General features: G+C 36.8%; 2 protein-coding genes, 1 long non-coding RNA gene and 4 other non-coding genes across 50 annotated transcripts; 4 read left to right on the top strand and 3 right to left on the bottom strand.

Moving 5' to 3' along the window:
* Nucleotides 1–55,797: 55,797 nt before the first annotated feature.
* Nucleotides 55,798–59,927, bottom strand: LOC112783230 (ABC transporter B family member 25). 15 transcript variants are annotated; one of them, XM_025826064.3, is made up of 8 exons: nucleotides 59,670–59,822; nucleotides 59,311–59,339; nucleotides 58,550–58,783; nucleotides 58,330–58,448; nucleotides 57,857–58,048; nucleotides 56,495–56,552; nucleotides 56,300–56,375; nucleotides 55,798–56,014 (listed from the first exon to the last, which is right to left on the bottom strand). In XM_025826064.3, exons 3-8 carry the CDS (start codon nucleotides 58,758–58,760, stop codon nucleotides 56,008–56,010), a joined length of 663 nt encoding a protein of 220 aa, XP_025681849.1. In that variant the 5' UTR covers nucleotides 58,761–58,783; nucleotides 59,311–59,339; nucleotides 59,670–59,822; the 3' UTR covers nucleotides 55,798–56,007. The 15 variants fall into 15 exon arrangements, 14 of the variants coding, with proteins under 14 accessions (XP_025681849.1, XP_025681855.1, XP_029152161.1 ...); XM_025826070.3 differs by having other exon boundaries at nucleotides 58,550–58,721; XM_029296328.2 differs by having other exon boundaries at nucleotides 58,550–58,721; nucleotides 59,576–59,686.
* A 23,799-nt stretch (nucleotides 59,928–83,726) lies between these two features.
* LOC112787704 (small nucleolar RNA R71) lies at nucleotides 83,727–83,834 on the top strand. The gene has a single exon (XR_003195102.1). It is a non-coding gene; the product is annotated as a small nucleolar RNA R71 (small nucleolar RNA).
* A 4,311-nt stretch (nucleotides 83,835–88,145) lies between these two features.
* LOC112788698 (small nucleolar RNA R71) lies at nucleotides 88,146–88,253 on the top strand. The gene has a single exon (XR_003196052.1). It is a non-coding gene; the product is annotated as a small nucleolar RNA R71 (small nucleolar RNA).
* A 4,640-nt stretch (nucleotides 88,254–92,893) lies between these two features.
* On the top strand, nucleotides 92,894–97,900 carry LOC112782725 (protein HAPLESS 2). Of its 30 annotated transcripts, none has more exons than XR_011879155.1 (8): nucleotides 93,005–93,531; nucleotides 93,707–93,869; nucleotides 95,379–95,434; nucleotides 95,540–95,616; nucleotides 95,814–95,894; nucleotides 96,001–96,086; nucleotides 97,158–97,294; nucleotides 97,501–97,900. XR_011879155.1 is itself a non-coding variant. In XM_072230637.1 (7 exons), the coding sequence occupies exons 3-6, from the start codon at nucleotides 95,647–95,649 to the stop codon at nucleotides 97,162–97,164; spliced, it is 255 nt and encodes an 84-aa protein (XP_072086738.1). In that variant the 5' UTR covers nucleotides 92,894–93,531; nucleotides 93,707–93,869; nucleotides 95,540–95,646; the 3' UTR covers nucleotides 97,165–97,294; nucleotides 97,504–97,900. The 30 variants fall into 30 exon arrangements, 16 of the variants coding, with proteins under 16 accessions (XP_072086738.1, XP_072086736.1, XP_072086728.1 ...); XR_011879163.1 differs by having other exon boundaries at nucleotides 94,669–95,434; nucleotides 95,540–95,626; nucleotides 96,008–96,086; XR_011879158.1 differs by having other exon boundaries at nucleotides 94,669–95,434; nucleotides 95,540–95,626; nucleotides 96,001–96,028.
* Nucleotides 97,901–99,193: 1,293 nt separating this feature from the next.
* LOC140182553 (uncharacterized) lies at nucleotides 99,194–99,959 on the top strand. Its single transcript, XR_011878359.1, has 2 exons — nucleotides 99,194–99,644; nucleotides 99,720–99,959. It is a non-coding gene; the product is annotated as an uncharacterized lncRNA (long non-coding RNA).
* Nucleotides 99,960–115,581: 15,622 nt separating this feature from the next.
* Nucleotides 115,582–115,689, bottom strand: LOC112787896 (small nucleolar RNA R71). Its single transcript, XR_003195282.1, has one exon. It is a non-coding gene; the product is annotated as a small nucleolar RNA R71 (small nucleolar RNA).
* A 23,459-nt stretch (nucleotides 115,690–139,148) lies between these two features.
* On the bottom strand, nucleotides 139,149–139,256 carry LOC112788155 (small nucleolar RNA R71). The gene has a single exon (XR_003195532.1). It is a non-coding gene; the product is annotated as a small nucleolar RNA R71 (small nucleolar RNA).
* Nucleotides 139,257–144,179: the final 4,923 nt, after the last annotated feature.

Below are 144,179 nucleotides of genomic sequence, written 5' to 3'. Positions count from 1 at the left end.
ATTATAACGAAGGTGGGAACTACAATCAAGGTTGGCAAGACAACTCCAACCAAGGATGGAGAGATAATTCCAACTAAGGGTGGAGAGATAATTCCAACCAAGGATGGAGGGACAACTACAACTAAAGAGGCAGAGACAACGGTGGAAATCAGAGGTAGAACAATAACAACAACTATCAGCAGAATCGGTATCAACAGAACCTTCCATACCAGCAGCAGAGCCAAGGCTAAAGTTATCGGACACCTCACCAAAGGCAAGCCCAAGCACCTCAAAACAACCAACCACAAGCCCCTCAAATTACTTACCCACCTTACTCCCCCAATGATGAGATGCTTCACTCTATTGTACAAGGACAAAAATACCTTCAGAATACACTCACCTCGAGCATCACCGGTCTTACGTCCACTTTACAAGCTCTCATATCCCGGATGGAATCACCCTCTACCCCCACCAGTCAACCTTCAAGCTCTAGTGCACTCCCCTCTCAACCTTTACCCAACCCCAAAGATGGAACCAATGCCATTACTTTGAGGTCCAGAACTACATTGAAAGAGAGGAGTCCCGAAGAGTCAAGCTCAAAAAAAGACATTCAAGTTGAAGACATTGTTGAGGTAGAAGAAGTTGAAGAAGAAGAGGAGGTACAAGATGCGGTTGAAAAAGAGGCGGTTCAACCAAGGAATGGAGTACCTAAGGAAGATGAAGTTACAAGAGAAGCCATTCCCATTCTTTTTCCACACCTTGCTAGGAGGACAAAGAAGCAAGTAAGGCTAGACCCTAAGATGGTGGAAATCTTCAAAAAGGTTGAGGTAACTATTCCCCTTTTTGATGCTATTCGCCAGGTACCTAAGTATGCTAAGTTTCTAAAAGATTTATGCATGAATAAGGATAAAATACATGATTTAGAAACTATTCCCTTAGGTAGCTCTATTTCTGCTTTAATGGGTGCTATACCTGAGAAATGTGGTGATCCCGGTCCATGCATGGTTACTTGTATTATAGAGGGTGTATAATTTTTTGACTGCATGTGTGATTTAGGTGCATGTGTGAGTATTATGCCATTATCTGTATATGATGCCTTGAGGCTCCCACCCTTGAAAAGGTCAGAAACACGTTTTGTTTTGGTAGATAAGAGCATAATCTCGGTGGTTGGCATCACGGAGGACGTCCTGGTGAGCATTAAAGGGTTGACATTTCCTATCGACTTCTACATTTTAGAAATGCCTCCTAATGACTTAGGAAGACCTTCGTCCATCTTGCTTGGAAGGCCATTTTTGAAGACTTCGCGGTTTAAACTGGATGCCTTCTCAGGTACTTACTCTTTTGAGATAGATGGCAGAGCAGTGAGCTTCAACCTAGATGAAGCTATCAAGCACCCACCGGAAGATCACTCCATCTTCCAGTGTGACATTATTGATGAGACCGTGGCTAAAGTTCATCAAGAGGAAGTAGAAGAGGTGCACATGGAGCAAGGTGCAAGTGTGGGGAAACCCTCTGAGCATACTGAAGACACCTTGCTACCTTCAATGGTTCCAGATGATCAAGTACCGAGCCATGAGCTGAAAATGGAATTGAAGCCCCTTCTACCCCACCTCAAGTATGCTTATCTTAAGGATAATCAAAAGCTCCCAGTTATTATTGCAAGGGAACTTACTTCCCAACAAGAGGAGCAGTTGCTTAGTGTGCTGAGAAGACACAAAAAAGCTATTGGGTGGAGTTTGGCAGACATAGTAGGTATCAGCCCTCAAGTCTGTGAGCACCGCATATTTTTAGAAGAGGGAGCAAGGCTGATAAAAGAATTTATCGTTGATCTAGAATTTCACAAAATAGAATTCCATCGTTGAAAGTATAGTCTAAACCAACAATTAATTCCCAAATCAAATGTTTTAAATTCAAATTAAATATAAACCGAGAGTAATGAAACCTCGGGTCGTTCTCCCTGGGACTGCAAGTGAAATGTTACTTCTTTCGGTTGTGAAGGGAACAAAAAGGGGTTTGAGATCAAAGAACAAAAGATTAAAATAACTAAGCAATGAGCAAAATTGTAATTAATGCAAGTAAAGAGAAAGTGAGATCAAAACTAGTGAAAATGCAATAAAGAGCCTTGACTTGGAAATGAGGATCCAAGGAATCCTATCATTGCCATAATCACAACTATGGTAATTATCATGAGTCAATCTCGCCTAGTCAACCCCAACCATCGAGGAGTAAATCAAGCAAGCATAATTGACCTTAATCCATAAGTCCTAACCAACTTACCAAACTAATTGATAAAAGGCTAGCGTCAATGGAAACAAGAGCCAACTAACTACCCAAGAATTACCACTAAATGTCGGACATTATGACTCTAGTATCCTAGGGACTCAAACCACAAGCCAAGGTGGAAAAATCTACTCAAAATTTAGAGTTGGCATTTTCACAAACACCTTGTGTGCATAAAAGTAAAACATGGAGAATTGCAAAGTAGAATGTAAAACTACAACCAACTATCAACAAAACCAAACATAAACAAGCAATCAAACATAAAGGAAGCATGAAATGTAAAATTCATTAATCAAAACTTCAAGAGACACAAAATTGCAATATAAACAAGGTAACTTGAACCAAGAGAGATTGAAAGTAAAAATGCTTTAATTAAAGAGAAATTGAGAGTACTTACAATTGAAGAAGTAAAATAAAAAAAATCAGAGCTTGCTATAAAATACTACAATGAAAATTGATAAACCCTAAGAGAGCTTCCTACTCTACACTACTCCTACTCCTAATTACTATGAAAACTATCTAAAAATTGCTCTAATGCTTCCCCTTTTTGATAAGTGTTGAAGTCTCCTTTATATAGCACTCCAAAATAGCATTTCAGCCTTCCAAAAATGAGCAAATGGCCTCCAAATTCGCGCAGCACGTGCTTCATTAATGAATTCACGTGCAAGGACCTGTGCAGACGCACAGATGCGTGCGTCCGCACACGTGGCTGAAAATCGACATGTGCGTACGCACAGGTGTGTGCGTATGCACACATGGAAATTCTTGTTTGTGCGCGCGCACGCAGGGCTGTGCGCACGCACACTTCGCTGTGTGTGCTTTTCCTTATTTTCTTCATGTTTTCTCCCTTGTAGATGCTTTCTTCCACTTTTATCCTTCCATTCTTGCCTTCAAGGCCTGAAATCACTCACAAACTATATCACGGCATCGAATGACACAAAAGTGGGATTAAATTGCTCTATTAAAGCATAAAATTACATGTTTTCACATTTAAGTTCAAATTAGGGATCAAACACAAAAGTATGCTATTTTGGTGCTTAAGTGTGAGTTCATATGCTAAAATCCATTCAAAGTGAGTTGAAATATACCATCAAATATGGACTCATCAACTCCCCCACACTTAAACAATAGCATGTCCTCATGCTAAACCAATAAGGAGAATGATCAAAAGGGGTAATCAATTTATTGAATGCAACTACCTATATGCATGTGAGTATGTAAATACCATATATCTATCTGTTTATCTATCTATTGTATCTATATGAAATTGGTGAAAACAAATAATCAAATTCCCAAGCAAGTATAGACAAACAGGGCTAAGCAAGGAAATAATCCAATGCAACCCATAAATCTAGAGAATTGATTTACTCATCAAAATGAAGTAACTTGCATGAACACATGATAAGATGCATGGAAACATAGAATTGAGTAATTGAACCCTCACTAGGTGTGTATACACTCTAATCACTTGGTGTCTACGGGTCAATTCACTCAAGTCTCTTCTAATCATGCTTTCAAGGAATTGCTCTTCATCTAACAATCAACAACAAGTGATGCATGAATGCAATTATCATGAGGACTTATTGGGGTTGTAATGGGTTAGGTTAAAGGTGAGATAGATATGGCTAAATGGACTAAAATGGTTGAATCATTGATTAGTTTAAGTATCCACATCAACCTATACCTATTAAATCAAAACCAAATGCAATCCTAAGTTTCCATCATTTCTTTTTTCATTAACATTCATGTATGCGTATCCCATAAACATCACATATGCAATTCTTTATTCATTTGTTTACCATTTTGGGTGACTTTGCGCCCTTTTATGATGAAGGTTTTTTTTAATTGAGTGAGAATTGCATATGGTTAAGTAGTTCATACATGAATGTTCCCATTTTCCAAAGTTTTCAATGAGATACCCAATTTAAATAATTCCATTTACTACCAATATTTCCCAAAATTCTCCCATACTTAAATGAGACACACTCCTCAACCTAAGCTAATCAAGAATACAATCCAAGGTAAATCATGGTTTTCCACTTAAGGTTGTGATGTGCTAATATCGAGAACAATGGGGTAAATAAGGCTCAACAGGGGTTAACAAAGGTAGATGCAAAGGGTAAGGATATATGGGTAAGTAAGCTTAATTCAAAGATGGCCTCAATCATGCTCAATGCAATTTAAGACATCAATCAATGGAAATAAAGAATCAAACAAAACCAAGATTACAATCATAGAAGAGATATATCGCACAATGAACAAAATTAGTGGTTAGAAATTGTAACCACTCAATATAGCTCAAAAACTCACAAGGTAAATGTTCTTTACTCTTCTATATTCCATAAAGAAATAATTCAAGCAAGTTTGGAAATAGTTTTCTCAATCAATTCAATAGAATGTCCTTGGCAAAAATTCTTGGAAAATTTGTTATTTTTCACCAAAGTTATTTCCTATATGTATGTATGATGTGATGGATGCAAATTTTTTTTTTCAAAATTTCCTAGTTCTTTTCCTAATTTTCAACAAACAAAAAGAAACATGAATAATTAAGATCAAGGTAACTTAGGCATAGGCTATTCACATCATCCAGTCACAATCCATATCTATACTAGGTACCAAGCAATGTAAAGATGCAATATGTATGTATGTACTAAAATGAAAGTGCAATACTAGATGTATCTAGAAGCAACTAATATATATATATACCAAAGTACTAAACAGCAGTGCATAAGTCAGAATGCTGTAAATATCCCAAAAAAAAAAGCATAATAAAGACTAAAAATAAACTAAAATGACAAGTGTTCGGAAGAGAATATTTACACCCACAAAATAGTAGAGCCTCCCCCACACTTAGATGATGCACGGTCCTCCGTGCCAGAAACGGACCGGGGGAAATAACTCTATGAAGCTCCACTGCCTGGCGGTGGTGGGTGGTGCTGATGCTGGTAAACAATAAGGGCACTGGATGGCTGTGTGGTGGTCTGTGCTGCTGGCGGGTCCACTGCCGGGTCAGCTGCCTCCGCTCTCGGCTCGGCTGCAGCTGCTGGCTCCTCCACTGCTTGCTCCTCAGCTCTGTCAACTACTACCTCCTCAGTCATGGGCTCCTCAGGTATCTGCTCAGGTGGCTGGACTACCTGGCCAGCTTCAGCTGCTGGCTCCTCAGATGCAGGCTCCTCGGCCTCTGGCTCTAGCGTATCTGGAGGAGGTGGCCCAGGGTCTCTACCCTCAAACTTCGCCACTATCCACTGGAAGCGGCGAGCGTTGCGGTGCTCATAGCGGTGGACGGTCAGAAGGATCTCGCAACACATCTCATAGGGTGTCTGAGGTCGGGGTTTGGGTGCGGGTGCAGAAGGAGGTGCTGAAGGCTCTGCTGCTGCTGATGGAGGCTCAATAGTCTTTCTTTTCTTCTAGGTGGCCCGTCATAATCGCCGTATGGCAGATACGGCTGCTTACTGTTGTAGACAGACATTCTGTCTGTCGGACGTCTCTCTACACCAGGCAAGGCAGCTAATCTGGTGATGAGGGATGGGAAGGGAATGTTGAATTTTTGCTGTAGGTTCACCTTCATCATCGATTCTCTAATGAGGGAAAGAACAGAGATCCTCTTCCCCTCCAGAATAGCCCATAGTATCACTGCCACACGAATTCTAATATGCGTGGCATGCGTGCTTGGAAGAATATAATCGGCAATGATCTGCTGCCAGATCCTTGCCTCCGGATTAAGGTCTGTGCACACAATGCTCACGGGGATAGGCTACTCTCCCTTGCTATATTCCCACTTAGCCTCAGGCTGGCCAATCTTTTTCAGGACCGCATCCAAAGAAATTTTGCCTGTGGTGACATCCGTCATTATTTGAGTGAGAGCGTCCCTAGCCAGAGGAATATGCGGAATGTCCAAGAGGACCTCTAAAGCAGTATCAGAGGTGTCCAAGGTGACACCTCTGAGAAAAATAGTTTTGGCATCCCTTGTTAGAAAATTTGCGTAAAATTCTTTGACCTGGTGTTCATTTACTTCCACCGGATCGAATTTTATGAATTTCCAATGATAGAAATTAATTCTGTTTAGAATGGCATCCGCATATTTCTCAGGCAGGTTTAGCTTCCTCTCATAATGAAAGGCGCGCTTTTCCAGCTTTTTATATTGCTCTTGGGCCTCGGAATTGATAAAAGTGTTTGGATGGTCACTGGGAGGCACGAGAGGAGGGCGAGCCAAGGGGTTGGCTTTCTCCTTTCCCTTGTGACCCATCCTGAAAAAGACAAAAACAAAATACAACTCAGGGAACAGAGAAAATCACAGAAAGAAGGAGGATATAATCAAATAATTCGATTCAGAACCAGTCAGGTAAACAAATGTTAATCAGAGAAAAACATGTGTAAACAGTAGAATGTTCCAAAGAGAATGCATTTTCCTAAAATCAAGCAACCTAGGTGACAAATCAATGAGTAAACAATAGTTGGAAGCATAGATGGGACTTAGGTGCATGATGTATGTGAATTGAATGGAGAGAAATTGATTGTCGCCATTGTGCTTTAAAGGTTGAAAATTTTTTGTAAAAATTGGCACAATGGGTACAAATCAAATTCAAAGCGAAAGCCTATGCATATTCATGTTTAGAAGATAGGATATCACCATATATACACAATCTATTGTCCAAAGCAATGCTCAATTGAAAAACAAGGTTGCATTGCGCAAAAACTTAAAGGAACTAGTTATTATGTACATGGCTTTGATGTTAAACACACATGAATAAGCAGTTATTCAATTCACCAAATAAACATTATATTTACTGCTGCATAAAGCACCAAACAGAATTGAAGATTGATACTATTCAAGCTAGTTTGGGTTTAAAACAAGATGGTTTGGCAGTCAGCATATAATGCATGGAATCAGCATGCTATACAATTAAAAGTACCAAATAAGAGGATCAAAGATGTACATTCCAATCCAATTTGGTTTCAGGACAAGATCAGCAAAGAAGTGCATAATAGCATGTTAATTCAAAGAATGATATGCTCAACAAAAGGGGACATCAAACACGATAATTACATAGGCAAAGTGATGTTTAGATTGATGTTTTCAACAGGAGTACAGAATATACTAAGCAAATCATCTCAGACCGCAAATAGAATAAAAGAAGATGTGCACAATCAGAAATTAATAATGCTAAATGGAAGAAAATGCAAAAACCTATGTTGATCAAACACAGAATTTGAACTAGAATTTCCATTCAGGCATTTAATCAGGTATGTCATGTGCAGAAATTGACAAGCAGCATTTACAGTTCAAGTAAGAACAACAACTTCATCCAGTGCAGAAAATGATTCAAGTATTCAGCCAGCATCACATATTCATATTCAATCCAGAAAACTATAAATCATCTAACCTAAAACCACCTAGAAACTAAAGCAGAATTAAAAATCAAAACTAAGAAGAAGAAATAATATGAAACAGAAAATAAATGGCACAGAGGAGGGGAAACAGGGGCAAACCTGTAATGCAAGGGAGAAGGGATTGGAGGAAGGTGAGGGCAGGATGGAGGGGAGTGCAGCGGCACAGGGGACCGCCGCTACTGGTGGTTGCTCAGCGGACAGAGAGGCGTGGCCTAGGGCTGGCGTGGAGCAGGGCAGCGCGAAACAGGGAGAGGGAAGAGCAATGTAGAAGGGAGAGAGAAGTAAAAGGAAGAGAGATATGGGGGGAGAGAGGTGACGGCGGTGGGGCTGGGCCGTCGCCGGTGGTGGTCGGTCGCGGGGTGGAGGGAGAAGAGGGGTTGGGTGGGTATGTGTTCAGAGAAGGAGAAGAAAGTTTTGGAGAGAAGTGAGGAAATGAAGCATGAGCCCCTAATCTTTTCGAATTAACGTTCGAAAAGTGACCCGTGCGGACGCACAAGGTTGTGTGCGAACGCACACAGGGAGAAAGAAGGGGTGTGCACGCGCTCAGGGTCGTGCGGGCGCTGCAAGCAGAAGGTGGAACGCAACCTGTGCGGGCGCATACTTGGTATGCGGACGCACATGGGAGGGAAAAGGGTTGGGAGCATACGTACAGCTTGTGCGTGCACTGCGACCAGGGGGTGTTGCTCAAGCTGTGCGGGCGCACATAGGGTGTGCACTCGCACAAGGGATTTTTTTTTTGAGAAAAGGGAAGTGGGTGGCCACACGCATGGTGTGCGGACGCATAAAAGGGAAAAGAGGGAGGTGTGCACACGCACAAGGCGTGCGTGTGCTGCGAATAGAGAGGGCTTTTGAAGGCGTGCGCACTCATACTTCTGTGCGGACGCACAGGAATGCGAAACAGGGGAGCTGTGCGCACGCACAGGTCTATGCGGACGCACAAGTCTCTATTCCTGCAACAGGAATTTTGGCTCTAAGGCACCAAAATTGACATTCCAAACAGGTTTTCAAGCCCCAAAACATCACAAAACTCCCAAAAACACCTTATTTCATTAAAATTACTCGACAACCATCAAAATAAAACAATCAACCAAGCAAACTAACCAATTATTCATGAAACAAAATCTAAAAGAGAATAGCTTAGAAGGATATTACCATGGTTGGGTGCCTCCCACCTAGCACTTTGGTTTATAGTCCTAAGTTGGACTTAGTGAGGAGATCCTTGCTAGGGCGGCTTATGCTTCCACTCCTCCTTGAATCTCCAACCAAGTTTGCTATTGATCCGATCCTCGGGGTCCCAATTAAGTTTCATCAAACTTATGAGAAACTTCAAGCTAGCAACTGGGATCCTCAAGTATTGCTTTTTGAAAGTAATGCCTGGATCCCATACTTGAGTTTCTCCATCACCATTGACATAATTGTGCATTCCTCGGAATCCATTAAATTGACTCATGCACCAAAATCGAGCTTCAAATGTTGAGTTGGCTCCATTGATGAACTTCCCATTTCTTAGCCAATCAACATTCTTCTCTTCACTGTCCACTACTCCAAGAAAGGTTCGAAGTTGGCCATCCGTTTCTACAACGGCGTATTGATGTGGGCCTAGAAATCTTGTTAGAGAAGTCTTCACCCGCTCAATTTGTTCTTGCACAACTATCTTCACCTCTTGGTAACTAATATCTTCCTCAATCTCTTTTGAATCTTCTTCATCATCACTCAAGTCAAAGATTGGAGGTTGTGTGAATTCCACATCAACATCTACTTCCAAATCCAATAAAGGAGGTTCATGAAGGTCATAGAAGGAATTACCCAAGTTGGACAAAAAATCTTGAATGATGAAATCCTCTTGATCAATTCCTAGCCATTCTTCATTTATCCTCTCTTGCATTTCATGTTGTGACCTGACATCTTCTACTTGATTTTGCAATTCTTCTTTCACTCCACACTTTTCACTTGGTTCTACACATTCATCCACTGAAGTTTCTTGCTTGTGGCATGAACGTAATGAAGCTAATGATCCAAAGCCTTTGCTAAGGTACACATGACTTGCTCTTGCTTCTTCCGGAACTCTTGTTGTTCTTGAATGAGCATGAAAAGTACTTCTTGTGTGGTTGGATCCATGTACAAAGATGAAGATTGAGGTGATGAAGGTTGACAATCAAACTCATGAGGGTAAGGGTCTTGGTTTTGTGTGTAGTGACGGAGGAGTGTGTAAGATTGGTGACTATAAAGGTAAGTGTTTGGGTTCCATTGGGGTGCATTGTGGCAATGGCGTGAAAAATTCATTAAGAGAATATAAACAAAAATTTACTAACAAAAGCAAATAAACAACCAAAAAGAGCTATTTACACTATTAACATATTAACAACAACTAAAAGAAATAACACCGTTTGCAATCCCCAGCAACGGCGCCAAATTTGATAAGAGAATTTATCGTTGATCTAGAATTTCACAAAATATAATTCCATCGTTGAAAGTATAGTCTAAACCAACAATTAATTCCCAAATCAAATGTTTTAAATTCAAATCAAATATAAACCGAGAGTAATGAAACCTCGGGTCGTTCTCCCTAGGACTACAAGTGAAATGTTACTTCTTTCGTTTGTGAAGGGAACAAAAAGGGGTTTGAGATCAAAGAACAAAAGATTAAAAGAACTAAACAATGAGAAAAATTGTAATTAATGCAAGTAAAGAGAAAGTGAGATCAAAACTAGTGAAAATGCAATAAAGAGCCTTGACTTGGGAATGAAGATCCAAGGAATCCTATCATTTCCATAACCACAACTATGGTAATTATCATGAGTCAATCTCGCCTAATCAACCCCAACCATCGAGGAGTAAGTCAAGCAAGCATAGTTGACCTTAATCCATAAGTCCTAACCAACTTACCAAACTAATTGATAAAAGGCTAGCGTCAATGGAAACAAGAGCCAACTAACTATCCAAGAATTACCACTAAATGTCAGACATTATGACTCTAGTATCCTAGGGACTCAAACCACAAGCCAAGGTGGGAAAATCTACTCAAAATCTAGAGTTAGAATTTTCACAAACACCTTGTGTGCATAAAAGTAAAACATGGAGAATTGCAAAGTAGAATGTAAAACTACAACCAACTATCAACAAAACTAAACATAAACAAGTAATCAAACATAAATGAAGCATGAAATGTAAAATTCATTAATCAAAACTTCAAGAGACACAAAATTGCAATATGAACAAGTTAACTTGAACCAAGAGAGATTGAAAGTAAAAATGCTTTAATTAAAGAGGAAATTGAGAGTACTTACAATTGAAGAAGTAAAATAAAAAAATAAGAGCTTGCTATAAAATACTACAATGAAAATTGATAAACCCTAAGAGAGCTTCCTACTCTACACTACTCCTACTCCTAATTACTATGAAAACTATCTAAAAATTACTCTAATGCTTCCCCCTTTTGATAAGTGTTGAAGTCTCCTTTATATAACACTCCAAAATAGCATTTCAACCTTCCAAAAATGAGCCAAGGGCCTCCAAATTCACGTGTAGGGACCTGTGCGGACGCACAGATGCGTGCATCCGCACACGCGGCTGAAAATCGACCTGTGCGTACGCACAGGTGTGTGCGTACGCACACATGGAAATTCTTGTCTGTGCGGGTGCACGCAGGGCTGTGCGCACGCACACATGGATTTTCTCGCTTGTGCGCACACACGCAGGGCTGTGCGCACACACACTTCGCTGTGTGTGCTTTTCCTTGTTTTCTTCATGTTTTCTCCCTTGTACATGTTTTCTTCCACTTTTATCCTTCCATTCTTGCCTTCAAGGCCTGAAATCACTCACAAACTATATCACGGCATCGAATGACACAAAAGTGGGATTAAATTACTCTATTAAAGCACAAAATTGCATGTTTTCACATTTAAGTTCAAATTAGGGATCAAACACAAAAGTATGCTATTTTGGTGCTTAAGTGTGAGTTCATATGCTAAAATCCATTCAAAGTGAGTTGAAATATACCATCAAATATGGACTCATCAAAGGCCTATCCGTCAACCTCAAAGGCGGTTGAACCCCACCATTTTAGAAGTTATCAAGAAGGACGTGACCAGATTGCTTGAAGCCAACATCATCTATCCAATCTTGGATAGTGAATGGGTCAGCCCAGCACAGGTGATTCCAAAGAAGTCTGGCATCACAACAATGAAGAATGAGCATGGGGAACTCATGGCTACAAGAGTGCAGAACTCCTAGAGGGTGTGCATTGACTACAGGCATCTGAACTAGGCTACTCATAAGGATCACTACCCGTTACCGTTCATCGATCAAATGCTTGATCGCCTGTCAGGTAAATCACACTACTGTTTTTTAGATGGTTACACTGGCTATTTTCAAATTCATATAGCTCTAAAAGATCGGGAGAAAACTACTTTTACATGCCCCTTTGGAACGTATGCATATAAAAGAATGCCTTTTGGCTTATGTAATGCACCGGCTACGTTTCAAAGATGCATGATGAGTATTTTCTCAGATCTTCTTGAGAATAGTATCGAAGTTTTTATGGATGACTTTAGTGTTTACGGTGATTCATTCGACCTTTGTTTGGATAGTTTAGCTAGAGTATTAGAAAGGTGTGTTAGTTCAAACCTTGTGCTTAATTTTGAAAAATGTCATTTTATGGTAAAACAATGTATTATTCTAGGATATGTTGTTTCTAATACTGGTATATCTGTTGATCTAGCAAAGGTAGATGTTATTTCTAGTTTACCTTACCCCTCTTCCGTGAGGGAAGTCCGTTCGTTTCTTGGTCATACAGGTTTTTACCGGCGATTTATTAAGGACTTCAGTAAGGTTACATTGCCTTTATCCTGACTGCTGCAGAAGGACGTTGAGTTTGAGCTGAGTGAAGACTGCATGGAAGCGTTTGATAAGCTAAAGATTGCGTTGACCCAAGCTCCCATTGTGAGAGGGCATGCCTGGAGTCGGCCGTTTGAGATAATGTGTGACGCATCCAACTATGCGGTAGGAGCGGCACTGCCATTTTAATGACGAGAATTTTGATGGTATAGAATTTCAGAAATAAATTCTCGTTGCAAGTATAGTTTCTAAACCAACAAACAATCCTCACATCAAACAAAATATGGTTGTCACTAGTTCAACCCCAATAAAATAACCGAGAGTATTAATCCCGGGTCGTTCTCCTTAGAAATTACAATGAAGTATTTTGTTATTGGCTATGAAGGAATGTTTTGGGGTTTTTGTAATAAGAGACAAGGAATGTAAATAACAAGAGAAATAAGCTAATAACTAAGAAAGCTCTTGGCAAGGAATGAGAATTAGAAGTCATATCCTCATTATCATCATTAATTATGACAAGAATTATCCATTGCTCCACTTAGTTAACCTCTAACTATGAAGGAAAGTCAAGTGGATATAATCAACTTGAATCCACAAGTCCTAGTCAAATCATAGTGAAATACTAGCTTTAGTGAAATTCAAGTCAACTAGCAACTTCCAATTATCAATCAACAAAAGAGTTTGATAACTCAAGAGTCTCCAATTACCCAACCAAAGCCAAGAGGAGAAAAATCTAACTCATAAATAAAGGAGACATTTCATCAAACACATAGAGGGCAATAAAAGTAAACATCATAAATTGAAAGAATTAAAGGAAGCTATAACTAATCAAAGCAAGAAATCAACAATAAAAGTTAAAGCAAACATCAAAAGACATGTAAATCATAAATTGCATTAAAAAGAAATGAAAATCAACAAGAGAGTTCATAAACTAAAATTGACAAAATAGAGGAATTAACAAGAGAAGTAGAATGAACTAAAGTGCTAGAACAATAAAAATGTAAAGGAAAACTAAATAGAAGGAGAAGGAGAAAGAGATCAAGATCTAAAAAGGAGTAAACTAAGAACCCTAATCTAGAGAGAGGAGAGAGCTCTCTAGAATTCTACATCTAAACTCTCATGAAAACTCCACTATGACTACTTAGTCCCTCTCCCTTCAATCCTTGGGTTCAATAGCATCAGAAATGAGTTGAATTGGGCCCAAAATGACTCAGAAATTGCTGGCCACGAGTTGCTCAAAATAGCCCACGTTGATCCTGTAACGCGCACACATGGGTGACGCGTGCGCATCGCCTAACTGCAAGGCAACTATGGCATATTTTATAGCATTTTGAAGCCTCGAATGTTAGCTTTCCAATGCAAATAGAACCGCCTCATTTGAACCTCTGTAGCTCAAGTTATAATCGTTTTAGTACGAAGAGGTCAGGATTGACAGCTTAGCAATTCCTTCATTTCTTCATGAGTTCTCTATTTTTACATGCTTTTCTCTTCACTTCTTCCATCCAATACTTGCCTTATGAACCTGAAATCACTCAACAAACATATCAATGCATCGAATGGAATTAGAGTGAATTAAAATTGGCAAATTTAAGGCCTAAAAAGCATGTTTTCGCACTTAAGCACAATTTAAGGAGAATTTACAAAACCATGCTATTTCATTGAATAAATGTGGGAAAAGGTGATAAAATCTCCCAAATTAAGCACAAGATAAACCATAAAATTGGGGTTTATCAACGCTGGCTCAGTGCAAAGGTAAGAACCCTTATATAATTGCTTATGCTTCTAAGACTTTAGACACTGCTCATTCTAATTATACTACCACTGAAAAAGAGCTCTTGGCTATTGTTTTTGCTTTGGATGAATTCCGAGCTTATTTACTTGGTACTAAGGTGGTAGTATATTCAGACCATGCAGCTCTAAAATATTTGTTAGCTAAAAAAGAGTCCAAACCAAGGTTGATACGTTGGATATTGTTGTTGCAAGAATTTGATTTAGAGATCAAAGACAGAAGTGGTTCCCAAAATTTAGTGGCGGACCACTTGAGTCGCCTAGAGCATATTAAAAGTGACTCCACACCTATAGCTAATTATTTGGTTAGTCATACCTTTCCTCCTAAATTTTTCTAAACATCAAAAGGACAAGCTTAAAAGCGAGTCCAAATATTATATATGGGATGACCCATATTTATGGAGATGTGGTGCTGACTAAATAATTAGAAGGTGTGTGCCACAATCAGAATTTCAGTCAATTTAGAGGCCTGCCACTCTTCTGAGAGTGGTGGACACTTTGGACCTCAAAGAACTGCTAGAAAAAATTTAGACTGTGGATTCTGATGGCCCACACTTTTTAAGGATGCTACTACTTTCTGTGAATCTTGCCTCCAATGCCAAAGGTTTGATAATATATCCAAGAGGTATAAGATGCCCCAACAACTTATGTTGTTTTGTGAAGTTTTTGATGTTTGGGGTATTGACTTCATGGGTCCATTTCCAAACTCTAATGGTTTCTTATACATATTGTTAGTTGTTGATTATGTTTCTAAATGGGTGGAAGCAATTCCTACCCATACTGATGATGCTAACGTTGTTGTTTCTTTTGTTCTAAATAATATTATCTGTCGCTTTGGATCACCACGAGCAATCGTGAGTGATCAAGGCACTCATTTTTGTAACAAGAGAATGACAGGTCTGTTAAAGAAACATAGGTGGCGACGGCTTACCATCCCCAAACCAATGGGCAAGCCGAGATGTCTAACAGAGAGATCAAGCGCATACTGGAGAAGGTTGTCAAACCTCATAGAAAAGACTGGAGTACTAGACTTGCAGATGCGCTTTGGGCTTATCGGACAGCTTACAAGACACCCATCGAAATAAGTCCATTCCGCCTTGTCTACGGAAAGGCTTGTCACCTTCCAGTGGAGGTGGAGCATAAAGCTTACTAGGTGGTGAAGGAATGCAACTCAGGATTGAAAAAAAGCTGCAACTACAAGAATTGGAGTGCCTTTGACTAGAAGCGTACGAAAACTCGAGGCTCTACAAGGAGAGGGTGAAGGCAGTGCATGATAAGAATATCAAGAGGAGAGAGTTTAGAACTAGGGATTTAGTCCTCCTCTATAACTCAAGGTTGAGACTCATGCCAGGCAAACTAAGATCAAGGTGGGAAGGACCCTATCGAGTGAAAAAGGCGGAACCATATAGAGTCTTCCACCTGAGTCACCCTTCAAGTCCCACCTTCTTCAAGGTCAATGGCCACCGCTTGAAGCTATACCATGGTGAGAAGATGAAGAACAACAAGAAGTTGGAGATCTTCCTCTTGGCGGATCCAACAATAGAAGAAGACTGAGCTTGTGGACCGTCCAACTTAAGGACGTTAAAGAAAAGTGCTACGTGGGAGACAACCCACCATGGTATGATCTTCCTTTTTTATTATCAGTGTTATTTTATTTTTATCAGTGTTAAATTCTGCATAATTACTTCTATTAGTTACTATTTTTATATAAAAAATGGGGCCTTCGACGCGCAAGCGTCTATAACGTGTACGCGTCGTATGAGAATGCGCAACAATGAGAAAACGAACAGAGAGTTGTGCGAGAGCTACGCGGGAGGGGTGCTTGGCGCACAAGCCACCTCATGCGTACGCGTACACCACGCATACGCGTCCCCTGCAGAAATTTCAACCAATGCGTAAGCGTCCTTGACGCGTACACATGGACATGAAAATCGGCGTAAACAAGTGTTTTGAACAGAGAGTTATGATGGCATCGCACGGGTAGTGTGCTAGAGGCACAAATCAACCCACGTATACACGTCTCTGACGCGTACGCATCGCTTTCATTCTTGGCTATCCACGTGTGCGCGTGAAGGACACGCACGCGTCGTTTGCAATTTTGGCCCCCATACAAAATGAACAGAGAGTTGTGCGTGCGCGAGGCTGGAATCGCGCAACTGGCACAACCATGGTCACGCGTACGCATGACCGACGCTTACGCGTCGCCTTAATTTGTGCTAACCCACGCGTACGCGTAGGTGACGCGTGCGCGTCATATGCGCCGTGTCACTTACTCAGCGCGCCGCCTAGATTTCAATTTTACTCACCTCTCTCTTCTTTTCCTAATCCTAATTCTTCTCCTTTCTTCTTCATTCTTTCCTTCTTCTTACTTCTTACTTCTTTCTTCTTTCCTTCTTCCACCACCACTGACAGACCACCACCAGAGACCGCCAACTCCGGCAGCTACAAATTCCTTTTCTTTTCGTCCTCCCTTCTTACTCTTCTCTCAATCTCACTTCCATTCCTCTCCCTATTTTCATCTTCTTCTTGAGGTTTCTTTTCTTCTTCTCTTCTACTCTTTCATTCTTCTCTTATTTATTGCAATTAATTAATTTATTTATTCTTAATTTTATATTACCTTAGTTATTTATAATTTTTTTTTATTTATCATGCATTTTTATGTTGGTGTTGGAGTTTTATTTGGGTGATTGTTTTGCTATATTTTAGCTTGTGTATATTATGTGGAGTAATTTGACAGTTGACATTTTATTTTGGGTCTCATATACACATGGATTAATTATTTTAATTCCTATTTTACATTGAACACCAAGTGTTTGTGAAAAAGCTCTAATGGCATTTTGAATTCTTTTCTATTTTACTCTTACACTTTAATGCCTCCTTTTCACAACCCTTGCAATCCACATGTATTGAGTATATCATTCACAATTGTCATCATACAAGTTCTCATGAGTTTGGTACATTTAATAATTGATGCTTAAGCTATGCTTCTCATGCCTATTACTTGCATGCTTTTAATCCTCTTGCATCTAATTGTTTTGATATGCCTTCATAATTTTAATTAATGTCTTCCATGCATGTTGTAGCTACCATGTATAAGACATTACTTTTCCTTTGGCATTCATTATTCCTTGGATTTTCTTCCTTCTGGTTGTTAGCTATCTATACTTGACATTACTTCTCTTTCTCCCTTCTTTAGGATGACCACTAAAAGAGGAAAGGAGAAGGCTTCTAAAAAGCCACCGACAAGAAAAGGAACCAAGAGAGCACCGGCTAAGGCGCCGCCATCTACAAGCATCAAGCAACCAACAAAGCGGGTGAAGAGGATTATCAAATTTGATGAAGCAGAGAAAGCCTTTCTCGCACGGGACTCCACACGGTTCACTAACCGTTACTGCGAGCAGATGTTCCCCATCCTAGCAGGGAGGAACTACAATAATGAGCATCTACTCATTCTTCCAACATATTTTGTTGATTTTGTGGAGCCCCGCATTGAGAGGAGACAGTGGGGATTCTTAAGGAGGCAGCCACGGGAGGCCAATCTATTATGGGTAGTTGAATTCTACTCCAACTTTCATTCGCCTACCCTGTAGTCTGTCTATGTTCGTCAGAAGCAAGTCCCTGTCTCCGAGGGTGCCATACAGAGAGTACTGGATCTTCCACCTAGCCCAGAGGGGTTGGATGACTATCAAGAGGCCCAACTTAAGTGCCAGATGTATCAGTTTGACTGGGATAGCGTCCTTGGAGTTATAGCCCAACCTGGCAGCATCTGGATCTATGGACAACACTAGTCAAAATTCAAGAGCATCTTAGCCCAAGCACTTACCTTGGAGGCTCGTGTGTGGGCATAGATTATGTCCCACTACATCTTTTTGAGCACCCACGAGTGTACCTTCACTGTGGACATGGCTGTACTCATCTGGTGCATTCTTACAGAGCAACCTCTCAACTTACCCTGACTCATCCGGCAGGCCATGGGACACGTGCAGATCACGGGGAACCTACCCTTTCCCGCATTGGTTTCAGATTTAGTCTCTGCGGCAGGAGTCTCCTATCGGGCAGGGGATACGAAGGTCATGATTCCCAGGGACAATCAGTATGTCCCAAACGGGAAGTACATCAGACCCCCACTACCTTCTGCGAGCCGACATCTCGGCCCATCTTTGGACATTCCTCCATTTTCTGCTCCACCATCATCCACACCTCCTACACCATCCACCACTCAGATGTTCCTTCAGATCCTTCAGAGGTTAGACCGACAAGACCGGTGGATGGAGCGAATAGAGCACCGCAACAAGCGCCGGTACACTTATCTGAAGGAGCTCATTGTCAGTACTCACCCACCTCCGGGAGAGAATGATACCCCGGATTCTACTTCCTATGCTAGTACGGAGAGCCATGACGAGCCGGACGGTGGAGGCGATGCCTCCAGCCCCACCTTGCTCCTTACTGATGGCACAGAGGACCGTGCCAAGCCTTATGTGTGGGGAGGTTAGTACCTAACTTCTGGAGGTAATCTCTCTCTCTTAACACCAATATGTTACTTTTCTTTTGTTAGATAGGATAGATTGCATGATAGTAGTTGCTTGCATGTATGTTCTGCTTGGTAGAAGTAATGAGTTTCTTTTCACGACCAAATTTTATATCATTTCACTAGTTCAAATTAAAATTTTTGTTAAACTTGTTGGAAGATTTTAAATTAGAACATGGTTTAGAGCTAAGAACACACAACCTGTGAGATTTTGAGCTTAATTATATGGTTACATTATTTAACCATGATTTTTTATTCTTGTGTGTTTTCTTCTCTATGATTGCAATCTTTGGTTTGTTCCATTCTATATGTCCATTATTTAGTGTATATTCATGCATATATGTGATTGAGGCCATTATTTGATATTAGCTCACTTATCCCAAATAGCCTACCATTCTATTTACCTTTATTTGCCACTTTGAGCCCTTTTAACCCCCATTCATTCTTTATATTACCACATTACTAGCCTTAAGCGGAAAAACAATTAATTATCCTATTGAATCTTTGGTTAGTTTAAGATAGTGAGTGTGTGTCAACTAAGTGTGGGGAAATGTGGGAACCTTAGGTTGATGAGAATGTGTTTTGTTTATTATTGACAATTATTGAGAATTTAGGTGCTACTCATGTGAAATTAGAGAAACCATATGCATTGATATACTATGCTTGCAATTATATATATACTAGTGTTAAACCCGTGCGATGCACGGGCTTATATTTAAATTTGATAAGTTAAATTAAAAATAATATTTTATAACCATATATTTTTTAAATTTAGTATAATACTATTATCGTTGTTATATAATAAACGTGTTAAATATGTTATTTTATCTTTATTTAAAGTAAAATATAAATAGAAGAGTTTGAAGTTTATAATATTCTTGAACCATAAGGAGGGAGACATAAAAAAATAAGAAGATATATAACTGTAATAATAGCATGTTAATTTTACCCTAAATTTTATATCAAAAAGCTAATAAAAATTTATCGACAACCTAGTATCTTACTAACTTCATTAGAAAAGCAATTGGCATAGGATGTTGTGCTCCTTGTTACACATTTTATTTCAAATTTGAAAAAAGAGTTATAGATAAATTAGTTATATCTATAGTAAATATTTGTATAAAAGTGTAAATCATAACATGCTATTAAAATGAAAATAATATTATTCTTACCTAAATATTATTAAAAATCTCTTTGAACACGACATTTATTGTTGATGACTTTGGATTGCCGTCTTCGTCTAGAATTAAAACCCTGAGGCCACTGCGACTCTTAACTCTTGACAAAGTTGTCCATGGGTGAACACTGATTTTGGCAAATAAAGCTGTACATGTGATAGTGATTGACCCTGACTCATGTTAATGGTCATTGCAAAGCATACTGTTAATGAAAATTGTCTCCATTGGAACTTAAATGGCAATTCTGAATCTGAAGGGATCAAGTTTATTCTTGGAATGTACACTTTATTTCCAATATTTCTACCGGTCACTACCGTCGCTCCAATTACGTTGCTGCTAAGTTTGTTAACTATTAATCTTGTCCCGTTGCATAAACTTGAAGTCTGGTCTATGTTTCGCAGTAGCATTACAGCGACTCCTGGCTTCAAAGTCAACTTGTGATTGGGTAGTCCTGAACATTTGATGTCATTTAGGAACTCTGGTGTGAACCACTCTTGTTGTACATCTTCATTCTCATCAGCTTGACATGTTGTGTCAGAGCTCAAATACTCCTTTTCCATCCCTGGAAAGATTGTCAAGACGAAATCGTTTACCTTCTCGACACTCTCAAGCGTGGGTGCAAGAATTGCCCTACTCTGAAAATACCTGTAATCTGACATGTTTTGCAATAAATTTGGATATACAAAGTCTACCGAATGAGAGAGAGGGTCATCAGTAGTTGTAATCAATATATCATCTGGAATTTCAACTTCTGATTCATCACCAACAACAGAGCCAATATTTCCATTTCCAACATCAAGTATCCAATTAGCAAATCTCTTCATTTCACCTTCATCTTGATCCAAAGAAGACATTAGAAGCCTCATATTCGTATGCAGTTTCAGAACCTTACAAAATGACCACATATGGGATGAGTTAATAGCGGATGCCAATATATCATGTCTACTTCCTTTCGAAATCACCGGAAGTATCTGTCTGAAATCACCTCCTAGAACAACAACCTTACCACCAAATGGTTGATGTGTCTTATGTTGATCGGTAACTGACATAAGATCCCTGAGCGTCCGATCAAGTGCTTCAAAACGACAGTTGTACCTTCCCTCGCATACAACATATTGAGAACTCAAAATTGGATCATGTTTCGGACTTCTCTGATCTCTCCTCATACCACATCTTGACGTCGCAATGCCGGCAAAAAATTTCTGGGTCACCAATATCTATCACATCTAATAATCACCAAGATAATAAATTGTTTCAGTTATATCTGCAACAAATACTTTATATAAAAATATACCTTTCTTTTACCATGTTAAGTATAAAAATAATATTTATAAAAGATTACCGAAGAATGCAATTTATGGATTAAGAAGATGAGATCATATAATACAATTTCATTGTGCCAACCTCAAGATTTAAGTTTTACATGCATGTTAATCAAACAATAAGAATTACAATAAATCAATGTTCAAATACAAAAATTATAATATATAACCATATCTTAGTTTGAATTTTAAAACTTGAACACTAAACGATAATTTTTTGTTTATAAAAAGCATAACAATAGTAAATAATAAAGTGCTGATATTGCTACTTCTTAAATTACGTGTATTCTGTAACAGCCCAGACCACCCGCTAGCACAATATTGTCCGCTTTGGCACATAAGGCCTACGGTTTTGCTTTCCATGATAGGGATGATAGCCGAAGCCCCCCACACTCACTCGTCAAAACACGTCATGCTAGGGAGAGGTATCCACACCCTTATACGGCATGCTTCGTTCCCCTCTCCAACCGATGTGGGACCTTACAATCCACCCCCCTAAGGGAGCCCAGCGCCCTCGCTGACACATCGATCCAGGTTCCGGCTCTGATACCATCTGTAACAGCCCAGACCAACCGCTAGCACGATATTATCCGCTTTGGCACATAAGGCCTCACTGTTTTGCCTTCCACGATAGGGATGATAGCCGAAGCCCCCACACTCACTCGTCAAAATGCGTCATGCTATGGAGAGGTATCCACACCCTTATAAGGCATGTTTCGTTCCCCTCCCCAACCGATGTTGGACCTTACATATTCTCAGCAACATCGAATATGGCTGGGTATTCAATTTGCACAGAATCATCTAATATAGTCGTGTTTTCAGTAATATCCTCAACTTCTTCAAAAATATTTGAAAGATTTATAGTCAATTCCTTCAAGAATGTTTTTCTTTGTATCAGGTGTCTTTCTTTTTCAGCTATGCACACTTCTTCTAATTCTTTAGTATCTAAATTTGAATTAGATGTACTGATGAGCGAATATTTTATACGCTTTTTGGGGATAATTTCATATAGTTTTGAGTATGTTTTAGTTAGTTTTTAGTCTATTTTCATTAGCTTTTAGGAAAAATTCATATTTCTGGACTTTACTATGAGTTGTGTATTTTTCTGTAATTTCAGGTATTTTTCTGGCTGAAATTGAAGGAGCTGAGCAAAAATCTGATTCAGGCTGAAAAAGGACTGCTGATGCTGTTGGATTCTGACCTCCCTGCACTCAAAGTGGATTTTCTGGAGCTATAGAACTCAAAATGGCATGCTTCCAATTGCGTTGGAAAGTAGACATCCAGGGCTTTCCAGCAATATATAATAGTCTATACTCTGCACAAGGATAGACGACATAAACTGGCGTTCAACGCCAGTTCTCTGCCCAATTCTGGCGCCCAGCGCCAGAAAAGGATCAAAAGCTGGAGTTAAACGCCCAAACTGGCATAAAAACTGGCGTTCAACTCCACAAATGGCCTCTGCACGTGAATTGCTTAAGTCTCAGCCCAGCACACACCAAGTGGGCCCCAGAAGTGGATCTCTGCATCATCCATCATAGTTTACTCATATTTTTTAACCCTAGGCTACTAGTTTAGTATTTAAACAACTTTTAGAGACTTATTTTGTATCTCATGACATTTTTAGATCAAAACCTTGTATTCTCTGACGGCATGAGTCTCTAAACCTCATTGTTGGGGGTGAGGAGCTCTGCTGTGTCTCGATGAATTAATGCAAGTATTTCTGTTTTCCATTCTAACACGCTTGTTCCTATCTAAGATGTTCATTCGCGCTTAACTGTGATGGAGGTGATGATCTGTGACACTCATCACCTCCCTCAAATCATGAACGTGTGCCTGACAACCACCTCCGTTCTATATACGATTGAATGAGTATCTCTTAGATTCCTTAATCAGAATATCCGTGGTATAAGCTAGAACTGATGGTGGCATTCATGAGAATCCGGAAAGTCTAAACCTTGTCTGTGGTATTCCGAGTAGGATTCAAGGATTGAATGACTGTGACGAGCTTCAAACTCCTGAAGGCTGGGCGTTAGTGACAGACGCAAAAGGATAGTGAATCCTATTCCAACCGGATCGAGAACCAACCAGTGATTAGCCGTGCTGTGACAGAGCGCGTGAGCGTAGTTTTCACTGGAAGGATGGAAGGTAGCCATTGACAACGGTGATCCACCAATACACAGCTTGCCATAGGAGGACGTGCGTGCGTGAACAAGAAGACAGAGGAAAGCAGAGATTCAGAAGACAAAGCATCTCCAAAACTCCAACATATTCTCCATTACTGCATAACAAGTAACCTTTAATACATGCTCCATTGTTTATTTGCAATTCAACTGACAAACATAATTGACTTCCTGACTAAGATTTACAAGATAACCATAGATTGCTTCAAACCAACAATCTCCGTGGGATTCGACCCTTACTCACGTGAGGTATTACTTGGACGACCCAGTGCACTTGCTGGTCAGTAGTACGAGTTGTGAAAAGTGTAATTCACAATTTGTGCACCAAGTTTTTGGCGCCGTTGCCGGGGATTGTTCGTGTTTGAACAACTGACGGATTATTTTGTTGCTTAGATTAGGAAAAATTTCTTTTTTTGTTTAGAGTCTCTTATTATTGTCGTGTTAAAATTTTAGAATCCTTATTTTCTTTTTTAAAAAAAAAATATAGTTTTCAAAAATAATTTCTCTATTAGATCCTGTGCCAAACTTCAAGTTTGGTGTTTTCTTGTTGATTTTCCTTAAAATTTTCGAAAATTTTGGTTTGGTTTTCTAAAAATTTTAAGTTTGGTGTTCTTTCTTCGTGTTCTTGAGCTTTCCTTGTGACTTGATCTTAAAATTTTTAAGTTTGGTGTTCCTTGGTGTTTTCCCTCCAAAATTTTCAAAAATAGGGAGCATTAGATCTAAAAATTTTAAAATCTTGTGCTATCTTATTGTTTTTCTCTTTCCTCTTAAAAATAAAAAATATCTTTTCTCTCTTTTTTAAAAACAAATTTTCGAAATATATTTCTAAAATTCAGATTTTTTATTTCAAAATTTAAAACTTTTTTTTCAAAATCATCATATCCTTTTCAAAACTTCCTAACCAATTTCTCTCTCCTCAGTTTTTCGAAAATCTTCACTCAATTTTTATTTATTCTATTTTAATTTATTTCATTTTCGAAATAAATATATAAATAAATAAATAAAAATATTTTTCCTATTTTACATCATCTCCCTTTCTCCATCATGGATCTAAGTGGAAATGAACAGTCCAGGAGGACTCTGGGGTCATATTCTAACCCCTCTACTGCTTCATATGGGAGTAGTATCTGCATACCCTCCATTGGAGTCAGTAGCTTTGAGTTGAATCCTCAGCTCATTATCATGGTGCAGCAAAGTTGCCAGTATTCTGGTCTTCCACAGGAAGAACCTACAGAGTTTCTGGCACAGTTTTTACAAATTGCTGACACAGTACATGATAAGGAAATAGATCAGGATGTCTACAGACTATTACTGTTTCCATTTGCTGTAAAAGATCAAGCTAAGAGGTGGTTAAATAACCAACCTAAGGCCAGCATAAGGACATGGAAACAGCTGACAGAAAAATTCCTGAATCAATATTTCCCTCCAAAAAGGATGACACAGCTAAGGCTGGACATCCAAGGCTTTAAACAAGGAGATAATGAATCTCTTTATGATGCCTGGGAGAGATACAGAGAGATGCTACGAAAATGCCCCTCTGAAATATTTTCAGAGTGGGTTCAGTTAGACATCTTCTACTATGGGATTGCAGAAGGAGCTCAGATGTCTCTAGATTACTCAGCTGGTGGATCTATCCACATGAGAAAGACAATTGAAGAGGCTCAAGAGCTCATTGATACAGTTGCCAGGAATCAGCATCTGTACCTAAGCAGCAACCCTTCCATGAATGAAGAGGTTAAAACAGTAACTGCTGAACTCAGTCTTGTAAAACAAGCTGCTGAATTCAATCAGCAATTGGACTTTCTAACAAAGCAGCTAGCCGAATTTAAAGACAGGTTACAAGAGACAAGGATGGCTAATATACATATGGACGAACAGTTTAAGCAAACAAAGCAGCAGCTGTCAAAGCAAATAGCAGAGGAATGCCAAGCAGTTCAACTAAGAAGTGGGAAAACATTGAATACCCCACCTCAAGGCAGCAAAAAGCTAAGAAATGAGCAAACCACCCAAAATTCACCTGAGGACAGTAAGAGCCCAGGGAAAAATAATTCTGGCGCTAAAACGCCAGAAAATTGGTAGAAGGCTGGCGCTGAACGCCCAGACCATGGCCAAAACTGGCGTTCAACGCCAGAGATACAACAGGACTGGCGTTCAACACCAGAAATGGGCAAGGATCTGGCGTTGAACGCCCAAAATGGGCAGGATCTGGCGCTGAACGCCCAAAAAGGGCACAGTTCTGGCGTTCAGACGCCAAGAGCAGACAAGGAGCTGGCGTCCAGTTTCACTCCAGCTTCTAACTCTGGCACTCAAGTGCCAGTGAGGGATCAGACACACACAAATGCTGATAACAACCCCTCTAAAAAGGCTTCTTCAACCACTTCTGTAGGCAATAAACCTGCAGCAACTAAGGTTGAAGAATATAAAGCCAAGATACCTTATCCTCAAAAACTTCGGAAAGAGGAGCAGGATAAGCAATTTGCTCGCTTTGCAGATTACCTCAGGACTCTTGAAATAAAGATTCCATTTGCAGAAGCACTTGAGCAAATACCTTCTTATGCCAAGTTCATGAAAGAGATCTTGAGTCATAAGAAGGATTGGAGAGAAACAGAAAGAGTTCTCCTCACTAAAGAATGTAGTGCAGTCATTCTGAAGAGCTTTCCTGAAAAGCTTAAAGACCCTGGGAGCTTTCTGATACCATGCATATTAGAAGATAATTGCACCAAGACAGCTTTATGTGATCTTGGGGCAAGCATCAACCTAATACCTGCATCCACTATCAGGAAGCTTGGCTTAACTGAAGAAGTTAAACCAACCCGGATATGTCTCCAACTTGCTGATGGTTCCACTAAATACCCATCAGGCATGATTGAGGACATGATTGTCAGAGTTGGGCCATTCGCCTTTCCCACTGACTTTGTTGTGCTGGAAATGGAGGAGCACAAGAGTGCTACTCTCATTCTAGGAAGACCCTTCCTAGCAACTGGACGATCCCTCATTGACGTCCAACAGGGGGAAATAACCCTGAGAGTCAACAATGATGAGTTCAAGTTGAACGCTGTCAAAGCCATGCAGCATCCAGACACATCAACAGACTGCATGAAAGTTGATCTTATTGACTCTTTGGTAGAAGAGATCAACATGGCTGAGAGTCTCGAATCAGAGTTGGAAGACATCTTTAAAGATGTTCAGCCTGATTTGGAGGATTCAGGAGACATGAAAGAGCCTCTGAACTTTCTTCTGAAAGAGGAAAAACCTCCTAAACCCGAGCTCAAGCCACTACCACCATCCTTGAAATATGCATTTCTGGGAGAAGGTGACACTTTTCCAGTGATCATAAGCTCTGCTTTAAATTCACAGGAAGAGGAAGCACTTATTCAAGTGCTAAGGACACACAAGACAGCTCTTGGGTGGTCCATAAGTGACCTTAAGGGCATAAGCCCAGCTAGATGCATGCACAAAATCCTATTGGAGGATAATGCCAAACCAGTGGTTCAACCACAGAGGCGGCTAAATCCAGCCATGAAGGAAGTCGGCAGAAAGAGGTCACCAAGTTACTAGAGGCTGGGATTATTTATCCTATTTCTGATAGCCCCTGGGTGAGCCCTGTTCAAGTCGTCCCAAAAAAGGGAGGCATGACAGTGATTCATAATGAAAAAATGAACTGGTTCCTACAAGAACAGTTACAGGGTGGCGCATGTGTATTGACTACAGAAGGCTCAATACAGCCACCAGAAAGGATCATTTTCCTTTACCATTCATAGACCAGATGCTAGAAAGACTAGCAGGTCATGATTATTACTGCTTTTTGGATGGCTACTCAGGTTATAACCAGATTGCAGTAGATCCCCAGGATAAAGAGAAAACATCATTCACATGTCCATCCGGAGTGTTTGCTTATAGAAGGATGCCATTTGGGCTATGTAATGCGCCTGCAACCTTCCAGAGATGCATGCTCTCTATTTTCTCTGACATGGTGGAAAAATTTCTGGAAGTCTTCATGGATGACTTCTCAGTATATGGAGACTCATTCAGCTCCTGTCTTGATCACCTGAAACTTGTTCTGAAAAGATGCAAAGAAACCAACCTAGTTTTAAACTGGGAAAAGTGTCACTTCATGGTGACTGAAGGAATTGTTCTTGGGCATAAAATCTCAAACAAGGGAATAGAGGTGGATCAAGAAAAAATAGAGGTAATTGAAAAATTACCACCACCTGCCAATGTTAAGGCAATCAGAAGCTTTCTCGGGCATGCAGGATTCTATAGGAGGTTTATAAAGAATTTTTCAAAAATCGCAAAATCTCTAAGCAATCTGCTAGCTGCTGACATGCCATTTGTGTTTGACACAAAGTGCCTGCAGGCGTTTGAAACGCTGAAAGCTAAGCTGGTCACAGCACCAGTCATTTCTGCACCAGACTGGACATTACCATTTGAGCTAATGTGTGATGCCAGTGATCATGCCATTGGTGCAGTATTGGGACAAAGGCATGACAAGCTTCTGCATGTTATTTATTATGCCAGTCGCGTTCTAAATGATGCCCAGAAAAATTACACAACCACAGAAAAAGAACTACTTGCAGTGGTTTACGCCATTGACAAGTTCAGATCATACTTAGTAGGATCAAAAGTGATTGTGTATACTGATCATGCTGCTCTTAAATATCTACTCACAAAGCAGGATTCAAAACCCAGGCTCATCAGATGGGTATTGCTTCTGCAAGAGTTTGATATAGAAATAAGAGACAGAAAAGGGACAGAGAACCAAGTGGCTGATCATCTGTCCCGGATAGAGCCAGTGGAAGGGACGTCCCTCCCTTCTCTTGAGATCTCTGAGACGTTTCCTGATGAGCATTTATTCGCCATTCAGGAAGCACCATGGTTTGCCGATATTGCAAACTATAAAGCTGCAAGGTTCATACCCAAGGAGTACAACAGGATACAAAAGAAGAAATTAATTACTGATGCAAAGTACTACTTATGGGATGAACCTTATCTCTTTAAGAGATGTGCAGACGGAATTATCCGTAGGTGTGTGCCTAGAGAAGAAGCACAGAGGATCCTGTGGCATTACCATGGATCTCAATATGGAGGCCATTTCGGAGGTGAGCGAACAGCCACCAAGGTCCTCCAATGTGGCTTCTATTGGCCCACACTCTATAAAGATTTCCGAGAGTTTGTACGTAATTGTGACAGTTGCCAAAGAGCTGGTAACCTGCCTTATGGTTACGCCATGCCTCAACAAGGAATCTTGAAAATTGAGTTGTTTGACGTATGGGGAATTGACTTCATGGGACCTTTCCCACCATCATACTCAAACACTTATATTCTGGTGGCAGTTGACTATGTATCAAAATGGGTTGAGGCTATTGCCACACCCACCAATGATACTAAAACAGTGCTGAAGTTCCTCCAGAAACATATCTTTAGCAGGTTTGGTGTCCCTAGAGTACTAATCAGTGATGGGGGCACTCACTTCTGCAATAAACAGCTTTACTCTGCCATGGTTCGGTATGGAATTCGCCACAAGGTGGCCACTCCATATCACCCACAAACCAATGGGCAAGCTGAAGTCTCTAACAGAGAATTAAAGAGAATCCTGGAACGGACAGTAAATACCCGTAGAAAGGATTGGGCACGGAGCCTGGATGATGCTCTGTGGGCTTACAGGACAGCATTCAAGACCCCTATAGGGACCTCTCCATACCAACTCATGTATGGTAAGGCATGTCACCTGCCCGTGGAACTGGAACATAAGGCCTACTGGGCAACCAGATTCCTAAACTTTGATGCCAAATTAGCAGGAGAAAAACGATTGCTCCAGCTAAATGAGCTAGAGGAATTCAGATTCACAGCTTTCGAAAATGCCAAGCTTTATAAAGAAAAATAAAAAAAATGGCATGACAGAAAGCTGTCATCTAGAATCTTTGAACCAGGACAGAAGGTCCTGTTGTTTAACTCTAGACTCAGGCTATTCCCCGGGAAACTGAAATCCCGGTGGAGGGGACCATACGTGATTACAAGTGTGTCACCATATGGTTATGTGGAGCTTCAAGATATTGATTCTGATAAGAAGTTCATTGTCAATGGACAGAGAATCAAGCATTATCTTGAAGGCAACATTGAGCAAGAATGCTCAAGGCTGAAGCTAGATTAAAAGCTCAGCAAGGTCCAGCTAAAGACAATAAAGAAGCGCTTGCTGGGAGGCAACCCAGCCATGGGGCAACAATCCTCTAAGCATTTTGCCCTATTTCTATTTTTATTCTTATTTGTTTATATAGAGTTCATTGGCAACAAGGTAAATAATCATTTACAGAAGACCTCAGCACACAAAACAGAGAAAAAGAGCTCACTGGCAAGAAAACGCCAGTAAAAGTATATTTTGGGCGTTCAATGCCCAAAATGGGCATCCACTGGGCGTTGAACGCCAGTGATGGTAGCAATCTGGGCGTTCAATGCCAGAAAGGGGCACCCACTGGGTGTTGAACACCAGTAATGGCAGCAGCTGGGCGTTGAACGCCCAGGAGAGCAGCATTTGGGCGCTGAACGCCCAAAACAGGCAGTGTTTGGGCGTTCAAACGCCAGGACAGCAGGGAGGAGCCAAATTCATTTTTCCACACGTACTTCCATTTTAATTTCAAATTTTATGTTTCAATGCATGATTTTTACATGAACATGTTAAGAACCCTGATTTCTAAAATCCTTAATTTCTAAAAATCCCTCTTTCCAAATTCAATCCAAACTCTTTTCAAAACTTTTCTGAAAACAAATCTATCTTTTTCACTCAAAAATCTTTTCAACTAATCCATATCTTTTTCAAATCTCCATATTATCTTTTTCAAAATTCAGATTTATCTTTTTCAAAAATCTATCATATCTTTTCAAAATTAAACTATATCTTCTATCTTATCTTTTTCAACTCAATCTTTTTATCTTATCTTTTCCAATTTTTTGAAAACCCACCCCCCCCCATCCCTTTAAATTTGGGTTCGGCCTCCCTCCTCCTCCATCAACAATTGCACCTAGCTCTCCTTCTATCCCTCTCCTTTCTTTTCTTTTGCTTGAGGACAAGCAAACCTCTAAGTTTGGTGTGTTTATCCGAGATCACTAAGATCATGGCTCCTAAAGGAAAACAACCCACTCCAAGAGGCAAGAAAGAGAGCGTTCCAAAACCACTTTGGAATCAAGGGAAGTTCTTATCTAAAGAACATTCAGACCATTATCTTAAAGTAATGGGTCTGAGATCAGTGATCCCGGAAGTTAGATTCGATCTGAAAGAAGATGAATATCCGGAGATCCAAGAGCAAATTCGAATCAGGAACTGGGAAGTCCTAGCTAATCCTGAAACGAAAGTAGGAAGGAACATGGTCCAGGAGTTCTATGCTAATATGTGGCAGACTGACAAGCAAAAACTATCTGGAACTGCCTTCTATGAATTTCGAACCATGGTCAGAGGAAAGATTGTTCATACCACCCCTGACAAGATCAGAGAGATCTTAAAGCTACCTCAGCTAAAGGATGATCCAGACTCCTTCAACAGGAGGATGATGAGAGCAGACATTGACCTGGATAAGATTCTAGAGGACATATGTATCCCTGGAGCCAGGTGGACCACCAACACAAAGGGTGTCCCAAATCAACTCAAGAGAGAGGATCTCAAACCAGTCGCCAGAGGATGGCTGGACTTCATTGGGCATTCTCTGTTGCCCACTAGCAACCGTTCTGAAGTCACAGTTAAAAGAGCAGTGATGATCCATTGCATCATGATGGGGAAGGAAGTGGAGGTTCATCAGCTGATTTCAACTGAACTCTACAAAATTGCTAACAAAAATTCTAAAGAGGTCAGGTTGGCTTATCCAAGCGTGATTTCTCTGCTCTGCAAGGACGCTGGAGTAAGGATGGGAATAACTGAATATATCCTAATTGAAAAGCCAATCACCAAAGCATCAATGGAAAAACAACAAGCACAGGAGGATCCCATCAAGAAGAGAGCACAGGAATTCCTCCCAGAGATCCCTCAATCTGAATACTGGGAGTATCTTGAGACGTCCGTTACCAAGATACGGGAAGCTATGGAGCAAATAATAAAAGAACAGAAGGAACACAGTCAAATGCTGACCTATATGTTTAAAGAACAAGAGGAGCAGGGGCGTGACATAAGGGAATTGAAACGCCAAAGTTCTTCTCTTGTAGGACCAAGCACCCCAAGGATCAGAGGAACCCCCGTTCCCCCAGAATAAAGGTTGTTAATTTCCAATTTCTGCCTTAACTCTGTGACAGTGTCCTTATAGAAGTTTACCTTAGGAGTCATATAGTAGTAATTAGTATCTATTTTGATTTTATCTCCAATTAAGCTATAGTTTATTTTTCTCATCATCAGCAAACATGAATAAAGTAGTAGATCTTTTGAATAAGAGGCAATAAAATTTCGAGTTTTAATAAGAGAAATTCTAATTAGTTAAATGTGGTGGCAATGCTTTCTGTCTTCTGAATGAATGCTTGAATAGTGCATATGTCTTTTGAATTTGTTGTTTAAGACTGTTAAATATGTTGGCTCTTGAAAGAATGATGAACATGAGACATGTTATTGATAATCTAAAAAATTATAAAAATGATTCTTGAAGCAAGAAAAAGCAGCAAAGAACAAAGCTTGCAGAAAAAAAAAAAGAGAAGCAAGCAGAAAAAGCCAATAACCCTTAAAACCAAAAGGCAAGGGCAAATGAAAAGGATCCCAAGGCTTTGAGCATCAGTGGATAGGAGGGCCTAAAGGACTAAAATCCTGGTCTAAGCGGCTAAACCAAGCTGTCCCTAACCATGTGCTTGTGACGTGAAGGTGTCAAGTGAAAACTTGAGACTGAGCGGTTAAAGTCAATGTCCAAGCGAAAAGAAGAGTGTGCTTAAGAACTCTGGACACCTCTAATTGGGGACTTTAGCAAAGCTGAGTCACAATCTGAAAAGGTTCACCCAGTTATGTGTCTGTGGCATTTATGTATCCGGTGGTAATACTAGAAGACAAAGTGCTTAGGGCCACGGCCAAGACTCATAAAGAAGCTGTGTTCAAGAATCATCACACTGAACTAAGAGAATCAATAACACTATCTGAATTCTGAGTTCCTATAGATGCCAATCACTCTAAGCTTCAATGGATAAAGCGAGATGCCAAAACTGTTCAGAAGCAAAAAGCTACTAGCCCTGCTCATCTAATTAGAATCTGAGCTTCATTCAAAAAAAAAAAAAAACTCTGAGATATTATTGCTTCCCAACCTATTAGTCTTCTATTTTATTTGTCTAGTTGCTTGAGGACAAGCAACAGTTTAAGTTTGGTGTTGTGATGAGCGGATATTTTATACGCTTTTTGGGGATAATTTCATATAGTTTTGAGTATGTTTTAGTTAGTTTTTAGTCTATTTTCATTAGCTTTTAGGAAAAATTCATATTTCTGGACTTTACTATGGGTTGTGTGTTTTTCTGTAATTTCAGGTATTTTTCTGGCTGAAATTGAAGGAGCTGAGCAAAAATCTGATTCAGGCTGAAAAAGGACTGCTGATGCTGTTGGATTCTGACCTCCCTGCACTCAAAGTGGATTTTCTGGAGCTACAGAACTCGAAATGGCATGCTTTCAATTGCGTTGGAAAGTAGACATCCAGAGCTTTCCAGAAATATATAATAGTCCATACTTTGCACAAGGATAGACGACGTAAACTGGCGTTCAATGCCAGTTCTTTGCCCAATTCTGGCGTCCAGCGCCAGAAAAGGATCAAAAGCTGGAGTTGAACGCCCAAACTGGCATAAAAACTGGCGTTCAACTCCACAAATGGCCTCTGCACGTGAATTGCTTAAGTCTCAGTCCAGCACACACCAAGTGGGCCCCAGAAGTGGATCTCTGCATCATCCATCATAGTTTACTCATATTTTGTAACCCTAGGCTACTAGTTTAGTATTTAAACAACTTTTAGAGACTTATTTTGTATCTCATGACATTTTTAGATCAAAACCTTATATTCTCTGACGGCATGAGTCTCTAAACCCCATTGTTGGGGTTGAGGAGCTCTGCTGTGTCTCGATGAATTAATGCAAGTATTTCTGTTTTCCATTCTAACACGCTTGTTCCTATCTAAGATGTTCATTCGCGCTTAACTGTGATGGAGGTGATGATCTGTGACACTCATCACCTCCCTCAAATCATGAACGTGTGCCTGACAACCACCTCCGTTCTATATACGATTGAATGAGTATCTCTTAGATTCCTTAATCAGAATCTCCGTGGTATAAGCTAGAACTGATGGCGGCATTCATGAGAATCCGGAAAGTCTAAACCTTGTCTGTGGTATTCCGAGTAGGATTCAAGGATTGAATGACTGTGACGAGCTTCAAACTCCTGAAGGCTGGGCGTTAGTGACAGACGCAAAAGGATAGTGAATCCTATTCCAACCGGATCGAGAACCAACCGGTGATTAGCCGTGCTGTGACAGAGCGCGTGAGCGTAGTTTTCACTGGAAGGATGGAAGGTAGCCATTGACAATGGTGATCCACCAACACACAGCTTGCCATAGGAGGACGTGCGTGCGTGAACAAGAAGACAGAGGAAAGCAGAGATTCTGAAGACAAAGCATCTCCAAAACTCCAACATATTCTCCATTACTGCATAACAAGTAACCTTTAATCCATGCTCCATTGTTTATTTGCAATTCAACTAACAAACATAATTGACTTCCTGACTAAGATTTACAAGATAACCATAGATTGCTTCAAACCAACAATCTCCGTGGGATTCGACCCTTACTCACGTGAGGTATTACTTGGACGACCCAGTGCACTTGCTGGTCAGTAGTACGAGTTGTGAAAAGTGTAATTCACAATTTGTGCACCATGTACTTGCTCCTGTAATCATTAGAGATAATACATCAAGTGCTTTATATTATAAAAAATGAATATATGTTAAATGTTTAAATCAGCTGAATTATGAATATATATTATGAATGTAGTATTAAAGATAAAAGAAGTAAAATTTTAGCTTTGTGATAATTACAATCTATCATGCTTATCTTACCATGTCTCTTTTGAAGTAGCATAGTCTTCCTATTCAGTCTTACATCCCTTTGCAATCTAATTCGATTTGTGTACTCCAATGAATCTATAATAATTATTTAGCATATACCAAAGATTATTTTTAATAGACCAATTGAAAAGTTAAATGTTTGGTCTTTAAGTAATAAAAGCATATTAACATACGCTGGCTTTGTAACTGGACGATATTATTTGATATTTGTTGAAGATGTTGCTAACTTGTCTGATGACATGGGCTATCATATGCTTCACGTGTGATACCCGAATTACTAATATCACTAATATCGGAACATCGTTCTTTTTCATCTACAGAGTGTAGATTAGTAGTTGGAGACCTTGATCGATATGGTGTTGGGTTATTACCTAATAAGATAACTTGAGATATTAGTTTTGAACATATTTTCTGTTAAAGTTTATAATTGAATAAATAGTAGAAAAATCAAAATACATAAAGTGCATGTACATTCACATAAGCAAGTTCCAAAAAAAATCATCCAAAAATAAATCTGTATTAATGCTATTTGTAATGTTCGACAACACCGATTAAAAATGCACACCATTGGAACTATCACTCGAATTTTCTGTAATTTTTTCATAAACAAATTTAGCAACATATTACGAAGACAATGTAAATTAATAATTTATTATTTGTCAATAGCTAAATAATATATAGAAAATACTGTATTTTATGGGCTTTCATTCGGCCAAAATACTCATGACATGTTAATTATTTTGTATACCCAATAAAAACTAAATATATAGAACTGACATACTTAAAAATACCAAATAAAAAATATATTATTCTAACCTAAAAATAAAAATGATAAAATAATTAATTTATTTTTTAATATGAAATCTACCTTGAATTGTGCTTCACTTTGTATTTTCTTTGTCTTTTAATATCAATTTTCTCTTCAATATAATCTTGCTTCTCTTTGGACTTCTTGTATCTTTTAATATATACCTAAAAATATTAAATAAATAAATTTTTTAACCAATTAAAAATATATATACATTATACATAATATATTTTTATTATCAAATTTTTTATATTATTAAAAAAATAAAGTAGTACACATATGACCGCATTTGTTTTTGGTATACATGTCCATCAAAACATAGACACAGGAGTACATGTATGGTGTTTGTTTACTGAGACAAAAATAATGAAAGACATAGTCATACACAAACACCCATAAAAAAATATATTTTGTGTCTCTCTAAAATGCCGAAACACTAATTCTTAACTTGAGACACTAATTTTTTTACATTTTTTTCTCATGTCTAACTTACCAAATAGAATATAAAATTAGTGTCTTCTTATGTCTATGTAAAATCACACAAGTTTTATTTTCAATGGCTGCTTTAATTTCTTTTTTATTCTCATTTATTTAGTCCAGTAAACATATTTTATGAAAAATAATATATTTTTTTTACAAAAGTATCTTTTTTCAAATAAATATAAGTTTAATCTCACGATCAATAAATTCAACTTATAGTTAAAATCTTTTTTTTTTCTTAAATAAAGAGATTGAAAATGAATAACTTATAAGTAAAAAGAGAGAAAAAGATGAAAGTTTTTTGGATTAGGATGGTGGAGTTCGTGATCGAAGATGAAGCAAGTATTCTTCTGCCACTCTCCAGAAAAAGATGAAAGTACCTCTATTGTTGTGCTGAGATAATCTAAAAAATAACAATGTAAACGAAGTAAATAGAAAAAAATTATAAATGTGACAAATAAAAAAATTTAAATTTAAAAATCAAAACGGTTAAGAAGCCACTTAATTAGGAATTAGTATTAGAATTTTAAATTTCAAATTTTTAAAAAGAGTTTCCTAATTAGCTAGTGCAAATTTAAAATTTTTAAATAAACTTTTTTAATTAAACGTTTGTTATTCATTAAGAATATAGGAATTTGTTAATTTAAAAATAATGTTTATTAGTTTCGTCATAAATAGTATCAATCCTATTATTTATCGAAAAAATAAATAAAATTAAATACAATCTAAAAATTAATCTTATAAATTACATGAATTTAGAAAAAAATACTTAAAAAGAGAGAAAAAGATGAAAGTACTTCTACAATCTAAAAGATAATAATAAAAATTAATAAATGTGGCAAGTAAAAAAATTTAAATTTAAAAATCGAAATGGTTAAAAACTTAATTAGAAATTAGTATTAGAAATTCAAATTTAAAATTTTTAAATAGAATTTTTTAATTAGCTAGTATAAATTTTAAATTTTTAAATAAAATTTTTTAATCAAACGTCCATTGTCTATTAAGAATATAGAAATTTGTTAATTTAAAAATGATTTTTTTTAGTTTCATCATAAACAGTATTAACTTTATTATACTTTTTCTAAAATTTAAATAGTATTACATTTTTTTTAAATAGTATAAATAACTTCACATCTTAACAAGACTGATAATTCTATTTACTTTATTATAATCCTTTGTAATTAGCATAGTAGCTTATAAATTATATAAATTTTTTAAAAATATTCTCAAACCCTATTGCTTACGTAAAAATTCAAAAAAAAATATATTTGAATTTAAATTTAAAATTCTAAACACAATACTTTAATTAAAAATTATAATTAGATTTTTTTTAAATAAGTACACATTAAAATTTAATAACTAACTTAATTATATCAACAATTTAAAGAAGAAATTTATAACTTTATGACATTAAATATTAAATTAAAAATTATCAAAATATCAATGGTGAGAATCAAATTAAAAATAAAACCACAAGTAATAACCAAATAACTTCAATTTATATTTAAAAAATTCTAAATTTCAAACATAAAAATCGAAAAGAACCAAAAAAAATAACAACTCAAAAAAAGACAATGTTTCCACTAAAACAAACGTATGTTTGGCATTATTCTATTAGATAGATTCTAAAAGGAATTCCAAAATATGTGCATCCAAATTCTCGAGTTTCTTTCTCAATCTTGATCTTCTTGCAAGTTGAGGTATCTCCTTCCACCTTCGAATTTTCCGACTCTGAGGATAGTCGCTTAGTTGGTGTAATAGCATTTTCCAACAATTCGGATTCATCATTGGCAGCAACTTCATTGGAATTCTAGCAACAAATTCTGTACAAAAAACCGCGTTAAATTAAAGGATTCTTTCTAACCTTTAATTTTATCTCACTAATATTTTTTGAATAAAATTAACTTCTAATTTTGAGAGAACAAAAAAGATTATTTTTTAAACAAATACCTTAGCACCTTCTACTTTCTCCCCTTCAATGATTGAGGATATCTTTGAAATTGGAAGCAAACCACCGGTGTAATCAACATCCTAAAATTATAATTAATTATTATTTATAAATTAGATACTACTAATGACCAAAGAAGAAAAAAATAAATTGATTTTTAATAGAAAGTACACTTATATATACTCACAATTTGAATAGGGTGAGCCTCTTTGAATTTATTTATGAGATCCACATTATCAGTCATCTTCTTTAACTTTATAAGAAGGTGAAAAATATGGATTATCATATATTTGAACTTCAACGACGAAGAGAAAGATCTTATCAATTAGGTTGAGCAAAAGTGTAGGTGTATCCAATAAATCTCCTTTCTGCAGGGTATTATATAATATATTAATAATAAATAATATAAAAAGTACCAATAAAAATATCTTTACTAATGCTTTTAGAAATAAATATTGGTTAGATCTTACCAATAGGAGTGGATCAAGTATCTCTACATAGCTCTTTCCCAAAATTTATTTTGCCTCCTTGTCAAAGACTACAAAACATGCACAGTCAGAATCATCAATGACACCAAGCTTTATTCGATACCTGCTTAAAAAAATAACATAAAAAAAGTTAAATATAGACTTATTCAATATCTAATCCAATGTACATAGACCTTATTTAAAAAAATAAATAAATAACCTTGCAGTCATGGATAAAAGGATATTAGTAGAAAACTCGCGTCTTCATCGAGCCAAATCATCTCAATTGAGTATGGTAATGGAGAATTTTTGTAACTTGATAGTGTCCATAACCGTATCACTCGTATACGTACACACAAATTGTCGATTGTAGGATTGATGTCAGCAATTTTGTGAATACCAGCCATTGGAATAAGTAGGGAGATTTTGGATATATGTAAAGAAAGCGATTGATGTACTTTAAATTGTGGTGCTTTACCTCTCTCATAACTTATTCTTTTATAGTTTCATCATAACTAAATTTTTTTAAATTTGGTTGACTTCAATTTAAAATTTAAAAAATAACAAACTAAGTAAAATAACCCAAACTTAAAATTTGAAAATAACAACCTAAACAAATAATAATTTAAAAATTCTAAATTAACGTAAATCTTTATTTATAGTAATATTAGTATGTAACAACCGAAGAATAATTAATGTAAATTTTTTTAAAACTCTAAATTTATTTAAAAGAATTTATGTAGCTGCAATTTAAAAAAAATCAACAAAATTTTAAAAAATAATACTAAAAAGAATTAATAGATTTTTAAAAAATAATGTTAAAATATAAAAAAGAACGATCTAAGTAAAATTTAAATAATATTTAAAAAATAACAACTTAAATAAAATAATTTAAAATTTAAAAAATAACAACCTAAGTAAAATAACCCAAACAAATAAAATAATTTAAAATTTGAAAAATAACAACATAAGTAAAACAACCCAAACTTAAAATTTGAAAATAACAACCTAAGCAAACAATAATTTATAATTTATAAATATAAATCTAAAAATTTCTAGTGACGACACGTAAGCAAATAAACTCCCAGACTCAACGTATGAGTGCCACGTCAGCAAATGAGCTCCCCATTTGTATTACTACTAGTGTTAAACCCGTGCGATGCACGGGCTTATATTTAAATTTGATAAGTTAAATTAAAAATAATATTTTATAACCATATATTTTTTAAATTTAGTATAACACTATCATCGTTGTTATATAATAAACGTGTTAAATATGTTGTTTTATCTTTATTCAAAGTAAAATATAAATAGAAGAGTTTGAAGTTTATAATATTCTTGAACCAAAAGGAGGGAGACATAAAAAAATAAGAACATATATAACTGTAATAATAGCATGTTAATTTTATCCTAAATTTTATATCAAAAAGCTAATAAAAATTTATCGACAACCTAGTATCTTACTAACTTCATTAGAAAAGCAATTGGCATAGGATGTTGTGCTCCTTATTACACATTTCATTTCAAATTTGAAAAAAGAGTTATAGATAAATTAGTTATATCTATAGTAAATATTTGTACAAAAGTGTAAATCATAACATGCTATTAAAATGAAAATAATATTATTCTTACCTAATTATTAAAAACCTCTTTGAATACGACATTTGTTGTTGATGACTTTTGATTGCCATCTTCGTCTAGAATTAAAACCCTGAGGCCACTACGACTCTTAACTCTTGACAAAGCAACATAAAGTTGTCCATGGGTGAACACTGATTTTGGCAAATAAAGCCGTACATTTGATAATGATTGACCCTAACTCATGTTAATGGTCATTGCAAAGCATACTGTTAATGAAAATTGTCTCCGTTGGAACTTAAATGGCAATCCTGAATCTGAAGGGATCAAGTTCATTCTTGGAATGTACACTTTATCTCCAATATTTCTACCGATCACTACCGTCGCTCCAATTACGTTTCTGTCAAGTTCGTTAACTATTAATCTTGTCCCGTTGCATAAACCTGAAGTCTAGTCTATGTTTCGCAGTAGCATTACAGCGACTCCTGACTTCAAAGTCAACTTGTGATTGGGTAGTCCCAAACATTTGATGTCATTTAGGAACTCTGGTGTGAACCACTCTTGTTGTACATCTTCATTCTTATCAGCTTGACATGTTGTGTCAGAGCTCAAATACTCCTTTTCCATCCCTGGAAAGATTGTCAAGACAAATCGTTTACCTTCTCGACACTCTCAAGCGTGGGTGCAAGAATTTCCCTACTCTAAAAATATCTGTAATCTGACATGTTTTACAACAAATTTGGATATGCAAAGTCTACCAAATGAGAGAGAAGGTCATCAGTAGTTGTAATCAATAGATCATCTAGAATTTCAACTTCTGATTCATCACCAACAACAGAGCCAATATTTCTATTTCCAACATCAAGTATCCAATTAGCAAATCTCTTCATTTCACCTTCATCTTGATCCGAAGAAGACATTAGAAGCCTCATATTCGTATGCAGTTTTAGAATCTTACAAAATGACCACAGATGAGATGAGTTAATAGCGGATGCCAATATATCGTGTCTACTTCCTTTCAGAATCACCGGAGGTATCTGTCTGAAATCACCTCCTAGAACAACAACCTTACCACCAAATGGTTAATGTGTCTTATGTTGATTGGTAACTGACATAAGATCCCTGAGCGTCTGATCAAGTGCTTCAAAACGGCAGTTGTACCTTCCCTCGCATACAACATATTGAGAATTCAAAATTGGATCCTGTTTTGGACTTCTCTGATCTCTCCTCATACCACATCATGGCGTCGCAATACCGACAAAAAAATTCTGGGTCACCAATATCTATCACATCTAATAATCACCAAGATAATAAATTATTTCAGTTATATCTGCATCAAATACTTTATATAAAAATATACCTTTCTTTCACCATGTTAAGTATAAAAATAATATTTATAAAAGATTACCGAAGAATGCAATTTATGGATTAAAAAGATGAGATCATATAATACAATTTCATTGTGCCAACCTCAAGATTTAAGTTTTACATGCACGTTAATCAAACAATAAGAATTACAATAAATCAATGTTCAAATACAAAAATTATAATATATAACCATATTTTAGTTTGAATTTTAAAACTTGAATACTAAACGATAATTTTTTGTTTATAAAAAGCATAACAATAGTAAATAATAAAGTGATGATATTGCTACTTCTTAAATTACTTGTATTCTCAGCAACATCGAATATGGCTGGGTATTCAATTTGCACAGAATCATCTAATATAGTCGTGTTTTCAGTAATATCCTCAACTTCTTCAAAATTTTTTGAAAGATTTATAATCAATTCCTTCAAGAATATTTTTCTTTGTATTAGGTGTCTTTCTTTTTCAGCTATGCACACTTCTTCTAATTCTTTAGTATCTAAATTTGAATTACATGTACTTGCTCCTATAATCATTAGAGATAATACATCAAGCACTTTATATTATAAAAAAAGAAAAATGAATATATGTTAAATGTTTGAATCAGCTGAATTATGAATATATATTATGAAGGTAGTATTAAAGATAAAAGAAGTAAAATTTTAGCTTTGTGATAATTACAATCTATCATGCTTATCTTACCATGTCTCTTTTGAAGTAGCATAGTCTTCCTATTCAGTCTTGCATCCCTTTGCAATCTAATTCGATTTGTGTACTTCAATGAATCTATAATAATTATTTAGCATATACCAAAGATTGTTTTTAATAGACCAATTGAAAAGTTAAATGTTTGGTCTTTAAGTAATAAAAGCATATTAACATACGCTGGCTTTGTAACTGGTCGATATTGTTTGATGTTTGTCGAAGATGTTGCTAACTTGTCTGATGACATGGGCTATCATATGCTTCACGTGTGATACCCGAATTAGTAGATTAGTAGTTGGAGACCTTGATCGATATGGTGTTGGGTTATTACCTAATAAGATAACTCGAGATATTAGTTTTGAACATATTTTCTGTTAAAGTTTACTAATATCACTAATTTTTAACTTGAGACACTAATTTTTTTACAATTTTTTCTCATGTCTAACTTACCAAATAGAATATGAAAATAGTGTCTTCTTATGTCTATGTAAAATCGCACAGGTTTTATTTTCAATGACTACTTTAATTTCTTTTTTATTCTCATTTATTTAGTTACGTAAACATATTTTACGGAAAATAATATATATTTTTTTACAAAAGGATCTTTTTCAAATAAATATAAGTTTAATCTCACGATCAATAAATTCAACTTATAGTTAAAATCTTTTTTTTCATTTCCTTAAATAAAGAGATTGAAAATGAATAACTTATAAGTAAAAAGAGAGAAAAAGATGAAAGTACCTCTATTGTTGTGCTGAGATAATCTAAAAAATAACAATGTAAACGAAGTAAATAGAAAAAAAATTATAAATGTGACAAATAAAAAAAATTTAAATTTAAAAATCAAAACGGTTACGAAGCCACTTAAGTAGGAATTAGTATTAGAATTTTAAATTTCAAATTTTTAAATAGAGTTTCCTAATTAGCTAGTGCAAATTTAAAATTGTTAAATAAACTTTTTTATTTAAACATTTTTTATTCATTAAGAATACAGGAATTTGTTAATTTAAAAATAATTTTTATTAGTTTCATCATAAATAGTATCAATCCTATTATTTATCGATAAAAATAAATAAAATTAATACAATCTAAAAATTAATAATCTTATAAATTACGTAAATTTAGAAAAAAATACTTAAAAAGAGAAAAAAAGATGAAAGTACTTCTACAATCTAAAAGATAATAATAAAAATTTATAAATGTGGTAAGTAAAAAAATTTAAATTTAAAATTCAAAATGGTTAAAAACTTAATTAGAAATTAGTATTAGAAATTCAAATTTAAAATTTTTAAATAGAATTTCCTAATTAGCTAGTATAAATTTTAAATTTTTAAATAAAATTTTCTAATTAAACGTCCGTTGTCCATTAGGAATATAGAAATTTGTTAATTTAAAAATGATTTTTTTTAGTTTTATCATAAACAGTATTAACTTTATTATACTTTTTCTAAAATTTAAACAGTATTACATTTTTTTTAAATAGTATAAATAACTTCACATTTTAATAAGACTGATAATTCTATTTACTTTATTATAATCCTTTGTAATTATCATAGTAGCTTATAAATTATATAAATTTTTAAAAAATATTCTCAAACCCAATTACTTACGTAAAAATTCAAAAAAAAAGTATATTTGAATTTAAATTTAAAATTCTAAACCTAATACTTTAATTAAAAATTATAATTAGATTTTTTTTAAATAAGTACACATTAAAAATTAATAACTAACTTAATTGTATCAACAATAATTCAAAGAAAAAATTTATAACTTTATGACATTAAATATTAAATTGAAAATTATCAGAATATCAACGGTGAGAATCAAATTAAAAATAAAACCATAAGTAATAACTAAATAACTTCAATTTATATTTAAAAAATTCTAAATTCCAAACATAAAAATCGAAAAGAACCAAAAGAAAAATAACAATTCAAGAAAAGACAATGTTTTCACCAAAACAAACATATGCTTGGCATTATTCTATTAGATAGACTCTAAAAGGGATTCCAAAACATGTGCATCCAAATTCTCAAGTTTCTTTGTTAATCTTGATCTTCTTGCAAGTTGAGGTATCTCCTTCCACCTTCGAATCTTCCGACTCTGAGGATAGCCGCTTCGTTGGTGTAATAGTATTTTCCAACAATTCGGATTCATCATTGGCCGCAACTTCATTGGAATTCAAGCAACAAATTCTGTACAAAAAACCACGTTAAATTAAAGACTTCTTTCTAATCTTTGATTTTATCTCACTAATATTTTTTGAATAAAATTAGGATCTAATTTTGAGAGAACAAACAAAAAAAATTATTTTTTGAACAAATACCTTAGCACCTTCTACTTTCTCCCCTTCAATGATTGAGGATGTCTTTGAAATTGGAAGCAAACCACCGGTGTAGTCAACATCCTAAAATTATAATTAATTATTATTTATAAATTAGATACTACTAATGACCAAGGAAGCAAAAAATAAATTGATTTTTAATAGAAAGTATACTTATATATACTCACAATTTGAATAGAGTGAGCCTCTTTGAATTTATTTATGAGATCCACATTATCAGTCATCTTAACTTTATAAGAAGGTGAAAAATATGGATTATCATATATTTGAACTTCAACGACGAAGAGAAAGATCTTATCAATTAGGTTGAGTAAAAGTGTAGGTGTATCCGATAGATCTCCTTTCTGCAGAGTATTACATAATATATTAATAATAAATAATATAAAAAATACCAATAAAAATATCTTCACTAATGCTTTTAGAAATAAATATTGGTTAGATCTTACCAATAGGAATGGATCAAGTATCTCTACACAGCTCTTTCCCAAAACTTGTTTTGCCTCCTTGTCAAAGACTACATAACATGCACAGTCAGAATCATCAATGACACCAAACTTTATTCGATACCTGCTTAAAAAAGAAAATAACATAAAAAAAAGTTAAATATAGACTTATTCAATATCTAATCCAATGTCCATAGACTTTAATTTAAAAAAATAAATAAATAACCTTGGAATCATAGATAAAAGGATATTAGTAGAAAAATCGCATCTTCATCGAGTCAAACCATCTCAATTGAGTATGGCAATGGAGAATTTTCGTAACTTGATAGTGTCCATAACTGTATCACTCGTATACGTACACACAAATTGTCGATTGTAGGATTGATGTAAGCAATTTTGTGAATACCAGCCATTGAAATAAATAGGGAGATTTTGTATATATGTAAAGAAAGGGATTGATGTACTTTAAATTGTGGTGCTTTACATCTCTCATAACTTATCCTTTTATAGTTGCATCATAACTAAATTTTTTTATATTTGGTTGACTTTAATTTAAAATTTAAAAAATAACAAACTAAGTAAAACAACTCAAACTTCAAATTTGAAAATAACAACCTAAACAAATAATAATTTAAAAATTCTAAACTAACGTGAATCTTTATTTATAGTAATATTAATATGTAACAAACGAAGAATAATTAACGTAAATTTTTTTAAAACTCTAAATTTCTTTAAAAGAATTTATGTAGCTGTAATTTAAAAAAAATCAACAAAATTTTAAAAAATAATGCTAAAAAGAATTAACAGATTTTTAAAAAATAGTGTTAAAATATAAAAAAAGAACAATCTAAGTAAAATCTAAATAAAATTTAAAAAATAACAACTTAAATAAAATAATTTGAAATTTAAAAAATAACAACCTAAGTAAAACAACCCAAATAAATAAAATAATTTAAAATTTAAAAAATAACAACCTAAGTAAAACAACCCAAACTTAAAATTTGAAAATAACAACTAAGCAAATAATAATTTATAATTTATAAATATAAATCTAAAAATTTCTAGTGACGACACGTAAGCAAATAAACTCTCAGACTCAACGTATGAGCGCCACGTCAGCAAATGAGCTCCCCATTTGTATTACTATAAAGATAAAGATATATATATATATATATATATATATATATATATATATAATAAAAATAAATGAATAAGGGGATAAAATTACCCCAATGTTAAGTTCAATAAAAAGATCAATGCATATGTGATGGAATTAAAAATTGAAACATGAGTGTGTAAAAATATGAAAAAGTGAGATATTTGGGTGACTAAGCACAATTTTAGAATTATATAGAGTGTGTGTATGTATTAGGTGAGAACTTAGGTTAGTCAAAGATTCAATTTATAGCTCACTCAGCCATATATATACCCTCACCATTACCTTAGCCCCATTACAACCATTAAAAGACCTTATGATATTTACATTTGTACACTAAATATTTGTTGATTGGTTAGATGAAGAACAAAGTTTTAGAAAGCATGACTAGAGGAGACTAGAGTGAATTAACCCTAGACACTTGAGCAATTAGAGTGCATATACACTTCCAGTGAGGGTTCAATGCTTTATTCTGTGTTCCCTGCTTTCATGAGCTTTCTTCTTACAAGTTTACCAGTGCCTTATTGTGTGATTTGAATTAGTGGGATATGATTTATTTTTTTCTTGGAGAACTTGTCTACTTTTAACCAAGTAGGTAGAAGCATCTTAGCATATAGTTGCATTCATATACATAGGTTGCATTGCATGAGTCTTACTCTTCCTCCTTCATTCATTTGGTCTCCTTGAGCTTAGCATGAGGACATGCTAATGTTTAAGTGTGGGGAGATTTGATGCACCATTATTTTGTGATGTATTTTGGACTAAATTGAGTGGTTTGTGTCAAATAATCTCACACTTATCCATTGAATTTGCACATTTTTCACTTCCTTCCCAATTTTGTGTTATTATTGAAAACTTGCTTCCTAAGCCGTTAAATTGTCAATTTTTAATTATCCTTTTTACCATTCGATGCTGTGATCTATGTGTTAAGTGTTTTCAGGCTATATAGGCATGAATGACTTAGAGGATGGAGAGTAAGCTTGCAAAAGTGAAAGAAACACAAGAAATCATGGAGTTAAGCAGCGAGAATCGACGCGCACGCATGCTTGACGCGTGCGCACGACTTAAAGCATTTCACAGCGACGCGTACATGTGACTGACGCATGCGCGTGACAAGCGCAGAAGACCATTGACGCGTACGCGTGACAAAGCGTTGTGCTGCATTAATCAGAACTCACAGGGGACTATTTCGTGCTGGTTTTGAACCCAGTTTTTGGCCCAAAAATACAAACTAGAGCCAGGGGGCAAGCAGAAATTCAAGACACATTCACATTCACTTAGTTTTTAGTTTTAGTTTTGAATTCTAGAGAGAGAAAATACCACTTCTTCTAGAGTTCTTCACATTCTTAGATTTTTAGTCTTATGCTTTTGATTGGAGATTGAGAGAGCTAATTCTACCTTCGATTGAAGTTTTCTACATTATAGTTTCCTTTCCTATTACCTTACTCTTTTGTTTTCCATTTAGTTTGCTCGTGGTCATATATGGATATTTTATATTTTAGAATTTATTAATACAATGAACAATTTTTACATTTAATTTCATTTCATGTTTAATTTTCTTCAATTAATTATTAGCTTCAAAATTGTCTTTTGATAATTTATTTTAACTACCATGTCTTCCATCTACTCCTTTTACATGTTTGTGAAATTGGCATTCATGTCAATGGAGTAGACTCCCAATTTGACTTTGGAGTTGATTAATAGGAAACCCTTGAGTTGAAATACTCAAGTGTTGACATGTAATTGGAAATTGCTGCCAACTAGATTTTTACTAACTCTAATCCTTTCCTAGGAAGGGATTAGGACTTGTGAGTCAGAGTCGGTATTAGTTACTTGACTTTCCTTTATTAGTTAAAGGATAACTAAGTAGAAGCAATAACCTTTTACTATTATACTTGGGAAAATCAACAAGGATAGAGATTCCGATTAATCTTTTCCTTGTCAAGGCCTTTTACTTCAACTATCTAATACCTCTTATCATTATTTGCTGCTTTAATTGATCGCCGTTTATTTTTCCGTTTCCAATCCTAAAAATTTTTCAGAAAATTTCTGACCAATAAATTGCACTCTTTTGTCAACTCTTTGGGAGACGACCTAGGAATTCTACTCCCAGTTAACTAATTCTAAATTGTGACAACTCTTTTTAAATTGATAAGTGGAAATTTTGTCGGTTAGGAACTGTACTCACAATGCTACTTTTATAAGGATTTCTTAACCGGCATTTTTTTCGCCCATCATTATGTTGATGTGGTGTCATTTGCTTTTGTTTTCTGAATGTATGAAATAAACAGTGCATATTTGAAGTTCTAACGTTAGAATGTTTTCTCTTGAAAGAATAAGAAAAAAGGAAAAATATTACTGATAATCTGAAAAATCTAAAAATTGATTCTTGAAGCAAGAAAAAGTAGTAAAAAAAAAAGAAAAAGAAAAAACATGTTGCAAAAAAAATATAAGCATGCGAAAAAGAAAGAAAAATGGCGAAAAAGAAAATGAAAAAAAAAATCAGAAAAATCCATTACTGCCCAAAAATGCAGGAAAAGGAGGGTAGATTGAAAAAGCCAATAACCCTTTAAACCAAAAGACAAGGGTAAAAGGGCCCAAGGCTTTGAGCATCATTGGATAGGAGGGTCCAAAGGAATAAAATCCTGGCCTAAGTGGCTAAACCAAGCTGTCCCTAACCATGTGCTTGTGGCGTGAAGGTGTCAAGTGAAAAGCTTGAGACTGAGCAGTTAAAGTCGTGGTCCAAAGCAAAAAGAGTGTGCTTAAGAACTCTGGACACCTCTATCTGGGGACTCTAGCAAAGCTGAGTCATAATTTGAAAAGGTTCACCCAGTTAAAGTGTCTGTGGCATTATTGTATCCGGTGATAATACTGGAAAACAAGGTGCTTAGGGTCACGGTCAAGACTCTGAAAGCTGTGTTCAAGAATCAAAATAAGCTTAACTAGGAAATTCAATAATATCATCTAGATTCTAAGTTCCTAAGGATGCCAACATCTCTGAGTTTCAATGGATAGTGAGATGCCAAAACTATTCAGAAGCAAAAAGCTACTAAGTCCTGCTCATCTGATTTTAACTAAGCTTCATTTAAAACTTTGAAATTTATTGTATCTTAATTTTCTTTTCTATCCTACTGTGTTTTTAGTTGCTTGGGGACAAGCAACGGTTTAAGTTTGGTGTTGTGATGAGCAGATATTTTATACACTTTTTGACATCATTTTCATATAGTTTTTAGTAGTTTTTGTTTAGTTTTTATTAAGTTTTTATAGGTTTTAGTGTTAAATTCATATTTTTGGATTCTACTATGAGTTTTTTATTTTTGTACAATTTCATATATTTTCTGGCTGAAATTGAGGAGATGGAGCATAAGTCTGATTCAGAGATAGAGAAACCACTACAGATGCTGTCTGGATCTGACCTACCTGCATTCAGAAGAGCTTTTCTGGAGCTACAGAAGTCCAATTGGAAAGCTGACTTCTAGAGCTTTCCAGCAATATATAATAGTCCATACTTTGCTTCGAATTAGAAAGCCCAAAACTGGCATCCAACGCCAGCTTCTTGCCTCCTTCCAAGCGTCCAGCGCCCAAAGAGCAGAGACTGGCATCCAAACGCCCAAAGAGGACCCCCTAGCTGGTGTTTCACATCCAAGAGACCTCATAGCACGTGGATCTCATCAAAGCTCAGCCCAAACATTCACCAAGTGGGCCCTAAAAGTGGATTTTAGCACTAAATAGACTGTTTTACCCTTACTAGTCATCTGTTTAGTATTTAAAGTGTATTTTACATAATCATACAGACATCACGCATATCATTCATCCCTATTTTCATTTTACCTTGTATTTTACTTTCAGTATGAGTTTTTAAACCTCCTAAGTTGAGGGGAGGAGCCTTGCTGAGTCCTATGAATTAATAAAAGTATTACTGTTTCTTCTTCGATTCGTGTTTGATTTATCTCTAAAATGTATATATGATCTTCATCGTGGTGAATAGGATGGTCGAACAATCATCTATGTTCATCACATTAAGACGAACGTGTCTGACAAACACCCGCGTCTACTTGGGTTCGTGTGGATACGTGGCTGGAAAGTACGAGCCAATAGCTATGTTTATACATCTCTCAGATGGCTAATCCACGACTTCGTTGGAGACTTCTCGAGATACCAGTTTAGCCGATTTTCGGGGAGATTAGGGTCTCTGTGGTATAGGCTAGAATCCAAAGAAGCAGCGTTCTCTGATATGGAAGATTCGACCTTACCTGTGGCGTTTTGAATAGGATCGCCAAGAGAATGACTGCTAGAGCTTCACCCTCTGTCAGATTGAATGACCACGAAAATGGCATTTGATCTGGAGCAGAGGAGATCAATGACCACGTGCAATGGCTTTGATCACATACAGCCTGCCGTAGAAGAAGATCATTCACAAGCAAAGAAGACAGTAATACCAGAGTTAATTCAGAAAGGCAAAGCAACTCCAATCTTCAACTATATCCCTATCCCTGAGTATAATTTCATTCACAAAGTATTTTCTACCCTTTTACTTTATTAATTTTATGGTTTAACCAAATTTAATCCAACAACCTTCTGATCTGCCTGACTAATACCTGCAAGATAACCATAGCTTGCTTCAAACCACAATCCTCATGGGATCGACCCTAACTCGCTCAGGTATTACTTGGACGACCCAATACACTTGCTGGTACAACAGTACGAAAGTGTGGGGATTCGTGCTACCAACCACCTTTTATAACATTTTTTGGATCCTCAAATGCAACATCAATTAAAACTATTTCTCTTTTATAAAATTGATTTTCACTCGACCAAAATTTTTGAGCTAACTTCAAAACCATTTCAAATTTAAACCTCTTTTAAAAGGCTCAAAAATCATTTATTCTTAAATCAATAACTTAATTAGGTTCAAACTTATAAAAATTTTGGTAGCACCTCCCCTAAACTCCGAACTTTACCACCCTTCAAGGGTTCTGTCCAAATCACATTTCTCAATCTTTCTCAACAATTTCAAAACCAAACAATTCCTCAATATAAGCGTACATCTCAGATTTTCAATAAAAAACCCTTTCTGAATATAGGCTTTTTTTACTTAAATAAATTAAACAAGTTCCAAAATTACTCAAATCCCCTAAAGTAATTTTTGAAACGTAAATACCCTAATCCTAATAATATATAAATCGTGCTAGGAGAATGTGGTTTATATAATATGTTAACCACTATATCGTGAAACGATTTATGCATAAATGGTTTATGAGGAATAACACATAAATCGTCTCAAGGTTGCCAACTTTATCAATTGTATGTAAATCGTGCCAGGCTGGGAGGATTTATGTGGTTTCAGGTAAAAACACAAGACCCTGCCACGATTTATGTGTAAGCTGTAACCCCCAGCACCCTGCCACGATTTATGTGTCAACCGTAATTCCCACAACCCTATCACGATTTATGTTCTAGTAACACTCCCTAAGACGCAAGCACAAGTTACCCACAACTCTTAACGTTACACACAAAAACCTTCATTTTCACCCTATCTAAGCATTCAGCGACAAGATTAGGGAGGAAGAGAGCCCGCCGCAGCAGTAGGAGAAGAGGCATTAAGTGACCGCGTTTGCCGTACAGCAGTGAAGGAAAGGGCATTAAAAATATCAAATTAAATAAAAATAATACTAAAAGAGAATACTGAAATTGGATAAAATCAAATTTTTTTTATTTTTTATTTAACTTTGTATATTTTTATTGTATATTCTTAAATTAGTATATACTTTACTTAATATTGTCATTTGTTTATAATATAAATTTACTTATTTCAATTGAAAGATCAAATTAAATAAAAAATACTAAATTTTAACATATAATTTAATTTTTTTAATTGAGAGCAAAAAAATGTTGAAAAAAATATAATTTTGGTTAATATAAATTTATGTATTTTTGAGTAATATAAATTTAAGTAAAAGGCACATAAAATTTAAATTACTAAACAAAATTATGTGTTAAAATTTAGTATTTTTTTTAATTATTATTTTTCAGTATTCTCTTTTAGTATTGTTTTTATTTAACTTGATATTCTTAATGTCTTTTCCCCAGTGCTGTATGCCAGATGCGGTCACTCAATGTCTCTTCTTCCATCGTTGCGAATTCTCTTTCTTTCTAACCTTATCGCTGAATGCTTAGATAGAGTGAAAATATAGGTTTTTTTGTGCAACGTTAAGAGTTGTGGGTAACGTGGTTGGGGTGCTACTCGAACATAAATCGTGGCAGGTTTGTGGGGGGTTACAGTTGACACATAAATCGTGGCAGGGGACTGGGGGTTACAACTTACACATAAATCGTGACAGGTCTTGTATTTTTGCCTGAAACCACATAAATCCTCTCAGCTTGTTATTCTTCAGAAGCCATTTATGCATAAATCATCCCAGGGTATAGTGGTTAACAATTGTATTTTTCTCATTTCGTTTTTTCACAAATACCCATCTGTATTCAACATGTTTTATATCTTCTAGTGTACGGACTACAGGTCCAAAGACTTCACGTTTTGCAAGTGAGTCTAACTCAGCCTTCATGGCTTCTTCTCATTTTGGCCAATCCTTTCTTTGTCAATATTTTTCGATTGATCTTAGCTCAAGATCCTTACTATCATGCATGATATTTAATGTCACATTATATGCAAATATTTCATTGATAATTGTCTTATTTCGGTCCCATTTCTTTCCTGTAAATACATAATTTATTGAGATATCGTCATTTTCAAAATTTTCAGGTACTTGAAAGTCTTCTGGCGTTAGAACTATATCAGAATTTTGGATAACTGCAGGTGTCTTTACTATATCTTTTTCAACAGGAATAGTATTTACCTCTTTTTTCGAGAATTTTTGTCTTTGGAACCGACAGGCCTGCCACGCTTCTGAACTTCTAGTTTACATTGCCCTGATCGAAGATCCAAATGCATCAAGGATGATGCATTCCAATTAAGTTCCTTTTCAGGAAGCTTATCCTCTCCCCCTAATGTTAGAAATTTTGATTCATCAAAATGACAATCCGCAAATCGGGCTTTAAATACATCCCCAGTTTGTATCTCAAGATACCTTACTATAGAGAGAGAATCATATCCAACATATATCCCCAATTTTCTTTGGGGTCCCATTTTGGTGCGAGAAGGTGGTATAATGAGAACATATATCGTACACCCCAATATTCTTAAATGGGAAATATTTGGCTGCTGGCCAAAAGCTAATTGCTTAGGAGAGAACTTATGGTAACTCGTTGGCCTCAAACGAATAAGTGTTGCGGCATGTAAAATAGCATGCCGCCAAACTGATGTTGGGAGATTTATTCTCATTAGTAAGGGTCTAGCAATTAATTGGAGGCGTTTAATAAGTAATTCTGCTAACCCATTTTGTGTGTGAACATGAGCTACTGGATGTTCAACACTTATTCCATTAGCCATACAATAAGCATCAAATGCTTGGGAAATAAATTCACCAGCATTATCAAGATGAATTGCTTTGATTGAATTTTCTGGAAACTGTGCTTTTAATCGAATAATTTGAGTCAGTAATCTCGTAAACACTAGGTTGCGAGAAGACAATAAGCACACATGTGACCATCTCGAAGATGCGTCTATTGGGACCATAAAATATCTAAAAGATCCACATGGTGGATGAATAGGTCTACATATATCACCTTGAATCCTTTCTAGGAATTTAGGAGACTCAAATCTAATCTTTACTGGTGATGGCCTTAAAATTAACTTCCCTTGAGAACATGCAGCACAACAAAATTCACTAGATTTAAGAATCTTCTGATTCTTTAGTGAATGTCCATGAGAGTTTTCGATAATTCTCTGCATCATGGTTGTTCCCGGATGACCCAATCAATCATGCCAAGTTATGAATTTATTTGGGCTAGTAAACTTCTGGTTTACAATGGCATGTGATTCAATTGCACTAATTCTAGTATAATACAACCTAGATGAAAGTGAGGGTAACTTTTCTAATATAACATTTTTATTTGCATCATGGGTTGTGATATACAAATACTCATTATTTCACTCATTCATTGTTTCAACATGATATCCATTTCGGCGAATATCTTTGAAACTTAACAAGTTCCTCAGAGACTTAGTAGATAATAGTGCATTATTTATTATAAATTTTGTTCCTCCAAGAAACAAAATTATAGCTCTTCCGGAGCCTTCTATTACATTGTCTGAGCCAATAATAGTAACATATTCTTCTTTTGGCACAAGATAGGTAAAATATATATTACTTTTGAAAATGGTGTGCGAACTTGCACTATCCGCAAGACAAACATCTTCACTATATGTCCTTGCCATTCTCTTCAAAGACAAATAATAATAATAAAATGAGTAGAAGTATATGCGCATAAAATTATTTTCTTGATTGAAAATATTTTTCTAAGAAGTATAGTATATACTAAAAATTTTATTATTATTATCTTGGCACATTCAGTAATTTTGAAATTCAAAAATATTTTATTAAACATTATTTATATACCTCATATTTGAAATTCAGATATATAGAAAATAAAACTTAACAAGAAGTTTCATGAATACTTAACAAACAAACACATTAAAATATTCCATCATTGATCAAATGACCAATATTTCCTTCAGAATTCTCAAAGAAATCAGATATATCATAATGAGTGGTGAAATTTTCAACAACATTTGAAACAAAATTTGTTTGCTTTTCTTTGTCGTCTTTTTTCAAAGATACTTGATAAAGATCAATTAGGTGCCTTGGGGTACGACAGGTACGTGACCAATGGCCCTTTCCACCACAATGAAAACACTTATCCTCTGTTGATTTATTTTGCCCAAAGTTTCTTTCTTTATCCCACTTTTGGTGAGATCCTTTCTTGTGAACATAATTCTTATTCCTTCCATAATTTTTCTTGCTACCAAAACCTTGCCACTTACCTCTTCTGGGGTAATGATTTTCCCCCATTTGCTTCAGAAAATGGGGCGGCACCAGTTCGGCGTGTTTTCTGATTCCTTAAAAATAATTCATTGTTGCGTTCAATAACAAGAAGGCAAGAAATTAACTCAAAATACTTTTTAAATCCTTTTTCTTGATACTGCTGCTGCAGGAGCACATTCGAGGCATGGAAGGTTGAGAAAGTTTTCTCTAACATATCATTATTAGATATCTTTTCCCCACATAATTTCAATCGTGAGGTGATTCGAAACATTGCAGAATTATATTCATTTATGGATTTAAATTCTTGTAGACGCAAGTGCGTCCATTCATATCGGGCTTGAGGAAGTATCACCGTCTTTTTATGATTATACCTTTCTTCAGGGTCTTTCACTACAAAAAATTTTAGTAAAAACGGCGGTTTTTTTGTATTTACGGCGGTTTGAACCGCCATTATTACCAAGTACGGCGGTTTTGAAAAGCGACGTAATTCTGGACGCCATTCTGGTTATTACGGCGGTTTTCTGAAAACCGCCACAATTTCCTGGGGTTAAAACGGCGGTTTTCTGCTGGGTTAAAATGGCGGTTCAAACCGCCATTATTTCCAGGTTAAAACGGCGGTTTTTTACTGGGTTAAAATGACGGTTCAAATCGCCGTTATTTCCAGGTTAAAACGGCGGTTTAAGGGTTGGTTAAAATGGCAGTTTAAACCGCCATTATTACCCTCACAGAATGGCATTTTAGTCGGTTAAAATGGTATTCTTGAACCGCCATTTTTACCCTAATAGTGGCATTTCAGTCGGTTAAAACGGCATTTTTGAACTGCCGTTTTTACCCTTACAAGGTGGCTTTTGATTGGTTAAAATGTCATTTTTGAACTGCCGTTTTAACCCTAACAGTGACACTCTTTTATCGTTTAAAAATGCAATTTTTACCCTCGTTTTTATCGTGTTAAACAAATAATATTTATTATTAGAAATCATAATCCATAAACAAAATATTATATAACTCAGAAACAAAGTATTAAACATAATATATGATTTTTTAGTATTAGAAATCAAAAGTAATAACTCTTATACAAAGTATCAAACATAACATAATTTTTCAACTATAAATGTCATAACATGTAACTCTTAATACATAAAATCTCCATCATATTTCATGCTGCTCTATTGCTTGCTCCAGAAGACCTACTTCCTAACTCTTTTGGCGATGAAATCTCACTCTCTTGATTCAATTCCTACAACAAAAATATAATTTGAAAATATAATAAACAAAATTACCCTTCTGATATTCAAGGCTTCCTAGTAAAGCTCTAGCTTCCTATGAGAAAAGGGTCATTTACTCATTTAGTTTCATCTTATAATGAAGAGACATCTCAATCAATGAAATCATCAAGAATATATTAAGAAAGGAAGCAGATTTTCTCACACAACATTCTGCTAACACAACATTTCATAAATCATAACCAGATATAGCGAAAGTTAAATCCAAGGATATAACAAATTAATAATATTGGAATAACCTTTCAAAAAGTTCTTTTGAATCTTTTAAATTGCAAGATGCTTGCAGGGTCAGAGCTAAAGATTCAGCTGCAACAACTGGACAACAAAATATATATTTAAATGATTCCAATTTCTAAGAAGCAAAATAACAAACACATAGAGTGCATTATTACAAAATAATGGAAAATAGGGTTATTATTGATGAGCCTTTGAACCTGAGGCATGAAGCCATTGAAGCTGAGCTTGAAGAGACAAAGCAAAACCTTCAAAAAGCTAAAGAAAAAACCATGTCAATGGCGCATTGTCTTTCTTCATTGCAAGAAGAGCTTGAACTCACAAGGCAAGAGCTTCAACAATTGAAGCAAGAATCCATGGGCAATAATAATAATAATAATAATAATAATAATAATAATAATAATAATAATAATAATAATAATAATAATAATAAGCATCATCCCATAATGCAAGAAGAAGAAGAAGAACCGGTTATTATTGAAGATGTCAAGGACATGGAGAATAATAAAAATAAAAATAATGTAACAAAGTTTGATGATGATGAATTGCAAAAGAAAAGGTATGTGACTTTTGCAAATACACCCTCATTAACTCATTATTTCACCGTCACCACAACCGCTTACACTTGAAGTTGAAAAATTGAAGAGGCACCATTCAATTGGGAGTGAGAAGAAGAAGAATAAGATCAAGCCACTTATTCCACTCATTGGTTTTGGAGGTATCTTTTCAAAGAAAAAGAGAAACAATTATTAAGAGAAAAATAATGCTTTCCATAGACACCTTGAATTTTATAGTTTTCATTTGTGTATTGCAAATTGTGTCACCTGCCAATTAAAATTCAGATAATAATGAAATATCACTCATGTCAAAATTATAGGAAAAAAGTAAAAAAAAAATTGACGGTCTACATTAAGTAGTTTTTTTTTCATTCTCTCATGTCCTTTGTATTGTATTTTATATAGTAGAGGCAAAATTAAACTAATAATATTGAGTGAGAGTGAAATTGAATATATATGGCATATGATATGAATATACTTTTTCAACTTGGTCTTGTTTATACAGCTGCACCCTTTCAGAATATCATTACTTTGAGTGACTTTCATGCCACTTCAAATCATATATATTCAAGCTTAGCTTGTACTTATTATATATTAAATTCAATAAATCATTCATTCAGCGAAAAGAAAAGCATCACGACTTTTCTTTTATACATTTTTATTCTAGATATACACCAAGCCGAAAGAATCATATCATATTCATATTAATTCAGAATAAGAGAGAAACAAATTTATAATGTTAAATTAAGATATAATAATATGTCATAGTGTAGAGTCTATAGCTTCTTAATTAGAAGTGAAGCTTCCATTTTAATCGCAAGTAAAATAGAAGAGTGGACCAAAATCAAATTTACCTCTAAGCTTAGCGCTGAGGGCGCAAGTAAAATTAGTAACCTTAAACTACTTGTAAACAATAAATGTGACTCAGACCACATCAAATTGTTCCATTAATATATTTTTTTATCTATACAATACTAATGCCATTGGCTCAAGAAGAACAAATACCTTCCTTGGGGCTATAAGAGTGACATCAACATCAAACAATGCAATCAAACCAGGTTTCCGGTAGCCATTTATTCTTATTAGACAGGTTGTGATTAACAAAAAAGATATAGAAGATATAGAAGATCCCACTGCTACGATAACAGAAAGTGTGGACGCTGCATTAAAGCCTCCAGAAAAGAGTCCAACGACTTTCTGTAACATCAAGTGGATAAGGTTAAAATGCATAGGCAAAACAACTTAGTGTACAAAGTAGCACATAGATCAAACCAGAAAGGACTAACTCACAGCTTGCTTAAGGCCAAGGCTGTGTGTCTCACTAACTTTCTCAAAGTAGCATGAAATTTCATAATCTTCTTAGGCAAAAGATCTTACTATTCTTATGGCATCAATTGATTTCTAAGCAGCATGCAAAATTAAGATTAGATTGGAAATGAATATCATCTCCTAATGTTGGTTTGATGGAAGAGAAATACCTCAGCAATTGAAGATGCTACTGCAGCTGCAGTTTGAATTTTGTGAGATAGTTCACGCAGGAAATGCCTAAATTTACAGACAGCAACAGAAATTACAGGCACAACAGCCAAAGCCAACACTATAAGATATTGAGGGAAGAGAGAGAAGTTAGAATTCGAACAATGGAATAAATGTATGTCTATAGTCTATGAAATAAACCTTCACTCTTCAACTACTCACATGTTAACTTCCAAGATGTTGCAAACATGAAGCTGAGACCCGTAAGTGCTGTTGCTAGGTTCTTCATGGCCTCAGAAACATTGGTAGTTGCGGCATTCTTTATGATCTGTGTATCTTCCGACAACCTACTTAAGATTTCTCCCGTTCGAGTAACATCAAAGAAAGCAATCTCCTGAAAAATCGCGATTCCATAATAAACAAAAGCTTTCATTGAGCAGCAAGGGCAGCTACAATCTGCAAGATTGAAAATTCCTACTCTCCAATTCATTGGACCAAAATAGCACAGAGAAACACAATGCAAGAGTCATTGCAACAATATTAGACTCAAAGACAATAACACAAACACCTTATGGACAAGAAATTGCAAGAAACATGTTCAAACTCAACTGCTGACAAAGATTACTAGAGAAATCATTTCAAAAGCAGTCAATTAACGCTACTGTTCTTTTAGATACTTCCTCTATGGCTTAGAAACAATCCATCTCAATCATATCAACAAAGCAAAAGTGAATGAATGATGACCCAAGCACGAAAAATGCATAAAGCATAAGCTCCTCAAAAGAAATATTAGACTCAAAGACAATAACACACCTTATGGACAAGAAATTGCAAGAAATTGTAAGAGCTAGTCACAACAAATATCAACTGAAAACAACTCTGAACTTTGAGTTGCACTAAAAGAAACGAAAATAGAACTCATCATTCCAAAATCTTAATGAGTCAGGGGTCCATTTCCATGTTTCAAGTTTAAACATCCTTACCAAAATCCCTGTTCTTCAATCAACTGTAACTGAAATGCAAAAATACAGCATATAAATTACGAGAAATCAAAACACTAACATTCAAATGCATTCTCATTCAATCACGTATTGTCTAGTCACAATTAGGTGCAAATGCTTGCCAAAAACCTAGGTTCTTATTTCAATTGCAATAACAGTAGCTCAATCATAATCATAATCACATCAATAGCAATCTAAAACCGCAATTACAAGTTTACAAAAAGACATAAACTAGATTCAACCACACATCTTATTCTTGCTGTTGCTGTTGATTTTGCTGCGCAAACAGTGGAACCACTCGCGATGAATCCTCGAAAACTACTTAAAAGAGGTAAGCCAACCTTTCTGATCCAGAACGAAAGGGAGGCGCTGAGATTTTGGCGGAGAAGACGCAGGGGATGGCAAGGAGAGGAAGCTAGAGGGGACGTCATCGGAAGAGATCGCAGCTGGGAAAGCTGTCGCTGGAGGAGATGTCACCGGAGAAGATCTTCGTTGGACAAGATCGTCAGAGAACACAAGAGAGAGAGGTCACTGCAGTAGCGTCGTACACGAGCTTCAACTTTCAACCAAGTGTTTCTGTAACTAGGAATGTTCAATTTGTGTTTTTATATACAAGTGATAAAGGCGGTTCAAAACCGCCATAATGACTAAAACCGCCATCAAATACAAATTTATTACTGGCAGCGACCAAAAGTGCCATAATATCCAAATATTACGGCGGTTCTTTGAAATCGCCGTAATATAAATGTCATTTTAAACTTCTTTTTTTGTAGTGTTTCCACAGATCTGCAGGATCTTTTAATGTGAGATATTCATTTTTCAATCCTTCGTTAAGATGACGACGAAGGAAAAACATGGCCTTGGTTTTATCCTTCTGGGATGTATTAATTTCAGCCTTAATAGTATCTCCAAGATCCATCGAATCAAGATGGATTTCAGCATCTAGTATCTATGATAAATAGTTGTTTCCAGATATATCAAGAGCATTGAATTCAAGATGAGAGAGTTTCGACATAATAAAAATTTGTTACCTGAGTTTTCCAAAAATTTGATCAGAGTCTCGTACTGATAACGTGTTGTAAAATAAATAAATAAATAAGGAAGAGGTAATAAATATAAAATAAGGAGGTATAATTAGATAACAATATCATCACAATTACTATCTCAATATAATAGAGATGATTAATATATTTATTAAGGCGGTCACTCCCATACATACGCCATAAACATCTTTTTTTATGGACGATAAAGTGGATATGCTAGTTGATCGGCATGTGTCCACTGCCATCAATTAATTAATACAGCGGCTAAATTATTTTAGGAGAATGGGTTAATAAAAAAATGTGATTTTAAATAAACCAAAGATTATATTTTTTGTTTGACCACAAAAATAAACTGAAATTTAGTGAACCGGTTAATTTTTGTGGGCTTGTTCCTTTTTTTTCATTTACTTTTGAATTTTGGACTTTATAATATCCAAACAATAAATTTAAATTGAAAATGGACTGGACCAATACGCTAGACTCTTATAATTTTAGTTCTTTTGTTGCTTTAGTATTTTTAATTTATTTTTAAATGTAATTAGAAGTTTTAAAATAGTAAATTAACTAATTAAGTATCATAGATTAATAGATAAAACGAAAGTAAAAAATAAATTAATTCAACCAAAGAAAAAAAAATGCTAAATTTGTTATGTTCTAGTGTATTATCCATTCAACTTCTAATAAAATAAATAAAGTTATTGTTATTTGGGAAAAAAATTAAAATACAATGCAATTTATTTAAAAAAATAGAGAGATAAAAATCTTAATCAAAACCAAGTCTAAATTAAAAATATATAATTGTGGACTAAGTTAGGTTTGATAGTGTTCATATTTATAAAATTTGATTGTTTTTGTAATTAATTATTGTTATATATATATATATAATATTCTTTTCTTATAGAAATAAACATGCAATTTTTTTTAATTTGGTATGCATGAGATGTAAATTTGGATGACCTTGAATAAAAAATGAAATAAGAATTAAGTTAAATTTTTAATTTTTAATATGTTAATAATATTTATGTTTTAGTCTATTCTATCTTATATTTAGATATAATTATATATTTATTTAATTTTTTAGAAAATAGTGATGAGGGCGACGATGTAGGAGGTGGTGGTGGCGAGATCACAGTAATAATGGGTGAGAAGAAAGGGAATGAGAATGGGTTATTATAGTGAAAATTGGGTGGCCTTGTACTTTTGATGGTGTTAGATATTATATGAATTAAAAATTAGGAATAAATTTTTTATAAGAAATTATAATTTTTTACCATATGTTGACGGTCATGATATTAATTATTGGGATAAAATTAAAATTATCTCAAATTTTAAGGATAAAATTAGCCAATGAGTTATAACTCAAATGGCATAGATTCCCCATACTCAATTAAGAGGTCGCGGGTTTGAGTCACGTATCTTTTTAAATTGCCAATGTGTTATAGCTCAAATGGCATAGACTCTCCATACTCAATTAAGAGGTCGTGGTTTTGAGGCATAGACTCCCCATACTCAATTAAGAGGTCGCGGGTTCGAACAATGAGTAATAGCTCAAATGGCATAGACTCCCCATACTCAATTAAGAGGTTGCGGGTTCGAGTCTCCTATCTTTCCAAATTTTGCCAATAAGTAATAGCTCAAATGGTATAATCTCCCCATACTCAATTAAGAGGTTGCGGGTTCGAGTCTCATATCTTTGGTAAAAAAAAAAAAAGATAAAATTAAATCAAACAAAATATTAAAAGTAATTTAAAAAAATTTTAAACACGTTAAGAATAATAAATATATTTTATCTTAAATTATAACATTATTAAATTATAATATTTTAAATTTAAAAATTTAGAGGAGATATATTTTAGTTTAATAATTTTAAACAAACAAAAAAAAATTTTGAACATAAGAATTTATTCCTTTTTAGTGTAGGAATAATTTTTTTAAAGTAATATTCTTTGTCAAAGCATCAATTCTAAAAAAGCAGTAGAAGAAAATACACATAATTAAAGCAGTCAAGTAGAAGAAAAATTGAAACAGACACAAATAAGAGTAAGTAGAAGAAAATACACATAATTAAAGCAGTCAAGTAGAAGAAAAATTGAAACAGACACAAATAAGAGTAAGTCTGAGAAGTGGTGAACGACAATAGTGATGGTCATTGGGTAAGAAGAAGAGGAGAAGATCGCATATGGCGTAATCATGACAAACACTCTCTCGTGCACCGTTAATCGTGGAGGATGCGCTGCTTCTACTAGCGGACGACTAGTGTGTCGTCGCTCTTATTTTGAATATAAGGGTGTGTTGTAGTAATTCCTCCATAGTCAATCAATCATTGCTAATTGTTTGTCACATGAAGGGAGTATGTTTGTTTTGGATTAGGAGTGTGGAGTGAAGTCGATAATTTATAAAAAAAATGGTTCTAGAGATATTTTAATGGCTGTCCATAAAGGTCTAGAAGCTAATATTAGAGAAAAGACAAATTTGACTCTTAAATTTTATAAACTATTGTGCATAAATTAGATGTTCAATTTAATCCGATGCTTCAGGAAACTAATTCTATAGTTGATTTACTTTATAGTATTTGATTCTTCATATATCTTCTAGACAAAAAATACACTTATGCGATTATCTTTCTAATCAACTAAAAAATTTAATAAATATATAATTGTATCTAAATATAAAATAGAATAGACTAAAACATAAATATTGTTAACATATTAAAGATTAAAAATTCAGCTTAATTCTTATTTCATTTCTTATTCAAAGTCATCGAAATTTACATCTCATCATGCATACCAAATTAAAAAAAATTACAATATATATATATATATATAACAATAATTAATTACAAAAACAATCAAATATTTTATAAATATAAACACTATCGAACCTAACTTCGTCCACAATTATATATTTTTAATTTAGACTTGGTTTTGATTAATATTTTTATCTTTCTAATTTTTTTTTAAAATAAATTGCATTATATTTTAATTTTTTCCCCAAATAACAATAACTTTATTTATTTTATTAGAAGTTGAATGAATAATAGACTAGAACATAATAAATTTAGCATATTTTTTTTGGTTGAATTAATTTATTTTTTACTTTCATTTTATCTATTAATCTATGATACTTAATTAATTAATTTACTATTTTAAAACTTCTAATTACATTTAAAAATAAATTAAAAATACTAAAGCAACATAAGAACTCAAATTATAAAAGTCTAACGTATTGGTCCAGTCCATTTTCAATTTAAATTTATTGTTTGAATATTATAAGTCCAAAATTCAAAAGTAAATAAAAAAAAGAAAGAAGTTCACAAAAATTAATCGGTTCATTAAATTTTGGTTTATTTTTTAGTCAAACAGAAAAAAAAAATTGGTTCACTTAAAACTGCATATTTTCATTAACTGATTCTCCTAAAATAAGTTAGCCGCTGTGTTAATTAATTAATGGACAATGGAAACATGCCGGTCAACTAGTCTATCCACTTCATCGTCCGTAAAAAAGGACGTTTATGGCGTGTGTATGTGAGTGGCCGCCATCTACTAATATTATATATAAAGAGTGAGAAAGAGGAGTATTCAAAATATTTATAAAATAAAGAGAGAGAGAATTGTATTAGTAATATAAAAGAGAAAGAAGATTATTGTTGTTATTGATGTGTTATCATTAGAGGCTTCAGCCTCTATTTATACATGTACAGAACTTTAATTTTCCACACTCCATTAATTGAAAATCAAAATTTCTTTCATTTAAAAACTGAGTCGCCCAAAAATTACTGGGCATCCAACTCATTTCTCATTCTTATTGTTACGATGGGTAACCGGAGATTAATGGGCTGGACTCGTTAGGTTGGCCCAATCGTCTAAAGAGGGAAGCCTTCGAAGGGAATTACGTTCCTGGGCCTCCGTCCGACTTGTGAGTATGAATGAGCGGGGGGTGGTACCTACAAAGACACTCCAATGCCTAAGTTAGCAAGGGAATAAGCAGGTCTAGAGAGTATTGGGACTTAGTGATACATGAGGAGTGTCAGTGTATTTATAGTGATGAACCCATAACCACCGTTGGAGTAGTTCCACCATTTAAGGGGAAATAACCGTCCCTTTATCTTAGGGAAGTTGGGATATGGCTCCTGGAAGTGGGTGGAGAGATTTTAGGGGCAGTTACTCATTTAAATGAGTGCTTATCTGCCAGCTAATCTTCGTTCCCGACTTCTTTAGAGCAAGTCGTGGCAAGAACCGACTTCGTAGGTCAGAGGTCGGTGTAGGGTGAGGCCCAATCCCTTGGATTGGGTTTTTCGTTTGGACCTGGGCCTTAGCGTTGGACCAGGGTATGAACAGTGCCCCTACTCGAGCCCAATTTCTTTTAGAAATTAGGGTCGAGTATTTAACTTAGGGCCATAGCCGACCTGATAAGGAACCGACGTGATGTTTTAGAACCAACGTGTTTAAAAATTCTCAACAGTCGCATCTAATCAAACGTCGCGTCCGTTAGAAATTTGTGTATTCATACGCGGGGATCAGTTACATTGGAAATGGTGCCTATCTTTAAATGACGGCTTCCGTTTTTACCATTATGCCCCCAACGTTCTTATAAATACTTTTCCCTCTCTTTTCTTGTTTCGTTTATGAAAACTTTCACACTTCCTCTCCTTTGTTCGGAAGAAGCTTTTGCTCGAAGGAATTCTCCTTTCTCTGCCCCTATCCTTCTTCAAGTAAAGGTTAGTTTTCCTCTACTCTCCTTTTACGAAATGCTTTCATTTGCATGCCTTTTATTTTAGAGAGGAGGGTTGGTTTGTAGGTTTCTGTTTGATTCCAGGCCCCTTAGAGACCATGTTTTTTATTCCTTTCCTTTTTTCCTTTGTAGGTTTCACTAATCCTTTTTAGAAAAAAATGTCTTCCATAGAAATTCTGGCTCAGTGGGTGGATGTCACGGTTCTGAGGGAAGAACCTTTTGTTGATACCGATTTTATCATCAACCTTCGCACTCATCATAGGCTCTGTACCTCTGATGAGGATGAGCCAAAGTATGAACTGCTTGCCCCGGGTCCAGAAGACCGGGTTTGTTTCGGGAAGACTTCTGAGGCAGACCTTCATTTTTTCTATATGTATGAGAGTATGATCACTCGCCTGGGCGTTTTTCTGCCTTTTTCTGATTTTGAGATTGCTGTTTTATGTCATTGTCGTGTTGCTCCTACCCAGCTTCACCCTTATTCTTGGGGTTTTCTGAAAATTTACCAGTTTGTCAGCCACGCTTTAGACTTGCCGACTTCTTTGAGGATTTTCTTTTTCCTTTTTCACATGACCAAGCCCTTTAGTGGGCAAAATAACAAGCAGCAGTGGGTGTCCTTCCGAGCTATACAAGGTCGGAGGGTCTTCACTCTTTTCGATGAATCCTTCCATGACTTCAAAAATTACTTTTTCAAAGTTCAAGCCGTAGAGGGTCACCACCCCTTTTTCCTGGATGAGAATCTTTCCCCTCACTTCCCTCTGTATTGGTTGGAGGCCTCCCCCTATGAGAAATATAGTTTGGAGGATTTGGATGAGGTGGAGGCGGCCATTGTGGGGTTCCTCCGAGAAGTATGGGGGAGGGCCCCATATCTGGATACCAAAAAATTTCTCCAGGGGTCGCCGACACAACTAGGTAGCCTTTTATTTAGCGTTGTTTCTGACTTGTTTTTACTGACTTATTTTTCCGATTTTAACTACCTTGTTGTTTTTTACAGAGATGGCGAAGAAGAATTCCAGGGAGTCTTACCAACGAGTTTAGGAGGCCAAGGCAAGGTCCCGCGCCAGGGTCGGCGGCGCTAGGGTGGCTAGTTCTTCCCTTCCTTCCTTTCCCCTCTCTTCTCGCAATTTGGGGACCCCTACTCAACCCATTGTCATTTCATCATCCGCTTCTTCTCTGCCATCGCCTCCTCCCCGATCTTCTCCTGAGCCAAAAAAGAAGAAGTGCAAGACCTTAGAGTCTGGCTCTTCTTTTGAGGGTGAGGCCAAGGTGGATGCGCCTGAATTCGTTCGAAAGTACATCTATCCTCATACCCGCATAGGTATGGATGATGTTTCTGTTCGAAACCACCTTACAATTCTGGCTCAGGAGAGTATCAGGGCAGCGGGGGTGTGCACGAGGTTTCTTGATATTTTTGAGAAGACTCCTCTTAGCTCTCTGGGTTCATCCTCGAGGGTTGAAGAGTTGGAGGGGAGGCTTCTCTTATATCAGGGGCAGGAGAGAGGGTTGAGGGAGGAGGTTGCCAAGTTGAAGGAAGATAGGGATGGTCTCCAGGAGAGGGAAAGGAAGCTGCAGGCCCAGTGTTCCATGGCGGAGGGTCTGAGGGAGAAGGCATAGGAGAGTTATTCGAGCTTGTTCGAGGACCTCGTGGCGGTGAAGAAGGATTTGTTGAATGCTCGGAATGCCTATACCGAGTTGGAGGACTCCATTGCTGATGGGGCCGAGGAAGCATGGAGGATCTTTAAGGAATAGGTCGGAGTTCTCGCTCCCGACCTGGATCTTTCTCCCTTGGATCCGGACAAGGTTGTCATTGACGGGGCTATAGTCTCTCCTCCCTCTCCCCAATATGTCACCGAGTCAGATTTGAAGACTCGGGGGCAGAGGATAATGGAGTCTCCTCCCCGACCAAAGGACGCTCCGAGTTCTTCGAAAGCTCCGGGAACCTCCACTCCTTCTCCTATAGACACTTCTCTCCCTGGTCCTGATGGCGCTCTGACTACTCTTCCTGACTCTAGTGGTGCTCCGACTTCCCCTCTCGGCTCTGGTGGTGATGTTCTTTGAAAAAATTGATTGTGGCTATATAGGGGCCCGGCCTGTGGGTCCCCTCTTTTTTAAACTATTTATTTTTATATTTTGTGGTGGTATTTTGTTGACATTCTCTTTGGCCTTTTATGGCCGTTAACAAAAAATACCCTTTTTTAGATAAGAGTTTAAGTTACCTTTCTCTGTTTGTTGTGCACATGCTTTTCTGTTTGGGTTTTCGAAGAAAAACCTTTTGGGATCTTTGTTTTGGAAAACCTTTTTCTTGGCTGACTGTCCCTTTCTTTAAGTTTTCCTTAGTAACTCGGGACAGCCTTTTGCCTTAGTGCTTTTACTAGGTTTCCTGATCTCCTTTTTGGTATTCCTTATACTCAACTTTTTTATTTATTGAGCTCTTATGACTTAGGTTATTCTTGTGATGCGTTTTCTTTGTTTCTCGGTTTTTCCGACTTATGAGTCGGATTATCCGAGTTTCTCACGATCAAATTTTATAACCTCTTTACACCGACTTGTACCTCGTCGTTTCATCCTGACGACCATCTAGGTCGGTTCATGGGATTTTCACGCTTTGTCGAGCTTAAGTCGGAGCATTTCGTAGAAAGAAAGAAAAACGAGAAGGAATTTATAAGAGATAAAAGATCTTTATTTATTTGCGAAGGTACTTTTACTGCTACTAAGGGTTTTTTGCTATCTATGATCCCTTAGTCTCTACTGTGATGCCTCGTTAAAAACCCCCCTTCAGAAAAAACCCTTTTCTTTTGGGAAAAAATCATGAAGTTGGGAAAAGAGTACATCAGGGAGTAGAGTTCGCTTTTAACTATAGTACCTTTTCATGTTACAAGCATGCCACGACCTTGGTAACTCGGTGCCGTTTAGGTCGGTCACCTTATAATAACATTTTCCTAAGACCTCACTAATTTTGTATGGTCCCTTCCAATTGGCAGCGAGCTTTCCTTCCCCCGATTTGTTGACTCCAATGTCGTTTCTGATCAAGACCAAATCGTTTGGGGTGAAACTCCTTCGAATGAATTTCTTGTTGTACCTGGTAGTCATCCTTTGTTTCAATGCTGCTTCTCTTATCTGAGCTTGCTCTCGGACTTTAGGGAGCAATTCAAGCTCCTCGTTGTACCCCTGTATGTTTTCGACCTCATCATGGAGGATCACCCTTGGACTTTGTTCGCTGATTTCTACTGGTATCATGGCTTCTACGCCATAGACAAGTCGGAAGGGTGTTTCTCCTGTGGCAGATTGTGGCGTCGTCCGGTAAGCCCATAACACTTGTGGGAGCTCCTCAGCCCAAGCTCCTTTTGCATCTTGTAGTCTTTTCTTTAGTCCTGCCAGTATGACTTTGTTAGCTGCCTCGACTTGTCCATTTGCTTGTGGGTGTTCTACCGAGGTGAACTAGTGTTTGATCTTCATACTGGCCACTAGGCTTCTGAAGGTAGATTCGGTGAACTGGGTTCCGTTATCTGTACTAATGGAATAGGGTATCCCATACCTTGTGATGATATTTTTGTAGAGAAACCTCTGACTTCTCTGGGCTGTGATGGTGGCTAATGGTTCTGCTTCTATCCACTTTGTGAAGTAGTCTATTCCCACAATTAAGTATTTGACTTGTCCTGGGGCCTGGGGAAAAGGACCTAACAGATCCATTCCCCATTTTGCGAAGGGCCATGGAGAAGTTATACTGATGAGCTCCTCGGGGGGAGCCACGTGGAAATTTGCATGCATCTGGCATAGTTGGCACTTTTTCACAAATTCTGTGGCATCTTTCTGCAAGGTCAGCCAATAGAACCCAGCTCGGATTACTTTTCTGGCCAGCGACCTGGCTCCGAGATGGTTTCCACAGATCCCATTATGAACCTCCTCTAGTACTTCAGTGGTCCTTGAGGTCAGTACGCACTTCAGCAATGGCGTTGATATTCCTCTTTTATAGAGGATATTTTTTACCAGAGTATAGTATTGTGCTTCCCTCCGAATTTTCTTTGCCTCTTTTTCCTCTTTGGGAAGGATGTCGAATTTTAGGTATTCGACCAAGGGATTCATCCATCCGAGGTTTAGACCGATTATTTCAAGGACATCTTGTTTGTCCTCTGCTTTCACCACAGAGGGTTCTTGGAGAGTTTCCTGGATCAGGCTTCTATTATTCTCCCCTGGTTTAGTACTTGCTAACTTGGAGAGGGCGTCTGCTCTGCTATTAAGATTCCGAGTTATATGCCTGATCTCTATTTCTGTAAAGTGCCCGAGGTGTTCCAAAGTTTTTTCCAAGTATCTCTTCATATTTGGGTCTTTGGCCTGATACTCTCCATTTATCTGGGAGGTCACCACTTGAGAGTCACTGAATATCATCACTTTTGTTGTGCCGACTTCCTCTGCCAGCTTCAATCCTGCAATCAGGGCTTCATATTCTGCCTGATTATTTGAATCTGGGAATTCAAATTTGAGGGAGACCTCTATTTGGGTTCCCTTTTCATTAACCAGTATTATGCCTGCACCGCTTTTGGTCTTGTTTGAGGATCCATCTACGTATAGTTCCCACATAGTCGGCTTTTCCTCTTGGTCTCCCGCGTACTCTGCTATGAAGTCGGTGAGGCATTGGGCTTTGATTGCTGTCCGAGTTTCGTACTTTAAGTCGAACTCGGAGGGCTCTATCGCCCACTGAACCATTCTCCCTGCAACATCCGTCTTTTGAAGGATTTGCTTCATAGGTTGGTTCGTTCGGACTCTTATCGTGTGGGCTTGGAAGTAAGGCTGTAACCTCCGTGAGGCTATTACTAAGGAGTAGGCAAACTTCTCTAGTTTGTGATACCTTAGTTCGGGGCCCTGTAGAACTTTGCTGGTGAAGTACACTGGATGTTGTCCGACCTCGTCCTCTCTTATCAGGGCTGATGCGACAGCTTTGTCTGCTACAGACAAATATAGGACAAGGTCTTCCCCAACTAGAGGTCGGGTTAGGATTAGAGGTTGGCTCAAGAACCTTTTGAACTCCTGGAACGCTTCTTCGCATTCTGGAGTCCATTCGAACTGGCATCCCTTTCTTAGTAGAGAGAACAATGGAAGGGATTTTAATGCTGACCCTGCCAAGAACCTGAAGAGGGCTGCAAGTCGGCCATTCAGTTGTTGAACCTCTCTTAAGCAAGTTGGGCTTTTCATTTCTAGGATGGCTTTGCACTTGTCAGGATTTGCTTCGATCCTTCCTTGGGTTAGCATAAATCCTAGAAATTTTCTGGCCTCCACCGCGAAGGTGCATTTTGCGGGATTTAGCCTCATCCAATGCGACCTTATGGTGTTGAAAACTTGTGAAAGATCTGTTAAGAGGTCGGTTTCTTCCCGGGTTTTCACCAGCATGTCGTCTACGTAGACTTCCATTAAGTCCCCGAGGTGGGGAGCGAACACCTTGTTCATCAGCCTTTGGTATGTGGCCCTTGCATTTTTTAATCCAAAAGGCATGACCACGTAGCAGTAGTTTACTCTGGGCGTGATGAATGATGTTTTCTCTTGGTCTGGCTTGTACATCGGGATTTGGTTGTATCCTGAGTAGGCATCCATGAACGACAAATATTGATATCCCGAGCTAGAGTCTACTAGAGCATCAATGCTTGGGAGTGGATAAGGGTCTTTGGGACATGCCTTATTCAGGTCGGTGTAGTCGACGCACATCCTTCACTTGCCGTTTTGTTTCTTGACTAGCACTACATTCGCTAGCCATGTTGGATATTTAACTTCTCTGATGAAGCCGGCTTCTAGGAGTGCTTGTACTTGCTCCTCCACCGCTTGGGCTCGTTCTGGACCGAGCTTACGTCTTCGCTGCTGCACAGGTCGTGCCCCCGGATACATCGAGAGCTTGTGAGACATGAGCTCGGGGTCTATCCCTGGCATGTCGGAAGCTTTCCAGGCAAAGAGGTCAGAATTGTCTCTTAAGAGCTTGGTCAACCTTTGCTTTAAGACTTCCTCTAGGTTGGCCCCTATGTTGGTATTTTTCTCTTCCTCTATGCCGACCTGTATTTCCTCAGTTTTTCCTCCTGGCTGCGGTCGCAGCTCTTCTTTGGCTCTTGCACCACTGAGCTCTATGGTGTGCACTTCTTTGCCTTTTCCCCTCAGGTTCAGGCTTTTATTGTAGCATTTTCTTGCCAATTTCTGATCTCCCCGTACCGTTGCTATCCCCGCAGGTGTCGGGAATTTCATGCAAAGATGGGGGGTAGACACCACCGCTCCGAGTCGATTTAGGGTAGCTCTGCCAATCAAGGCATTATATGCTGACCCCACGTCAATGACTATAAAGTCTATGCTCAGAGTTTTGGATTTTCCCCCTTTTCGAAGGTCGTGTGGAGGGGCAGAAATCTAGTGGTTTTATCAGCGTGTCGCCTAATCCGTATAAGGTATCGGGGTAGGTGGTGCACGAAATTGTGATCTCAGGCAACGACGCCAGAAACTCTGTACGCACGTCTTAATAAATCGTTTTTTCATTCACAATTTCGATACAACTAACCAGCAAGTGCACTGGGTCGTCCAAGTAATAAACCTTACGTGAGTAAAGGTCGATCCCACAGAGATTGTTGGTATGAAGCAAGCTATGGTCACCTTGTAAATCTCAGTCAGGCGGATATCAAAAGGTTATGGAGTTTTCGAAATTAAATAATAAGTAAACATAAAATAAGGATAGAAATACTTATGTAATTCATTGGTTAGAATTTCAGATAAGCGTATAGAGATGCTTTCGTTCCTCTGAATCTCTGCTTTCCCACTGTCTTCATCCAATCAGTCTTACTCCTTTCCATGGCTGGCTTTATGTAAGGACACCACCATTGTCAATGGCTACTTTTAATCCTCTCTGGAAAATGGTTCGATGCGCTGTCACTGCATGGCTAATCGTCTGGAGGCATCACCCTTGTCAATGGCTGCATCCCATCCTCTTGTGAAAATGGTCCAAATGCTCTGTCACAGCACGGCTAATCATCTGAGGTTCTCGATCATACTGGAATAGGATTCACCCTCCTTTTGCGTCTGTCACTACACCCAGCACTCGCGAGTTTGAAGTTCATCACAATCATTCAATCCCAGAGTCCTACTCGGAATACCACAGACAAGGTTTAGACTTTCCGGACTCTCATGAATGCCGCCATCAATCTAGCTTATACCACGAAGATTCTGATTAAGAGATCCAAGAGATACTCATTCAATCTAAGGTAGAACGGAAGTGGTTGTCAGGCACGCGTTCATAGGGAATGATGATTATTGTCACGTTCATCACATTCAGGTTGAAGTGCGAATGAATATCTTAGAAGCGGAATAAGTTGAATTGAATAGAAAAGCAGTAGTACTTTGCATTAATCTTTGAGGAACAGCAGAACTCCACACCTTAATCTATGGAGTGTAGAAACTCTACCGTTGAAAATACATAAGTAAAAGGTTCAGGCATGGCCGAATGGCCAGCCCCCATTATCTAAGAGCTAGACGCCCCAAGATGTCTAATACAATAGTAAAAAGTCCTATTTATAATAAACTAGTTACTAGGGTTTACAAAAGTAAGTAATTGATGCATAAATCCACTTCCGGGGCCCACTTGGTGTGTGCTTGGGCTGAGCTTGAATGTTACACGTGTAGAGGTCAATCTTGGAGTTGAACGCCAGTTTGTAACATATTTCTGGCGTTCAACTCTGGCTTGTGACGTGTTTCTGGCGTTTAACTCCAGACAACAGCGTAGAACTGGCGTTCAACACCCTTTTACGTCGTCTAAACTCGGCCAAAGTATGGACTATTATATATTGCAAGAAAGCCCTGGATGTCTACTTTCCAACGCAATTAAAAGAGCGCCATTTTGAGTTCTGTAGCTCCAGAAAATCCACTTTGAGTGCAGGGAGGTCAGAATCCAACAGCATCAGCAGTCCTTCTTCAACCTCTGAATCTGATTTTTGCTCAAGTCCCTCAATTTCAGCCAGAAAATACCTGAAATCACAGAAATATACACAAACTCATAGTAAAGTCCAGAAATGTGAATTTAACATAAAAACTAATGAAAACATCCCTAAAAGTAACTAGATTCTACTAAAAACATACTAAAAACAATGCCAAAAAGCGTATAAATTATCCGCTCATCACAACACCAAACTTAAATTGTTGCTTGTCCCCAAGCAACTAAAAATTAAATAGGATAAAAAGAAGAGAATATACTATAAATTCCAAACTATCAATGAAACATAGCTCCAATCAGATGAGCGGGACTTTTAGCTTTTTGCCTCTTGAATAGTTTTGGCCTCTCACTTTATCCATTAAGGTTCAGAATGATTGGCATCTATAGGAACTCAGAGTTCAGATAGTATTATTGATTCTCCTAGTTCAGTATGTTGATTCTTGAACACAGCTACTTTATGAGTCTTGGCCGTGGCCCTAAGCACTTTGTTTTCCAGTATTACCACCGGATACATAAATGCCACAGACACATAACTGGGTGAACCTTTTCATATTGTGACTCAGCTTTGCTAAAGTCCCCAATTAGAGGTGTCCAGGGTTCTTAAGCACACTCTTCTTTTGCTTTGGACCTTGACTTTAACCGCTCAGTCTCAAGTTTTTACTTGACACCTTCACGCCACAAGCACATGGTTAGGGACAGCTTGGTCTAGCCGCTTAGGCCAGGATTTTATTCCTTTAGGCCCTCCTATCCACTGATGCTCAAAGCCTTGGGATCCTTTTTATTACCCTTGCCTTTTGGTTTTAAGGGTTACTGGCTTTTTGCTCTTGCCTTTTGGTTTTAAGAGCTTTTGGCTTTTTTTGCTTGCTTTTTCTCTTCTTTTTTTTTTTCGCCATTTTTTTTGCAAGCTTTGTTCTTTGCTGCTTTTTCTTGCTTCAAGAATCATTTTTATGATTTTTCATATTATCAAATAACATGTCTCCTTGTCATCATTCTTTCAAGAGCCAACATATTTAACATTCTTAAACAACAACTTCAAAATACATATGCACTGTTCAAGCATTCATTCAGAAAACAAGAAGCATTGTCACCACATCAATATAATTAAACTAAGTTCAAGGATAAATTCGAAACTCATGTACTTCTTGTTCTTTTGAATTAAAACATTTTTCATTTAAGAGGGGTGATGGATTCATAGGACATTCATAACTTTAAGACAAAGTTACTAAATACTAATGATCATGTAATAAGACACACACATAGATAAGCACTTAACATAGAGAAAACGAAAAACAGAGAATGTAAGAACAAGGAATGAGTCCACCTTAGTGATGGTGGCATTTCCTTCTTGAGGAACCAATGATGTCCTTGAGCTCTTCTATGTCTCTTCCTTGTCTTTGTTGCTCCTCCCTCATTGCTTTTTGATCTTCTCTTATTTCATGAAGGATGATGGAGTGCTCTTGATGTTCCACCCTTAATTGTCCCATGTTGGAACTTAATTCTCCTAGGGAGGTGTTGATTTGCTCCCAATAGTTCTGTGAGGAAAGTGCATCCCTTGAGGTATCTCAGGGATTTCTTGATGATGAGCTTCCTCATGTGTCTCTTGAGATCCATGAATGGGCTCTCTTGCTTGCTGCATCCTTTTCTTAGTGATGGGCTTCTCTTCCTCAATGGGAATGTCTCCTTCTATGAAAGCTCCAGCTGAGTAACATAGATGGCAAATAAGATGAGGGAAAGCTAGCCTTGCCCCAGGAGAGGGCTTTTCGGCTATTTTGTAGAGTTCAAGGGAGATGACTTCATGAACTTCTACTTCCTCTCCAATCATGATGCTATGGATCATGATGGCCCGATCCACAGTAACTTCAGATCGGTTGCTAGTGGGGATGATGGAGCGTTGGATGAACTCCAACCATCCTCTAGCCACAGGCTTGAGGTCCAGTCTTCTTAATTGAACCGGCTTGCCTTTGGAGTCAATCTTCCATTGAGCTCCTTCCACACATATGTCCATGAGGACTTGGTCCAACCTTTGATTAAAGTTGACCCTTCTAATGTAGGGGCGTGCATCTCCTTGCATCATAGGCAAGTTAAACGCCAATCTCACATTTTCCGGACTAAAATCTAAGTATTTCCCCCGAACCATTGTAATATAATTCTTTGGGTTTGGGTTCTTACTTTGATCATGGTTCCTAGTGATCCATGCATTGGCATAGAACTCTTGAACCATTAGGATGCCGACTTGTTGGATGGGGTTTGTTAGAACTTCCCAACCTCTTCTTTGGATTTCATGTCGGATCTCCGGATACTCATTCTTCTTGAGCTTGAAAGGGACCTCGGGGATCACCTTCTTCTTGACCACAACATCATAGAAGTGGTCTTGATGAGCTTTGGAGATGAATCTTTCCATCTCCCATGACTCAGAGGTAGAAGCTTTTGTCTTCCCTTTCCCTTTTCTAGAGGATTCTCCGGTCTTGGGTGCCATCAATGGTAATGGAAAAACAAAAAGCTTATGCTTTTACCACACCAAACTTAGAATATTGCTCGCCCTCGAGCAAGAGAAGAAAGAATAGATGAAGAAGAAGAAGAAATGGAGAGAAGAGGGAGAGAGAGAGATGTGTTTCGGCCAAGGAGGGGAAGAGAGGGTTGTTTTGTGTGAAAATAAAGAAGAATGGAGGGCTATATATAGGGAAGGGAGGGGGGTAAGGTTCGGCCATATAGGGTGGGTTTGGGTGGGAAATTGATTTTGAATTTTGAAGGTAGGTGGAGTTTATGAGGTAGGTTTATGGGGAAGAGTGGATGGATGTGAGTGGTGAAGTGGTGATAGGGAAGAGAGATTTGATGTGATTGGTGAAGAGTTTTGGGGAAGAGTGTTTATGGGATTTTGTGAAAGAGGGGTGAGAAGAAGTGAGTGGAGGTAGGTGGGGATCCTGTGGGGTCCACAGATCCTGAGGTGATCCTGTAGGGTCCACAAATCCTGAGGTGTTCAAGGATTTACAACCTTGCACCAAATTAGTCATGCAAAATGCCCTTGCACACAACTCTGGGCGTTCAGCGCCAGATTGGTGCTTGTTCTGAGCGTTGAACGCCCATTTGTTGCCCATTTCTGGCGTTGAACACCAGAACCATGCTTGTTCTGGGCGTTCAGCGCCAGCTCTTCTTTAGGGTGCGATTCTGGCGTTCAAACACCCAGATGCTGCCCATTTTGGGCGTTCAGCGCCAGAATCATGCTCTGTTCTGGCGTTGAACGCCAGCCAGATGCTTCTTACTGGCGTTTAAACGCCAGTAAGGTCTTCCTCCAGGGTGTGATTTTTCTTCTGCTGTTTTTGATTCCGTTTTCAATTTTTATATTTATTTTGTGACTCCACATGATCATGAACCTAATAAAACATGAAAGAACAAGAAAAATAAAATTAGATAGATAAAAATTGGGTTGCCTCCCAACAAGCGCTTCTTTAATGTCAATAGCTTGACAGTGGGCTCTCATGGAGCCTCACAGATGTTCAGAGCATTGTTGAGACTTCCCAACACCAAACTTAGAGTTTGACTGTGGGGGATCTGGTTGACTCTGTTTTGAGAGAAGCTTACTGTGCCTTTTTTCCATGTTTACAGAAGGGTAACCTTGAGTTGTAAACACAAGGGAGTCCTCATTCAATTGAAGGACTAGTTCACCTCTGTCAACATCAATCACAGCTCTTGCTGTGGCTAGGAAAGGTCTTCCAAGGATGATGGAGTCATCCTCATCCTTCCTAGTATCAAGGATTATGAAATCAGCAGGGATGTAAAGGCCTTCAACCTTTACTAACACGTCCTCTACTTGTCCATAAGCCTGTTTTCTTGAATTGTCTGCCATCTCTAATGAGATTTTAGTAGCTTGCACCCCAAAGATTCCCAGTTTCTCTATTACAGAGAGGGGCATGAGGTTTATCCCTGAACCAAGGTCACACAGAGCCTTTTCAAAGATCATGTTGCCTATGGTACAAGGTATTACGAACTTTCCAGGATCCTGTTTCTTCCGAGGCAATGTCAGTTGATCCAGATCACTTAGTTCATTGGTGAACAAGGGAGGTTCATCTTTCCAAGTCTCAATACCAAATAATTTGGCATTCAGCTTCATGATTGCACCAAGGTACTTGGTAACTTGCTCTTCAGTAACATCCTCATTCTCTTCAGAAGATGAATACTCGTCAGAGCTCATGAAGGGCATAAGGAGGTTCAATGGAATCTCTATGGTCTCTAGATGAGTCTCAGATTCCTTTGGTTCCTCAGAGGGAAACTCCTTATTGATCATTGGACGTCCCAGGAGGTCTTCCTCACTGGGATTTACGTCCTCCCCTTCCTCTCCAGGTTCGGCCATGTTGACTATGTCAATGGCCTTGCACTCTCCTTTTGGATTTTCTTCTGTATTGCTTGGGAGAGCACTAGGAGGGATTTCAGTGATTCTTTTACTCAGCTGGCCCACTTGTGCCTCCAAATTTCTAATGGAGGACCTTGTTTCATTCATGAAACTTACAGTGGCCTTAGATAGATCAGAGACTAAGTTTGCTAAATTAGAGGTATTTTGTTCAGAGTTCTCTGTCTGTTGCTGAGTGGATGATGGAAAAGGTATAATATTGTTAAACCTATTTCTTCCACAATTATTAAAGCCTTGTTGAGGCTTTTGATCCTTCCATGAGAGATTTGGGTGATTTCTCCATGAGGGATTATAGGTGTTTCCATAAGGTTCACCCATGTAATTCACCTCTGCTATTGCAGGGTTTTCAGGATCATAAGCTTCTTCTTCAGAAGATGCCTCTTGAGTACTGTTGGATGCAGCTTGCATTCCATTCAGACTCTGAGAAATCATATTGACTTGCTGAGTCAATATTTTATTCTGAGCCAATATGGCATTCAGAGTATCAATTTCAAGAACTCCCTTCTTCATAGGCGTCCCATTACTCACAGGATTCCTCTCAGAAGTGTACTGATGCACAAAATTGTGATCTCCAGGCTCGAACAAATCCTGGTAATGGCTCCAAAGCTTGGTGCTCTGATCTTAATTCATAATTGTCACAACTTCGATACAACTAACCAGCAAGTGCACTGGGTCGTCCAAGTAATACCTTACGTGAGTAAGGGTCGAATCCCACGGAGATTGTTGGTATGAAGCAAGCTATGGTCACCTTGCAAATCTCAGTTAGGCATATATAAATTGATAATGGTGTTTTCGAATAATAATTAATAAAATAGGGATAGTGATACTTATGTAATTCATTGGTGAGAATTTCAGATAAGCGTATGGAGATGTTTTTCGTTCCTCTGAACCTCTGCTTTCCTGCTATCTTCATCCAGTTAGTCTTACTCCTTTCCATGGCTGGCTTTATGTGATACATCACCATTGTCAACGGCTACTTTCGGTCATCTCTCGGGAAAATGATCCAATGCCCTGTTACGGCACGGCTAACCGTCTGGAGGCATCACCCTTGCCAATGGCTTCATCTTATCCTCTCAGTGAATAATATGCTCACGCACCCTGTCACGGCACGGCTATTCATCTGTCGGTTCTCGATCATGCTGGAATAGGATTTACTATCCTTTTTCGTCTGTCACTAACGTCCTGCAATCGCGAGTTTGGAGCTCGTCACAGTCATTCAATCATTGAATCCTACTTGGAATACCACAGACAAGGTTTAGACCTTCCGGATTCTCTTGAATGCCGCCATCATTCTAGCTTACGCCACGAAGATTCTGGTTAGGAGATCTAAGAGATATTCATTCTAGCTTATTTCATGTAGAACGAAAGTGTTTGTCAGGCACGTCTTCATAGGGGAGAATGGTAATGAGCGTCACACATAATCATCACCTTCCTCACGTTCTTGGGTGCGAATGGATATCTTAGAAGCGAAATAAGATGAATTGAATAGAAAACAGAAGTACTTTGCATTAATCTTTGAGGAACAGCAGAGCTCCACACCTTAATCTATGGAGTGTAGAAACTCTACCGTATGAAAATACATAAGTGATAGGTCCAGGCATGGCCGAGATGGCCAGCCCCCATGGTCTAAGAACAATGCGTTCCAAGATGATCCTAAGATCCTAAGCTGATCAAAAGATGCCTAATACAATAGTAAGAGGTCCTATTTATAATAAACTAGCTACTAGGGTTTACATGAGTAAGTAATTGATGCATAAATCCACTTCCGGGGCCCACTTGGTGTGTGTTTGGGCTGAGCTTAAGTGTTCCATGTGTAGAGGTCCTTCTTTGAGTTGAACGCCAGCTTTTGTTCCAGTTTGGGCGTTCAACTCTGGTTTTGGCTCCTTTTCTGGCGCTGGACGCCAGATTTGGGTAGAAAGCTGGCGTTGAACGCCAGTTTACGTCATCTATTCTTGGCCAAAGTATGAACTATTATATATTGCTGGAAAGCCCTGGATGTCTACTTTCCAACGCAATTGGAAGCGCGCCATTTTGAGTTCTGTAGCTCCAGAAAATCCATTTTGAGTGCAGGGAGGTCAGAATCCAACAGCATCAGCAGTCCTTCTTCAACCTCTGAATCTGATTTCTGCTCAAGTCCCTCAATTTCAGTCAGAAAATACCTGAAATCACAGAAAAACACACAATCTCATAGTAAAGTCCAGAAATGTGAATTTAACATAAAAACTAATGAAAACATCCCTAAAAGTAACTAGATCCTACTAAAAACATACTAAAAACAATGCCAAAAAGCGTATAAATTATCCGCTCATCACAACACCAAACTTAAATTGTTGCTTGTCCCCAAGCAACTGAAAATCAAATAGGATAAAAAGAAGAGAATATACTATAAATTCCAAACTATCAATGAAATATAGCTGCAATCATATGAGCGGGACTTATAGCTTTTTGCCTCTTGAATAGTTTTGGCATCTCACTTTATCCATTGAGGTTCAGAATGATTGGCATCTATAAGAACTTCAGATTTCGAATAGTGTTATTGACTCTCCTAGTTCAGTATGATGATTCTTGAATACAGCTTCTTTATGAGTCTTGGCCATGGCCCTAAGCACTTTGTTTTCCAGTATTACCACCAGATACATAAATGCCACAGACACATAATTGGGTGAACCTTTTCAGATTGTGACTCAGCTTTGCTAAAGTCCCCAATTAGAGGTGTCCAGGGTTCTTAAGCACACTCTTTTTTTGCTTTGGACCTTGACTTTAACCGCTCAGTCTCAAGTTTTCGCTTGACACCTACACGCCACAAGCACATGGTTAGGGACAGCTTGGTTTAGCCGCTTAGACCAGGATTTTATTCCTTTAGGCCCTCCTATCCACTGATGCTCAAAGCCTTGGGATCCTTTTTATTTGCCCTTGCCTTTTGGTTTTAAGGGTTTTGGCTTTTTGCTCTTGCCTCTTGGTTTTAAGAGCTTTGGCTTTTTCTGCTTGCTTTTTCTTTCTATATATTTTTTTTTCGCCTATATATATATATATATATATATATATATATATATATATATATATATATATATATATATATATATATTTATTTATTTTTCTGCAAGCTTTGTTCTTTGCTGCTTTTTCTTGCTTCAAGAATCATTTTTATGATTTTTCAGATTATCAAATAACATGTCTCCTAGTCATCATTCTTTCAAGAGCCAACATATTTAACATTCTTAAACAACAACTTCAAAAGACATATGCATTGTTCAAGCATACATTCAGAAAACAAGAAGCATTGTCACCACATCAATATAATTAAACTAAGTTCAAGGATAAATTCGAAACTCATGTACTTCTTGTTCTTTTGAATTAAAATAATTTTTCATTTAAGAGAGGTGATGGATTCATAGGATATTCATAACTTTAAGACAAAGTTACTAACTACTAATGATCATGTAATGAAGACACAAACATAGATAAGCACATAACATGGAAAACGAAAAACAGAAGAAATAAGAACAAGGAATGAGTCCACCTTAGTGATGGGTGCGTTTCCTTCTTGAGGAACCAATGATGTCCTTGAGCTCTTCTATGTCTCTTCCTTGTCTTTGTTGCTCCTCCTTCATTGCTTTTAGATATTCTCTGGTTTCATGAAGGATGATGGAGTGCTCTTGATGTTCCACCCTTAGTTGCTTCCAATAATTGTGTGGAAGAAAATGTATCCCCTGAGGTATCTCAGGGATCTCTTGATTTGCAGTCAAATGTTCTACCACTGAGCTATAGACCCTTGATGGAAGCTTTTGTCTTCCCTTTCCTCTTTCTAGAGGTTTCTCTGGCCTTAGGTGCCATCAATGGTTATGGAAAAAACAAAAAAGCTATGCTTTTACCACACCAAACTTAGAATGTTGCTCGCCCTCGAGCAAAAGAAGAAAGAATAGAAGAAGAAGAAGATATGGAGGAGATGGATGGTTGTGTGTATTCGGCCATATGGGTGGGATTGGGTGGGAGGGAGATGTTGAATTTTGAAGGTAAGTGGGTGTATGGATGTGAGTGGTAAAGGGTTAATAGGGAAGAGTGTTTATTGGGAATAGAGGATGATTGAGAAGAGAGAAGAGAGTGAGTAGAGGTAGGTGGGGATCCTGTGGGGTCCACAGATCTTGAGGTGTCAAGGCATTTACATCCCTGCACCAATGTAGGCATGCAAAATGCCCTTGCACACAACTCTGGGCGTTCAGCGCCAGGTTGGTGCTCATTTTGGGCGTTCAACGCCCATTTACTAGCCATTTCTGGCGTTGAACGCCAGAACCATGCCTGTTCTGGCGTTCAGCGCCCAGAAGCTGCCCATTTTGGGCGTTCAGCGCCAGAACCATGCTCTGTTCTGGCGCTGAACGCCAGACAGATGCTCCTCCAGGGTGTGATTTTTCTTCTGCTGTTTTTTTGATTTCGTTTTCAATTTTTATATTTATTTTGTGACTCCACATGATCATGAACCTAAGAAAACATGAAAAACAATAATAATAGAGTTAGATAAATAAATATTGGGTTGCCTCCCAACAAGCACTTCTTTAATGTCAATAGCTTGACAGTGGGCTCTCATGGAGCCTCACAGATGTGCAGAGCTTTGTTGAGACTCTCCAACACCAAACTTAGAGTTTGGATATGGGAGTTCAACACCAAACTTAGAGTTTGGTTTTGGCCTCCCAACACCAAACTTAGAGTTTGACTGTGGGGGCTCTGGTTGACTCTGCTTTGAGAGAAGCTTTTTCTGCTTCCTCTCCATGGTTGCAGAGGGAAATCCTTGAGTTTTAAACACAAGGGAGTTCTTATTCCATTGAAAGACTATTTCACCTCTGTCAACATCAATCACAGCTCTTGCTGTGGCCAGGAAAGGTCTTCCTAGGATGATGGATTCATCCTCTTCCTTTCCAGTATCCAGGACTATGAAATCAGCAGGTATGTAAAGGCCTTCAACCTTTACTAACACGTCCTCTACTTGTCCATAAGCCTATTTTCTTGAGCTGTCTTCCATCTCTAATGAGATTTTAGCAGCTTGCACCCCATAGATTCCCAGTCTCTCTATTACAGAGAGGGGCATGAGGTTTATCCCTGAACCAAGGTCACATAGAGCCTTAAAGATCATGGTGCCTATGGTATAGGGTATTATGAACTTTCCAAGATCCTGTCTCTTCTGAGGCAATGTCAGTTGATCCAGATCACTTAGCTCATTGATGAACAAGGGAGGTTCAACTTCCCAAGTATCAATGCCAAATAATTTGGCATTCAGCTTCATGATTGCACCAAGAAACTTGGCAGTTTGCTCTTCAGTAACATCCTCATTCTCTTCAGAAGAGGAATACTCATCAGAGCTCATGAAGGGCATAAGGAGGTTCAATGGGATCTCTATGGTCTCTAGATGAGCCCCAGAGTCCTTTGGTTCCTCAGAGGGAAGCTCCTTATTGACCACTGGACGTCCCAGGAGGTCTTCCTCCTTAGGATTCACGTCATCTCCTCTCCTCACAGGTTCGGCCATGGCGCTTATGTCAATGGCCTTGCACTCTCCTTTTGGATTCTCTTCTGTATTGCTTGGGAGAGTACTAGGAGGGATTTCAGTGATCCTTTTACTCAGCTGGCCCACTTGTGCTTCCAGATTTCTAATGGAAGACCTTGTTTCATTCATGAAACTTACAGTGGCTTTAGATAGATCAGAGACTAGATTTGCTAAATTAGAAGTATTTTGTTCAGAGTTCTCTGTCTGTTGCTGAGTTGATGATGGAAAAGGCTTGCTGTTGCTAAACCTGTTTCTTCCACCATTATTAAAGCCTTGTTGGGGCTTTTGATCCTTCCATGAGAAATTTGGATGATTTCTCCATGTTGAGTTAAAGGTGTTTCCATAAGGTTCACCTAAGTAATTTACCTCTGCTATTGCAGGGTTCTCAAGATCATAAGCTTCTTCTTCAGAAGATGCCTCTTGAGTACTGTTGGATGCAGCTTGCATTCCATGCAGACTCTGAGAGATCATATTGACTTGCTGAGTCAATATTTTATTCTGAGCCAATATGGCATTCAGAGTATCAACTTCAAGAACTCCCTTCTTCATAGGCGTCCCATTACTTATAGGATTCCTTTCAGAAGTGTACATGAACTGGTTATTAGCAACCATGTCAATGAGTTCTTGAGCTTCTGCAGGCGTTTTCTTTAGGTGAATGGATCCACCTGTAGAGGTATCCAATGACATCTTAGATAACTCAGACAGACCATCATAGAATATATCCAGGATGGTCCATTCTGAAAGCATGTCAGAAGGACACTTTTTGGTCAACTGTTTGTATCTTTCCTAAGCTTCATAGAGGGATTCACCTTCTTTCTGTATGAAGGTTTGAACATCAGCTCTAAGCTTGCTCAGCTTTTGAGGAGGAAAGTACTTGGCTAAGAAAGCCGTGACCAGCTTATCCCAAGAGTTCAGGCTGTCTTTGGGTTGAGAATCCAACCATAATCTAGCTCTGTCTCTTACAGCAAAAGGGAAAAGCATGAGCCTGTAGACTTCAGGATCTACTCCATTAGTCTTAACAGTATCACATATCTACAAGAATTCAGTTAAGAACTGAAAAGGATCTTCAGATGGAAGTCCATGAAACTTGCAGTTCTGCTGCATCAGAGAAACTAATTGAGGTTTCAGCTCAAAGTTGTTTGCTCCAATGGCAGGAATGGAGATGTTTCTTCCATATAAATTGGAATTAGGTGCAGTGAAGTCACCAAGCATCTTCCTTATATTATTATTATTTTCGGCTGCCATCTCCTTTTCCTGTTTGAAAATTTCTGAAAGGTTATCTCTGGATTGTTGTAATTTAGCTTCCCTTAATTTTCTCCTCAGAGTCCTTTCAGGTTCTGGATCTGCTTCCACAAGAATGTTCTTATCCTTGCTCCTGCTCATATGACAAAGAAGAGGGCACAGAAAAATAATAATAATAATGGAGATCCTTTATACCACGGTATAGGGATCCCTTTGTAAGTGGAAGAAAAGGGGGAGACAAAGAATGTAATATAATGGAAGAAACACAACTGTGAGGATGGCAGAGATATGAGATGAGATGTTAGGATATGAATGAATAAATAGAATAAGATGGGAGAGAGAGAATTTTCAAAAATATTTTTGAAAAAGAGTTAGTGATTTTTGAAAATGGTTTTTGAAAAATGTTAGTATTTTTCGAATTTTTTTTAAATCAAAAATAAAAATAATTAGTTAATTAAAAAGAAATTTTTGAAAAAGAGGGAAGATATTTTCGAAAATTAGAGAGAGAGAGTTAGTTAGATAGTTTTGAAAAAGTTAAGAAACAAACAAAAAGTTAGTTAGTTAGTTGAAACAAATTTTGAAAAGATAAGAAGTTAGGAAGTTAGAAAAGATATTTTGAAATCAAATTTTTGAAAAAGATAAGATAAGAAGATATTTTGAAAAGATATGATAAAAATTAGTTTTTTTTTTTTGAAAAAGATTTGATTTTTAAAATCACAATTAATGACTTGATTCACAAGAAATCACAAGATATGATTCTAGAACTTAAAGTTTGAATCTTTCTTAACAAGTAAGTAACAAACTTGAAATTTTTTGAATCAAAACATTAATTGATTAGTTATTTTCGAAAATTTTATATAAAAATAAGAAAAATATTTTTGAAAAATATTTTTGGAATTTTCGAAAATAACTAAGAAATTTGAAAAAGATTTGATTTTTGAAAAAGATTTTGAAAAAGATAAGATTTTCAAATTGAAAATTTGACTTGACTCATAAGAAACAACTTTGATTTTTTTAAAAATTTTTGAAAAAGTCAACTCAATTTTCGAATTTGATGAGGGAAAAAGGGAAAGATATTTTTTTTATTTTTGAAATTTTTATGAAAAACATTAAAATGATGCAATGCATGAAATTTTTAGATCAAAACATGTGATGAATGCAAGAATGCTATGAATGTCAAGATGAACACCAAGAACACATTTTTGAAAAATTTTTAATGCAAAGAAAACATGCAAGACACCAAACTTAGAATTCTTTAATGCTTACGCACTAAGAATTCAAGAATGCATATGATAAACATGAAAAGACACAAAACAAAAAATCATCAAGATCAAATAAGAAGACTTACCAAGAACAACTTGAAGATCATGAAGAACACCATGAATGCATAAAATTTTCGAAAAATGCAAGATGCATACGCAAATGACACCAAACTTATAACATGACTCAAGACTCAAACAAGAAACAGAAAAATATTTTTGATTTTTATGATTTTCTAAATTTTTTTGGATTTTTATTTTATATTTTTCGAAAGTTATTTAGAAAAGAGAAAAATAAGGATTCAAAATTTTTAATATGAATTCCAAGAATCTTATGCTCTAAAGCTCCAATGAAAGGGTCAGGCATGGCTTAATAGCCAGCCAAGCTTTAGTATGTAACTCAGACATGACACGCCTAACATTCCTTACATTCAATAGCCAATTGGCTAAGAAAGATAAAGAAGCTCTTCTCTTGAGTATAAGAATTGAGACATGGCTTTACAGCCAGTCAGGCTTCAACATGCTTCATGAAACACTAGAATTCATTCTTAAAAATTCTGAAGCCATAGAATAATTTATTTTTGAAAACATTTTTTTTTTCGAAAATAGATGAGAAAATTTTTGAAAGATTTTTGAAAAATTTTTGAAAACAAAACAAAAATAAAATTACCTAATCTGAGCAACAAGATGAACCGTCAGTTGTCCAAACTCGAACAATCCCCGGCAACGGCGCCAAAAACTTGGTGCACGAAATTGTGATCTCCAGGCTCGAACAAATCCTGGTAATGGCTCCAAAGCTTGGTGCTCTGATCTTAATTCATAATTGTCACAACTTCGATACAACTAACTAGCAAGTGCACTGGGTCGTCCAAGTAATACCTTACGTGAGTAAGGGTTGAATCCCACGGAGATTGTTGGTATGAAGCAAGCTATGGTCACCTTGCAAATCTCAGTTAGGCAGATATAAATTGATAATGGTGTTTTCGAATAATAATTAATAAAATAGGGATAGTGATACTTATGTAATTCATTGGTGAGAATTTCAGATAAGCGTATGGAGATGCTTTTCGTTCCTCTGAACCTCTGCTTTCCTGCTATCTTCATCCAGTCAGTCTTACTCCTTTCCATGGCTGGCTTTATGTGATACATCACCATTGTCAACGGCTACTTTCGGTCATCTCTCGGGAAAATGATCCAATGCCCTGTCACGGCACGGCTAATCGTCTGGAGGCATCACCCTTGCCAATGGCTTCATCTTATCCTCTCAGTGAATAATATGCTCACGCACCCTATCACGGCACGGCTATTCATCTGTCGGTTCTCGATCATGCTGGAATAGGATTTACTATCCTTTTTCGTCTGTCACTAACGTCCTGCAATCGCGAGTTTGGAGCTCGTCACAGTCATTCAATCATTGAATCCTACTTGGAATACCACAGACAAGGTTTAGACCTTCCGGATTCTCTTGAATGCCGCCATCATTCTAGCTTACGCCACGAAGATTCTGGTTAGGAGATCTAAGAGATATTCATTCTAGCTTATTTCATGTAGAACGAAAGTGTTTGTCAGGCACATGTTCATAGGGGAGAATGGTAATGAGCGTCACACATAATCATCACCTTCCTCACGTTCTTGGGTGCGAATGGATATTTTAGAAGCGAAATAAGATGAATTGAATAGAAAACAGAAGTACTTTGCATTAATCTTTGAGGAATAACAGAGCTCCACACCTTAATCTATGGAGTGTAGAAACTCTACCGTATGAAAATACATAAGTGATAGGTCCAGGCATGGCCGAGATGGCCAGCCCCCATGGTCTAAGAACAATGCGTTCCAAGATGATCCTAAGATCCTAAGCTGATCAAAAGATGCCTAATACAATAGTAAGAGGTCCTATTTATAATAAACTAGCTACTAGGGTTTACATGAGTAAGTAATTGATGCATAAATCCACTTCCGGGGCCCACTTGGTGTGTGTTTGGGCTGAGCTTAAGTGTTCCACGTGTAGAGGTCCTTCTTTGAGTTGAACGCCAGCTTTTGTGCCAGTTTGGGCGTTCAACTCTGGTTTTGGCTCCTTTTCTGGCGTTGGACGCCAGATTTGGGTAGAAAGCTGGCGTTGAACGCCAGTTTACGTCATCTATTCTTGGCCAAAGTATGGACTATTATATATTGCTGGAAAGCCCTGGATGTCTACTTTCCAACGCAATTGGAAGCACGCCATTTTGAGTTCTGTAGCTCCAGAAAATCCATTTTGAGTGCAGGGAGGTCAGAATCCAACAGCATCAGCAGTCCTTCTTCAACCTCTGAATCTGATTTCTGCTCAAGTCCCTCAATTTCAGTCAGAAAATACTTGAAATCACAGAAAAACACACAATCTCATAGTAAATTCCAGAAATGTGAATTTAACATAAAAACTAATGAAAACATCCCTAAAAGTAACTAGATCCTACTAAAAACATACTAAAAACAATGCCAAAAAGCGTATAAATTATCCGCTCATCATGTACATGAACTGGTTATTAGCAACCATGTCAATGAGTTCTTGAGCTTCTGCAGGCATTTTCTTTAAGTGAATGGATCCACCTGCAGAGGTATCCAATGACATTTTAGCTAATTCAGACCGACCATCATAGAATATGTCCAGGATGGTCCATTCTGAAAGCATGTCAGAAGGACACTTTTTGGTCAGTTCTTTGTATCTCTCCCAAGCTTCATAGAGGGATTCACCTTCTTTCTGTCTGAAGGTCTGAACATCCACTCTAAGCTTACTCAGCTTTTGAGGAGGAAAGAACTTGGCTAAGAAAGCCTTGACCAGCTTATCCCAAGAGTTCAGGCTATCCTTAGGTTGAGAGTCCAACCATATTCTAGCTCTATCTCTCACAGCAAAAGGGAAAAGCATGAGCCTGTAGACTTCAGGATCTACTCCATTAGTCTTAACAGTATCACATATCTGCAAGAATTCAGTTAAGAACTGAAAAGGATCTTCAGATGGAAGTCCATGAAACTTGCAGTTCTGCTGCATCAGAGAAACTAATTGAGGTTTAAGCTCAAAATTGTTTGCTCCAATGGCAGGAATGGAGATGCTTCTTCCATATAAATTGGAATTAGGTGCAGTAAAATCACCAAGCATCCTCCTTGCATTATTATTATTTTCGGCTGCCATCTCCTCTCCTTGTTCGAAAATTTCTGAAAGGTGCTTGCTGGATTATTGTAACTTAGCTTCTCTTAGTTTCCTCTTCAGAGTCCTTTCAGGTTCTGGATCTACTTCAACGAGAATGTTCTTGTCCTTGCTCCTGCTCATATGAAAAAGAGGGACAGAAAAATAATAATAATAGGGGTCCTTTTTACCACAGTATAGAGGTCCCTGTGTGAGTAGAAGAAAAGAAGAAGAAAAAATTCGAACACAGATGGAAGAGGGGGTTCGAATTTGGGTGAGATGAAGTGTTAGTAGATGAATAAATAAATAGAAAGAGATAAGAGAAAGAGAGAATTTTCGAAAATAATTTTTGAAAAAGAGTTAGTGATTTTCAAAAATAGTTTTTGAAAAAGGTTAGTAATTTTCGAGAATTAAAATCAAAAATGAAAATAATTAGTTAATTAAAAAGAATTTTTGAAAAAGGGAGAGATATTTTCGAAAATTAGAGAGAGAGAGAGTTAGTTAGGTAGTTTTGAAAAAGATAAGAAACAAACAAAAAGTTAGTTAGTTAGTTAAAACAAATTTTGAAAATCAATTTTTGAAAAGATAAGAAGATAAGAAGTTAGAAAAGATATTTTTGAATCAAATTTTGAAAAAGATAAGATAAAGAGATATTTTTGAAAAGATATGATTGAAATTAGTTTTGAAAAAGATTTGATTTTTAAAATCACAATTAATGACTTGATTCACAAGAAATCACAAGATATGATTCTAGAACTCAAAGTTTGAATCTTTCTTAACAAGCAAGTAACAAACTTGAAATTTTTGAATCAAAACATTAATTGATGATGTTATTTTCGAAAATTAGGAGATAAAGATAAGAAAAAGATTTTTGAAAAATATTTTTAAAATTTTCGAAAATAAATAAGAAAAATGAAAAAGATTTGATTTTTGAAAAAGATTTTGAAAAAAATAAGATTTTTAAATTGAAAATTTGATTTGACTCATAAAAACAACTAGATTTTAAAAAGTTTTGAAAAAGGCAACTCAAATTTTCGAAATTTATGAGTGAAAAAGAGAAAGATATTTTTTTTTTTATTTTTGAATTTTTAATGATGAGAGGGAAAAACATGAAAAAGACTCAATGCATGAAAAATTTTTGGATCAAAACAATGAATGCATGCAAGAATGCTATGAATGTCAGGATGAACACCAAGAACACTTTGAATGTCAAGATGAACATCAAGAACTTATTTTTGAAAAATTTTTAATGCAAAGAAAACATGCAAGACACCAAACTTAAAAATTTTTCATGTATAGGCACTATGAATGCAAGAATGCATATGAAAAACAAGAAAAGACACAAAACATGAAAACATCAAGATCAAACAAGAAGACTTACCAAGAACAACTTGAAGATCATGAAGAACTTATGAATGCATGAATTTTTCGAAAAATGCAAGATGAATATGCAATTGACACCAAACTTTCAACTTGACTCAAGACTCAAACAAGAAACATGAAATATTTTTTATTTTTATGATTTTATTAATTTTTTTTTGGATTTTTCGAAAATTAATGTGAAAAAGAAAAATAAGGATTCCAAAATTTTTAATATGAATTCCAGGAATCTTGTGCTATTTAGTCTAAAGCTCCAATCTGAGGGTTAGGCATGACTTAATAGCCAGCCAAGCTTTAGTATGCTATTACATGCATTGAAGTGATTAGTTGAATCCTCAGTCCAAAGGAATTTGGACATGGCTTCACAGCCAGCCAGGATTCAACAAATCATCATGAAACACTAGAATTCATTCTTAAAAATTATGAAGAAAAATATAATTTTTTTGCTCAAGTCCCTCAATTTCAGCCAGAAAATACCTGAAATCACAGAAAAATACACAAGCTCATAGTAAAGTCCAGAAATGTGAATTTAACATAAAAACTAATGAAAACATCCCTAAAAATAACTAGATTCTACTAAAAACATACTAAAAACAATGCCAAAAAGCGTATAAATTATCCGCTCATCAGTAGGCTCTTAACTCCTTTTCATCCAACCCTAGTTTGTCGAACGCGGGTTTGAAAAGGATATCTGCTGAACTCCCTTAGTCTACTAGAGTTCTGTGGAGATGGGCATTGGCTAAGATCATGGTTATTACCACTGGATCATCGTGTCCAGGGATTACTCCTTGCCCATCCTCCTTTGTAAATGAGATAGTAGGAAGATTGGGGGCTTCACTCCCGACCTGGTAAACTCGCTTGAGGTGTCTCTTGCGAGAGGACTTGGTGAGTCCTCCTCCCGCAAATCTTCCCGAGATCATATGTATGTGTCTCTTGGGGGTTTGAGGTGGTGGGTCTCTTCTGTCCCCATCCTCTCGCTTTCTCTTCCCATGATTGTCCGACCTTTCTATGAGATATCTATTAAGCTGACCTTCTCTGGCCAGCTTTTCTATCATATTTTTGAGGTCGTAGCAATCATTTGTTGAATGACCATAGATCTTATGGTACTCACAGTACTCGTTGCGACTTCCTCCCTTTTTATTTTTAATGGGCCTGGGAGGTGGCAGTCTTTCAGTGTTGCAGATTTCTCTATATACATCCACCATGGAAACCTTTAGAGGAGTATAAGAGTGATATTTCCTTGGTCTGTCGAGACCAACCTCCTCTTTTTTCTTGGGTTTCCTCTCCCTCTCTTTTATTGTGGGAGGGTGCCCAGGTCGCCAACCCGGCTCTCGTAATCTGGCATTCTCCTCCATATTGATGTACTTTTCAGCTCTCTCTTGTACATCGCTTAAGGAGGTGGGGTGCCTTTTTGATATGGACTGTGAAAAGGGGCCTTCTCTAAGCCCATTTACTAGCCCCATAATGACTGCCTCAGTGGGCAGGTCTTGAATCTCCAGGCATGCTTTGTTGAACCTTTCCATATAGTCCCGTAGAGGTTCTTCGACCTCCTGCTTTATTCCCAAGAGGCTCGGTGCATGCTTTACTTTATCCTTCTGGATGGAGAACCTCATCAAGAACTTTCTCGAGAGGTCCTCAAAGCTGGTAACCGACCTTGGAGGGAGGCTATCAAACCACTTCATCGCCGCTTTCGATAGGGTGGTTGGGAAAGCTTTGCAGCGAGTTGCATCAGAAGCATCAGCCAGATACATCCGACTTTTGAAATTGCTTAGATGATGCTTCGGATCCGTGGTTCCGTCATAGAGGTTCATATCAGGGCTTTTAAAGTTTCTTGGAACTTTTGCCTTCATTATGTCCTCAGTGAATGGATCCTCTCCCCCCAGGGGCGATTCCCCTCGGTCGCTACGGGAGTTCCGACTTCTAAGGGAAGATTCTAACCTCAAGAGTTTTTCCTCTAACTCTTTTCGTCGCTCTATTTCTTCCCTGAGATTTCGGTCCACCTCTCGTTGTCGCTCTAACTCCTGTTCCAGTTGTTCTAAACGACCTTGGTGGCCATGGACCAACCCCATTAGCTCGGCGGCATGGGGTGGCCCTTCCTTCCCTGATTCGTGTCCTTCTGAGGAGTTTACCTTCGGATTTTTCAACCCAGAGGTGCCTTCTCTCTGTTGGTCGTTGGCTCCCTGGTGAAGAGTTAGGTCCGCGTCGTTGTTTCCGGTGTCTAGGTTTTCTTGTTCAGAGTCGGACGCTGTATGACCATCTTCGGGTGAATTGTCCGCCATCACTGGTTGATCTCTCGGGTCCCCGGCAACGGCGCCAATGTTACGATGGGTAACCAGAGATTAATGGGCTGGACTCGTTAGGTTGGCCCAATCGTCTAAAGAGGGAAGCCTTCGAAGGGAATCACGTTCCTGGGCCTCCGTCCGACTTGTGAGTATGAATGAGCGGGGGGTGGTACCTGCAAAGACACTTCGATGCCTAAGTTAGCAAGGGAATAAGCAGGTCTAGAGAGTATTGGGACTTAGTGATACCTGAGGAGTGTCAGTGTATTTATAGTGATGAACCCATAATCATCGTTGGAGTAGTTCCACCATTTAAGGGGAAATAACCGTCCCTTTATCTTAGGGAAGTTGGGATATGGCTCCTGGAAGTGGGTGGAGAGATTTTAGGGGCAGTTACTCATTTAAGTGAGTGCTTATCTGCCAGCTAATCTTCGTTCCCGAATTCTTTAGAGCAAGTCGTGGCAAGAACCGACTTCGTAGGTCAGAGGTCGGTGTAGGGTCACTACAAAAAAATTGGATTAAAATGGCAATAATTTTATGGCGGTTACACAAAAATGCCATTTTTTCTGCCAATTTCGGCGTTTTTAGTCTCTGCCAAAATTTTCATATTTTTCTAGCGGTTTTAGTTGATTCTGGCGGTTTAAAACCGCCTCGATCATTTTCCGTTTCTCTTTTAATTTGGATGATGTGTTGCTGCATATATGAGGAGTTTGTGGGTAATGTAAATGACGAACCCTAATCTTTCTCCGCCGTTCATCTCACGCCATTGTCCTTCACCTCACTTCGCTGCCAGTTATTTCCTCACTATCATTCATCCCCTCATCGCTTCTCATCTCCTCGCCGCTACAAGAAACGCTATTGTTGTTGCCTTCATCGAGCTTCTATCTGGTTCTCGATTTGGCTTCTCATCCCCTCGCGACACCTATCAACATCGTGCCGCAGCCTTCAATGAGTGTCTACGATCTTGTTCTGGCTTCGATCTGAAGGTTAGCCATCGCTTATCATCTCCTTGCTGCTCTGTTTATCACCTCACCTCCGCAGGCAACATTGTTACTGCCATTAGCGAGCTTCTGCGATTTGGTGCTGCCTTCTGTGTAACTTCCGCGATTACGTCCTCGCTCTCACTGTCGAGAACTTCCTTGAGCTCCGCCTCCAGACTCTCATCTTCAAGTTCGGCGCGGCCAAGTCAATCCACCACGCCATGGTCCTCATTCGCCAGCGCCACATAGGTATTTCTTTCTTCTTTTCACTTTTTTACTAAAATTTAGGGTTTTTAAATTCCTAAATTTCTATCAATGGTTTGTTTTTGTTCACTGTCGAATTAAGAATCTAATTTCCTTGATTTCTAGGCTTTTGATAAAGTATTATTAAGTTTTGTGATAATAGAAGATTTGTTGATTTTAGATGTGCTACTCCAGCTTCATCAAGATTTGCCAATAATAACAATAATAATGATGCACTAGTTCCAGCAACTAAGAATATCAATAGGCCTAGCATGGTGGTGAATGTGAAGGTCTTGAAGAAGCTCTTCTCTGTTAACAACTTTCAAAAGAAACCAAGGAGGAGAGTAAGATAATTATCCTTTTCCTGTGGTGATTTATGTCAATTAGGTATAAAATTGATCTTTTATTCAGGTATAAAATTCAAAAGGCTTTTATTAGTCTTTAGTGAGGGGATTAATCTTTATCACTAGAAATCTATGCCTCTTCAAATGCAATGTAAATATAAATTATAGGGAGAATTTTTCTTTGATTCATTGTTACATGTCACATATGTTCCTATTGGTTCTGTTCTAATCTCTTTTAGCCAAGCCAATTAGATGAAGTTTGAGGCTTTTAAAGTGGCACTATAATCTTCTTGTTTTGATAGGGGAAGGAAAATAAGCACAATAATGTAATTTTCATTATTCATTTTTTGTTCACTTATAAGCGTTGATTTCTCCATCGGTTATTTATGGATAGTTTCTCAGTAGCTTGTTGCGCTTTTCCTTTATTCTCTCTTTTAATTTTGCACTCAGTTACATCTTGATTTTCATCTTGAACCATAGCAAATTTTATTTTATTTTTGTACCTCGATTGATAAAGAGAAATTCATTTAAAATCTGAAAATGAGAAAATCTGCTCCAATTGAAATCTTTCATTTGTATCATTCGGTTAATTGGTTAAACTTGTTATGGTTAGAATAAACTTATATATGGGGAGAAAGTGCGGGGTTTTAATTGGATTAAGGATGGTTGTAGGGTGAAATAAGAATTGAAAAGAACACAGTTTGGACCAAAGAAAAAATTCCTGGTTTCATGTAGATTTGTTTGTGTAATTGATGTTTTTGTTTACTATGTAATGGTGAGAGTTGTTAATGTTGTGCAGTTAGAGGATGGCTGGCTACACTTTCTGTTTCTGGTTTTACAGCTATAGCTGTAAGAAAGGCTGTGAAGTTAATCACATGCACAAATTGCAAAAGCTTGTGACTTGTCAAAGTTAATCACATTTTTACTAATTGCTACTACTAATCACTTTTGATTTCTCATACTGAGTGCATATTATTAGATTAGATTAGAGTGTTAGCTTTGTTCTGTGTAAAAGAGAAAAACCTGACACCACTTTTATCTCTGTTCAGTGTTGTGACCACGTTCAATTAACCTCAAAGTCATGTTCCATGACAAGGACAACCATTGATTCTCGGAACTGTGCCTTTTTAGTTTTTCACCCCTCACCTCACTATTATTTCTCTTTCACACTAAAATACACCACATGATATCACCCATCAAAAATGGATTGCAAGTTTTGCAATACCACTTCACTTCTTCACACGTAAGACTTGATTGCAATCAGAAATGTAGAAGAAGTAAATGCAGTGTCAGACAACTCATTTATTATTACTATGGATAGATAGATTCATTCATTAATTAAGCAAAGAAAATTTTGAATTCAAGCTTTCTTTGGTGACCAACACCAAACCCTTTTATTTTTCCGGTACCAAACATACCTTAAATGGCTTTCTTTTTGTTTAGCTTAGTTGAAACTACATAATGAACTAGTTATGTTGTGAATTTGTTATTCTTCTTTTAATATTGCAGGATTTTACCTTACAGTTAATCCAAAGAGTACCTCGATTGCTTGGGAAATAATTAGAGTATGCATAAATATGATGTGTAGCTTTAGAAAATGATATGCTGCTCATTTACTCTTTCTCACGTTCTGTTCTCCCTCCATTTACTCATTGAACGAAAAATTGCAGATTGTTAAAAATGTTGCTTCTCAATCATTGGAAGTGAAGAAGCTCATGTACTTGTACCTCCTTCATTATGCTGAAAAGTATGTACATGTAATCAGCCTATAACTCTGATGTTTATAGCATATTCGGATGGTCGCTTACCTTTTTGTCATTCTATTTCATTGCACAATCAACTCTGGAATTATTGGGAGGCCAGTAACTTCAACATTATACTTTAAAGTACAATTTTCTTAATAGTTACTGAAAATCTGAGAGATTTTAGTATTATTATTGACAGGCTGATTTGAACCGCCTAAGTAGGAATCAGACACCACTCTATGATTTGGAAGGACAATTTGAAAGGATAAATCAGCATCCAGTTATGTTGCAATAGTTGTATATTTTTTTATTTAATTTATATTTATAAATTGACAAGTTAATATATTCCATTATATATTATTTCTAACTTATTTTCATCTTTGCAGAATGCAGGGGGTTATTCTTTCTCCATAGGTATTACAGAGGTTCTTAATACAAACCTTGTGATAGAATTAAGTGCCAAAGATGTAGAGTACGTTTATCAAAGATAAGATTATTTATATGTCCGCATTTATTTCCTTTTTCAATCTTGCTATTAGAAATTCTTGTGATTTATCTTCTATTTAATTCTCTAACAATTTAGACATTAATTGATATTGTGATGGAGGTTAAAAGCTTTTTAATGGAGACATTAATTGATATTGATCAATAGTGAATAATATTTAATGGATCCTACAAGTATTTATATAGTGTGTCAAATCGGTGACAAGTACAAGGATATATGCGTAGTAGGATTGTTTCTTCAATTTGATGAAAGTCAAACTTTGTTTCTTCCATTTCATTGATTATAGATGACTGTCCAATGTCCCTTTTACTTTTAATAAATATAAAACAATATGATAGATTACTACAAAATATATAAATATAAAACAATATGATATTTCTCTATTCTAATTAAGGTTTTAATAATTTATATTTATATGATTATAATTCCTTAAGCATACAGATATATCTTGATAGTGAACTTGATTGCTGGCGGTGTAAGATATTTAAATACCTTCATCTCAGAGGTTAAACTTCCAAGGGGGTTATGCTCCTCTTTTGTTTTGTTATATCGATCAATCACACTAATTTCATGCTGACAAAGTCATCCAAATTCAAATTCTATTAATTTTGTGTTTCTGGTGACAAATGTTCAATAAAAGAAAATAATAAATTATGCAGAAGTGCATGTTGAAACACAATAATCTTATATCAGCAACTGCTATCGCATAATATAAATTAGAGGCCAGATTTGGCATAGATATGTTTATTGGAGTAATTTTGTTGCAAACTTGCAACACTTATTCATGCCAGGTTTTACTAATGTTGATTGCAATATATTAATTATTTCGTTTCATGTATGATATATTAATATTAGTCCTAATAAAATCTTTTATTGATTTGTGTTGTTAATATTAGTCCTAATAAAACTGTCTCTGGCATTTCAGGTACTTGAAATAATTCTACCATCGCATCTCTTATTTTATTCAGCATATTAATAAATAACATTTAATTAATTTGTAGTAATTATTCATTTGTTTATTTTATTTTATTTTTGCAGGGGTTGAATCAGTATCTGTGGACATGAAACCATAGTAGTGATCAATGATCATCATTGAATCTACAAGCGATCCGTTTTATCATTATTCACATTCACATATGACATAGTACTATGATTTCTTCATGGCTTGCTTAATTGTAAGATTAAGAATTCTTGAGTACATTAAGCTAATAACCTCTCCACCAATTTATCTATAGTTAGATATAAAAATAAGCTACTTATCACTCGAAAGAGTAAGCTATTTTGGTACTGATGTTTATAATAGGAATCTATTTTGGACACCAACTTGAAAAACACATATTGTGACAATTATTCTAATTGTAAGAACCTTTTATTTATTCAGCAGACATGAATGATTGATTCACTGACCAATTTGGAGCAAGAAACAAAGATGTTGGAGCAAGTTCTCGGGATGAAACTCACACAAGAGACCAAAAAACTATGGCAGGCTTGTTTTAAAGTTAATTACAAAAGGAGGAAACTTTTGGCCTCCAAATCTTATTCATCATCACTTAGCTAAGTTACTTATCTTGTATATTCATATTCTAAGTAGTAAAAACAGCACTTATTAGATGATTTAAATATATTATTAGATATTAACATAGTTTAGGGAAGTGGATGGTAGAGTTGATTGATTAGTGTTTATTGCAATGCTTGTATTTTGGTAAGTTTAGTAAGACAAGGTTTTGTATAAGAGTTATTACTTTTGATTTTTAATAATAAAAAATTATGTATTATATTAATATTTTATTTATGAGTTATATAATATTTCATTTATGGATTATGACTTTTTGCTATTGTGAAATTTTAATCACAAAATTATTTATTTAACGCGATAAAAATGACGGTAAAAATTGTTTTTTTAAACGATAAAAAATGTCACTGTCAGGCGTAAAATGACGGTTCAAAAATGTCATTTTAACCAACCAAAATGCTATTATTAGGGTAAAAATGGCGGTTCAAAAATGCCATTTTAACAACCCAAAATGCCACTTTGTCATGGTAATAATGGCGGTTCAAACCGCCGTTTTAACTTATTCAAAAACTGTCATTTTAACCCTGAAAATAACGGCGGTTTGAACCGCCATTTTAACCAACCAAAACGCCATTCTGTCAGGGTAATAATGGCGGTTCAAACCGCCGTTTTAACCTATTCAAAAACCGCCATTTTAACCTTGGAAATAACGGCGGTTTGAACCGCCATTTTAACCTATTCAAAAACCGCCGTTTTAACCCAGGAAATTGTGGCGGTTTTTAAAAAATCGCCGTAATAACCAGAATGGCGCCCAGAATTACGTCGTTTTCTGAAACCGCCATTTCTGGTAATAATGGCGGTTCAAACTGCCGTAAATACCCAAAAAACCGCCATTTTAACCAGATTTTTTTGTAGTGAGTGAGGCCCAATCCCTTGAATTGAGTCTTTCGTTTGGACCTGTGCCTTAGCGTTGGGCCAGAGTATGAATACTTATCACAATAAATTCTTCAAATTTTGTAAATACCTTTCATAAATAGGTACTACTCGTTAATTATACAACATTTTTTGAGTAAGATAGACTAACACTATACATGTGCAACATGAGAACACAATTACTCGACGTATAAGTAGATTGAATGTTCTAAAAAGCTACATGTTCTTCATTCAGTTTTATAAGTTCAAGAGAGTAGTGGAATTTTCTTCGAAGAATATCATAACTAATTCACTAACAACTACGTTTGAGGATGAATAACTCGAAAGAAAAAATTCATTTGTGCACCTTAAACTGTAATATTCAAAATCTTATCAACTTTCACCCTTATTTTCCAATATAAATATATTTACACAAAAGAATAATAGAATACACCAACAATATAATTTTTTCAGCTGAGTAAGAGTAACCGAATTCCTATTTTCTTTATCCACCATCTAACTACTGCCTCTGAGATTTGCGCTCAGATCTCTAACACTAAATTGAGAAGAGATGGATTATATTATCCGATTAAAATAATATTTAAATCTCATTTTTAAATTGATTCTCTCTTTCAGTTCTTGACTTATATTAAAAAATATTTATATAAATACATAAATTTTTTTAATAAATTCAAAAAATAAGAAATAATTAATTTCAAGAAGATATATGATATTTTGATAGTTATATATGCTGATTCAACTAACCATAATTCTATGAACTAACTCCCACCATGTAACGCGGACAAAAAGAATGGAAGACGCTCACCACCATTAACATCAGAGTCTAGTTGGCTTCGAAGCACACGACGCTTGGAGACAACATCGTCCGGCAACAATTTTACCCGACACAACGGACACGTGGCGCGGTATTCTTGCAGCCACGTGTCCAAGCAGTCCCTGTGGAACACGTGTTGGCATTTAAGGCTCCTCACTTTCTCCTCTTCCTTGAACTCCGACAAACACACCGTGCACTGCACGTGACGTGGCTTCATCTCATTTGTGTACGGAATCGTTGGGTTCGTCTCTTCGATGGATCTCAGGTACTGTAATTTTGCAATTGGACCTGTAAATGATGATTCTAGCTTTTTAATTAAGATGATTAATTGTAATAGCAGGTACGCTAATAGGATTATTATTCTGCCGCAAAGACGGTTGAAGAGCTTAGAGAGAGATGTCATGGCGGCTGCTAGTTAACTAATGGATTCATATGCAAATGTTTTTACTTTTCTATACAAATGTTATGATCATGATATCATATGTTTTGACGAATACTTGTACTACCTGAGTTTGAACTTTGAAGAGGTTAATTAGAAAAACTGAAATGTCAAGGGGACAACAATACAAATATTGGAAAAGTCTAGCAGCAGTAATTTTATTAAATTTTGGTCAGTATATAATCACTAAAAAAAATAAGTAATTTTATATTATTAGATGAAATTTTATATCATTAAAAATATTATTAATGACTACTTGATAACTATAAATTACAAAAGTTACTGACTCTTAATACTTCTTTATATTTTATTTAGAAAAAATGTTAAGAACATTAAAATTTATTATTTTTTGTTATGAGCTAATTATTAATATTTAAAAATATAAAATAAAATATATTATTAAATTTTTAATTTAAAAAAATTATTGAATTAATGATTAAATGATGATCAAAATAAATAAATTTGATGATTTTTTAGTATTTTTTTATTTAATATAATATATAATTTTATATATAATATTTATAATGACAGATTATATATTTATTATATTTAAAAAATACCTATTTATTTTAATAATAATTAAAAAATACAAAATAAAAATTTAATACATTAAAAAATTAAAAAAGTAAATTATAACTTTTTATATATAGTTTTCAAATTATACATTAAGAGTTAGGATGATTAGTAATAAATTATCAAATAAATTAAAAATCATAATTAATTATACTCCTCTATTTTGTAATATCAATGCAATTTGTGGATTTTCAGAATTTTAAAATATTTCTTTCATTTATAATATTTAAGTAGTATTAATTTTTTTTAAAAGAATTATTTCTAATAACAATGTAATCTTTTTTAAGATTTCTATTTAGTACGAGAATACAATTTGATCTAGTTAAAAAGATAGATGATTTTCTATTATTATTATTATTATTATTATTATTATTATTATTATTATTATTATTATTATTATTATTATTTATTTTTCTTGATTTGATTTTATGACAGATATAAGATAGATAAAGTATAAAATTAGTCAATATATTAAATATTTTTAGTGGATTCAAATTCAAATTTTAAGAATGTAAAAAGACACTGCTAAAAATCTTATACCTTTCTATGAAATTGCAATCGAATGGATGATCCAACAACGATATTATTCTATATACCATATTTCGTGTTGACTGTGCCAACACGATTACCCAATTCAACTTGCATTTTCGTCTCGTAGATTTTAGGAGTTTGAAATTGAATACACTTGTCTTGGTTATAAAAATAAGAAAGAAAAAAAAATTCAAGAAAATGCAGGCATGCTGTTTCATATGGTTATTCTATTGATTTTTATAATTTTATAAAATTTTTAAGAATAAAGTATCGTTTTTGTTCTCAACGTTTGGGGTAAGTTCTAAAGTTGTCCCTAATATTTCAATCGTCCTATTTAAGTCCCTAACGTTTCAAAATTGACTCAATGTTATCCTGTCGTTAGGGATCCGTTAACAGAATTAATGACAGGACAAAATTGAGACGATTTTGAAATATTAGGAACTTAAATAGGACAAAAACGTTGGGGACAAAAATGATACATAAAAATAAATTTTAATTTTATCCTTCAATAATATCAATTTTTTACTATACATAATATTCAATTATTTTTTAGTCACATTTAAGTAAATTATACTTAATCATATTACTTTTATTTTAAATAAATTATTTTTTTTATAATTTTACTTTTAAAAATTTTTAGTTATCATGAAATGTTTATAGAATGACTAGTATATAAACTTGCAGAAAAGAAAAAAATAATATATATACAATAAAATATAAATTATACCTTTTGTCTCTAATGTATCAAAATTCTTTAAAATTATAAAAAAATAAATTTATTTAAAATGAAAGTAATGTGATTAAGTATAATTTATTTAGATGTAATTAAAAAATAATTGAATACTATGTATAGTAAAAAATTAATATTATTGAAAGATAAAGTTAAATTAAAATTTATTTTTATGTATCATTTTTGTCCCTAACGTTTTTGTCCTATTTAAGTCCCCTAACGTTTCAAAATCGTCTCAATTTTGTCCCGTTGTCAATTCTGTTAACGGATTCCTAATGACAGGACAACATTGAGTCAATTTTGAAACGTTAGGGACTTAAATATGACGATTGAAATGTTAGGGATAACTTTGGGACTTACTCCAAACGTTAGGGACAAAAACGATACTTTACTCAATTTTTAATTAGGTCTCTATATTTTTTTTAATTGAATTTTTGCACAATTTTTTTTTTCAATTAGATCCCTCTTAACAGTAATTGGTTTAATTGTATAGGGACCAATTAAAAAAAATTGGTGCAAGAATCCAAATAAAAAGAAAAAAAATTAGTGCAAAGACTGAATTAAAAGGAAAAAAAGTATAGAGACCTAATTAAAAATTTTGTGAAACTATATGGACCAATAGAGTAATTAAACAAAAAAAAATACCATTTAAACATGGGTTTCGCAAGTAACAACAAAAAAAAAAAGAGTAAAGTATTGGTTTTATCCCCAACGTTTGGAGTAAGTTCCAAAGTTGTCCCTAACATTTAAATCATCGTATTTAAGTCCCTATCGTTTCAAAATTAGCTCAATGTTGTCCTGCCATTAAGGATCTGTTAACAGAATCGACGACGGGACAAAATTGAAATGATTTTGAAACGTTAGGGACTTAAATAAGACGAAAATATTGGGGACAAAAATGATACATAAAAATAAATTTTAATTTTATCCTTCAATGATATCAATTTTTATGGTACATAGTTATTCAATTATTTTTTAATCACATCTAAGTAAATTACACTTAATCACATTACTTTCATTCTAAATAAATTTATTCTTTTTATAATTTTACTCTTAAAGATTTTTACTCACTACAACGGAGATGCTGCTTAGCGGCGGTTTTTTTTTCCGGTTAGTGGCGGTTTAAAACCGCCACGGAATCAAAGACCAGCGATTAACCAAACTGCCTCAGTTATGGGCGCGGGCATTGAGTTTTGCGGCGGTTTCCAACAACCGCTGGTATAACCGCCGCTAAGCAGGAGTGCCACGATTACCATCATGTTTACCGGCACTTTTATAACCGCCGCGAATTTATTTGACTGTTTCCAATTTGCGCATATATTGCGGCGGTTTTATAAACGCCGCAAAATGGACTGGCAGCGTTATCGGCCCGACACAATTTGATATGTTTTTGTCAATTTTTGGCGGTTTAAAACCGCCGCTAAGTTAAAAAAATTGGAAAAAAAATACACAAAATTTGGGATTTTTGTTTACAAAATCATATAATTTATAGAAAAATATCTTCGAGATTTTTTTTGCCTTTTTGGATTTATAATTATTTCAAGAGCAAGTTATATTCAACCTTAGAATCTAAACTTGTGGCAAAAATAAAAATTATCTACAAACCAAAGTAAATTACTAAAAATATCAATAAAATAAATCTCTTGTAAAGAGTTGCATAGTCTACTTCAAAAAAACGTTTGCATCAATCCAAAATATCTTCAATCCTAAAATACTATTTTTCATGAATCATTCCACTCAACTCATCTCGGCAGCAATCTCTGGTGGCAGCTCCTCACCATGCCGTTGAAATAGATAAATCAAAGCACTCTCCATCCCCTTTATCTTTTTCTTCTCTACTGCTGCTTCATCCTCCATTGCCTTCCTTTTCAACTTCTTGGCTTCTAGCTCTGCCTGTAGTTCATTCAGCTTCCTCTGGGTCTCCTCTACTTGGACTCCGTTGACCGACAAATACAAATTCGGACCGAAGAGTTGACTAGGAGTCGGTCCGAAATCCACACCATGCACTCTACCCGATTTTTCTCTCCGAAGACTTGAGCAATGGAATCATTCTAAGACAAAACTCTAGAAGACTCATCCTGTTGCTCAATCTCCTCAAGTCTTTCCTACATATATAATACAACAATATAGATCCGATTCAAAGACATTCAACTTAGTTAAAACTAAAAATGCATTTATATTTGACAAGCACCAAAAGCATAAGCATGCAAATGGATATATATCTGAAGTGAGAGCAGAGAATAGTTATTAACGTAGTTTTGTCACATAATCAAGTTGAGGAACCCCTAGACAACCAAGTACACAAAAGTTTTCATCTGTTAGAACTCCCTGGATTCTTGTAGTTCCACTTTTCTTTCTCTTTTACTAAATTTAATAAATATTAAACGTTCTCAAAACTCTTCTCATTTAAATAAATAAATAAAAGGGGCAATGAAATATTGAGCCTTACTAGTATTCTAGTCATTTTGATAATTGATCCTAATCATATATTATATTTATTTTAACAAAAAGAATTAGACCTATTAAAAACATCAGTATTTATAAAATACTGATTAAAATGTCAAGGTAATATATAGCCTTTTTAGTCATACAAATATTTTTTAAATTTATTGAGTATTTAACATGTAACAACTTAATATCAAAATAGAGATGTAAAGGATTCAAAAACTTATTTTCAGCTCAGCACACAAGGAAGGGGCAACTAGAAAGCATCAATAAATAGTTAAATCCATTTCAGATCATAATTTTAAAGATTAATTATAATAAGTTGTACTTACACCAATTGTTCTTGCCTCATCATTGATATAAGAGCCATCCTTTTTTTGTGAACTTTGATCCATAATTCTCCTCTAATTCTCCTTCTTTCTTGTTCTGACTGTAACAACAATATATTAATCCATTACCGTATTCCACACAATCAAAGAGAATGTAGACATAGAGATAGTCCAAAGAATGAATAAAAAGATAGAGTACAAGACCAAAGATTGAATAAAAAGGAACTGTACCTCTTCTTCTCTCTGCCGTGCGAACCTTTTCGAACCGCCAGTGTGGGTATATAGCTGTTTTGATCGATTTATCACATTCTTTCTGCACTTCTCCTATTGGGGGTTAAGAGATAAAGGGGGACTAGAAACTGATTGAAAGTGAATCAATGCAAAGGTGATTGTAGTTTTGTGCGCCAATAAAATACTGTTTTTACCTGCGTCTCAGCTTTGGCGCAATAGTTAAGGAACCATCTCCAATGCTCTCGATCAATTCCATCCGGACAGTTCTCGATATTTTGTTCAGTCGTTAATGTTGACTTGTAACAAGCATCATACAACCTCAGCCTTGTATCCTTCGAGGACTTCCCCATACTCTTCAAAATATTTTTCTTTATAGTTCCTTCACTATCTTCATCAAAGTGAAAAATTTGCTGCATAGATAATACAATTTGTTAATATATTGAAACAAATAAGCAGATATAATTTAACACGGTTATAAACCTTTACCTTGACACATTCATTATAAACCTTTTCTTTAGTGGTAACCTCCCTCCAACTTTCCTTACAGATAGAAAATTTTCCGTAGTCTGATCCCAGCATACCAAGAACGCCACTCAACAGTCCAGCCTCGTTTCTAATTTCTTGCTTTTCGTTGTTGAACCTGAGCATGATCCTTCTACCATTGTGTTGTGCCATAGCCTCCCTCACACTTAACTTTGCCGGCTTGATTGTGCCATCGGAATCTATAAGCCAAATATAATACCTTATATGTGTCTCCGTTGTGGACAACATGCACGAAGACTAATAAATAACATAAAGTCTAGCCTGAACAGATCAAAGAAAATCTAATAGATACATTACCGATGATCTTAACCGTCCATGTCCTTTGCGAGTCTGAGCTCTAGAAGCAACAAAGAAGTCGTCAACTTCTTGATCAAGAGAATCGACCTGATTTGCATTAGCATCCAAGTGTACGTGGCCAGGTTCCGAGTTCTGAATGCTATTCGTGATCACCTGTGGAGCAGGCCTTAGTTCACTGTGTGGTGGACGGAATGTGCGTGAGGTGGTAGGTACACTATCACCGCTGGCCGAGGGAATTTCAGAATCATCTTGGTGGAAAGTCGATGCCGGATGTAGAGCCATTTGAGGTTGCTGACATCCTGGTCTTAATTTTAGTTTTTTCGTGAAACGACCTTTCCTAGCCATCTTAAATTCCTAATAATAACATGATGCAGATAAAAAAAAAGTGCATACACTGTGAATATAAACAAATAAACCAGAAGGTAGCTATGAATATAAATAAATAAACCAGAAGGTAGCTATAAACAAATAAGTGTATACGATAAATTCATGCATTTCATAAAGCTTGACAGTTGCCCATTTAAGTTAGCATGACTTTAAATATAGGTTAAACAAAACAATTAATTTTGTAATAATCATTTTAAATTATAAGCTAAGCATAATTTTAACAAACATAAATAAATATAGTATAAAAAATTTAATTAAAATCAGATATATAAAATTCAACTTTTTAAAAAAAGTAACCTTAGATACTGCTTTGTTTTACAGTTAAGTTGTACCGGATTTCAGTTACATGGTTCCTCTGTTTCTGAATTCTGATGAGGTTTTTGTTGAACCATTATAACCAATAATTTTGTGCCTTGTCAAATTCAGTTACTGAAATTATGAAATATGAGTAGACCACATTCCGTTCTTTTATAATTCCTGTTTGCAATTTTCATTCCTTTTTTTTTTTTTTAGGATATTCGTACTTTAGTCTTTGATAATTTAGAAGTTCATAGCAGTTTAGTCATATTCATTATCTAAAGAATGGTTATACCTTTAACAATTAAAGACCAAAGAAAACATTGTAATATATAATTGAGACTGTGTAGTTTGCATTGCAACCAGAAGGTAGATAATGTAAATAAATTTTCATAAAGAAAATATTAATCAACAATACATATGGACATAATGGCTGAAGTGGAAAGCATTAAGGTGATGAGTACCAAATTGTTGTGGGCAAAAACCAAATGGTCCAAAGGGATTATAAGAGACATCGCACTAACTAAGCTTAATTATAAATAAATAAATAAGTAAATAACAACGACATCAATGGTTGAAGTATACTCTGAAGTTCTCTCAAGTGGAACCATTTCTAATTGCTTATAATAAGATTATACCTAAGTCAATTTTAAGGATCAAATGCTAGATTAATATAATTATTACTGATCCTTTCATCAAGAAGCCGAGTCAATACATTAGTTCATAATGTTTCTTCTAGATACGTTATATTTTTCAAAGAAAAAAAAATTACAATTGTGCTCCAAAAAGCACCTTGTTTATTTGTTTATTCTAACTGAAAGCTTATTTTCTGGGTTTCAACAATTAAAATATCACCGTTGTTTAAATGTTTAACATTTGCTTTATTAAATAGGGTTAAGTATTCTTTTCATCTTTAATGTCTTGGGTCAAAATTAAAATCGTCCCCGATCTTTTTTGTTATTAAAATCATCCCCAATGTTACAAAACGTTATAAAATCATCATTTTTACAAAAAAAATAATAATACTTCAACAATTTTATCCTTAAAACAAAAATAAAAATAATATTAAAAAAAAAGAAAAACCCCACCCACCCCACTCCCAGCCTCTTCGGTCTCTCCCCCCTTCACCCCCAAAATTTTACCTTCCTCCTACTTTCAGATCTAACCAAACTCTCAGGCCCATGACCCTCCTTTCCAAGTTTCAACTTCCTTCTTCCTCATTCTTTCAGATCGTCAGTGAGGGGGTCTTCCATGAGGGGATCGTCGATGGTGGGAGATCCGGTGACGCCGCCGCCTCCGATGGCAGGGAAGAAGGCGGCGCCAGTGGCGGAGGAGGATGACGCAAGGAGTAAGTATAGGGAGATGATGGAGATGAAGATGGTGGTGCGGCATGAGCACTTGAAGGAGATCGTGGAAGCCATTAAAGAGAGCTTTGACAAAGCTGCGGTGGCCGGAGATCAGGTCTCTGAGATGCTCCAGATCAGTCAGGCACAACTCGATCACAGTTTCAAGCAATTGAGGAGTTTGTTCTCTTCTTCTTGTTTGTTTATTTTGATATTTGTTTGTTTTGATAATTAGTTGATAATCAATTTTGACTTTTTTATTTGTTTCATTTGTATGGTTACTGAATTTTTGGGCAATTAAGGGGTTAAGTTCATTGGTTCTCTTTGACCATCACTTCTTCTCTGGACCCATTCCTCCCTTGATGAATCATTACTACTACTACTCATCAACCTGTTTTCGTTGTTCACGTTGTTGTTAAGATGCGCTTGTTGCCTCAGTCCCACTTGGGCGGCAACAAAAACAGCATGATGATGTTGATGAGAAGAGTAGTTTGGAGGTGGTACTTACTGCAGCATGTTCTGGATGCTGAGAGTACCTAAAGAAGACGAAGAAGAAGAGACGGGTTGTTGGAAGTTAATGGCAGTAGTTGGAGAGAAGAAAGGGAAGAGATAAGGAAGTGGGGTGCAGGTGGAGGGGGAGGTTTTTTTTTTTTTTAATATTATTTTTATTAATTGATAAGGGTAATTTGGTAAAATAAAATAAAAAGGATGATTTTATAACGTTTTGTAACGTTGAGGATGATTTTAATAACAAAAAAAGGTCAGAAACGATTTTAATTTTCACCCCAGACCTTAGGGACGATTTCAATACTTAACCCTATTAAATATTAAGTAATAAAATTATAATTAAATTAAACTTTTACACTACTATCCACTCACTTATATTTTCTTCCTGTGATTATTTGGAAGGTTCTTAATAGCAAAGGTTATCATGATGGAGGAATCTAAATATTACCAATTTTGTTCAAAACACAGAGAAGAATCATACAAAGATCGATATATGCACAAAGTATATTGATTGTAACTACACAAACCATAATCACATTTTAACATCACAAATTGAAACTTCTATTGGTCTTTACGGAGAAGAGAGGACCGGCGAGCAACAGGCCAGAACTGACGACGACCACGCGGGCAGAGTCGGTGACGTGATAAACAGCCTGTAGAGACCGAGACGGCAACGCGAGATGAGAAGTCTTCGTCGGCCACATGCAAGGACAGGGGAGAGCATGGGAGGTGAGATCTTTTCTGGGTGAAGGTTTGGTTCACTGGATTCATGGCTGAGTTAGCTCCTGGCTTAAGTCACGAATTCTTGGGATAAACGAGCTCAGTGCTTAGATACTGCTAAAATTGCAAAGCAAACTATATACCCCAGGGAATTCAGAATAACTGGAAACTAAATGTATTTATCTAACCAAATATGAAAGAGCATTTGACGTGTATAATAATTAGCTAGCTAATCATAGCTATTTCTTGCTAACATGGCCTACTATATGCTCCTTATTGCTAATAAAGAACTTTTATAAAATATAAGAGTAAACACATGAATATTTACCTTCACCTCATTAAGCATTTTCTCTGAGCACCATGTGTCCGTACTTGTTGTAAACTCAAATTCAAATTTAGTGATGTACCTTCGGTCCCATTGAGACAATTCCAAAAATTTTAACATAATCAACTGAAATCTTTGTCGGGTCTGATCATAAAAAAATATATGAAAAAGACCTCTAAATTGGGACGGGCAACAATAATCAAACCTTTATTATTGAAGCAGGCACATGACTCATGGCTCGAGTGAGGTGTCTGTGTCCAGAGAAGGTATCCAGCCATGACTGTATACGGGACTCTTTGAACCACAATTGCCTTACAAAGGATGTTGCGTGGTCCAACGAAGAGAACGGAGATGCATCTATCATTTTCTCTACAAACCAGTGACTTCGGGAAACCAAAAAGAAGTCTCGGCTCTCCAATTTCCCTGATAAGCCACAGACATAGAAAGAATGTACAAGGACAATATAAACATGTGATTCTACAAGGGCTTGAAGGAGAGGTTACAGCATTGTAAAAACCCAGTTAGATAAAACAGCTTTTTATGAGAGAATAAGTTTTTAAATAACTAAAATAACTCAATTAGTTCAATCTATTGTCTAATGATATGACTAAAACTCAAGACACGATTAATCATTGGTGAAGCATGATAGTATTATTTATGCAGAATCTCCTATGAACATGAGCTAAATGCATGACAAAGAAATGTATTTATGATTCAGCGGCCTCATCACAATCCTCAACGCCATCATTAGTGGATTCTTCTAAATCGCCGTCTCATGTCAACCGCAAGCGTTCGGCATCAAATTCATTCAGGCTAGTCATACAAGGCTGGGGATGAAGGTCGACCTCACAATGTTCATAATCTTCATCCATGTCAAACAAATCTCTTGGCTTCACATGGACTACGACACTCCATCCATTGTCGACCTTATCATCCACGTAGAACACAAGACGCGCCTCAGATGCTAAGATGTATGGCTCGTCGTCTTCTCGATCACCGGTGTGAATCAGAGTGGCAAAGTTGACACAGGTATGGCCCAATACGTCTTGTCGTATGCCTCTGCCTGACGTGGTGTCTGCCCAAACACACTTGAGCAAAACTACCGTGAATTGACCACTGTAGTCTAGCTCAATGATGTCTACTAATCTCCCGTAATATGAGACACCGCCAACAACAACATTGCTATCCCGTTTACTTGCATAACTTCTAGTATCTGAAGTGACGTAAACCCCGCTATTTTGTGTTTTCATCCTTTCCTCCCTCGTCATGGTTCTAAATTTAAATTCATTAACGTTGTAGGCCATGAAGCGTCTAACCTGAGCAATGGGACCATAGGCAAGCCACTGCAGCTCGTTCGAATGACTGGTGCTTCCAAAGGGAACCTGGCATGGAACAATTAAACGTAAGATAGCATCAAAGGGTAGTAGGAATCCGGAGATATAAAGTATTACCTCATGCCTGCACCAGTTGAGAAACTCTCTTGCACAACAATATCTATGTGAGACTGGAACCTTGTTTTATTTCACAACTTTCTCTTTGTGGCTGCTCTGAAGTCACTGTATACACAAAAAATTGATTGCAGGTCAGTACTCTCAATACCATATTGGCTCACTTCATACTCGTAGAACTCACACTCCATACTTACTCCAAGAATTTCTCTACAGCAATGCAATTGACCAGTACATGATGATGAGCTTGAAGGTATTCGATTGCTGTTAGAGTAAAATATGAAGCAGCCCCGACCGCTTTTCCAACCTCTGGAAACATGCTGGCAATTTCGCTCGGTGGAGCTTCGGTCGGCCTATCATCAACGCGCGTCGGTCGGTTGATCCTGGTCTCCACATTATCTAGGTACCTTGAACAGAACGTGCGAATCTCCTCGGATAAGTAGCCTTCTGCAATTGAGCCTTCCAGCTGTGCCCTATTACGCACGTAGTGCTTGAGACGACATAGGTACCTTTAAGAAAATAATAAGTAAACTATTAGGTTTAGGCTATCTTAATACAACAGGTTGAGAAGGCTTATTTAGATTTTTACCTCTCAATCAGGTACATCCACCAAGGCGTACCTCCTCGACTAGATGCACTGTTAGATGAACCATGACTGTGAAGAAGGAAGGTGAAAATATCATCTCCATGTGGCACAGAGTATGGACGACATGATTCTGAAGGAGAGGAAGTTGTTGAGGATCTATGGATTTACTGCATATTTGTCGAAAAAAGGCTGACAACTCTGCCAAGACGGCAGACACAAGGGTGGGCAATACATGTACTGATGCAATTGGCAATAGATGTTCCATTAGAATATGGCAGTCATGACTCTTCAAGCTAAATAACTTGCTGATGAGCGGATAATTTATACGCTTTTTGGCATTATTTTTACATAGTTTTTAGTATGATTTAGTTAGTTTTAGTATAATTTTATTAGTTTTTTAATAAAAATCACATTTCTAGACTTTACTATGAGTTTGTGTGTTTTTCTGTGATTTCAGGTATTTTCTGGCTGAAATTGAGGGACTTGAGCAAAAATCAGATTCAGAGGTTGAAGAAGGACTGCAGATGCTGTTGGATTCTGACCTCCCTGCACTCAAAGTGGATTTTCTGGAGCTACAGAACTCCAAATGGCGCGCTCTCAATTGCGTTGGAAAGTAGACATCCAGGGCTTTCCCGCAATATATAATAGTCTATACTTTGCTCGAGTTTAGATGACGCAAACTGGCGTTCAACGCCAGCTTCCTGCCCTATTCTGGAGTTAAACGCCAGAAACAGGTTACAAACTGGCGTTCAACTCCAAGAGAAGCCTCTACACGTGTAAAGCTCAATGCTCAGCCCAAGCACACACCAAGTGGTCCTCGGAAGTAGTTTTTTGTATCAATTACTCATTTCTGTAAACCTTAGTAACTAGTCTGATATAAATAGGACCTTTAACTATTGTATTAGACATCTTTGATCAGTTTTATGCTATCTTAGACCTTTATGGAGGCTGGCCATTCGGCCATGTCTGGACCTTGTTCTTATGTATTTTCAACGGTAGAGTTTCTACACACCATAGATTAAGGTGTGGAGCTCTGCTGTTCCTCATGAATTAATGCAAATTACTATTGTTTTTCTATTCAATTCAAGCCTATTTCGTATCTAAGATATACACTTGTTCTTCAACCTAAGGAAGGTGATGATCCGTGACACTCATCACCATTCTCACCCATGAACGCGTGCCTGACAACCACCTCCGTTCTACTTGCAATCGCTTAAGTGCATATCTCTTAGCCTTCTGGTTCATGACGCATGGTTGCCTCGCCTGACAACCGAGCCTTCCATTCCATGAGATCAGAGTCTTCGTGGTATAGGCTAGAATTATTGGCGGCCATTCTTGAGATTCGGAAAGTCTAAACCTTGTCTGTGGTATTCCGAGTAGGATCCGGGAAGGGATGGCTGTGACGAGCTTCAAACTCGCGAGTGCTGGGCGTAGTGACAGACGCAAAAGGATGACTGAATCCTATTCCAGTATGATCGAGAACCGACAGATGAATAACCGTGCGGTGACAGCGCATTTTGGACCATTTTTACTGAGAAGACGGGATGTAGCCATTGACAACGGTGATGCCCTGCATAAGCTTGCCATGGAAGGAAGTAGGAATGATTGGATGAAGACAGCAGGAAAGCAGAGGTTCAGGAGGAACGAAAGCATCTCTATACGCTTATCTGAAATTCTCACCAATGAATTACATAAGTATCTCTATCCTAGTTTATATCTTAATTATATTTTAATTATTAAAATTCTATAACCAATTGAATCCGCCTGACTGAGATTTACAAGGTGACCATAGCTTGCTTCAAGCCGACAATCTCCATGGGATCGACTCTTACTCACGTAAGGTTTATTACTTGGACGACCCAATGCACTTGCTGGTTAGTTGTGCGAAGTTGTGACAAAGTGTGATTCACGCTTGAGAGCACCAAGTCTTTGGCGCCATTGTTGATGATCACAATTTCGTGCACCAAGTTATTGGCACCGTTGCCGGAGATTGTTCGAGTTTGGACAACTGACGGTTCATCTTGTTGCTCAGATTAGGTAAAAATTTTTTTAATTTTAAGCTTTTTGTTTTTATTATTCTTAATTTCGATAAAATAAAAAATAAAATAAAAATAAATATTTTCAAAAATATATTTTTCTTCAGAATTTTTAAGAATGAATTCTAGTGTTTCATGATGATTTGTTGAATCCTGGCTAGCTGTAAGCCATGTCTAATCTTTTGGACCAGGGTTTCAACTTATCATCACAAGAGCTTGTTGATCTTCACCCATTTGGCAGTTACACACATAGTTGTTGTATACATGGGAGGTAGGCAATATCTGCTGAAGCTTGGCTGGCCATTGGCCATATCTAGTGTTTTGGACCGAAGCTTTCACTGAAAGCTTGGCTGGCTAATAAGCCATGTCTAATTCCTGGACCGGAGCTTTAGACTAACATTACAGATTCCTGGAATTCTCATTAAAAATTTTGAAATCCTTATTTTTCTTTTCTAATTAATTTTCGAAAAATTCAAAAAAAATTTAATAAAAAAAAAAATTGATGTTTCTTGCTTGAATCTAATGTCAAGTCATAAGTTTGGTGTCAATTGCATGTTTATCTCTTTCTTGCATTTTTTCGAAAATCCATGCATTGCATTCTTCATGATCTTCAAGTTGTTCTTGGTAAGTCTTCTTGTTTGATTTTTAAAATTTCTTGTTTTGTGTCTTTTCTTGTTTCTCATATGCATCTTTGAATTATCAATGTCTCAACATTGAAAATTTCTAAGTTTGGTGTCTTGCATGTTTTTCTTTTCTTAAAAATTTTCAAAAATAAGTTCTTGGTGTTCATCTTGACATTCAAAGTGTTCTTGGTGTTCATCTTGACACTCATAGTGTTCTTGCATGCATCTCTTATTTTAATCCAAAATTTTTATGTTTTGCATCAATTTTATGTTTTTCTCTTTCTTCATTAAAAATTCAAAATAAAAAAATATCTTTCCCTTTTCTCTCATAAATTTTCGAAAATTTGAGTTGACTTTTTCAAAACTTTTTAAAATTTAGTTGTTTCTTATGAGTCAAGTCAAATTTTCAATTAAAAAATTCTCTCTTTTTCAAATCTTTTTCAAAAATCAAATCTTTTTCATTTTTTCTTTTATGATTTTCGAAAATTTCAAATTGATTTTCAAAAATCTTTTTCTTATCTTGTTCATAATTTCAAAATCTTTACTAACCATTAATGTGATTGATTCAAAATTTTTTTTTTAAGTTTGTTACTTGCCTAGTAAGAAATGTTCAATCTTTAAACTCTAGTAGCATATCTTTTTAGTTTCTTGTTAGTCAAGTAATCAACTTTGATTTCAAAAATCAAACCTTTTTAAATTTCTTTTTCAAATCTTTTTCAAAATAAGTTTCAATCACATCTTTTTCAAAATCAATTTCAAAATCTTTTCTAACTTCTTATCTTTTCAAAAATTGATTTTCAAATCTTTTTCAATTAACTACTTGACTTTTTGTTTGATTTTAAAAGTTTACTATTTCAATCTTATTTAAAAAAAAAACTACCTAACTAACTCTCTCTCTCTAATTTTCGAAAATCCCTTCCCTCTTTTTCAAAATTCAATTTTAATTAACTAATTGTTTTAAATTTCAATTTAAATTAGTTTCATTTTTTTCTTATTTTCGAATTCTAATTAATTAATTTAATAAAAACAAAAATATTTTTCTTTTATTTTAATTTGAAATTCGAATTCTCTCATCTCTCATCCCCTTCTGTTTATTTATTCATCTACTAACACCCCTCTTTTACTCAAGAATTCGAACCAATTCCTCTCCCCTGTGTTTGGATTCTTATCTTTTTCTTTTTGCTACTCTTCTCTTCTTATACTTACATAAGGAATCTCTATACTGTGACATAGAGGATTCTATATTTTCTTTTGTGTTCTCTTCTTTTTCATATGAGCAGGAGCAAGGATAAGAACATTCTTGTTGAAGCTGATCCGGAACCTGAAAGGACTCTGAAGAGGAAGCTAAGAGAAGCTAAAACACAACAATCTGAAGAGGACTTTACTGAAATTTTCGAAAAAGAAGTAGAGATGGCCGAAACCAATAACAATGGTGGAGGTGCAAGGAAGATGCTTGGTAACTTTACTGCACCCAATTCCATCTTACATGGAAGAAGCATCTCAATTCCTGCCATTGGAGCAAACAATTTTGAGCTTAAACCTCAATTAGTTTCTCTGATGCAACAAAACTGCAAGTTTCATGGACTTCCATCAGAAGATCCTTTTCAGTTCTTAACTGAATTTTTGCAGATCTGTGATACTATTAAGACCAATGGGGTTGACTCCGAGGTCTACAGGCTTATGCTTTTCCCGTTTCCTGTAAGAGACAGAGCTAGAATATGGTTGGACTCTCAACCTAAGGATAGCCTGAACTCTTGGGATAAGCTAGTCACGGCTTTCTTAGCCAAGTTCTTTCCTCCTCAAAAGCTTAGCAAGCTTAGAGTGGATGTTCAAACCTTCAGACAAAAAGGAGGTGAATCCCTCTATGAAGCTTGGGAGAGATACAAGCAACTGACCAAAAAGTGTCCTTCTGACATGCTTTCAGAATGGACCATCCTGGATATATTCTATGATGGCCTGTCTGAATTATCTAAGATGTCATTGGACCATTCTGCAGGTGGATCCATTCACCTAAAGAAAACGCCTGCAGAAGCTCAGGAACTCATTGACATGGTTGCAAATAACCAGTTCATGTACACTTCTGAAAGGAATCCTGTGAGTAATGGGATGCCTCAGAGGAAGGGGTTCTTGAAATTGATACTCTGAATGCCATATTGGCTCAGAACAAAATATTGACTCAGCAAGTCAATATGATCTCTCAGAGTCTGAATGGATTGAAGGAATCATCCAACAGTACTATAGAGGCATCTTCTGAAGAAGAAGCTTATGATCCTGAGAACCCTGCAATAGCAGAGGTGAATTACATGGGGGAACCCTATGAAAATACCTATAATTCTTCATGGAGAAATCATCCAAATTTCTCATGGAAGGATCAACAAAAGCCTCAACAAGGCTTTAATAATGGTGGAAGAAACATGTTTAGCAATAGCAAGCCTTTTCCATCATCCACTCAGCAACAGACAGAGAATTCTGAGCAGAATCCATCTAGCTTAGCAAATATAGTCTCTAATCTATCTAAGGCCACTCTAAGTTTCATGAATGAAACAAGGTCCTCCATTAGAAATTTGGAGGTACAAGTGGACCAGCTGAGTAAAAGGGTCACTGAAACTCCCCCTAGTACTCTCCCGAGCAATACAGAAGAAAATCCAAAGAGAGAGTGCAAGGCCATTGATTTGACCATCATGGCCGAACCTACAAGGGAGGAGAAGGACGTGAATCCTAGTGAGGAAGACCTCCTGGGACGTTCAGTGACCAATAAGGAGTTTCCCTTTGAGGAACCAAATGAACCTGAGGCTCATCTAGAGACCATAGAGATTCCATTGAACCTCCTTCTGCCGTTCATGAGCTCTGATGAGTATTCTTCTTCTGAAGAGAATGAAGACGTTACTAAAGAGCAAGTTGCTAAGTACCTTGGTGCAATCATGAAGCTGAATGCCAAATTATTTGGTAATGAGACTTAGGAAGATGAACCTCCCTTGCTCACCAATGAACTGAATGCATTGGATAGGCAGAAATTACCTCAAAAGAAACAGGATCCTGGTAAATTCCTAATTCCCTGTAACATAGGCACCATGACCTTTGAGAAAGCTCTGTGTGACCTGGGGTCAGGAATAAACTTAATGCCACTCTCTGTAATGGAGAAACTTGGGATCTTTGAGGTGCAAGCTGCCAGAATCTCTTTAGAGATGGCAGACAACTCAAGAAAATAGGCTTATGGACAAGTAGAGGACGTGTTAGTAAAGGTTGAAGGCCTTTACATCCCTGCTGATTTTATAATCCTAGACACTGGGAAGGATGAGGATGAATCCATCATCCTTGGAAGACCCTTCCTAGCCACAGCAAAAGCTGTGATTGATGTGGACAGAGGAGAGTTGATCCTTCAACTGAATGAGGACTACCTTGTGTTTAAAACTCAAGGATCTCCTTCTGTAACCATGGAGAGGAAGCATGAAAAGCTTCTCTCACTACAGAGTCAACCAAAGCCCCCATAGTCAACTTCTAAGTTTGGTGTTGGGAGGCCACAACCAAACTCTAAGTTTGGTGTTGAACCCCCACATCCTAACTCTAAATTTGGTGTTGGGAGGTTCCAACAATGCTCTGAACATCTGTGAGGCTCCATGAGAGCTCACTGTCAAGCTATTGACATTAAAGAAGCGCTTGTTGGGAGGAAACCCAATGTTATTTAATTATATCTATTTATTTTCTATTGTTATTTTATGTTTTTTTTAGGTTGATGATCATGTGGAGTCACAAAAACTACTGAAAAATAAAAAACAGAATGAAAAATAGCATTAAAAATAGCACACCCTGGAGGAGGAACATTCTGGCATTTAAACGCCAGAAACAAGCATCTGTCTGGTGTTTAACGCCAGAAACAAGCATCAATCTGGCATTAAACGCCAGAAACAGGCTACATTTGAGCATTTAACGCCAAAAACAGGCAGCAGTCTGGAGTTAAACGCCAGCATTGCATACAAAGGGCGTTTTGCACGCCTAATTGGAGCAGGGATGCTAAGGCCTTGATCCTCTGGATCTGCGGACCCCACAGGATCCCCATCTACCCCCTCTTTCTTCTTTTGCTCGAGGACGAGCAAAGATTTTAAGTTTGGTATGGTAAAAGCATTGCTTTTTGTTTTTCCATAACCATTAATGGCACCTAAGGCCAGAGAAACCTCAAGAAAGAGGAAAGGGAAGGCAATTGCTTCCACCTCTGAGTCATGAGAGATGGAGAGATTCATCTCAAGGATCCATAGCTCAGTAGTAGAGAATTTGACTGCACATCAAGAGAGCCCACTCATGGACCTCAACAAAGAGCTATGAGGGAGGAGCAACAAAGGCAAGGAAGAGACATAGAGGAGCTCAAGAACACCATTGGTTCTTCAAGAAGAGGAAGACGCCACCCTCACTAAGGTGGACCCGTTCCTTAATCTCCTTGTTCTTATTTTTCTGTTTTTCGTTTACTGTGCTTCTTGCTTAATTATGTTTGTGTCTTTACTATATGATCATTAGTGTCTGAGTGTCTATGTCTTAAAGCTATGAATGTCCTATGAATCCATCACCTCTCTTAAATGAAAACTGTTCTAAAAACAAAAGAACAAGAAGTACATGGTTTCGAATTCATCCTTGAAACTGGTTTAATTATTTTGATGTGGTGACAATACTTTTTGTTTTCTGAATGAATGCTTGAACAGTGCATATGTCTTTTGATATTGTGGTTTATGAATGTTAAATATGTTGGCTCTTGAAAGAATGATGAAAAAGGAGAAATGTTATTGATAATCTGAAAAATCATAAAAATTGATTCTTGAAGCAAGAAAAAGCAGTGAATGCAAAAGCTTGCAGAAAAAAATGTGAAAAAAAATAGCGAAAAAAAGAGAAAGAAAAAGAAAAAGCAAGCAGAAAAAGCCAAAAGCTCTTTAAACCAAAAGGCAAGAGCAAAAAGCCAATAGACCTTAAAACCAAAAGGCAAGGGTAATAAAAAGGATCCAAGGCTTTGAGTATCAGTGGATAAGAGGGCCTAAAGGAATACAATCGTGGCCTAAGCGGCTAAACCAAGCTGTCCCTAACCATGTGCTTGTGGCGTGAAGGTGTCAAGTGAAAACTTGAGACTGAGCGGTTAAAGTCAAGGTCCAAAGCAAAAAAAGAGTGTGCTTAAGAACCCTGGACACCTCTAATTGGGGACTTTAGCAAAGCTGAGTCACAATCTAAAAAGGTTCACCCAGTTATGTGTCTGTGGCATTTATGTATCCGGTGGTAATACTGGAAAACAAAGCGCTTAGGGCCACGACCAAGACTCATAAAGTAGCTGTGTTCAAGAATCAACATACTGAACTAGGAGAATCAATAACACTATCTAAATTCTAAGTTCCTATAGATGTCAATCATTCGGAACTTCAAGGGATAAAGTGAGATGCCAAAACTATTCAAGAGGCAAAAAGCTACTAGTCCCGCTCATCTAATTGGAGCTAAGTTTCATTGATATTTTGGAATTTATAGTATATTCTCTTCTTTTTATCCTATTTGATTTTCAGTTGCTTGGGGACAAGCAATAATTTAAGTTTGGTGCTGTGATGAGCGGATAATTTATACGCTTTTTGGCATTGTTTTTACATAGTTTTTAGTATGATTTAGTTAGTTTTTAGTATAATTTTATTAGTTTTTTTAATAAAAATCACATTTCTGGACTTTACTATAAGTTTGTGTGTTTTTCTGTGATTTCAGGTATTTTCTGGCTGAAATTGAGGGACTTGAGCAAAAATCAGATTCAGAGGTTGAAGAAGGACTGCAGATGCTGTTGGATTCTGACCTCCCTATACTCAAAATAAATTTTCTGGAGCTACAAAACTCCAAATGGTGCGCTTTTAATTGCGTTGGAAAGTAGACATCTAGAGCTTTCCAGAAATATATAATAGTCCATACTTTGCCCGAGTTTAGACAACTCAAACTGGCGTTCAACGCCAGCTTCCTGCCCTATTCTGGAGTTAAATGCCAGAAACAGGTTGCAAAGTGGAGTTAAATGCCAGAAACAGGTTACAAACTGGCGTTCAACTCCAAGAGAAGCCTCTACACGTGTAAAGCTCAATGCTCAGCCCAAGCACACACCAAGTGGGCCCCGGAAGTGGATTTCTGCATCAATTACTCATTTCTGTAAACCCTAGTAACTAGTCTGATATAAATAGGACCTTTTACTATTGTATTAGATATCTTTGATCAGTTTTATGCTATCTTAGACCTTTATGGAGGCTGGCCATTTGGCCATGCCTGGACCTTGTTCTTATGTATTTTCAACGGTAGAGTTTCTACACACCATAGATTAAGGTGTGGAGCTCTGCTGTTCCTCACGAATTAATGCAAATTACTATTGTTTTTCTATTCAATTCAAGCCTATTTCTTATCTAAGATATACACTTGTTCTTCAACCTGAGGAAGGTGATGATCCGTGACACTCATCACCATTCTCACCATAAACGCATGCCTGACAACCACCTCCGTTCTACTTGCAATCGCTTAAGTGCATATCTCTTAGCCTTCTGGTTCATGACGTATGGTTGCCTCGCCTGACAACCGAGTCTTCCATTCCATGAGATCAGAGTCTTCGTGGTATAGGCTAGAATTATTGGCGGCCATTCTTGAGATCCGAAAAGTCTAAACCTTGTCTGTGGTATTCCGAGTAGGATCCGGGAAAGGATGGCTGTGACGAGCTTTCAAACTTGCGAGTGCTGGGAGTAGTGACAGATGAAAAAGGATGACTGAATCCTATTCCAGTATGATCGAGAACCGACAGATGAATAGACGTGCGGTGACAGCGCATTTTGGACCATTTTCACTGAGAGGACGAGATGTAGCCATTGACAACGGTGATGCCCTGCATATGCTTGCCATGGAAGGAAGTAGGAATGATTGGATGAAGACATCAGGAAAGTAGAGGTTCAGGAGGAACGAAAGCATCTCTATATGCTTATCTAAAATTCTCACCAATGAATTACATAAGTATCTCTATCCTAGTTTATATCTTAATTATATTTTAATTATTAAAATTCTATAACCAATTGAATCCGCCTGACTGAGATTTACAAGGTGACCATAGCTTGCTTCAAGCCAACAATCTCCGTGGGATCGACCCTTACTCACATAAGGTTTATTACTTGGACGACCCAGTGCACTTGCTGGTTAGTTGTGCGAAGTTGTGACAAAGTGTGATTCACGTTTGAGAGCACCAAGTGTTTGGCGCCATTGTTGATGATCACAATTTCCTGCACCACTTGCGCTGTTTTAAATCAACACGCCGAGAAATGTTGCTAGAGTACCCGTCTGGAAAGACCACATTCTTGATGGTCCTCAAAAAGACATCCTTCTGTGGACTGGACATGGTAAAGACTGCAGATGGATACTTTCCACCTTCAAGTAGCCACATGTCATGCCTGATTCTCATCAATTGGAGATCTTTTCTAGCTTTTAGGTGGTCTTTGGATTTACCACTCTCGTTCAACATGGTGAAAACAATGTTGTCACACACATTCTTCTCTATGTGCATGACGTCAAGGTTGTGATGTAATTCATTGGTCTCCCAGTATGGGAGCTCAAAAAATAAACTCCTCTTTTTCTAAGGAGACTCGTCTTGCACCACAGTATGCTGTCCGAATCTTTTTTTACCACCAACTGCTTGCACCTTGCCAAGTGAGATGTGCACACGCTCCAACTGTCTCAAGATATCTCTGCCAGTCAATTTGATAGGTGGGGATCTATTCTCTACCTTACCATCAAATCTACTCCAGTCCTGTCTATATCTGTGATCGTGGTTTAAGAAACAATGGTGACCCATGAAACACCATTTCTGACTGAAGGTGAGTCGCTTAGTCTCGGCATCCAAATTGCACGTGAGACAAGCTTTCCCACTGTACGTATTCCAGCCAGATAAATTGCCCAAGCCCGAAAAATCACTGATAGTCCACAGCAACGCAACATGCATCTTGAAGGTTTTTTTCTCACTTGCGTCGTACGTATCAACATCGGCCCACAACTGCTTCAACTCGTCAATCAGGGGCTGTAAGTAGACATCCATGTCATTGCCAGGCATTTTAAGACCGGGAATAATCATGGAAAGAATATAGTTGGTTTGTTTTATGCAAATCCAGGGAGGTAGGTTGTACGAAATAAGAATCATCGGCCATATTGAGTACTTTAAACTCAGGTTTCCATATGGATTGAAGCCATCACTGGCCAAGGCTAAGCGAACATTGCGTGGATCGCCAAAAAAGTCAGTATATCTCCTGTTGAAGGCTTTCTACGCCTCGCCGTCCCTAGGATGCCTCAAAGAACCGTCAGAGTTGGTTCCTTTCTTGTGCCACAACATGTCCACGGATGTCTTGCTGGACATGAATAATCGCTGCAACCGTAGAATCATAGGAAAATAATGGAGAATCTTCACCGGCAGAGGTTTCCCATTCTTCTGACAACGGCGTTGATCCTTACTAAGGAATTCTTCTGGGTCTTTTGCTTCTACCTGGATGCTCCACACCGTTTGCATCTAGACAGGTCTTGATCGGAGCCCTGATACAGCATGTAGTCATTTGGACATGCATCTATCTTCTTATACTTAATACTGAGCTTCCTTATGATCCTCTTGTTATCGTGGAATGTCTTTGGGATCCCTTCATGCTCAAAGATATTCCCCAATAGCTCTAGAATCAAACCGAAAGCCTTGTCGCTCACTCTGCACATGCACTTGATATGGTACAGCCTCACCAAGAAAGACAGCTTCGAGAATCTTGAGCATCCCGAATACAATTCTTGCTCGCCATCCTCCAGCAATTCATGAAAGGCACGAGCCTCGCGGCTGGGTTTGTCAGATAAGTACGGCAACCCCTCCACAACTTCTCCGACATGCTCATTCATCGAGTCTTCATCATGACACTACAGTCCCGGCAAGTTGAACGCGTCGTGGACCATGTCACGCATTTGATCTCCTGAATTTCCAGTGGGTTCTACTTCTTCTCTACCGCTGGAGCTCTCGTCTACGATCCTCTCACCGTGATGTAACCAAAAGGTATAGTTAGGGGGAAAGGGTTTCATAAGAAGACTATCATACGCATCCTCTCTAGTTTGGAAAAACTGAAACCCACACAAAGGAAATGGGCAATGTATCATCCCATCAGATGATGCATTGGCAAATGCAAAGTCAAGGAATCTATTCAGACTGTCTCTATATTCAGTATTACCTCGTGGCTTTTTAATCCAGCTCTTATCAATGTCTACTTTAATGAGATAGCACAAACAAATAAATAAATAGTAAACAAAGACATAAAGCAATTAAAAACATTAAAAAAATGGGTTATGTGTTAAGAGAACCAATAACAGTTTATCACAATTATGAGATGGGAGAGTAATACACGAGTAATATTCGATAATTTACTGCAAGCAAAACCATGTAGGGGGTAGCAGAATAACTCAGCGAAAAAAGAAACAAAGTTACACTACATCCTGAATAACATGAGGCACACGAAAGATATTAGGAGGGTTGCTTACTCATTGCAAAATTCTGTGCTTTCTAAAAAATTACTGGGAGAAAGAATTGCTGGTTCCAAGTCCAAAAAGTGAAAATAAAATAAAAGCTTCCTTAAAAAATGAAAAAGAAAATAGGAATGAAAGTTAGATTTAAAAAATAATGAAAAAAATATAACTAAACAGTCATAATGGATAGAGAATAGAATCTTGAAATTGTAGATATGTGATTTTAGATATACTACTAAGAATATTATATTATAGTTTCTTTGTCCTATCTTCTACCATATAAGTACAAATAATTGGTTCAATAAAAAAGAACATAAAAAATAAGGATAAAAAAGACAGGGCAAGAAGAATCCTTTCATCACTTCAACAAAATTCACATATTGGTATGCTGAGATGCATGCCTTCAATCAAGTTACTTTACTCAACTTCTCTATTCATGTACTATTTTATTGAACATAACGGTCAACGGTTACCAAGCAAAGAAATAGAAAATGGGATAAAGGGTCACTATCAAAATGTTAGTTAGAACTTAGAAATACCTCTTCATTTTAACATTCCATTCATCAATCAAATGATAACATGCATGAATGCATCAGTGATTCAAAACTTTACCAACTTCTTCCATTTTTTAACCAGTCTTTTTTCCATCCCCTAAAATACATTGCTTGCAAGTTTTCTAAACATGTACTACCTTTCTTTTGTTGAATTAGCTTTTAGTGTGTAAGTAATTTCAAATATCACATCCCCTAACCAAAATTGAATAAAGTTCAAGTTTTTTTCTCTTTATCTCTCATCATTAAGCAATGGTACTACTTTAGTTAATAAGATGAACAGCATTCAAAGAGGATCATACTTGAATTTTCTAATTATACACTTTAACCAAAACAAGATACAAAACAAGACACATACTTATCAAGTTAGACACATGAAACCTTATCACAATTATATGGTCAAGATGAGTAATAAATTTTCAGCACTATGTTTAGTGTCCTATCAAGCTCTTTTATTTCCCCTTTAAAAATTTATGCTACAAAACATAAATTAAGACTGGGTTCACAATATACAGAAAGTATAATAAAAAAGTTTCCATATTATTTTCGATGAGACAGACACAATAAACCAAATACTATTATAAAATCTTAGGAACTAAGTAGCAAGATTAAATTAAAATTGTACAATGACAGATTAAATCTTCAAAGAGATTCAACGGAGCAAGTTTGAATTCAATTATGCTTTTTGCCATCTATTTTGTGGTAGGAATAATTATAACTGTTCTTATTTAGATCACTATAACATTATCGACTACATTATATTCAATTTTATAAAAATTTGATGATATTATATACAATATATTTTTATTTGTAAAAGTATAGCTAACATTTAATATTTAGTACCAATAGGATTGATTTGAATGATAATCAGCTTGGATTCACTTAAGGAAGTCTTGAGTTTGATGCTTAGTATATGCAGCTATATATCTCAAATAAGAGACTCACCCACCACAGTCAGGTACTCAGGTGTACAACTCAGGTTGGATCTGATAAGTTGGGACAAAATTTTAGATACTAGGCAGGAAAAAGAAAATCTAATATTTAAGTTACATAGCACTGACTTTTTTGAATTAGTATAAGCATAACAAATTGTCAACAGGCATCATGTATAGTAGAAAAAGAAATTCGAGACTAATGTAATATACAAAGATTATATGTTGGAGTAGTGTTTGGAATCTGAATGTCAAAAGTGGAGGTCAAAATGGATTTATCATGAAAAAAGAAACATATTATTTGATGATATGCTCTTGATATTCACTGTTAATGCGAGAGACAAAAAGAGTAGGATTTTTGTTCTTTACTTGTTGAAAAGCTAAGCAGTTGGTTTGGTTATGCCTATAAAATTATATATTAACTGAAACTACATGTGATCTAGTATTTGATTGATCATTGATCTTAATCATAAAATAATTAAAATTAATAATTAAAATTGTTTAAGGAAAATTAACTTATTATAAGAGATAAATCGTAACTTTAAATTATTGGCATAAAGTATAATATTTGTTTAATTAACAAAAAATAGTGGAATCTTCTTTACTAGTTAACAAAGAGTATTTAAAGATGGGTTATAAATAACTACTTATTTAAGAAAAGCCCCACTTTATGTTTAACTTGAAAACAATAGTACAAGAATTAATTAATGGTAAAGAATGAGAGGAAAGGAAGGGACAAGCTATGTGTGAAGCCCATGCATCATGTAGATGAGTATTTCAAATATGCATCATGACACATATGTTAATTACTCTAACAGTATCTTCTATTCGCCAATTGAAAAGAAAGAAAAAGACACTAATAAAGTAGCTTAACATATATAAGAATTGGAACACTATTACCTTAGTCCTTTGGCCCTTTTTCATCTGTTATTATATGCTTAGAGTTAACAGAGTAGCACTGTATAAGCATGGCATAAATGCATTACTAAAAATTTGTCCTAAACTATTTTAACCAATATGCAGCAAAATCTTATGTACCAATACATAATTAATAAAATAACAAATTCAGCTTCACAAAGTTTAATTTCACCTCTTCTAATGATATCAGCCAGCTTCTTAATAATATATTTTTACATCACATACCACTCATGCAAAAAACATTAATATCATATAGCACCACCCAAAAAAATCATGTACACGATGTTGAAAATTTAGTATGTGCATAAGAAAAAAACACCTTGAAATAGTAGTTATAAGATTACATTTAGTATTACATAAAAAATAAATAGACAGAGCACAATAAATACCAAAAGAGTGAATATTAGATCACTTTTCATGCTAGTAAAAAATCAACCAAATTGAAGGTAAAAAACAAAAGCAATTTTTAAAAAACACAGTAATAAAAAGAAAGGTTTTATCATAGTACTGATTTATAAGATTTTCAAATAAATTTTTAATATAAAATTTGAAAAAAAAGCTACTTTGTTAATGCAACAGAATAAAATTAGTTGCGGCTAGAATCCAAGCCATGTAAAACTATATCAAATGCATCTTTATCAAAATGCACTAGTAGTAGTAGATTTGGAAAACACATCACAAGGTTCAAAAGGAATTTAAATGTTCTCACTTGAACTGAGATCAAACTGCAGAAGTAATATCACAGTTCATAAAAAAACTAACATCAATTAATGAAACGTTATAATCAAATAATCATAACTAAGTAACCAATTAGTACTAAGTACTGAATTTACAAATACAAAAAAAATCAAATTGCAGAAGAATCACATTATCACAATTGAGAAAACAAAAATAAGTAATCTGATGCTGGCGGAAATCAGCCAATTAAGAATTTATGATATAAGAACAGCGTTGTAAGTACAGTTCTTAACCAGCTAAAATCCGCTTATCAATTTAGAAGGGTGTCACAAAATTGGAATAAAAATACTGGGAGTATGAATCCCAGGTCGTCTCCCAACGAGTTGACAAAAGGGTGCTATCTTATTAATTAGGAGTTTTCCGAGAAATTTTGAGAGTTGAATGACAGAAAGAGATTTATATATTCAAAATAAAAAGCCTTGACTGGGAGAATGATTAATTGGAAGTTCTATCCTTGTTGGAATTCTCCCAAGTGTAGTATAAAGAGGTTGTTATTTTCACTTAGTTAACCCTTACTAAATAAAGAAAAGTCAAGTGATTGAGCTAACTCTTATTCGCAAATCCTAGTCCTCTCCCTTGGGAAGGTCTAGCGTTAGTAAATAGAGAATTAGCCAACAACTTCCAATTTAACTAATCACTTGAGCATTCCAACTCAAGGGTCTCTTTTTAATCAACTCCCAAGTCAAGTTGGGAGTCTACTCTATTGACATAGAAGCCAATTTCGCATACGTGAAAAGGGAATAGAAAGAAGACATGATAGACAATAACTACAAATTAATTAAAAGTAAAAATAGTTCTTTGCATTAATAAATTCTAAAAACAATCCAATTGTAACTCTGAACAAAGATTAAAGATATGGAAAAGCAAGGGAATAAGAAAACAAACTAGAATACTAGCAACTTCAACGGAGATAATGGCTCTTCTCAATATCCAAAGCAAAAGCATAAAACTAGAAAATTATGAATGTGTAGAAAACCTAGAGGAAGAGTAATTTCTCTCTCTGATCTAAAACTAAAACTAAAACTATGCTAATGAGAATGTCTGTTGAGTCTCTACATGTTCCCTGACTCTAGTCTGTGTTTCTGGGCCAGAAACTGGGTCCAAACTCGGCCCAAAATCGCCCCTAGCATTTTTTGTGATTTCTGCAGATCGCGCATGTCACGCGTACGCGTCAGTCACGCGTGCGCGTCATTTGACGACTTTCCTTGCCACGCGTGCGCATCAGGCACGTGCTCGCGTCGTTGTGCGAACTCCAATCCACACGTTCGCGTCAGGTACGCGTGCGCGTCGCTGTGAAAATCTCCAGATCACGCGCATGCATGAGCCATGCATGCGCGTCGATGCTCGCTGGTTGTCTCCTTTATTTCTTGTGTTCCTTCCATTTTTGCAAGCTTTCTCTCCATCCTCTGAGCCATTCCTGCCCTATAAAGCCTGAAAACACTAAACACATAGATCACAGCATCGAATGGTAGAAAAGGGAATTTAAAATACGCAAATTTAAGGCTTATGAAGCAAGTTTTCAACCATAAAACAAAACTAGGAAGGAATTGTAAAACCATGCAATTTGTATGAATAACTGTGCAAAGACTTGATGAAACCACTCAATTGAGCACAAGATAAACCATAAAATGGTAGTTTATCAAACTTCCCACACTTAAACATTAGCATGTCTTCATGCTAAGCTCAAGGAGATTAAAAGAATAGATAGGAAAAAGTAAGACTCATGAAATGCAACCTATGTATGAATACAACTATATGCTAAGATGATTCTGTATATTTGGTTAAAAGTAAATAAGTTCTTCAAGACAAACATAAATTAGATATAACTAATTTAAATCATATAGTAAATACAAGTAGACCTGTAAGTAAACAGCTCATAAAAGCAGAAAACATAGAATTAAGCATTGAACCCTTCACTGGTAGTTTATGTGCACTCTAATCACTCAAGTGTATAGGGTAATCCACTCTAGTATTCTCTAGTCATGCTTTCTAAATTTTGTTTCTTACCTAACCTATCAACAGGTATTTAATGTACCAATACAAACATCATGAGATCTTTTCAAGGTTGTAATGGGGCTAAGGTAAAGGTGAGGGTATATATATGGCTAAGTGAGCTATAAATTGAATCCTTGACTAACCTAAGCTCTCACCTATACACACACTCTATATGCTTCTTAAATCATGCCTAGCTACCCAAAATTCCCACTTTTGCATCACATACTCATGCATCAACTTTTCTTTAATTTTATCACATATGCATTGATCTTTTATTAGCTGAATATTGGGGTAATTTTCTCCCCTTATTTATTTATTTATTGAAATATTTTTTTTATTGAAAAGTAAACATAACTTATCAATACACATGGATTTTTAATTTTTTTCTGGTCTCACATGAGTAGGTACCCAAATTTCTAATATTTTATCATAACACATTCCCTATTAACCCTTGTTCCCACAGTTTTCCCACACTTAGTTGATACACAATCTCTATCTTAAGCTAACCAAAGATTCAATTGGGGTAATTAATTGTTTTTTCGCTTAAGGCTAGTGATGTGGTAAAATATAGAACAAATGGGGATTAAAAGACTCAAGGTGGCTAACAAAGGTAATTGAAGGGTAGGCTATTTGGGATAAGTGAGCTAATAAAATAATGGCCTCAATCATATGCAAGCATGTGAATACACTAAACATTGGACATATAGAATGGAACAAAATAAAAATTACAATCATAGAGAAGAAACTACACAAGAATTAAAATATTATGGTTAAATAGTGTAACCATGCAATTAGGCTAAAAAATCTCACTGGGTGTGTGTTCTTAACCTAAAATACCATGTTCCAATTTACAGTCTTCAAACAAGTTTAACACAATTTTTTTTTTCAATTTAAATTAGTGAAATATTATAAAGTAGAGTCTTGAAAAGAAATTTATTACTTTAACCAAGCAAACATACATGCAAACAATTATTATCATGCAATCTATTCTATCTAACAAAAGAAAAATAACCTATTAGTGTTAAGAAAAAGCACTTACCTCCGGAAGTTAGGTACTGACCGACCTCTCCACACTTAAAACTTGGCACCGTCCTCGGTGCCATCAGTTAGGAACAAATGGGGGCTTGTAATAGCATCTCCACCGTCGGGATTGTCATGGCTCCTGGTGCTGGTAACTGAGGTGGAGTCCGGAGTGTCTGGTTCTTCTTCAGGTGGGTGGTTGCCAACAATCAACTCCTTGAGGTATGTAAATTGGCGCTTGTTACGACACTCCATTCGCTTTGCCTACTGGTCAAGCCGATCCAACCTCTGAAGTATCTGTAGGAGCAGCTGATTTATTGAAGGTACTTGTGATGTGGGAGGAGAAGGAATATCTCCGGCCGGGTCTGCGGTCCGGCTGATAGTGGCTGCTGGAGGTCTGATGTACTTCTCATTGGAGACAATCTGATCATCCCGCGAAAGTGTGGTCTTGGTGTCCCCAGCTCTGTAGGATACTCCGACTGTCGAGACTAGATCTGAAACCAAGGCGGGAAAGGGTAGGTTGCCCGTAATCTGTATGTGTCCCATGGCGTTCCGAAGGTGTCTTGGTAAGTTGAGAGGCTGGTCTGTAAGGATACACCAGAGGAGAACAGCCATATCTGCAGTGAAGGAGGACTCGTGAGTGCTCGAAAAGATGTAGTGGGACATAATCTGTGCCCACACTCGAGCCTCCAAAGTGAGTGCTGAAGCCAATATTCTCTTAGGTCGGGTTTGATGGTATCTATAGATCCATCTGCTGCCAGGTTGTGCTATAACTCTTAGGACATCATCCCAGTTAAATTGGTATGTCTGGCACTTGACAGAGGCTTCTTGGTATGCGTCCAATCCTTCTGGGGCAGGGGGAAGATCTAAGGATTTCTAAATGGCCTCTTCAGTTATGGAGACTTGCTTCTGACGGACATAGACAGATTGCAGGGTTGGCATGTCAAAAATTGGAGTAGAATTCGACTACCCATGAAAGATTGACCTGCCGTGGCTGCCTTCGTAAGAATCCCCATTGTCTGCGCTCAAGGCGGGGCTCAACAAACTCAACAATGTGGGTAGGGAGGATGAGTAGGTGCTCATTTTTGTAGTTCTTCTCAGCCAGGATGGGGAACATCTGCTCACAATAGCGGTTAGTGAACCACGTAGTGTCCCTTACTGGAAAGGCTTTCTCTGTTTCATCGACCTTGATGATCCTCTTGACTCGCTTTGTTGAGGGCTTTACTGATGTTGAAGATGGTTCCGTAGCTAGCGCTCTTTTTGTTCCTCTCCTTGCTGGTAGTTTGGGAGTAGCTTTCTCTTTACCCTTCTTGGTGGCCATCCTAAAAAGAGAAAAGGAAAGTAACATGTAAAGCAAAGGGTTAAAGCAAGGAGGAGGATAGTACAAGTGATAATCAATGCCAAGGTAAAGAAGGATGTCGTTAACACATGTTCACGATTACATGTAATCAGGACATCAATGAAAATATAGCATAATAAATTAAGACAATTAGATGCAAGATGTTTATTGGCATGCTGGCAAAGGCATGAGTAGCATAGATCAAGCATTAATTGCTTAATTTGATTATCAAATGTAACAAACTAACAATCACGTTTGTATTGACAATTATATTCAATTAATAAAATATTGAAAGGGTTTTGTGAAAAACAGGCATTAGAGTAGAAGGATAGAATAATTAAAAGTTCATCATGCCATACGGACTTTTTCACAAATACTTAGTATGCATGGTAAATATGTTATTAAAAGTATTAAATTTGAACATGCAAGCAACCCAAAAATAATTCATGATAATTGTCAAATAACTCCTTAATAAGCCACAAGCAAGTATGGAAGAAAACAATCACCCAATTAGACTTCTAACACCAAGTAAAATAATGCAAAAATAAATAAATACTAAGAAGAGAATAAAGAAAATACAAAGAAAGAACCTTGAGAAGAAGGTGACAAAGAGAGATAATGGAGAATGTGAGGTGAAGAAATTATGATGGAAGGGGGGAGAAGAAGAAGGGAGTAGAGAAAGAAGAAGGAGAAAAAGAATGTAGAATAAAGAAGAAAGAAGAGAAATAAAGAAGAAAGAAGAAAGAAATTAGGATTTGAAAAGAAAAGATATGAAAAGAGGCGGCACAAGGATCTGGTAGTGTTGCGCAAGTGATGCGCACGCGTACTCCACGCATACGCGTGGGTCGCGCAAATGGGAAGGCGACGCGTAGGCGTCAGTCACGCGTACGCGTGACCGTGCTTGTGCTACTCGCGCGAAGGCAGCCTTGTGCACGCACAACTCTCTGTTCGTATCGGGGTGCATGCCAAAATGGCATACGACGCGTGCACGTCATTGACGCATACGCGTGAGTGTGCAGAATTTGAAAATGATGCGCACGCGTCAGGGACGCGTACGCGTGAGTGACTTTGTGCCTTGGGCACAGTTCCCGCACCAAGCCATCACAACTTTCAGCCTGACACCTGTTTAAGTCGATTTTCCTAGGTCACGCGTGCGCGTCATTGACGCGTACGCGTGAGGTGCCAAATATTCAATTTACGCGCACGCGTGAGGGACGCGTGCGCGTGGTGATGCTTGTGCGATTAGCACACTTTCTGCGTTGCTCCCACGCAACTCTCTGCCACACTTTTTTTTACTTTATATATATATATATGCAAATGCAAATGCAGGCTATATGCTGAATTCATGAGAAGAGTCACTAAATGAAACTAAGAAGAGAGAAAAGAACGATCATACCATGGTGGGTTGTCTCCCACCCAGCACTTTGCTTTAACGTCCTTAAGTTGGACGGTCCACAAGCTCAATCTACTTCTGTTGGTGGATCTTCCAATAGGAAGACCTCTAGCTCTTTGTGTTCCTTCATCTTCTCACCATGATAAAGCTTTAAGCGATGTCCATTAACCTTGATGAAATTGGAACTTGAAGGATGACTCAGGTGGAAGACTCCATATGGCTCTGCTTTCTCCATTCTGTAGGGACCTTCCCATCTAGATCTCAGCTTGCTTGGCATGAGTCTCAGCCTGGAGTTGTAGAGGAGAACTAGCTCTCCAGGCCTAAATTCTCTCCCCTTGATGTGCTTGTCATGCATGGCCTTCATCTTCTCTTTGTATCGCTTGGAGTTGTCATATGCTTCTAGGCGAAGGTTCTCTAATTCTTATAGTTGCAGCTTCTTTTCGGCTCCGGCCTTCTCAAAACTCATGTTGATTTCCTTTACTACCCAGAATGCTTTGTGCCCTATCTCTACTGGGAGATGACAAGCTTTTCCATAAACTAGGCAAAAGGGGCTCATCCCTATTGGTGTCTTGTATGCTGTCCGATATGCCCAAAGCGCGTCTTGTAGCCTGGTACTCCAGTCCTTCCTATGAGGCTTGACGATCTTCTCCAAGATATGCTTTATCTCTCTATTAGACACCTCTGCTTATCCATTGGTTTGGGGATGGTAAGCTGTTGCTACCTTGTGAACAATCCCATGCTTCTTCAGTAATCCTGCTAATCTCCTGTTACAAAAGTGAGTGCCTTGATCACTCACGATTGCTCATGGTGATCTAAAGCGATAGATAATATGGTTTCTAACAAAGGAGCAACAATGTTAGCATCATCAGTGCGGGTAGGAATTGCTTTCACCCGTTTAGAAACATAATCTACAACTAACAGTATATAAAGGTAACCACTAGAGTTTGGAAATGGACCCATGAAGTCAATGCCCCAAACATAAAAAATTTCACAGAATAGCATAATTTGCTGGGGCATCTCATCCCTCTTAGATATATTCCCAAATCTTTGGCATGGGGAACAAGATTTACAAAAGGCAGCAGTATCCTTAAAAAGAGTAGGCCACCAAAATCCACAGTCTAAAATTTTTCTAGTTGTTCTTTGAAGGCCAAAATGTCCTCCACTCTCAGAAGAGTGGCAGGCCTCTAAAATGGTCTGGAATTCTAATTGAGGCACACACCTTCTAATTATCTGATCGGCACCATACCTCCATAAATATAGGTCATCCCATATATAATATTTGGACTCGCTTTTCAGCTTGTCTCTTTGATGCTTAGTAAAATTAGGAGGGAAAGCATACCAATGAACTACTTCAGATACTGCGTGCAAGCTATCAAATGAAAAAGCATCATTGATAGGAGTGGAGTCAGTCTTGATGTGCTCTAGGCGACTCAAGTGCTCTGCCACTAAATTCTGGTTACCACTCCTATCCTTAATTTCCAAATCAAATTCTTGTAGCAACATTATCCAACGTATTAACCTTGGTTTGGACTCCTTTTTAGCTAATACATATTTTAGAGCTGCATGGTCTGAGTACACTACCACCTTAGTACCAAGTAAATAGGCTCGGAATTTATCCAAAGCAAAAACAATAGCCAGAAGCTCTTTTTCAGTGGTAGTGTAATTTGACTGAGCAGCGTCTAAAGTCTTAGAAGCATAAGCAATTACGAAAGGATCCTTACCTTCGCGCTGAGCTAGCGCCGCTCCTACTGCATGGTTGGAAGCGTCACACATAATCTCAACTGGCTGGCTCCAGTCTGGTCCTCTCACAATCGGGGCTTGAGTTAAGGCGATCTTCAGCTGATCAAATGCATTCATTGCAGCCCTTACTCAACTCGAACTCAACATCTTTCTGCAGCAATCTGGATAAAGGCAATGCTATCTTACTGAAGTCCTTGATAAATCTCCTGTAGAAACCTGCATGGCCAAGGAATGAACAGACTTCCCTCACGGAGGAGGGGTAAGGTAAACTAGAAATGACATCCACCTTTGCTGGATCAACAGAAATACCAGTATGAGAGACAACATGTCCTAGTACAATACCTTGTTTTACCATAAAGTGACATTTTTCAAAATTTAAAACAAGGTTTGAACTAATACACATGTCTAACACTCTAGCTAAACTATCCAAGCAAAGGCTAAATAAATCACCATAAATGCTAAAATCATCCATGAAAACTTCCATACAGTTCTCAATAAGATTTGAGAAGATACTCATCATGCATCTTTGGAAAGTAGCCGGTGCATTACATAAGCCAAAAGGCATCCTTTTGTATGCATACGTTCCAAAGGGACATGTAAAAGTAGTCTTCTTCTGATCTTCAGGAGCTATATGAATTTGAAAATAGCCTGTATAACCATCTAAAAAGCAGTAATGGGATTTACCTGACAGGCGATCAAGCATCTGATCAATAAATGGCAAGGGGTAATGATCCTTGCGAGTAGCTTGGTTGAGACGTCTGTAATCAATGCAAACCCTCCATGAATTCTGCACTCTAGTTGTCAGGAGCTCTCCATGCTCATTCTTTACTGTTGTGACTCTAGATTTCTTGGGCACCACTTGTACTGGACTGACCCATTCACTGTCTGAGATGGGGTAGATGATATCTGCTTCAAGTAGCCTGGTCACTTCTTTCTTGACAACTTCTAAGATGGTGGGGTTCAATCTCTTTTGAGGTTGACAGACAGACCGTGCTCCCTCTTCTAGAAATATTCTGTGCTCACAAACTTGAGGGCTTGATGAGCGGATAATTTATACGCTTTTTGGCATTGTTTTTAGTATATTTTTAGTAAGATCTAGTTACTTTTAGGGATGTTTTCATTAGTTTTTATGTTAAATTCACATTTCTGGACTTTACTATGAGTTTGTGTGTTTTTCTGTGATTTCAGGTATTTTCTGGCTGAAATTGAGGGACTTGAGCAAACATCAGATTCAGAGGTTGAAGAAGGACTGCTGATGCTGTTGGATTCTGACCTCCCTGTACTCAAAGTGGATTTTCTGGAGCTACAGAACTCGAAATGGCGCGCTTCCAATTGCGTTGGAAAGTAGACATCTAGGGCTTTCCAGCAATATATAATAGTCCATACTTTGGCCAAGAATAGATGACGTAAACTGGCATTCAACGCCAGCTTTCTGCCCAAATCTGGCGTCCAGCGCCAGAAAAGGAGCCAAAACCAGAGTTGAACGCCCAAACTGGCACAAAAACTGGCGTTCAACTCCACAAATGGCCTCTGCACGTGTAACACTCAAGCTCAGCCCAAACACACACCAAGTGGGCCCCGGAAGTGGATTTATGCATCAATTACTTACTCATGTAAACCCTAGTAGCTAGTTTATTATAAATAGGACCTTTTAATAGTGTATTAGACATCTTTGGTCTCAGTTTTAATCCATTGTTCATCTTAGGAGACTATTGATCATGTTTTAGGGGGCTGGCCATCTCGGCCATGCCTGGACCTTTCACTTATGTATTTTCATACGGTAGAGTTTCTACACTCCATAGATTAAGGTGTGGAGCTCTGCTGTTCCTCAAAGATTAATGCAAGTACTACTGTTTTCTATTCAATTCATCTTATTTCGCTTCTAAGATATCCATTCGCACCCAAGAACGTGATGAAGGTGATGATTAAGTGTGACGCTCATCACCATTCTCCCCTATGAACGCGTGCCTGACAAACACTTCTGTTCTACATGAAATAAGCTAGAATGAATATCTCTTAGATCTCCTAACCAGAATCTTCGTGGCGTAAGCTAGAATGATGGCGGCATTCAAGAGAATCCGGAAAGTCTAAACCTTGTCTGTGGTATTCCAAGTAGGATTCAATGATTGGATGACTGTGACGAGCTCCTAACTCGCGATTGCAGGGCGTTAGTGACAGACGCAAAAGGATAGTAAATCCTATTCCAGCATGATCGAGAACCGACAGATGAATAGCCGTGCCGTGACAGGGTGCGTGAGCATATTATTCACTGAGAGGATAAGATGAAGCCATTGGCAAGTGTGATGCCTCCAGACGATTAGCCGTGCCGTGACAGGGCATTAGATCATTTTCCCGAGAGATGACCGAAAGTAGCCATTGACAGTGGTGATGTATCACATAAAGCCAGCCATGGAAAGGAGTAAGACTGATTGGATGAAGATAGTAGGAAAGCAGAGGTTCAGAGGAACGAAAAGCATCTCCATTCGCTTATTTGAAATTCCTACCAATGAATTACATAAGTATCTCTATCCCTATTTTATTATATAATATTCGAAAACACCATTATCACTTTATATCTGCCTGACTGATATTTGCAAGGTGACCATAGCTTGCTTCATACCAACAATCTCCGTGGGATTCGACCTTTACTCACGTAAGGTATTACTTGGACGACCCAGTGCACTTGCTGGTTAGTTGTATCGAAGTTGTGACAAATTATGAATGTGTAATCACGATTACGCGTACCGAGTTGCTCACGTGCCAGGAATAGTTTGAGCCTGGACATCACAATTTTGTGCACCAAGTTTTTGGCGCCGTTGCCGGGGATTGTTCGAGTTTGGACAACTGACGGTTCATCTTGTTGCTCAGATTAGGTAATTTTCTTTTTATTTTGTTTTCAAAAATTTTTCAAAAATCTTTCAAAAATTTTCTCATCTGTTTTCGAAAAAAAAAATATATATTTTAAAAAAAAAGTTTTTAAAAATAAATTATTCTATGGCTTCAAAATTTTTAAGAAGGAATTCTAGTGTTTCATGAAGCATGTTGAAGCCTGGCTGGCTGTAAAGCCATGTCTATTCCTTTGGGAATGAGTATGTCAGGCATGTCATATCTGAATTACATGCTGAAGCTTGGCTGGCCATTGGCCATGTCTAGTGTTTTGGACCGGAGCTTTCATTGAAGGCTTGGCTGGCTAGTGAGCCATGTCTAATTCCTGGACTGAAGCTTTAGACTAAGAATGCAAGATTCCTGGAATTCTTATTAAAAATTTTTGGAATCCTTATTTTTCCTTTTTCAATTAATTTTCGAAAAATCCAAAAAAAATTAGAAAATCATAAAAATAAAAAATATTTTTCTGTTTCTTGTTTGAGTCTTGAGTCATATCATAAGTTTGGTATCAATTGCATGTGCATCTTGCATTTTTTTTTGAAAATTCATGCATTCATAGTGTTCTTCATGATCTTCAAGTTGTTCTTGGTAAGTCTTCTTGTTTGATCTTGATGATTTTTTGTTTTGTGTTGTATGTTGTTTTTCATATGCATTCTTGAATTCTTAGTGCGTAAGTATTAAAGAATTCTAAGTTTGGTGTCTTGCATGTCTTCTTTGCATTAAAAATTTTTCAAAAATATGTTCTTGATGTTCATCATGATCTTCATAGTGTTCTTGGTGTTCATCTTGACATTCATAGCATTCTTGCATGCATTCATTGTTTTGATCTAAAAATTTCATGCATTGCATAATTTTCATGTTTTCATAAAAATTCAAAAAATCAAAAAAATATCTTTCCCTTTTTCTCTCATCAAATTCGAAAATTTGAGTTGATTTTTTCAAAAATTTTTAAAATCAAATTGTTTCTCATGAGTCAAATCAAATTTTCAATTTGAAAATCTTATCTTTTTCAAAATCTTTTTCAAAAATCAAATCTTTTTCAAAATTCTTAGTTATTTTCGAAAATTCCAAAAATATTTTTCAAAAATCTTTTTCTTATTTTTATACCAAATTTTCGAAAATAACAATAACAATTAATGTTTTGATTCAAAAATTTCAAGTTTGTTACTTGCTTGTTAAGACAGATTCAAACTTTAAGTTCTAGAATCATATCTTGTGATTTCTTATGAATCAAGTCATTAATTATGATTTTAAAAATCAAATCTTTTTCAAAACTAATTTCAATCATATCTTTTCAAAAATATCTTCTTATCTTTTTCAAAAATTTGATTTCAAAATATCTTCTCTAACTTCCTAACTTCTTATCTTTTCAAAATTGATTTTCAAATTTGTTTCAACTAACTAACTAACTTTTTGTTTGTTTCTTAACTTTTTCAAAACTACCTAACTAACTCTCTCTCTCTCATTTTCGAAAATATCTTCCCCCTTTTTCAAAATTTCTTTTTAATTTATTAATTATTTTAATTTTTAAATCTTAATTTTCGAAAATTACTAACATTTTTCAAAAACTATTTTCAAAAATCACTAACCTTTTTTTTCAAAATAATTTTCGAAAATTATCCCTCCCCCATCTTATTCTATTTATTCATTCATATCCTAACATCTCATCTAACATCTCTTCCATCCTCACAGTTGTGTTTCTTCCATTATATTACATTCTTTGTCTCACCCTCTTCTTCCACTCACACAGGGATCCCTACACTGTGGTATAAAGGATCTCTATTATTATTATTATTATTTTTCTGTGCCTTCTTCTTTGTCATATGAGCAGGAGCAAGGACAAGAATATTCTTGTTGAAGCAGATCCGAAACCTGAAAGGACTCTGAAGAGAAAATTAAGAGAAGCTAAAATACAACAATCCAGAGATAACCTTTCAGAAATTTTCAAACAGGAAGAGGAGATAGCAGCCGAAAATAATAATAATGTAAGGAAGATGCTTGGTGACTTTACTGCACCTAATTCCAATTTACATGGAAGAAGCATCTCCATTCCTGCCATTGGAGCAAACAACTTTGAGCTGAAACCTCAATTAGTTTCTCTGATGCAGCAGAACTGCAAGTTTCATGGACTTCCATCTGAAGATCCTTTTCAATTCTTAACTGAATTCTTGCAGATATGTGATACTGTTAAGACTAATGGAGTAGATCCTGAAGTCTACAAGCTCATGCTTTTCCCTTTTGCTGTAAGAGACAGAGCTAGATTATGGTTGGATTCTCAACCCAAAGACAGCCTGAACTCTTGGGATAAGCTGGTCACGGCTTTCTTAGCCAAGTACTTTCCTCCTCAAAAGCTGAGCAAGCTTAGAGCTGATGTTCAAACCTTCAGACAGAAAGAAGGTGAATCTCTCTATGAAGCTTGGGAAAGATACAAACAGTTGACCAAAAAGTGTCCTTCTGACAAGCTTTCAGAATGGACCATCCTGGATATATTCTATGATGGTTTATCTGAGCTATCAAAGATGTCACTGGACACTTCTGCAGGTGGATCCATTCACCTAAAGAAAACGCCTGCAGAAGCTCAAGAACTCATTGACATGGTTGCTAATAACCAGTTCATGTACACTTCTGAAAGGAATCCTGTAAGTAATGGGACGCCTATGAAGAAGGGAGTTCTTGAGGTTGATACTCTGAATGCCATATTGGCTCAGAATAAAATATTGACTCAGCAAGTCAATATGATCTCTCAGAGTCTGCATGGAATGCAAGCTGCATCCAACAGTACTCAAGAGGCATCTTCTGAAGAAGAAGCTTATGATCCTGAGAACCCTGCAATAGCAGAGGTAAATTACTTAGGTGAACCTTATGGAAACACCTATAACTCAACATGGAGAAATCATCCAAATTTCTCATGGAAGGATCAAAAGCCCCAACAAGGCTTTAATAATGGTGGAAGAAACAGGTTTAGCAACAGCAAGCCTTTTCCGTCATCAACTCAGCAACAGACAGAGATGAGCAGATAATTTATACGCTTTTTGGCATTGTTTTTAGTATGTTTTTAGTAAGATCTAGTTACTTTTAGGGATGTTTTCATTAGTTTTTATGTTAAATTCACATTTCTGGACTTTACTATGAGTTTGTGTGTTTTTCTGTGATTTCAGGTATTTTCTGGCTGAAATTGAGGGACTTGAGCAAAAATCAGATTCAGAGGTTGAAGAAGGACTGCTGATGCTGTTGGATTCTGACCTCCCTGCACTCAAAGTGGATTTTCTAGAGCTACAGAACTCGAAATGGCGCGCTTTCAATTGCGTTAGAAAGTAGACATCCAGGGATTTCCAGCAATATATAATAGTCCATACTTTGGTCAAGAATAGACGACGTAAACTGGCATTCAACGCCAGCTTTCTGCCCAAATCTGGCGTCCAGCGCCAGAAAAGGAGCCAAAACCAGAGTTGAACGCCCAAACTGACACAAAAACTGGCGTTCAACTCCACAAATGGCCTCTGCACGTGTAACACTCAAGCTCAGCCCAAACACACACCAAGTGGGCCCCAAAAGTGGATTTATGCATCAATTACTTACTCATGTAAACCCTAGTATCTAGTTTATTATAAATAGGACCTTTTACTAGTGTATTAGACATCTTTGGTCTCAGATTTAATCCATTGTTCATCTTAGAAGACTATTGATCACGTTTTAGGGGGCTGGCCATCTCGGCCATGCCTGGACCTTTCACTTATGTATTTTCATACGGTAGAGTTTCTACACTCCATAGATTAAGGTGTGGAGCTCTGCTGTTCCTCAAAGATTAATGCAAGTACTACTGTTTTCTATTCAATTCATCTTATTTCGCTTCTAAGATATCCATTTGCACCCAAGAACGTGATGAAGGTGATGATTAAGTGTGACGCTCATCACCATTCTCCCCTATGAACGCGTGCCTGACAAACACTTCTGTTCTACATGAAATAAGCTAGAATGAATATCTCTTAGATCTCCTAACCAGAATCTTCGTGGCATAAGCTAGAATGATGGCGGCATTCAAGAGAATCCGGAAAGTCTAAACCTTGTCTGTGGTATTCCGAGTAGGATTCAATGATTGGATGACTGTGACGAGCTCCTAACTCGCGATTGCAGGGCGTTAGTGACAGACGCAAAAGGATAGTAAATCCTATTCCAGCATGATCGAGAACTGACAGATGAATAGCTGTGCCGTGACAGGGTGCGTGAGCATATTATTCACTGAGAGGATAAGATGAAGCCATTGGCAAAGGTGATGCCTCCAGACGATTAGCCGTGCCGTGACAGGGCATTGGATCATTTTCCCGAGAGATGACCGAAAGTAGCCATTGACAGTGGTGATGTATCACATAAAGCCAGCCATGGAAAGGAGTAAGACTGATTGGATGAAGATAGCAGGAAAGCAGAGGTTCAGAGGAACGAAAAGCATCTCCATTCGCTTATCTGAAATTCCTACCAATGAATTACATAAGTATCTCTATCCCTATTTTATTATATAATATTCGAAAACACCATTATCACTTTATATCTGCCTGACTGAGATTTGCAAGGTGACCATAGCTTGCTTCATACCAACAATCTCCGTGGGATTCGACCCTTACTCACGTAAGGTATTACTTGGACGACCCAGTGCACTTGCTGGTTAGTTGTATCGAAGTTGTGACAAATTATGAATGTGTAATCACGATTACGCGTACCGAGTTGCTCACGTGCCAGGAATAGTTTGAGCCTGGACATCACAATTTCGTGCACCAGGGCTGATGCCTACTATATCCACCAAGCTCCACCCAATTACTTTCTTGTGTCTTCTCACCACACTGAGCAGCTGCTCCTCCTGTTGGGAAGTGAGTTCTCTTACAATGATAACTGGGAGCTTCTGATTATCCTCAAGGTAAGCATACTTGAGGTAGAGTGGAAGGGGCTTTAATTTCAATTTCTACTCATGGTTAGGCACTTGATCATCTGGAGCCAGTGATGGTTGTAACGTGTCTTCATCTTTTCCAGGGGGTGTCCCCACACTTGCATCTTGCTCCATGTGCCTCTCTTCTACTTCCTCCTGATGAACTGCAGCTATAGTCTCATCGATGATGTCGCATTGGAAGATGAAATGATCCTCAAGAGGATGCTTCATAGCTTCATCCAGATTGAAGCTCACTACTCTGCCATCTATCTCAAAAGAGTAAGTTCCTAAGAAGGCATCCAGCTTGAATTTTGAAGTTTTTAGGAATGGCCTTCCAACCACAGAGATAATGCTTTTATCTGCTAAAATAAAACGAGCTGCCGACCTTTTTAAGGGAGGGAGCCTCAAAGCATCATATACAGACAATGGCATTATACTAACACACACTCCTAAATCACACATACAGACAGAAAATTTCACACCATCTATAGTAATAGTAACCATGCATGGACCTGGGTCACTACATTTTTCAGGTATATCACCTACTAAAGCGGAAATGGAACTACCTAGAGGAATAGTTTCTAAATTCTGTAATTTATCTTTATGCATGCACAGATCCTTTAGAAACTTAGCATATTTAGGTACCTGCTGTATGGCATCAAAAAGTGGAATGGTTACCTCAACCTTTTTGAATATTTCTACCATTTTAGGGTTTAGTTCCATCTGCTTTCTGGACTTCCTAGCAAGGTGTGGAAATGGGATAGGAATGGTGCCACTTGCAGCTTCTGCGTCTCTTGGTGCTCCATTCCTTGGTTGAGCTGCTTCTTCTTCAACCGGGTCTTGGATTACATCCTCTTCTTCAGCATCCTCTGCCTCCACAACATCTTCAACTTGAATGTTTTCCTTTGAGCTTGGCTCCTCATGATTCCTTTCTTGCAGTGTGGTTCCGAACCTCAAAGTGATGGCATTGATGCCACCCTTGGGGTTGGGTATAGGTTGAGAAGAAATTGTACTGGAACTTGAAGGTTGAGTGTTAGAGGTACTCGACAATCCCATCTGAGAGACGAGAGCTTGTATAGCAGAAGTCAGACCATTAAGTGTGTTTTCCATGATCGTTTGTCTTTGTGCAAGAGAGTGAAGCAACTCGTCATTGGGAGAAGAAGATGGGTAAGTGATTTGGGGGACCTACTGTTCGTTGTTTTGAGGTGCTTGGGACTGCCTTAGGTGAGGTGCTCTGTAAAGCTGGTTTTGGTTCTACTGTCTGTTGTTGTTGTTCCACTTCTGATATCCATTGTTGTCTCTGCCTCCTCTGTTGTAGTTGTCCCTCCATCCTTAGTTGGAATTATCTCTCCATCCCTGGTTAGAATTGTCTTGCCAATCTTGATTGTGGTTTCCACCTTGGCTGTAATTGCCGCCTTGTTGATTGTATCCTTGATTCGGGCGGTCATAGAAATTATGAGTAGCTGCCACGGTGTTGTCTTCTTGTTGGAGCTGCGAACACTCATCAGTATAATGAGAGTAATCAGCACATATTCCACATACTCTTTGAGGAACCAACTATTGACTTTGTTGTGATGAGGGAGGCTGAGGTTGTTGTTGATTTAGCTGTATCTGCTTCAGTAGGTTGGTCATTTCACATACAGCTTGTGTGAAAGCAGTACTTTCACTGCTAGAGGAAACCTCTACAACAGCCTTGGGGTGGTTGTTTCTGTGCCTGTGATTCCGAGTGGACTAGCTAGGTCGCTGATCAGTTGCCACGCTTCATCTGCGGTCTTGTACTTTTTCAGAGAACCATTACTTGCACCATCCAATGTAGTTTTATCCCGAGGCTTCATGCCTTGGGTGAAGTAGCTGATCAACACCAACTTGTCAATCATGTGATGGGGGCATGCATCAGAAGATTCTTGAAGCGCTCCCAATACTCATAAAGAGTCTCTGATTTGCCTTGAATAATGCAGAAGATCTCTTTTCTTAGTCTATCTGTAACTTCAGTTGGAAAATATTTTTCCAGGAATTCTCTCCTGAGCGTATCCAGTTAGTAACAGTCGCTTCAGGTTGAGTGTAGTACCACTCCCTCGTCTTTCCCTTAAGAGAAAATGGGAAAGTGGTTAGCAGAATAGAAGTTTCATCTGTACCATGACGCCTAACAGTAGAACAGGCTATCTGGAAATCCATGAGTTGCTTGATAGGCTCCTGAGCAGGTAAGCCATGAAACTTGGGCATCAAGTTGATTAGTGCGGTCTTCAATTCAAACTCTGCAGCCAGATTTGGGTGACGCACTTGATACGATTGCAGAGTAAAGTCTGGGGCTCCAGCTTCCTGGAGAGTAATCCTCCTGGGCTCTGCCATATTACCTGTACGTAAATCAACTGAGTCAGTAGAAAAGGAGCTTGTTTCTTCCTCAGATGGCGCTTCAGATTCGCCTTCAGATGAGACTGGTGAATTGATAACAACCATTTCACCACCCACA

Source organism: Arachis hypogaea, chromosome 20, assembly GCF_003086295.3.
Source record: "Arachis hypogaea cultivar Tifrunner chromosome 20, arahy.Tifrunner.gnm2.J5K5, whole genome shotgun sequence".
NCBI lineage: Eukaryota > Viridiplantae > Streptophyta > Magnoliopsida > Fabales > Fabaceae > Arachis > Arachis hypogaea.
This window is presented reverse-complemented; position numbering and strand designations above follow the sequence as displayed.

What these genes read in the sequence shown, in the direction of transcription:
- LOC112782725 (XM_072230627.1), top strand. Translation starts at nt 93,798, where the DNA reads ATGGTGGTGAATGTGAAGGTCTTGAAGAAGCTCTTCTCTGTTAACAAC. An exon ending in AAAAGAAACCAAGGAGGAGA is followed by an intron (nt 93,870 to 95,539) that starts GTAAGATAATTA and finishes GAAAAATTGCAG; the next exon opens with ATTGTTAAAAATGTTGCTTC. An exon ending in ATGCTGAAAAGTATGTACAT is followed by an intron (nt 95,627 to 95,813) that starts GTAATCAGCCTA and finishes TATTATTGACAG; the next exon opens with GCTGATTTGAACCGCCTAAG.
- LOC112783230 (XM_025826057.3), bottom strand. Translation starts at nt 59,759, where the DNA reads ATGACGTCCCCTCTAGCTTCCTCTCCTTGCCATCCCCTGCGTCTTCTC. An exon ending in AACATCTTGGAAGTTAACAT is followed by an intron (nt 58,449 to 58,549) that starts GTGAGTAGTTGA and finishes AATATCTTATAG; the next exon opens with TGTTGGCTTTGGCTGTTGTG. An exon ending in TAGCATCTTCAATTGCTGAG is followed by an intron (nt 58,049 to 58,329) that starts GTATTTCTCTTC and finishes TTGATGTTACAG; the next exon opens with AAAGTCGTTGGACTCTTTTC.